At 44.1% G+C, this 144179-nt stretch overlaps 1 protein-coding gene across 3 annotated transcripts; it reads left to right on the top strand.

Annotated features, from left to right (window-relative positions):
- Positions 1-37621: 37621 nt before the first annotated feature.
- LOC141128844 (acetylserotonin O-methyltransferase-like) lies at positions 37622-141300 on the top strand. Of its 3 annotated transcripts, none has more exons than XM_073616407.1 (9): positions 37622-37750; positions 60331-60400; positions 60497-60671; positions 70543-70672; positions 80312-80380; positions 94376-94494; positions 122349-122489; positions 136056-136178; positions 141023-141298. In XM_073616407.1, exons 3-9 carry the CDS (start codon positions 60500-60502, stop codon positions 141232-141234), a joined length of 966 nt encoding a protein of 321 aa, XP_073472508.1. In that variant the 5' UTR covers positions 37622-37750; positions 60331-60400; positions 60497-60499; the 3' UTR covers positions 141235-141298. The 3 variants fall into 3 exon arrangements, with proteins under 3 accessions (XP_073472508.1, XP_073472507.1, XP_073472510.1); XM_073616409.1 differs by having other exon boundaries at positions 37645-37750; positions 60331-60347; positions 141023-141299; XM_073616406.1 differs by lacking the exon at positions 60331-60400 and having other exon boundaries at positions 37630-37750; positions 141023-141300.
- Positions 141301-144179: the final 2879 nt, after the last annotated feature.

Here is a 144179-nt window from a genome sequence, read left to right as displayed (position 1 = left end):
GTCAGAAGACGAGAAGCGTCACACAGCGGGAGCCTCCCATCATGGATGTGGAGCGGCCCGAGAAGAAGAAGGGAAGAAGACGGCACGGAGGAAGATGCCGGACGAGAACACCGGAGGAAGAACCAGAAGAACCAGAAGAAGAAGAAGAAGAAGATGGAGGAGGAAACCGAAGGAAGATTGAAGAAAGAAGATGGAAAAAAGAAGACTTTAAATAAAGGAATTGTCAAAAACTGTCTCTTGTCATTTTTAACATTTTTGACAGTTTTTTTGTGAAATGGTAGGGGTACTTTTATACCCCCTTACCATTTCACACGGGGGGGCTGGGATCTGGGGGTCCCCTTGTTAAAGGGGGCTTCCAGATTCTGATAAGCCCCCCGTCCACAGACCCCCCACAACCACCAGGCAAGGATTGTGGGGATGAGGCCCTTGTCCCCATCAACATGGGGACAAGGTGCTTTTGGGGGCTATCCCAAAGCACCCTCCCAGTGTTGAGGGCATGTGGCCTGGTACAGTTCAGGAGAGGGGGGGCACTCTCTCATCCCCCCCTCTTTTCCTGCTGCCTGCCAGGTTGCGTGCTCGGATAAGGGTCTGGTATGGATTTTTGGGGGGACCCCACAATATTTTTTTTAAAATTTTGGCACGGGGTTCCCCTTAAAATCCATACCAGACCTGAAGGGTCTGGTATAGATTTTGAGGGAGACCCCCCACGCCATTTAAAAAAAAAAAATTTTAGCCGGGTTTCCCCTGATATCCATACCAGACCTAACGGGACTGGTATGGAATTTAGGGGGACCCCCCACGCCTTTTTTTTTTTTTTTTTTTAACTTTGGTTTGGGGTTCCCCTGTGGGGAATTCCCATGCCGTTTTTATCAATGAACTTTTATACCGACAATTCATTAATAGCCGCGAGTAGTTTTAAATTACTTTTTTTTTTTCCTTTGAAATGTCATTTTGCTGTCAGACTGTTCTAAACACGGGAAACATGTGCCCCTTTACAGGCATACTATAGACACCCCCCAAGTACGAAATTTAAAGGAATATTACACTTTTATTGTTTCACTTTAAGCATTATTAAAATCACTGCTCCCGAAAAAACGGCCGTTTTTAAAACTTTTTTTTGCATTGATCCATGTCCACTGGGCAGGACCCAGGTGCCCAAACACTTTTTATGACAATAACTTGCATATAAGCCTTTAAAATTAGCACTTTTGATTATTCATGTTCGAGTCCCATAGACTTTAACGGTGTTCACGTGTTCAAACAAATTTTTTGCCTGTTCGCATGTTCTGGTGCGAACCGAACAGGGGGGTGTTCGGCTCATCCCTAGTTACAAGTATAACAAAAATATGTCCACTTCCCTTAAAGCGGGGTTCCACTCAAATTTTTAACTTAATCTTACCCCCTTCAGTTAATTGCATAGATGTTCAAATGCCGCACGGAGATTGTTTTTATCACTGTAATTACCTTTATATTGTACTTTATTGTGGCACTTCCTGTCTCTCCTCCCATGGGAGTAGGCGTGTTTATTGCCTTTCCCCGGCGCCGCACTGTCTCCTGGGAGCTTAGTGTCAGGCTTCCCAAGATTTAGTGCGGGAACAATGATCATGCTTGTGAACAAGCTGTGAATGAACAGCATTCACCGCATCCAGGAAATCAATGCTTGTGGGCTTCACATGCCCACAAGCAAGATGGAAACAGCCAGCATCACATTTTTAACCAGTTGCCGACCGCCTAACGCAGATATACTGCGGCAGGATGGCAGGGACAGGCAAAATCACGTACCTGGTACGTGATTGCCTTCCTGCGGGCGTGGGGGTCCGATCAGACCCCCCCTTGGTGCCCGAGGCGGTCGGCTTTGGTCTGGCAGCGATCAGAGATGAGGGGGAGGCCATCCATTCATGGCCCCCCCCTCACGATCGCTCCCAGCCAATGAGAATCGTCCCCTGCCTCTGTGTAGTACACAGAGGCAGAGGATGTGATGTCATCTCTCCTCGGCTCGGCAGTTTCCGTTCCGGCGCCGAGGAGAGAAGACATCTGAGTAAGTTGCACAACACAACACACACAGTAGAACATGCCAGGCATAATTTCCACCCCCGATCCCCCCCGATCCCCCCCGATTGCCCCCGATCACCCCCCCAATCACCCCCCCCCCGTCACACTGACACCAAGCAGTTTTTGTTTTTTTTCTGATTACTGCATGGTGTCAGTTTGTGACAGTTAGTGTGTTAGGGCAGTGAGTGTTAGCCCCCTTTAGGTCTAGGATACCCCCCTAACCCCCCTAATAAAGTTTTAACCCCTTGATCACCCCCCCGTCACCAGTGTCGCTAAGCGATCATTTTTCTGATCGCTGTATTAGTGTCACTGGTGACGCTAGTTAGGGAGATAAATATTTAGGTTCGCCGTCAGCGTTTTATAGCGTCGGGGACCCCCATATACTACCTAATAAATGTTTTAACCCCTTGATTGCCCCCTAGTTAACCCTTTCACCACTGATCACCGTATAACCATTACGGGTGACGCTGGTTAGTTCGTTTATTTTTTATAGTGTCAGGGCACCCGCCGTTTATTACCGAATAAAGGTTTAGCCCCCTGATCGCCCGGCGGTGATACGTGTTGCCCCAGGCAGCGTCAGATTAGCGCCAGTACCGCTAACACCCACGCACGCACCATACACCTCCCTTAGTGGTATAGTATCTGAACGGATCAATATCTGATACGATCAGATCTATACTAGCGTCCCCAGCAGTTTAGGGTTCCCAAAAACGCAGTGTTAGCGGGATCAGCCCAGATACCTGCTAGCACCTGCGTTTTGCCCCTCCGCCTGGCCCAGCCAACCCAAGTGCAGTATAAATCGATCACTGACACTTACAAAACATTAAACACATAACTGCAGCGTTTGCAGAGTCAGGCCTGATCCCTGCGATCGCTAACAGTTTTTTTGGTAGTGTTTTGGTGAACTGGCAAGCGCCAGCGGCCTAGTACACCGCGGTCATAGTCAAACCAGCACTGCAGTAACACTTGGTGACGTGGCGAGTCCCATAAGTGCAGTTCAAGCTGGTGAGGTGACAAGCACAAGTAGTGTCCCGCTGCCACCAAAAAGACAAACACAGGCCCGTCGTGCCCATAATGCCCTTCCTGCTGCATTCGCCAATCCTAATTGGGAACCCACCGCTTCTGCAGCGCCCGTAATTCCCCCATTCACATCCCCAACCAAATGCAGTCAGCTGCATGAGAGGCATTTTCTTTATGTCCTCCCGAGTACCCCTACCCAACGAACCCCCCCAAAAAAGATGTTGTGTCTGCAGCATGCGCGGATATAGGCGTGACACCCGCTATTATTTTCCCTCCTGTCCTGACAATCCTGGTCTTTGCATTGGTGAATGTTTTGAACGCTACCATACACTAGTTGAGTATTAGCGTAGGGTATAGCATTGCACAGACTAGGCACACTTTCACAGGGTCTCCCAAGATGCCATCGCATTTTGAGAAACCCGATTTTTTTATACTTTACCGTTTACTGTGCTTTATTGTTAACCATTTTTTTGTCTTCAGGTACGCCATTCACGACTTTGAGTGGTTATACCAGAATGATGCCTGCAGGTTTAGGTATCATCTTGGTATCATTCTTTTCAGCCAGCGGTCGGCTTTCATGTAAAAGCAATCCTAGCAGCTAATTAGCCTCTAGACTGCTTTTACAAGCAGTGGGAGGGAATGCCCCCCCCCACCGTCTTCTGTGTTTTTCTCTGGCTCTCCTGTCTCAACAGGGAACCTGAGAATGCAGCCGGTGATTCAGCCAGCTGACCATAGAGTTGATCAGAGACCAGAGTGGCTCCAAACATCTCTATGGCCTAAGAAACCGGAAGCTACGAGCATTTTATGACTTAGATTTCGCCGGATGTAAACAGCGCCATTGGGAAATTGGGGAAGCATTTTATCACACCGATCTTGGTGTGGTCAGATGCTTTGAGGGCAGAGGAGAAATCTAGGGTCTAATAGACCCCATTTTTTTCAAAAAAGAGTACCTGTCACTACCTATTGCTATCATAGGGGATATTTACATTCCCTGAGATAACAATAAAAATTATTTAAAGAAAAAAAAAAATGAAAGGAACAGTTTAAAAATAAGATAAAAGAGCAAAAAAAAATAAAGAAAAAAAAAAAAAAAAAAAAAAGCACCCCTGTCCCCCCCTGCTCTCGCGCTAAGGCGAACGCAAGCGTTGGTCTGGCGTCAAATGTAAACAGCAATTGCACCATGCATGTGAGGTATCACCGCGAAGGTCAGATCGAGGGCAGTAATTTTAGCAGTAGACCTCCTCTGTAAATTTAAAGTGGTAACCTGTAAAGGCTTTTAAAGGCTTTTAAAAATGTATTAATTTTGTTGCCACTGCACGTTTGTGCGCAATTTTAAAGCATGTCATGTTTGGTATCCATGTACTCGGCCTAAGATCATCTTTTTTATTTCATCAAACATTTGGGCAATTTAGTGCATTAAAATTTAAAAAAGTGTGTTCTTTCCCCAAAAATCGCTGCGCAAATACTGTGTGAAAAAAAAAATGAAACACCCACCATTTTAATCTGTAGGGCATTTGCTTTAAAAAAAATATATAATGTTTGGGGGTTCAAAGTAATTTTCTTGCAAAAAAAATATTTTTTTCATGTAATCAAAAAGTGTCAGAAAGGGCTTTGTCTTCAAGTGGTTAAAAGAGTGGGTGATGTGTGACATAAGCTTCTAAATGTTGTGCATAAAATGCCAGGACAGTTCAAACCCCCCCCCAAATGACCCCATTTTGGAAAGTAGACACCCCAAGCTATTTGCTGAGAGGCATGTCGAGTCCTGGAATATTTTATATTGTGACACAAGTTGCGGGAAAGAGACAAATTTTTTTTTTTTTTTTTTTGCACAAAGTTGTCACTAAATGATATATTGCTCAAACATGCCATGGGAATATGTGAAATTACACCCCAAAATACACTCTGTTGTTTCTCCTGAGTATGGGGATACCACATGTGTGGGACTTTTTGGGAGCCTAGCCGCGCACGGGACCCTGAAAACTAAGCACCGCCTTTAGGCTTTCTAAGGGCGTAAATTTTTGATTTCACTCTTCACTGCCTATCACAGTTTCAGAGGCCATGGAATGCCAGGTGGCAAAAACCCCCCCCAAATGACCCCATTTTGGAAAGCAGTCACCCCAAGCTATTTGAGAGGTATAGTGAGTATTTTGCAGACCTCACTTTTTGTCACAAAGTTTTGAAAATTGAAAAAAGAAAAAAAAAAATTTTTTTTCTTGTCTTTCTTCATTTTCAAAAACAAATGAGCTGCAAAATACTCACCATGCCTCTCAGCAAATAGCTTGAGGTGTCTACTTTCCAAAATGGGGTCATTTGGAGGGGTTTTATGCCATCTGGGCATTTTATGGCCTTCAAAACTGTGATAGGTAGTGAGGAGTAAATTCAAAAATTTACGCCTTTAGAAATCCTGAAGGCAGTGATTGGTTTTCGGGGCCCCGTACATGGCTAGGCTCCCAAAAAGTCCCACACATGTGGTATCCCCGTACTCAGGAGAAGCAGCTGAATATATTTTGGGGTGCAATTCCACATATGCCCACGGCCTGTGTGAGCAATATATCATTTAGTGACAACTTTTTGTAATTTTTTTTTTTTTTTTGTCATTATTCAATCACTTGGGACAAAAAAAATGAATATTCAATGGGCTCAACATGCCTCTCAGCAATTTCCTTGGGGTGTCTACTTTCCAAAATGGGGTCATTTGTGGGAGATTTGTACTGCCCTGCCATTTTAGCACCTCAAGAAATGACATAGGCAGTCATAAATTAAAGGCTGTGTAAATTCAAGAAAATGTACCCTAGTTTGTAGGCGCTATAACTTTTACGCAAACCAATAAATATACACTTATTGACATTTTTTTTACCAAAGACATGTGGCCGAATACATTTTGGCCTAAACGTATGACTAAAATTGAGTTTATTGGATTTTTTTATAACAAAAAGTAGAAAATATCATTTTTTTTCAAAATTTTCGGTCTTTTTCCGTGTATAGCGCAAAAAATAAAAATGGCAGAGGTGATCAAATACCATCAAAAGAAAGCTCTATTTGTGGGAAGAAAAGGACGCAAATTTAGTTTGGGTACAGCATTGCATGACCGCGCAATTAGCAGTTAAAGCGACGCAGTGCCAAATTGTAAAAAGTGCTCTGGTCAGGAAGGGGGTAAATCCTTCCGGGGCTGAAGTGGTTAAAGTTATTCTTCAGTACGAAAACAGACAGAGGCGGAAATATTACACCCAAACTGTGAGTATTATTTTGGGATTAGCAAAGTGTCTCAATGACCTAAAAAAAAAATAAATAAATTGGTCGCCGGACTCCCACTTTAAATCCCACTCTCTGGGTGTTTCAATCTACAAATATAGTATAAGGGGTGATGTGGTGGACCACATATAAACCTACTTATAAAACCTTGGCCAACCGAAAACTTTTTTAAAGGTAAAACATCCCTCTCTTATTTATCTCACCTAGTTATGTTAGGGATAAAAAATAAAAAAAATATATATAACAACCAACATTTAAAAGTATAAAAAAATCTTTCCTAAAAAGGTCAGCATAACAGCTAATCAAAGTTCATGGATACTTTTGAGGTATGGACAGCAGAGCCCTAGACATCTGATGTTCAGAATTCCATGTTATCTTTAGGCCCATCTCACATAGTATAAGGCCCCTTTCACACGAGGCGGACTCCGTTTCTACGGAGCCCGCCTCGGTCCGCCAGCTCAGCGGGAGATCTGTCCGTTGATCTCCGCTGAGCCGGCGGATGACAGGTCCCTCTCTGTTCACTGAGCGGGGAGGGGCTTGTCAGGTGCCGCTGCCGCCTATGGAGGGATCGAAAGAAAACGAACAGCATGTCCGTTTTCATCAGATCTCACCCGATCCGATCTGCCAGCGACGGACCTGGACGTAGGGCCATCCGTCTGCTTTTAGCGGATTGGACGGGGTCGGATGTCAGCGGACATGTCTCCGCTGACATCCGACGCTCCATAGACTAACATGGAGCGCCCGTTCAGGTCCGCCGTCAAAACTGACAGGCGGACTTGAACGGTCCGATCGTGTGAAAGGGGCCTAATAGATCTGCAGGTATTTGATCATCATCACAGACGGAGCTTTTGCTTCTTTGTGCAGACACTTGAGCTGCTAATAAGTGCCAAATTTTGATAGTAGGTTGCTGTCAAGACATTTATCTCCACCAATATAGCTTATGGTTGACATGGACTCTGTGCAGGAATCTCCTGGGAACAAGTGCATGCCCCAGCATAGGCTATATATAACAGTTTCACTGCAGTGTCAAAATGTGCCAGGACATATTGTACAGCTGGGAGTAGTACATACATACATAGGAAATGACAGTGTAGGAGAATGTGCAGCAAAACATTTGGTTTATGTGTGTGTTCAGATATATTTTAACACATCAAAAACTGCGGCTGTGCAGCATATCTCTGTCAGCAAGGTGCATTGGGGTGCCATTCAGAACGAATGGTTCCCCATCGCACCATTGAAAGTAGTGTGTAGTGCATTGCATTGCACTAACATGCATGGGAATGTATTGCTTCCCACAGTGCTATAGTATGAACAGGCTGCTTATAAAATCTTACAACTACAGGAAGCATCCGAAGATGCAAAAACATCCACCTTAGCAAAAGTCTGCACAGACGACCAGGTAGCTGCCTTACAAACTTGAGACACTGACACCTGATGTTGGAAAGCCTAGGCAGCACTAATCACCCCATAGAATGTGCCATAATGGGGAAGGGAGGAATCCGACCCTTATGCCGCGTACACACGAGCGGACTTTCCGGCATACTTGGTCCGGCGGACCAGAGTCTGCCGGACAATCTGACCGTGTGTAGGCTCCGGCGGACTTTTTCCCAAAAGTCCGCCGGACCTAGATTTGAAACATGTTTTAAATCTTTCCGTCGGACACAGTTTCTGACGGAAAGTCCGCTCGCCTGTGTGCTGGTCCGACGGGAAGCCCACTCATCTGTATGCTGGTCCAACGGACCAGATACGATGCAAGGGCAGGGTATTGCATTTCGCGCTCGCTGCAATAGGAAAAACAAATTTTCCTATTGCGGCGAGCGCAGGTCATACCAGGCCCTTAGGTCTGTTATGGATTTTAAAGGGAACCCCCTACGCCGAAAAAACGGCATGGTGTCCTCCCTAGAATCCATACCAGACCCCGATCCGAGCACGTAGCCCGGCCGGTCAGGAAAGGGGGTGTGGACGAGCGAGCGCCCCACCCTCCTGAACCGTACCAGGCCGCATGCCCTCAACATGGGGGGTGGGTGCTTTGGGGGAGGGGGGGCGCCTGATCCCGGCCCCCCCACCCTATGTGATTGAGTATGGGGTACATGGTACCCCTACCCATTCACCTAGGGAAAAAGTGTCAATAATAAAACACACTACACAGGTTTTTAAAATAATTTATTAAACAGCTCCGGGGGGGTCTTCCTCCAGCTTTGGGGGTCTTCTTCCGGCTTCGGGGGTCCCTCTGGTTCCTCTTCTCCCAGCGTCCGGTTGGTTCTTCTCCACTCTCTCTGGCCTCTTCTCCCGGTGTTCCAGTTCTTCTGCTGGCTTCTCCGCTGTCTTCATGCTGCTCTTTTGCCAGTGGAGATCCGGACTTCTGGGCTTCTTGTCTTCTTCCCTCTTCTCTTCTCCAGATGTTGACACAACGCTCTCTCCAGCTGGACTGCTCTCTGAGCGCTCCGTTGTGTCTTATATAGGCGGAGACCCTGCCCCCTTATGCCGTCACAGTCCCTGGGCATGCTGGGGCTGTGACGTTTTAGGGGGCGTGGTCAACATCACGCCCCCTAAAACGTCACAGTCCCAGAGTTGTTTAATAAGTTATTTTAAAAACCTGTGTAGTGTGTTTTATTATTGACACTTTTTCCCTAGGTGAATGGGTAGGGGTACCATGTACCCCATACTCATTCACATAGGGTGCGGGGCCAGGATCTGGGGGCCCTCTTATTATAGGGGGCTCCCGGATTCCGATAAGCCCCCCGCCCGCAGACCCCGACAACCAACGGCCAGGGTTGTCGGGAAGAGGCCCTTGTCCTCATCAACATGGGGACAAGGTACTTTGGGGTGGGGGGGCCCCTCCCCCAAGGCACCCACCCCCCATGTTGAGGGCATGTGGCCTGGTACGGTTCAGGAGGGGGGGCGCTCGCTTGTCCCCACCCCCTTTCCTGACCGGCCGGGCTGTGTGCTCGGATCGGGGTCTGGTATGGATTTTAGGGGGGACCCCACACCGTTTTTTCGGCGTAGGGGCCTCCCTTTATAATCCATACCAGACCTAAGGGCCTGGTATGACCCGCGACAGGGCTCGCAAGGTGTCAATCTCGCCGATAAAAGCGGCAAGATTGACTTCCTTTTCTAGTCCCGTCGTACCTGAGTCACGTTCAAAATGAACGGACTTGTCCGTGTGTGGGCAAGTCCGTTCATTCTGAAAGTCCGCCGTAACTCCAGCGAAAGTCCGTCAGAAAGACGGGCGGACTTAGCCCGCCAGAAAGTCCGGTCGTGTGTGGGCAAGTCCGTCCATTTTTAAGTCCGGCGCACCTGGCAAAGTCCGTCGGAAAGTCTGCCGGACCAAGTATGCCAGAAAGTCCGATCGTGTGTACGCGGCATTAATGTTGTAAGCCTGAACCACCATCTGTCTGATCCGCCTAGAAATGATGGCAGAGGAGGCCGCCAGGCCCTTTTTCAATTCATTCATGACCACAAAGAAAGAATCCGGTCTCTGAAAAGAGGCTGTAGCTGACAGATACACCCAAATTACCTGGACCACATCCAAGGAATGCAGCACAACTGCCTTTGAATGCAAAGAGCATGGGCACAGGGAAGGCAGGACAATGTCTTCATTCAAATGAAAATCAGGTACCACATTCAGAAGGAAAGAATGACATGGATGGGTTACCACCTTATCCTTGTGTAAGACCAAATAAGGAGACCTACAGGACAAGGGCGAAAGCTCTGATTCTTGGTGCGGAAGTAAAAGCCATTAAGAAAGCGTAAGCCAGGTAAGAACCCTAATATTCTCAAACAGAGGCTTCTGAATGCCCGAAAGGACCACATTCAAATCGCACAGTGGTAAAGAAGCCACATGTCAAACCCCTTGAATGAAGGTACAAATCAAGGAGTTCATGGCAAGGGGATCCTGAAAGAAAAGTGCAAGAGCAGAAACGTAGACCGCCACATTCTCGGCCTCCCCGATAGTATCTTCTTCACCTTTTAAGGTTTCCTGCACTGAGGTTATTAGTGTGCCACCAAACGTTCTCTCCTGAGCAGCAACAGCTGCAGAGGACTCATTCTTGCTGTCGGAGGGGTCAGGGATTGTGTCAACCAGACCCTCAGGGAGGGCTGTGCTTTCGGGATTGGACCCAGACTCATGGTCTGAGAAGGGCAAAGAATATGGCAGGGGCCGCTTATTGCTCATCTTACGCCCCAACGCCATCTCCATCCAGGAAACAAAGGACACCAGGACCACCAACATTGCGCCAAGGGAAACCGAGGATCCAGAGGGACCTGCCATCTCTAGAAGGGGGTCAGTTGGGGAGGTGTGGTCCCGTGACTGTATTAGGGAGTCCACCCTAAACAAAATCAGGCTGCCACACAGGTGGGGATATTCCCTAGCAGGACTCACCACCGCCATGAATTAGGCACTGCAGAGAGAGACTGGAAGCTGTCACACCATGGAAAAATGGCTGCCGGGAACCCCCAAGCAAGTCAGTCAGGCCCTGGAAAGATGGCCACTGCTGTCGCTGAGTGCCCCCCCCCCCCCCAGCCACAAACATAACATATTTTAGGAAATATCGGGCTCCCCTGCAGCCAGTTAACCCCGCATAGACATGACCAGTGTAGTCCATATGTCCCCAACCTTCTTAGACTGCCCAACCACTCATACTCATACTCCACCAATACTCTCTTACCATTCTAAATTTTTGAGACCACACCTGAATTTGGAGTATAACTGGCCATAGTAGCCTTTAATTAACAAAATATCAAACTTTTAAACATAACATCTGTAACGACAACTTTTCACCATCAGTCTGTTGGTCTTTGACGGCACCCCGAACTTCACACTTACACTCGTATATTTTCTGACACCATCAAAGACCAAAAACACCACTACAGCCCGCAAGGATAACACCTTAACCTTAAGGGCCCCTCCACAGCCGCAGGGCCAGCTGAATCCCATTTTGCAGACCCAGCGCCCACAGGTCAATTCCCACTGCTGAGAGGTGATCCCCATTTCCTCTTAAATACAGGCCAACATTGGATTCCAATTCAATGCGTCGTATGACCATACCCCCATTTCTGGAAACAAATCTCCCCACCACCTTGTTAACTTTTATGCAAGCCTTGCTGAGTCTCACTACTGATCATGCCATGCGCCAAGCCTTTCGAGCAACAATGTCGGACCACAACAGCAGCATGCCAGGAAAAGCCGTACGGAATTTCAGGAAGTTTGATTTCACATCCAAAATCAGATCTCTGATAGATCTGACCCCTAAATCACTTCTCCCAACATGCAGCACCAAAATGTCTGGTGACCGGTCCAGCCTGGCATAACGGTGCACTTCTGGCACCACCCTACCCCACATCATCCCTGGTATCCCCAGACAGCGAATGCAAGTCACCCTCCTAGAGATACCTAGCTGTTTGCCATCTGGTCTAACATCAGCTCTCCTGGCCTCCCAAAAGACTTAGGAATGCCCCATAATCCAGACGAGGCGTGTTTGCACTCCATCTGAAATACAAAGGACAGAACACTACATAGCACCAACACTCTAACATTTTCACTGCACCACAGATGATGAACACAGAACAAAATGAAAAAACACCCCTTTTTACCCCCTGTGCATACCCCCCCTACTCAGCCAACAGATGCAGCCGAATGTACGTCCGAAATCTCTTCGATTCCCACCTATCAATTCTCTTCACTGCCGCCTCTGTGGCCACCCCGATGCGGAAGGAGTGCGAGGCGAATCGTGCATCATCCAAACCCGCTGCCCAAAGACTTTTCCGAAAAACTGCAATGGACTGGAACTTTGACAAATATGCTCCATCCCCGTGTATCAAGAATGCCCTTCTAGGTCTGGTCGAACCGCCAAGAATTCCCACACCGCCCTTACTGGGCAAACCAGAGAATGCGGCCATGGAAACAGCTGCACACTCATTCCTTTTCCTTTTTGGTCCGTCTTTGATCCCGAAGCTGTAACAAGACCCTTTCCTCCACACAATTCACGTCCCAGGCCATAAATCCACCTGCTACTCCCTTAGACGGGCTTACCAATTCCCCAACACAAAATGCCCCAAAGAACGCCAACAAAAACACCACCCGAAATAAAGAGACCTCACACTCTGATGTACACAATGATCCTAGCTGGCCACAAATTGCCTGAAGGTTAGCAAATGACACTGAATGCCTAGTGTCCTTATGCCTATGCACCTTCCTATAACCCTTGACTTCCTGACGTATACAAAAATCCTTTGTGAAATCTGCTGTGCCCTGTAACTTGATGAAAAAGGCCAGACCTACTTGTCACGAATTCGCACGCCCACGGCGACTAACCGTGACGTGCGTTCCGTGACCGGGGGTTATGAGGAACTAAGGGAATAAGGGGGACCTTATACTGAGCATGTAAGACTGGCTGCGGTACTTTCACAGCCTGCACTACCTTTGGCCACCACTAGAGGGAGACTCCACTCCAATCCAGCTAGCTGACCACACACAGGCAGATACGAATCTTACATACAATCTGGTGCACTCTAAGTGTTGAGGAGCAATCTAGCAATTACTACACACTTCTAGGGTTCCTCCAGCTATCCTGCAAGCTTGAACCCCTGTGTTAATCACTCTTCCCACTGTCCCCACACCCACACACCAGGCGCACAATAAACGATAGCCTGCCACCACCCAACAGTTTGTCCGCAGACTGGTCTGCTGAGCCACCACACACACAGATCTCTGTCTGGCAGATCTGTTAGCTTACAATCTGCATGCAATCTGCCAACACACAGTGCAATTGCATACTGATTGGTACGTAACTTAAACCGAGTACTTAGGCACTAAAATACAACAACCTCTCCAGAGATATGAGTCCTAGCTTAGTACACAGAAGTCACTTATTAATTTTATCATTTAATATCCCGAAAGTGGGCAGTGCATATAAGATATACAAAGAAAAAGAATTTACTAAAAAAGATACAAAAAATGCAGAAAGACACATAAATTGGCAATTTGCTATGAAAATAAAAAGGGATAAAAACAGAAATAAACTTTACCAAGTAAGCCTATCCATTAGTAGAAGCATACTGGAACATGTGGGAGCTCCCCAGTTTCGAACTGGCTTCGTGGAAGAACAATGTCCATATCTCAGGCTACCCAATTTATTGAAATATGGATGTGGGCTGGACTTTAGCCCTTGGCCAATGAACCCTGGGGGGGGTGTTCCTGTCTCAGCCCACAAATGTTTTGTGTTCTGAAACGACCAGAGTCAAATTGGCCCAGAACGGCGCTGATTGCTGGGTCATGGATGGGATTTCCGATACTGGCGCATCAGTCCGATCGCAACAGTACCAATCACTGCCTGCCTGCTGCAATCAGGCGCCATATAACGGTTTTGTGTGGTTCTCTAGGATTCCACCTCTGCTAAACATACAGAGTTACATGTACACGTAACCCATCAGGTGTACGATCAAATGGGATTATTTTCATCTCTCTGCCGTTAATATTTTAGCTTTTATGAGAGATAAAATAGGTTCCTTAGATCTCTTGATATTAATCAAAGCTTGCAGACTGGCTGGGGCCTTATGAATGCCCCCTGCAGATCCGTGTAGCCAAGATGACTAGCAGTTTTCTTTGACCCTCAGGAAGGTGGCAATCTATGTTTACTCTAATGGGAACTTTTATTGGCATCTAGGTGTCACTTCGATCCTAGAAAAAACTGTCTGTCCTTTTCAAATGCTAATGAAAGAACATATGTGCATGACTGACATAGAATACTATATTTTTAATAACCCAGAATTAAACTACATCTACAATTACACTACTTCTACAGATCACACTACATCTTGTTAAGGCAAAACTATCCTACGCTTATATTTTCGTCACATCTCCCCCTTCCAGATGATGCACAGCTGAGCCTAAACGGGTCAGCTAACGCGTCTGCATGGAAGATTCCCTAAGATGGGGTGAAGGTTCCCCCAACTGAAGCTTGGCACCACCGACATTTCAGCCTGTCCCTTTGCAGATAGGAGAAGGCGACCGCACCCCTCTCTGACTGATCCTAACGGGTCTGGATCAGGATTGGCCAGTAGATTGCCCTGCGGATCCACTTCATCCACTGGCCACTGACTACCTACTGAAAGGGTACAGGCAAATTTGTCATTGTCTGTTGTCAGCATTCTCAGCCATTGGCCCTGGCCATCTGGTGGTACTCTATGAGCTACCACACCCAGATGTTTGAGCCTGGCATAAGGCCGTCCCTGGGTGATCTGGGCCTGGTTCCATGACCTGGGTACCAGGGCCTCCACTCTTTGGCCTGTCTCCCACACTTTTTCTCGTTCTGCCTCAACAGAAGGCCTGCCAGCACAACCCCTGAATTCCTCTACGCTGACACCAAACATATCAGGCTGTAGGAACGCAGTGCCATCAGCTGCAGCCTCTGAGAGAGCAGATTCAGATTGGGTCAGTTTTCCCCCATAATCCCTTAGTTCTTCCCCTGTTATGCACAGCAACGAATCCTCAATCATGATACTCATAGCTGTGGGGACAGAGGATGAAGCCACAAAACACTTTATTCTGCCAGGGGTCATGCTCTGACCCAGGTCACACTCTCCTACTCTGTCCTCAGCAGAAGGCCTGCCAGCACAACACCTCAGTTCCTCTGGGCTAACATCAGACTTATCAGCCAGAAAGTACTCGGTGTTGTCAGCTTCAGCTGCTGAGATGGTAGGCCCTGATGGGGCCAAATTTGCCCTGTCACCCTGTAATATTCCCTCAGTGACACACAGCAATGAATCCGCAATAGCAGTACTCGCAACTGTGGTGACAGAGGAGAAGATCACAGAAGACTGAATTCCACCGGGGGTTGTCCTTTGACCCACATCCCATACTCCTACTCCATTCTCAGCAGAGCATCTGTTGGCACAACACCTGAGTTCTTCTGGGCTGGCAACAAATGTATCACCCCCTAAGAACTCAGTGCTGTCAGCCGCAACTGCCAAGGGAGTACAGTCAGATTGGATCAGATTTGCCCCCTCACCCTGTGGTCCTTCCTCTGTGATGCACAGCCCAGAATCCACAATTGAAGTACTGGTAGCTGTGATGGCAGAGGAGCAGACTACAGAAGACTTTGCCTCACATAAGGTTACAAGCACACCTTGCTTGTCCGTACCAGGATCTACTGAAACACAATTTGCCTTTTCAGCAGGTACTCCAAAACATTCCTTTTCTTTACAAGTGGTTACAGAGTCACAGTCCGGTTCCCTGTACACCCTCATCCCGCCATCCCCAACTGACCGCCCGTCAGCCAGACCTCTGTACTCCTCCAGGCTGATGTCAATTTTACCAGCCTCAGGGGACTCAGAGTGATCTGCCACAGACGCCAGGGAGACAACAGTGTGAGGGGACCACAGGCCTGCTTGGCCAAGTTCACAAGGGTCCGACGCAGTTGGATTGGGCCCTTTCACAGACAGTCCCTCTGTAGCAGTGGGCAATGACCAGTTCGGGGCAGCCCGGTGGGCCCCGGGAGTCACCACTGCAGCAGAGGGAATGTCTGCACAGCACAGATCATGACTTTTTACATCACACAAAACATTATCAATTTCAGAGTTCATTCTGACTTTAGTTTCCTCTCTGGGCCTTGGCTCCAGAAACCCATTAGGGCCTGGACCTGGCACACAGTCACTAGTCCCCTGACCCTCCCCAGAGTTCCCAACGTGCACTGAGTCACCCAACAGTACTTTACGTGAATCCGGGGCTTTAGGTGGAGATGCAGGGTCCAGGGGGGCTGAATTTGGCTCATAGCGGGCTGCCAACTGCACCTGGTCAGTAACCGATAGTACATTACTGGCATCTGCTATGCCTACTTCTCTCACTTTGCTTTTTGATCCTCTGAGCAAAGCAACACAAGCTGTTGGTAACACAGGGATGACTCCTCCAACCCCAGTGATAACTGTGGCTTTCTTTGGGACCACATCCTCATGACTCCTCGATCCTGAAAGAGCTAGGACATCCGTGGATCCTGTATCTTGGAGTCCGACTGAAACATTATTACCTGCGGTAACCAGCTGCAGGGTATCCACACGGCCTCCTATATTTGTGGGATCTGCTCTGCCTGCTTCTTTCACTTGGCTTTCAGATTCCTGGTTCAACGAAACACAAGCCATAGGCATGGCAGGGATGGCTCCTCCACCTCCTGTGACAACCATGGCTTCCCCTGGGATAACATCCTCACAGCTCCTCGATCCTGGAAGAGCTAGGATATCCTCTGATCCCATAGCTTGGAGTCCAACTGTAACACTGTTACCTGCGTTAACCAGCTGCAGGCTATCCGCATGGCCTCCTACATACGTGGGATCTGCTCTCCCCACTTCTTTCATTTGGCTTTCAGAGTTCAAGTTCAATGAAACACAAGCCATAGGCATGGCAGGGATGGCTCCTCCACCTCCTGTGACGACCATGGCTTCCCCTGGGATCACATCCTCACAGCTCCTCGATCCTGGAAGAGCTAGAACATCCTTCTGATCCCATACCTCGGAGTCCGACTGTAACGCTGTTACTTGCGGTAACTGGCTGCATGTTATCCGCTCGGTCTCCTACATTTTCCCCAACAAGCAACACAGTAGGGGGTGCACTTTTCACACTTTCTGGTGGGCTAGGCCTCCTCCTCTGTGGACAAAGGCTTGAGTAATGTCCACATTGGTTACAGATAAAACACTTTAAGGTTTTCACAGATGTAGGTCTGGCTCTTGCAGTTCTTGATGCAGATGGAGGTGATGTTGCATTTCCATGCTGGATTTGGGGACTGTTCAGTTTGTGCTCTCTCTCTCTTTACTTCATCTGCTGTAGTGATTTCTTCCGTTGAGAGGGTTTGAGAACAGAGTCATGCTGTCTCGCACAGTACTCTGGAGTGGCACAGTCTCTGGGTTTAGATGCCATAGTGAACTGTTCATGGTCATCCTCTATCAACGCACATAAAAGCTGGGTCCTCATCTTGCCGACTGTACTGATGCCTCTTAGATCACAGAGGTCAATCGCGGTCTCTTCGGATTGCCTCTTGTACCAGCATATCATCTCGTGGGTTACCATCTCCAAGTTTTTTTTTTTTTTTTTCCCAAATAAAAGATAGAAAAGAAAAAAAAAGAGGGGGTGGGGAGCAAATAGCCAAGTATGTCTTCTACAAAACAAAAATTATGCACTGAGTGAGCTTCTGTAGGTCAGTTGCTTCTAACAAGCTTCCAACCTTTAGTACACAGGTTAAATGAATAAACCATGTACTAATATACTAAGCAAATCGCCGCCAATCTGTCACGAATTTGCACGCCCACGGTGACTAACTAACCGCGACGTGCGTTCCGTGACCGGGGGTTATGAGGAACTAAGGGAATAAGGGGGAACTTATACTGAGCATGTAAGACTGGCTGCGGTACTTTCACAGCCTGCACTACCTTTGGCCACTACTAGAGGGAGACTCCACTCCAATCCAGCTAGCTGACCACACACAGGCAGATACGAATCTTACATACAACCTGGTGCACTCTAATGCCCCGTACACACACGGTCGGATTTTCCGATGGAAAATGTCTGATCGGAGCGTGTTGTCGGAAATTCCGACCGTGTGTGGGCTCCATCGGACATTTTCCATCGGATTTTCCGACACACAAAGTTGGAGAGCAGGAAATAAAATTTTCCGACAACAAAATCCGATCGCGTCAATTCCGACTGTGTGTGGCCTGTTCCGACGCACAAAGTGCCACGCATGCTCAGAAGAAATTCCAAGACGGAACAGCTCGTTCTGGTAAACTTAGCGTTCGCAATGGATACAGCACTTTCGTCACGCTGCAATGTTAAAAATGGTTTAATACAGCGCACTCTCTTCTTCTTTATAATGTGACAAGAATTAAGTAGTTTTGCTGCTCATATTCACACACACTTCTCACAAAGTTTTATTTTTGTTTTTTTATTGGGATTCCCTGAATATATTGTTATTAGTTGTCACATCTGACAGAATTTTTTTTTTTTATTTAATTTTTTTGGGGATTTTAAGCCTTTTTTTTAATTTAATGTTTGGATTTTTTCAAAGGCTGATCTTTGTTCAATGTTATTTTTATTTTTAATACAGAATATTTTTGTGTGTGTTTTGTGTGTGAAGTTACCCCAACACCATTGATATCTTTTATTATTTAATCTCAAGGAGATTGTTTGGTGTTGGTGTCCCTTGTTAATTTCACATTGTATATTTGAAATGTACCTGAATCCTCACAAAAAACTGTCCTTTTTGAAGTAAAACACATAGGAGAGTATAATTCAAAACAAAAATCCTTTATTAAGGGATCAGAACCAAACAAAGAGGAAGGCAACACTCGCTCAACATGAGAAATTAGCGAAGCCTGGGACCCCCACGGCAGACATCAATTCTTGAACATCAAAATTGGTGGCCTGAGGAGTCCATATGTACCGTTCCAGGGCAGTCTGGTCCAGAATTCGCAGAGATCCGGATAGCAGCAGATGACATCTGTGTCCCCAGGCTGTGGTACCACAAGAGGCTGCATTTTTTGGCCGACCAGACTGGATCCAGGGTCCTCACTTTCTGGTCTTCCTTTCACGCTTCATTCCCAGCTGTGGCTGTGCAGTTGGAGATGTGGCAGGAGGAGGAGTAGGACCTGGAGGAGGACTGTGAGGACCTGGAGGAGAGGGAGGACGAGGAGGAGGACCTGCAGGAGGAGGAGGAGGACCAACGCAAAGGTGTGTCTGAGCTGTCATTTGGCCCCTCATACCTTTGTTAAGAGCCTCCAATATGAGCGCCTCACACAAGACTTGTTGGCCCTCCTCCATCCTCTGCATTTTATAGGCAATGACGGCAGCAATGTCCTCCTCCACGGTCTGTGGTGCTCCCAGGACCTCTGTAGCCCTCCAAAAGAGTCCTCCGGTAGCCTCCTCTAGGACACTCCTCCTACTGCCACTTTCTATTTTCAGGGGGGGTGGAGGGACCTGCAGATCAGCCAGCCGGCTCGGCCCGGCCACCTCCTGGCTGAGACTTCCCTGTGTATGAAAAAGGGACATGGTTTTAGTTGTTGCTTCATCAATCACAATCCTAAATTAGTACTCCAAACTAACATCTAGTTAACATCATTGATTGGACAAGCAGAAATATTTAGAGGAATGCTATACCTGGCTCAATCTGGGCTCCTCCACATGCTGCCTGGAAGGCCCAGGTTGGGCGTCAGAAGCCTCAGCCGGGGGGAAGGAAGCGTGGAAGGAAGACTGGAGAGTGCTGGCCTGGGTTCAGTCTGGCCTGCCAGAAAATGCAGCCTGTCGTAGTACAACATCCTGGGGACATAGATGTCATCTGCTGCTCTGGATCTCTGTGAATCCAGGACTTTCTTGCGCTCCCTTAGATATGTGCTCCTCAGGCCACCAATTAAGATCTTTAAATAGGTGATGTCTGCCGTGGGGATCACCTGCTTCACAATTTCACACAATTGCACCAGTGCTGCCTTGGTTCTTGAAATGGGGGTGGTTAATCTCCCACAGACAGGGCAGCTCCCTTAAGATATCTATGAATACTGACATGAAGTCATTGTCTTTCACTAAGATATCCATGTTCACTGCAAGACACAACACAAGACAAAGACTAATGTCAGACAAAACTCTCCTAATCTTGTTACAATATAGGCTTCAATGTAGAAGCAGTATAGGCACAAGTTTGTCTCTTACCTTCGTTCTTACGATCGGCGTGTCCAATGCTCCTTCCTCCGCTCACAGATCGTACGTAATACGCACGGGTGTTACGCTTTATACACATTGCGCATGCGTGTAACTCCGCCTGCCCCTGACGTTCTTTCTAGTCTATTCCCTGCCCCGTTTCGTTCGGCGCAGTGGGTGAAGAGCACATGGCGGAGTTAGAGCAGGTGTGTGCTAATTATAGCAACGAGGAGGAGGAGGAGGAAAGCCCGGATCCGGACACGTCACGATCCAGAAGGAGACGTTTTAAGGCCACAAATATGTCCTTTGGGGAGATGTTGGAGATGGACGACATCATGAAGAAGTCCGACTATGACGGAAAGTATGGACCTTACCCCAACCCCAACATCAGAAAGGCAAAGATCATGGCGAAAGTGGTCAAAAGCCTTCACAAGAATTTCGGGGTACGAAGATCGAAAGATCAGCTCAGGAAGCGGTGGTCGGACCTGAAGTTAAGAGAGCCAGAGCAGTACCGAAAGATCCGGAGAGTGCTGCAAAAAAGTAAGTAGTTGTGCTGTGTTCCTATTCTTTCTGTCTTTATTGCGTTCGTGCTGCTCCATATGCTTTTCTTAATTGTACAGTTTAAAAGGGCAACTTTAATGTTCATGGGCCCATTATTCGTTCGTATCAAACATTTTTCTTTCGGGCTCTAAAACACCATTGTTTAGGCCATATGCATTTTCCCACATTTTTTTTGGGCCTACTTGGATGCCAAATATTTGTTTGTGTAGATGGGTTTGTTACTAGAATGAAATGCCAACTAGATTCTGTGTAAGGAGAGGACACTGAGCAGCTGTTTTCACATCTGGACACTGGAGCACTAGTATGGGACACCAGAACACCATTTTTATTAGGGGGCCACACAGGTGCTCCAGTGTATACTATAGGGGGGTCTCCATCTGTGAAGCTTGTACTAAACAGGTAAAGTATTGCAGCTTGACAAAGGCCAATAAAAAAAATACATCTTGGAACTCGGCTAAAATAGACAATTGTACCCCACTTCCAAGCAATGTTTCCTATTTATAGTTCTGCCCTCAAATATATATGTGTGCTAATTATACCATTTTTGTTTTACATAGGGGAGAAAAGACTCGGAGGACACCCCTCATCCGAGGAGACCAGAGACCCCCCACCTCTGGAAGAAGGTGAAATACCACCAACCCAAGCTGAGCAGGAGGAAGAAGAAGATGTGGTGGAGATTGGCACCACAACAGGTGAGTGTCTGCGACCACAGGCTCAGGTAAACGAGATGGATGGTGGCAGATTTTTGAGACCTGTTTTTGTTTTGTTTCTCTCTTTTTAGGTGATCGTGATGTTGTGGATCCAGAACGTTTCACATCAGAAAGTGCCCAGATCCTGATCGGGGAGATCATGGGGTGTAATGTCGAACTGCAAAACATACAGCAAAAAATCAATGATGTTATTAAAAAAAATAATACCATCATTGATGTTTTGGGGTGAATTTAAAACCCCACAAAATCACTTTTTGGATTATGGTCCAATCTTTTAAATTTTTTTGCAATGTTTTGAAAAGCCAAATTTGGAGGATGCACACAGTGTGCCAGCATGTGCTATCTGCCATCACGGGAGATCAATGGACGCGTTTTGGGGGTGCAACCCCTTCCTCAATTATAAAGTAGCGTTGAGGAAGGGCTTGCTCTCCCAAAACATGTCCCTTGATCCCCCCTGATGGCAGATAGCACATGTTGACATTCGTAAATTGGTGTGCATCTTCCAAATTTGGCTTTTCCAGGGGTGATTTCCCCCATCTGAACGCTATATCAAACCCAGTTCCTAAATACTGATGTCTGATATAGCCTTCAGGTTTTACCTAATGTGAACTTTGTAAGTTCAAGTTTTTTGGCTTTCTTGTTGGTTTTACACAGGCCTGTTTTATCTGAAATGGACATTTCAATTTTTGATAATGCCCCTGCAAAAATTGTTATACAACAAACATGTTGGTTTGTTTTAAAAACCTTTGGTAAATGCACATGTGATTGTGCAGGTATAAAAAAGTTGCTTACTCAAGAATGTGTGGATTATTGTCTCAACACTACAATACAACACTTTTGGGGTGATGTAATTGCTGTTTTCTGCAAAAATGGGTGTTATTTCCTAAGAGCAAATCCTCTTGGCACTACAAGTGCAGTTTCAGTGCAGTTGCAAGTGCACTTGTAGTGAAATGTGTTTTTGCATTTAGGAAATAACAGCCAACAGTGCTTTGTATAAGGTTACACAATCACGACATTTTCTGGACTCAACACATTTTTGTCAGGGTCAGCTAAAACAAACACAAGCAGTAAATGTCCACCAAGAATTTCTTTTTTTTTTATTATAAAAAGGCTTCACAGATTTGCTGGCATATTGATAGCCCCCCTACCCGCAAAGAACTCCAGGTAGCCTAACCGGACATCACGGGCACTCAGGGAGGGCAAGCCAGGACGGCCACTTTCAAGCGCCGTCAGTGTGGTTTGATGTAGGATTCCGGCCTCAGGCCCAACTGAGCCAGCATAGTTGGCCGAATGTTTCCTTAAAAAGTTATGGAGAACACAGCACGCCAGTATAATTTGGTTCAGTTTATACTCCGCCATATGGATGGGTGTCAGAAATAGTCGGAACCGGCTGGCCAGGATTCCAAATGTGTTCTCCACCACTCTTCGGGCTCTGGCCAGCCAGTAATTAAAAACCCTCTGTTCCGGGGTGAGGGTCCTCCTTGGGAATGGCCGCATCAGGTGGTCCCCCAGCGCAAACGCTTCATCAGCAACGAACACAAATGGGAGTCCTTCCACATTGTCCTCTGGAGCTGGCAAGTCCAAGCTGCCATTCTGGAGACGCCCGTCTGGGCGATGACTCCACCATCGGACATCCGGCCATTCTTCCCCACGTCCATATACAAGAAGTCGTAATTAGCCGACACCACCGCCAACATCACTATGCTATTAAACCCCTTGTAATTATAATAGTACGACCCCGAGTTGGGTGGTGGGACGATGTGAACGTGTTTCCCATCAATTGCCCCTCCGCAGTTAGGAAAGTCCCACCGCTCGGCAAAGTGGGAGGCCACAGTCTGCCATTCCTGTGGCGTGGAAGGAAACTGTTGATGAAAAAACAATAAACATTACTATTTTTACTCTGAAACATGGCAAGCAGATTATACACAAACATTATGGGGCAACCTCCAGATAGCATTTACTACGGGGAATTTAACAACGCCAAAGTATAAGGTACACCTATCATATTCCCCCTCCCCCCCCTCTCATGGGCCATTTCTAACATTATAGGGTGTGTGTGTAAATCTTGGACAGGTAACCCTCTTCACTTCATTGAGAGATGAATGCCTAAATAATGGGTATTACTTTGAACAGCCCCTCCTTAGTTACACTATTGGCAGACCACTGGACAGGTAAGAAGTGTCTGAATACAAAGCTATAAATACACACTGTACACATTTGAGGACATTTGGACATTCTGCTATTACCTATCAAGATAATAATAGGATACAAAAACTTTAAACAGTACCATTGGAAAGTATACAGGCAGGCCCTTGCAGTACATGCTTTGGGGAATTCATCCATAAATCTGACCACAAAAGAGATGGGTATAGTGTGTATGGGTTTGGCAAAGTCAGCAGATAGATGATTGAGGATACATAGAGAATTGGGATCAGCTGACTTAGCAGTTGGGGGAGGGAGGGTTACTAAAAATTATTTGGGGACACCACAAAAAAAAAGCCTCTGCCACTCTGCCTGAATTTAAATCAAAAATAACATTTCCAAACATTTTAGGAGGTGTTTGGGGTAAAGCACTACTATGGAGCTGATAAAATACAATGTTAAGTGACTACATGAGGTGAATATAGGGCCAGGAGACACCATGCTGGGGAGGTTAGTGAAGGGCAAATATGTATGAAGGACCTAAAATAATAATTACATAAAAATCCAGCATGCATGAGGACAAAGGGGACATTCACAGCATATTACAAGCATGGTAATTAGGGAATGAGGAAAGAAATACAATATTTTAGCAAACATTCAATACAATAAAATGTGATATAAAAGGATAAAAATCTTACCTTCATATACTCCTTCTGTAGGACCTGGATGATGGCAGAACAGGTCTCTGGGATAATGATCCCCAGAGCCTGGGGGGAGATGCCTGTCGAGAACTTCAAGTCCTGCAGACTTCTCCCTGTCGCCAAATACCGCAGGGTAGCGACCAACCTCTGCTCCGGAGTGATGGCTTGCCTCATGCAGGTATCCTGCCTGCTGATATAGGGGGTCAGCGAAGCCAACAAACGGTGAAACACGGGGTTCCTGAAATCATCAGGATTATTCTCACGGATCTCACGGAGCAAAGGCATATGAGAGAACTGGTCACGCTGAAGCAACCAATTCTTGGTCCATGAACTCCTCCCCACCCTGTTCATGGACTAGACTTGTGTCAAGGTCAGGACCCCAACACCAAGCCCCCGCACAGCACGAACTCTACGAGGAGTACGCATACGAAACATGGCTAGAAAATGGTCGGCTGCTCAGAACGAAGTAACAGAATGCACTGAAGAACAGCAAGGCCTGTGAAGAGCGACCTGAAAAACAGCAACGAGCGGGCAAGATCGCACAGAAAACTCCGATACGAACTGACTGCACACACTGAAGAGCAGATACAAACCCACAAGCACAAACTGAACGGCAGAAAACGATCTGAAAGCCACGAGTCTGAAAAAGCGCAAATCGTCTCTCACCAAACTTTTACTAACACGAGATTAGCAAAAGGAGCCCAAAGGGTGCCGCGCTTGGTTCTGAACCGGCCTTTTCTAGTCTTGTCGTACGTGGTGTACGTGACCAAGTGGTTGGCGATCGGAAATTCCGACAACTGTGCGACCGTGTGAAGACAAAAAAAGTTTGAGCCAACATCCGTCGGAAAAAATCCTAGGATTTTGTTGTCGGAATGTCCGAACAAAGTCCGACCGTGTGTACGCCCTATAAGGGTTGAGGAGCAATCTAGCAATTACTACACACTTCTAGGGTTCCTCCAGCTATCCTGCAAGCTTGAACCCCTGTGTTAATCACTCTTCCCACTGTCCCCACACCCACACACCAGACGCACAATAAATGATAGCTTGCCACCACCCAACAGTTTGTCCGCAGACTGGTCTGCTGAGCCACCACACACACAGATCTCTGTCTGGCAGATCTGTTAGCTTACAATCTGCATGCAATCCGCCAACACACAGTGCAATTGCATACCGATTGGTACGTAACTTAAACGGAGTACTTAGGCACTAAAATACAACAACCTCTCCAGAGATATGAGTCCTAGCTTAGTACACAGAAGTCACTTATTAATTTTATCATTTAATATCCCGAAAGTGGGCAGTGCATATAAGATATACAAAGAAAAAGAATTTACTAAAAAAGATACAAAAAATGCAGAAAGACACATAAATTGGCAATTTGCTATGAAAATAAAAAGGGATAAAAACAGAAATAAACTTTACCAAGTAAGTCTATCCGTTAGTAGAAGCATACTGGAACATGTGGGAACTCCCCAGTTTCAAACTGGCTTCGTGGAAGAACAATGTCCATATCTCAGGCTACCCAATTTATTGAAATATGGATGTGGGCTGGACTTTAGCCCTTGGCCAATGAACCCTGGGGGGGTGTTCCTGTCTCAGCCCACAAATGTTTTGTGTTCTGAAACGACCAGAGTCAAATTGGCCCAGAACGGCGCTGATTGCTGGGTCATGGATGGGATTTCCGATACTGGCGCATCAGTCCGATCGCAACAGTACCAATCACTGCCTGCCTGCTGCAATCAGGCGCCATATAACGGTTTTGTGTGGTTCTCTAGAATTCCACCTCTGCTAAACATACAGATTTACATGTACACGTAACCCATCAGGTGTACGATCAAATGGAATTATTTTCGTCTCTATGCAGTTAATATTTTAGCTTTTATGAGAGATAAAATAGGTTCCTTAGATCTCTTGATATTAATCAAAGCTTGCAGACTGTCTGGGGCCTTATGAATGCCCCCTGCAGATCCGTGTAGCCAAGATGACTAGCAGTTTCCTTTGAGCCTCAGGAAGGTGGCTATCTATGTTTACTCTAATGGGAACTTTTATTGGCATCTAGGTGTCACTTCGGTCCTAGAAAAAACTGTCTCTGTCCTTTTCAAATGCTAATGAAAGAACATATGTGCATGACTGACATAGAATACTATATTTTTAATAACCCAGAATTAAACTACATCTACAATTACACTACTTCTACAGATCACACCACATCTTGTTAAGGCAAAACTATCCTACGCTTATATTTTCGTCACACCGCTAATTTCCGTTCAATGGTAGACACCGCCCCCCCCCCCCCCCACCCCACGTTCCATGTTTCGCGACACAAAATATAAAACTAGCAGTTTCACCTCGACATCCCATGTACCACCCCCGCCTGCTGAACCAAAACCAATCATTCCTGCCATACCTTGGCGTATGTATTCCATTTGGATTCTCTCACCGACCTGTTGATCCATCCCACAGCCAACCCGGGCAAGGAATCCCTACCTTCTCTGCTGAAGGAGCCAACTCTCTGAACCTGTCCCACTGAAACCAAGATAAGGTGTCAGTCAGAGTGTTATCAACACCCAGGAGATGAATGGCATATAGAAAGAGGTTAAATTGCAGGCATCGAAGCACCAAGTGGTGCAGCAGATTTTTCACTGGCTGTGACGACGCTGAGATGTGGTTGATGACCTGCACCACTCCCATGTTGTCACCATTCAACCTAATCTTCAGGTTCCTACAAGACTCCCCCCATATCTCCATAGCCAGCACCATCGGAAAAAGTTCCAAAAGCACCATGTTTCGAGTCAAACCATCTTCCACCCATGTTCTGCACTCCATTGTCCCTTAAAAAATGCCCCATACCCGGTAGACCCAGCCGCGTCTGTAGCTAACTCCAAGTCAAAACCGGGCCAGACATCCAGACTGATCGACCATTGTATGCTTCCAAGAACATGTGCCATACTTTTAAATTCTCACGATGCTCCCTATTCAGCCTAATAAAATGGTTCAGGGGCTTATTCCCAGCTGTCGCCACAGCCATCCTCCGGCAGAAAACCCTCCCCATCGGGATAATGCGACAGGCAAAAGTCAACTTCCTCAATAACGATTGAAGTGTCCGAAGCTGCACCATGATCCCTCGAATTTGTGCGCCCCAACTTGTGCGCCCCTAATTTTTCCTCGGGCAAGCGGCATTCCATAGCGCCAGAATCCCACACTATACCCAAAAAACTAAGCTCTGTGGTTGGGCCCTCAGTCTTTTTCGCCGCCAACGGAATACCCAACCTACCTGCAACCTGCTGCAACGTAGACAGGAGAATCACACACACATTGGATGAAGGCGGCCCCACACAAAGGAAATCGTCCAAATAATGGATGACCGAATCCAGGCCCAACACATCTCTAACCACCCATTCCAAAAACGAGCTGAACACTTCAAACATGGCGCATGAAATGGAGCAGCTCGTGGGCAGGCAGCGATCCACATAAAATTCCTCTTGCCAGCAGCACCCCAGCAACCAAAAACTGTCCGGATGAACCGGTAGCAAGCGAAAAGCGGCTTCAATGTCAGCTTTTGCCATCAGCGCCCCCTGCCCATATCTCCTGCCCACCTAACAGCTGCGTCAAACGAGGTGTATGACACCGTGCAAGCTTTGGGGTCTATCGATCATCATTATCGATCATTAACCAAACCCCCTTTAGGGAAAGATAGGTGGTGAATAAGGCAAAACTTGTTAGGTTCCTTCTTAGGCACCACCCCCAGAGGTGAAACAACCAAAGTCTGCAAAGGCTTCTCAGAGAACGGACCACCCATGCGCCCCAGTGCAACTTCCTTAGCCAATTTTTCTGAAACCACCCCCAGGTGTTGTAAAGCTGATCTCAAATTCCTAGCCATAGGCGGGACATGTGACAGGGACCATGGAATCCCCTTTTGAGAAACCTGCGGCCAGGATTCTCGCCGCTTCCCAATCATCAGGGTATCTGGTATTTAGAAAAGGTTCTTTCCCCCTAAATCGTGTCATCCCTTTTGTGAGCAAACTCAGCGGCATGCTTACCTTTTTTAAAGCATCGGGACAGGGGATGTGCGCCCCCGCATCCGGAGCACTCGTGCTTGAAACGACAGGACCCCCCAAACTTACAGGAGCCCTCATTATACTGCCAGCAGATCCCCCATTTTTTTCCGGCCATCAGTCTTGAGGAAGGTGCACCCCCGGCCCCCCCTGGAATAAACTAGCTCGTGCCTCGATTCGAGGACATAAGCCGCATCCAAAGGTTGATATCTTTGTGGTCCCATCTGAGCGATGGACCCTACGCTGCCTGAACTGTTTATCATACCTCAGCCACGCTGACCCCCCATAAACCCCATGGGCCTGATTGACGACATCCATGTAACAGAACAGAGCCAAACAATGTTCTGGGTTCTTCTCCCCTATAATGCTCGCCATAATAGCAAACGCCTGTAACCAGTTAACAAACGTCCGAGGAATCAACCTGTACCTCCGCTTCTCCTCATCCTCCTTCTTGGAGTCATCCGGCTTGACCCTATCCAAATTACATTTTTCCAGAGGCAGAAAGGAGAAGATCTCCACATACTCACCCTTGCAAATTTTGTCCCGGACTTCTTGATTCAAATGTGCCCCTAATGGCCCTTTGAAGCACACATACACTTCGGATTTTGCCGCGTCCGCAATCCTCACCACATCCTTCCTACCTGTGCCCTCCTGTGACGCTCCTGCATCTTCCCCAGCTTTGAAACTCACTGCCGCAGCTTCCACGGGAGGCTCTGCCAGGGTCGTGGGGACCTCTGTGACCAGGGACTGTGTAGCTGGGGCCCCATCCCCATCGGGCTGTCCCCCCCCACATTGACCCTCACCACTGGTTGTACCCATGGTGACACCTGTGGGGGCTGACCCTGACCCCCCGCAAAACGCTGGATTAGATCCCGCAACCCCTCCAGTAAATCCTTCAACCGTGCTTCTGACCCTGAACTGATGGACGATGCGCCCGCCATCCTAGGGGCAGCTGCCATGGCCACAGGTGGCTGTGTATCAACTCTGCCAGTCCCTGCCGGCCCCCCTTTTTCCAATCCCAACAAACCACAAAGTGCAGCATTTAAGGAAGTATGTAAAACAGGTAACTTACCGGGCTGACCAGGAATGACACCCGCAACCGCCGCTTCCACCTCCATTGGTGCCGCAAGCCTCTGTGACTCCTCTTCCTAAAAAGCATACAACTCCCCTTTGGACTGTACTTCAGGAGCCTGCGGCGAAGCACTCTGCAGCCCCCCAGGCAAGGAGGGCCTGGAGGCCATGGATCCCTGGCGCAGATGCTATCTTTCTCCAGCACGGGACCTGCTTGCAGCTGTGCTACTGCGCGTGTCCCGTCTTGTGGAGCCAGGGCAAGGCCTTCCCCCTTATCTGCCTCCGCTCTGCATCCCATCTGATCTAGCCATAGTACCCCCCTCAGTTCTGGAGCCGCTGGCCGTGTCTGATGTCGGCCCGGCGGCCACGGCTGCACTTCTCCCCCGCCGAGTCTCCTCCTGCATGGGAACCACCAGGGGTAGGGAGACCGCGAGCTCCTGTACCCTGCGACGTGCGGGCCTGTAGCCCCACCCACCGAGCTCCTCTGGTGTAGAGGATTGCGACCGGGCCCCGCAACGGCGGAAGCAGGTGGTCACTTCGCCGGGGGGCCCAACGGATCCTGGGGTGGGGGGCTCCTGGTGTGGCGCGCAGCTCTAGGGGAGGGCCAGGCGAGAAATGCTCCAGAGGCCTAGACCTCCGAGCGCGTGGGGACACCTCACCTCCCACCGACGATCCCGATGCCTGGTCATCGATCAGGGAAGACACCTGGCTATGCAGCCATACCTGTCCCTGAGTCGCAACAGCCGCCCGCAATCGCGCTAGGATGGTGTCAGTGTCGGCCATAATGTCTGAAGACAGCAGTGTGTGAAAACTGCTTTCTCCTCTCTGTCTCTTCCTCTGCTGCCCGCCTCCTCCTTAAATAATGCTCCACCCCCTCAGTCTTAAACTATTCCAACCCCTTCCTGTTACACTTTCTTGTTTCACCATTTGTTAACCCTTTTTTGTCTCCCCTTGCACACTGTCATGCCCGGCCCCTGCACTACTTTCTTCTTTTCTTTTCGTTCCGGGCCTCACTGATTCAAGGGTACCGCATTCTCCCCCCTGCAGCCAGTTAACCCAGTGTAGCGGTACCCCCATAGGGGCTGCTGAAATATTGGATTATCTGTCACCCTGCCCTGCCCAGCATTCACTTCTCAAACACACAGAGACATAGAACAGTCCACATGCTTTGTGTTTTTTTTGTTTTTTTATTGGGGGGATTGAACATGGATATAAGGGACATATGGAATGCCCAGGATTATTGGTAGAACTCGCTTGGGACAACTATGTACAGTCCAGTATATACTCTCCATTTCTCCTCCTGCACATCACTTCCTCTCTAATCTTCAGGTCTTTCTCCTCCAGCACATTGCTTCCTCTCTAAACCTAAGGTATTACTCCTCCAGCACATCGCTAAACTCCAGGCACAGCTAGCACAAAGTGGTTAGGCCTGACACTGGCTCAGCCAGGCCTTTAACAATTGCCCTTTGCAGGCAGGGACCACGGGCCCCTATAGTGTAGCAAAATACAAAGTTTCTGGTGCTAGCTGTCCTACATGCAGCTACTGAGCCCAGTAAGCCACCTTCAGGCCCTGCCAGCCCTCCTGGCTGCAGCTGCCTCTCTCCACTGCCCCATTTACCACAGTCCACTCTTCTGGTTCTGCACCCATCTCAAACTGCATTCTCCCAGTCCTCTCAGGCGTGCCTCCCCAGTCCTCCAGACTGTGCCTCACTCACCAGCCCTCTTGGCTGGGACCAGTTTTCCTCCCTGGACTCTCTCAGAAGTGCTCTCTCCCACTGTCCTCTCTGCTCTCTCTTGTGTCTCTGGTCCAGGACCTCTTCATGCGTTCCTTAAGGTGGTCCCAACTGCACCCGAGCCCAGGCCCAAGACCACCCCCCTCAGACTGGGGAGCTCCCTCCAAGGCCCCAATAGCCTCCACACTCTCTCACTCCAGCTCTTCCACCCGACAACTCCTCCCAAACTGAGCTGACCCTGGGTATTTAAGGAGGCCTGTCCCCTGACAATTCAAGTTGGGGATTGGTCAGGGCTCCTTAGAATACCCCAGTACCCCAGGCAGCTCCACCTCTCCTCTCCATCTCTCTTTCCAGAGCATTCTAGAAGCCACTGGAAAGAAGAGGGATGTCTTATTGATGCTGCCTGTGGGTCACCCAGCTTCTACCCTGGGCCACTCCCAGCCCAGACCAAACAAAAACAAACAGGCCTGGTTGCCAGCCAGGCCTGCCTAAGTTTACCTACACTAGCATTTCTCAAAAATTCCTACCTCTAGCACCTATCTACCTAGAGGGTGCTACATCTGTATGGTCCAGGAGGGAGACTCCCAGCCCCAGCCACCTCACGGTGAGCCAACCCTGAGGAGGAGGGGGGGACAGGGGGAAGGGGGGCCCAAGTAGCCACCCGGTAGCAAGGGAGGCCTGAGGGGGAGGAGGAGAACCCCGCAGGGCCGACCAACCCATGGAGCACCCTGCACGGTGCCCTGGAAAGGGGAGGGGGCAGCTACTTACCAGTCTCATTGAGTGCGGGTGATGCTCCACTGACAGATCCACCTCTTCACCAACAGATCCTTCTCTGTGACATGAATTCCGACTCCCAATCATATACACTCCTGCAAGGCATTTAACTCGCTAGCCTGCCCTGTTCCCGACCCAACACATAGCTAAAGATCTGCGTGTGCTCATTGACGAGACTGGGCTGACTACTGGATGACTGAAGATCTTTGCAGGAAAAAGTCCCAAGAAAAAAGGAAAAAAGACTATAGAACCACAGGTCCCAGCAGGAACTAGGTCCTTACTCTTAAGACACTAGGCAAAAATAGCCGGTTTGCCTATAGCAGAGAGGGGGTTAATACCAGCCAGGACTGCCCATGGGCAGTGCCAGGTTTCTTTTCTGACTAGTGTATTACTCCTGGGGTGGTGCTATAAACCCTATGGTTCAGAATAAGAAGAGGCTGTGTCCATCAATGAACAAAATTGAAATTAATTTATTCTGGTCATTAGAATGAATGAATGCTGAAGCACTAAATGCTCCTAACTTTTAGGCATATTTAGATGCATTTACTTGCGTGTAGGCGGGTTCACCATTTTATCTGCTTAAACACTCATCTGCTAAACGTGCTGGTAGTGCTCTTTTTTTGTAGCCTCTAAACACTCCACTTCTAATATGCCTATAAAGAAGAGGCTGAAAAAAAAGTCAAACACCCTTAAAAACAGTGATTTTTATGTCTTGTGGGAGGCCTTAGTGTGATGTTTCTTGTTGCATTCTGTACCCCATTGGAGAGAATTCTCATTATTTCATGTACCCCTTACCAGGACACGAAAAGAAGGAAATCTCCCCAGTGGGGTCACAGAGAGCAATATAACCGGAGAGAGGTTACACAAGCTGTGCAAAACTGAAAAAACATTTTTTGTCTTGGATTGGGCTTCAACCACTTGACCTTCAGAAGGTTTTACCCCCTTCATGACCAGACCATTTTTTGCTACTCAGCGCTGTGCAATCGCTCAGTCATGAAACACTGTACCTAAATTAAATTTATATCATTTTCTTTTTTTACACAAATAGAGCTTTCTATTGGTGGTATTTGATCACCACTGACTTTTTTATTTCTTATTATATAAACAAGAAAAGACGAAAAAAATGAATATTTTCTGTTTCCTGTTATTAAACATACCCAATAAAATCAAATTTCTTCATAAAATGTATTCTGCTACATGTCTTTAGTAAAAAGCGTATGGCGTCTAAAAACTATGGTATATGGTATCGTATACTGGAATTTACACAGCTTTTAAGCAGCTCTGTCTTTCTGACTGCCTATCACATTTCTTGAGGTGCTAAGCTGCCTGGACAGTACAAACACCCCCCAAAAGACCCCTTTTTGGGAAGTAGACACTAAGCTAAGCTAAGCTATTTGCTAAAAGGCATTTGGAGTCCATGGAAGATTTGCCACAAGTTTTTAGAAAACACCAAACAAAAAATATTTTTTTTAGACAAAATTGTCTTTTTTAATTAGATATTTCTCACACATGCCATGGGTATATGAGGAATTACATCCTAAAACACATTCTGCTACTTTTCTAAAGTATGGGGATACCACATGTGAGAGACTTATTGGCAGCCTAGCCATGTACAGGGGCCCAAAATCCAATAAGCACCTTCGGGCTTTCAAGGGGCGTTAATTACTCACTGGATTTCCAGACAGTATAAACACCCCCCAAATGACCCCTTTTTAGAAAGTAGACACCCCAAGGTATTTGCTGAGAGGCATGTTGAGTGTTTGGAAAATCATATTTTTTGCCACATTGTTGGAAAATGGAAAAAAAAATATTTTTTTCATTCAGCCTAATCGATGTGGATGAAGAAATCTCTGTCAGAAAAAAGTGAAAAAGTATATCCCGAGCATAGGAGCTACTGCCCCCCTGACCACCCCACGCTTCTAATGAGGGCCATTCATGTTCTTTTTTTTTAACTGCGGATGTAGAAATCTCCCCCTACAGCCCTGCAGGCACTGACATTTGTATTTTGAGAGCAGCACCCTAATGCCATCAGAATACACAGATTAATGCTGTAGCTGCTTGGCATTCCTGAAAAGCAAATAACAGTTAACAATAACACACAGTAACAATAAAACATTAACTTAATAAACACACAATTTTTAAAAAACTTTTTTGTAACTTAACTTTTTAGAACATTAACCTTTCTAGCCTTTCTTGTTCACATCACTGGATTGTGATGGGGCTCAGGTAAGTATTAGGGAGCTGTTGCACACAGAAGGTTTTTTTTACCTTCATGTATAGAATGCATGAAGGTAATAAACCTCGAGCCTTTAATGATCCTTAAAGTGCAACAATAAAAATGAAAAAACATAGAGCTTGGGGGGAGGGGGGGAGTCCCCTTAGTCTGCCTGTAAAATGGTGCATCTGTAGCATGCAAAGAACATGCTGTAGCAAAAATTACATTTCTAAAAAAAAAAGAGTCAAACTGCATCTAAATTGACTTAAATAAAGAAAAAAAACAGTGTGGGGACCCCCCTAGTTCATACCAGGCCCTTTGGGTCTAGTATAGATTTTAAGGGGCTCCCCAAAATCCATACCAGACCCTTATCCAGGCATGTAGCCTGGCAGGTCAGGAAAGGGGGGGACGAGTGAGTTGCCCCCCCTCCAGAACCATACCAGGCCATGTGCTCTGCCCCCCACCCCAAAGCACCTTGTCCCCATGTTGATGGGGACAAGGGCCTCATACCCACAACCATGGCCGGTGGTTGTGGGGGTTTGCGGGCAGGGGGCTTATTGGAATTTGGAAGGCCCCATTTAACAAGGCGCCCTCCCATCCCAGCCCCCCCTATGTGAATGAGTATGGGGTACCCAACCCATTCACCAAAAAAGTGTCACAAAGTAATAAAAACACCCAGACAGTTTTTGACAATTCCTTTATTAAAAAATAAAAAATTAGTGTAAATCCATCCGTCAATCACGCCACCACACCCGAAAAAGAAAACAAAAGCCACTCTTGCCGACATGAAGGCTGCCTGCCTTCTGCAGGCTAAGCCGTTTGACGTGTCTTATATAGGGAAGGGGCAGGGCCACCTGGCTATGTCACCTGGTGTCACCGCCTTCTTCTGACATCACGGACCCAGCATGCATTGGTCCATGACGTTACAAGGGGGACGGGGCCCCCTGGCAACATCAAAGCGCGGAGGAGGTATTCGGCCAGACATTTTTGTTTTTTTTGGGGGGGTCAGCGGAGCGGCAAGCGGTGTGATTGAGAATGGATTTACATCGAGGGACACAGTTTTTTTATTTTTTAGTAAAGGATTTGTCAAAAAGCCTTTCTCCTGTTTTAATTTTTTTTTACTCTTTTTTGGTGAATGGGTAGGGGGCATCCAGATTCAGTAGGGGGCTTCCAGATTCCGATAAGACACCCTGCAGACCCCGACAACACTGGGCTGTGTGTGGCAGAGCCCCCCCCCTGCCCCAAAGCACCCACCCCCCATGTTGAGGTCATGTGGCTTGGTATAGTTCAAGGGGGGGCTTGCTTCTCCCTCCATTTCCTGATCTGCCAAGCTGGTATGGAATGGGGGGGACCCCACGTCGTTTTTTTTCAGCTGTCAGCAGGGAAACCCATTGACAGCTGATGACTCATCAGTTGTTAAGGGCCCTGCAGCCGGCCTCCCTGGCCCTATGCCTTAACATCCAATTTACACTGCGCCCTGATTGGGCAAAGCTTTGCCCCCCCCCACTACACACAGAATCAGGCCCTGTCCCCTTCAACCTTGACAGACAGATGACACTAGAAGTCTGAGAAAACACAGCTGTGCTCTTGAGCGCCTGTGGCATAAGATGAAGTCTCAGAAAGATTTCAACCAGTATAAATCTGCACTCCAAAAATACAATTCCTGCCTACTCACTGCCAAGCAGATCTATTTTATCTCTCTCATTAACACTTTATCATCCCGTCCCCGTCAACTCTTCTCTAACTTCAAATCTCTACTTTGTCCTCCACTGCCTCCACCCACCAACTCACTTACTGCCCAGAAGATCGCCAATCACTTCAAACAGAAGATTGATACAATTCTCAAAGAGATCTCTACTGTTTAGGTACCCCCCACGCTTTACACTTTATGCCCACAGGTACAATCATTACTTCCCTCTTTCAACCCCACCACTATGGACGAGGTTGCTAAACTACTTGCTAACATACATATTACCACCTGCCCTCTGGATCCTGTTCCCTCGCAAATGCTAAGGTCACCCTCTGGCTCTATTCTATACTCACTAACCCACATCTTCGATCTCTCCCTCTCTTCTGGCATCTTCCCCAACTCTCTAAAACATGCACTTGTCAGCCCCATATTTAAAAAGCCCTCACTGGACCCACACAATCTTAACAACTTATGCCCCATCTCCTTGCTCCCCTTTTTATCCAAAATCCTTAAATGGCTGGTCTACAACCGACTGAGCAACCACCTTACTGATAATAACCTTCTTAATCCCCTTCAGTCTGAATTTCATCCTCAACACTCCACAGAAACTGCTCTCCTAAAACTGATAAAAGATCTACTAACAGCCAAAATCAATGGACACTATTCTGTACTCCTAACTCCTGGACCTCTCTGCTCCCTTTGATACGGTTGACCACCCTCCTGCTCATAAAACTCCACACCTTTGTTCTCCATGACTGTACTCTTCGCTGATTCTCTTCCTACTTAACCAACCGCAGCTTTAGCGTTATTTACAATTCTACTTCCTCCTCTCCTCTTCCTTTCTCTGTTGGGGTCCCCCAAAGTTCTGTTCTTGGACCTCTCCTATTTCCAATCTACACTTCCTCCCTGGGTCAGCGGATAGCCTCCCATGGCTTCCAATACCACCTCTACGCTGACAACACCCAAATCTATTTCTCTACCCCTCAGCTCACTCCTTCAGTCTCCTCACATGTCACTAATTTACTATCAGATATATCAGTCTGGATGTCACACCACTTCCTCAAACTTAATCTATCCAAAACCGAACTTCTCATTTTTCCTTCTCACGTGCCTCTTCCCCTGATCTCTCTGTCAAAATCGATGGCACAACTATAATCCCATCCATGCATGCCAAGGTCCTAGGTGTAGTCCCGGACACTGAACTCTCCTTTAAGCCCCACCTCCAATCACTGTCCAAATCCTGCCGCCTCAATCTCCTCAACATCTCTAAAATATGCCCCTTTCTAACCAATGACACAACAAAGCTCTTAATTCACTCCCTGGTCATCTCTTGCCTCGACTACTGCAACTCCCTTCTCATTGGCTTACCTCCACATAGTCTATCCCCCCTTCATTCCACCATGAATGCTGCTGCCAGACTCATCCACCTCACCAGTCACTCTGTGTCTGCTACTCCTCTCTGTCAAGCCCTCCACTGGCTTCCACAAATTAAATTCAAAATACAATACAAATGCAAATAAGAATATATGTGCTGTGCACATAGAAAATTATATAATAATTAACAAAAAATATATAAAGTGCATCAGTGTAAACAAATATGTAACAGAACCTCACCATATAATTTATTATCCCAAACAATGAATAACGTGTACAAGTGTTAAATAAGTGAATGTCATTTAAATAAAAGAAACAAAAGTTCATGCGCAAAGTCCATGATAAATCGTCAAAAAATGTGCTGTGGAAGAAACACTACAATTCATGTGATCCTCCAAGTGTGCCCACATTTCCAAGTACTCAAGCTCCTTATCAGAGACATGGGATCTTAAATTACAGGAGGTCAATTCAACTCACAAACAACACATCTACAGTTTCCACCTCTTAACAGCTCCAATAAATCCAGAAATAGGCTGCCCGCAAAATTAGGTCAGGTGTGGAATCAAATGTCTAAGCCCGGCTTAGTTCTTTATAGTATTATATATGCAGATAGAAAGCAGCTTATGATGACAGACCAAGCCACTGAATATCACACCAACATGAGCTCCTCCGAACTTGACTATCTAAAGCAATTGCTGTATTATAGGGATGGCTTTTTAGCCTCAAAGGTAAGAATATATGTCTAAAATACTATTTTCTTTATATTTAGTATTCCTACTTCTGTACTCGACTGTTCATTGTTTGTTTGTGACTTTTACAGTATATACAGTATACATCCACTAAACAGCTCCATATTGCCTATTAGACATTCATTTTACAGCAGAAATCATGTGAACATTATTCCCCCTTTTAGAGAACTATTTGTTTAGTCAATGTTTTATCTGATCTAAGTACTGAGGTAATATGAGGTAATGGCCTTCCAAAAATATTACTAAATTTGAAATGTATAAACTGGACACAACCCTTTAGGGGAAATTCAGTAAAGCTGCTGTGCTACTTTTCTGGTGTGGATTGCTCTTGTTAATGTGTTGCACCTAATAAAAACAAAAATCTGTGACAGTTCTGGTACTAATGACTTGTGTGCCAAATTCAGGTAGTCCTAATTTGCTCCACTTCAGTGGTGGCTGTTCCATAATGGGTGCAGGCGGCACCCCCCTAGTTTGCATGAGATTTGCATGTGGGGCTCCGGACTCATAGCTTTCTATGAGTTTATTTTTTAGAGCCTGAGGCTCTAATTGGGTTAAAAAAAGGTTGGGAACCCACGCACTTGTGACACTAGCGAATCAATATTAGCTATCAGTTTCTGGCTTATCCTCCCAGCAAATCAGGACAGGAGGCAGATCTAAAGAAGACCCGGTTAGCCGGAAGGAGATGCTGGGGAAGCCGTGGCATCGTGACCCTGGAGGGGTGAGTGTGTTTGCCGCCCCCCCAAAAAAGTTTAGCACCACCCGCCACTGATCCACTTCTACATTGTGGTGCAACATCTGAGCCAAGTTTAACCGCTTCAGATCGGGGCCATTGCCAAATGACGGCAACAGCGTGGATCTAAATTGCCGGGACGACGTCTATTGACGTCGTCCCGTGCACGAGCGGCCTGCGCGCCCCCTGCAGGGCGCGCGTGGCGCGCTCGGTGATCAGCGAGTCTATGAGACTCGCCTGATCACAGATCAGAGTAAGGGGTCGGTCCCGACCCCTTACCACATGATCAGCTGTCAGCCAATGACAGCTGATCATGTGATGTAAACAGAGCCGGTAATCGGCTATTTTTCCTCCTCGCGCTGACAGCGTGAGGAGGAAAAAAGAAACCCGATCACCGGCGGCCATGAGAGGGACATCAGTCCCGATCACGGCGCTCTTCTGATACAGAGCAGTAGGCAGCAGTGCCGCCTACCAGTGCCCACCAGCGTCACCCATCAGTGCCCACAGTGCCATCAATCAGTGCCATCAATCAGTGCCCACAGTGCCACCCATCAGTGGCCACAGTGCCACCCATCAGTGCCCACAGTGCCACCCATCAGCACCCACATCAGTGCCACCCATCAGCACCCACATCAGTGCCACCCATCAGCACCCACATCAGTGCAATCTATCAGTGCCCATCAGTGTCACCTACCAGTGCCCATAAGTGCCCATCAGTGCCGCCCATCACTGCCCATCAGTGCCGCCCATCACTGCCCATCAGTGCCACCCATCAGTGCCCCCCATCAGTGCCGCCCACCAGTGCCCCCCATCAGTGGTACCTATCAGTGCCCATCTGTGCCACCTATCCGTGCCACCCATCCGTGCCACCCATCAGCGCCCATCAGTGGCCATCAGTGCCGCCTTATCTGTGCCCATCAGTACCGCTTTATCTGTGCCTATCAGTGCGGCCTTAACTGTGCCTATCAGTGCCGCCTTAACTATGCCTATCAGTGCTGCCTTAACTGTGCCTATCAGTGCCGCCTTAACTGTGCCTATCCATGCCTATCAGTGCAGCCTATCAGTGCCCACCAGTGCCGCCTCATCAGCGCATATCAATGAAGGAGAAAAATTACCTGTTTGCAAAATTTTATAACAAACTATTAAACATGATTTTTTTTTTTTCAAAAATTTCCATCTTTTTTTGTTTGTTTAGTAAAAAATAAAAAGCCCAGCTGTGATTAAATACCACCAAAAGAAAGCTCTATTTGTGGGAAAAAAAATGATAAAAATTTCACTAGGGTGCAGCGTAGCATGACCGCGCAATTGTCATTCAAAGTGCGACAGCGCTGAAAGCTGAAAATTGGTCTGGGCAGGAGGGGGGTTTAAGTGCCCAGTAAGCAAGTGGTTAAGATAAAATAAGGACAGTTTGGGTGGAATTCAATAAAGCTGCTGCACACCTTTACTGGCATTAATCCCCATGGCTTCCAATACCATCTCTACGCTGAAAACACACAAATCTATTTCTCTGCCCCTTAGCTCACCAGCTCCGTTTCTTCACATATCACTAATTTACTAACAGATATATAAGTCTGGATGTCACACCACTTCCTCAAACTCAATCTATCCAAAACTGAACTTGTAATTTTTCCTCCCCCACATGCCCCTTCCCCTGATCTCTCTGTCAAAATCAATGGTACAACTATAAGCCCATCCCCACATGCCAAGGTCCTAGGTGTAGTCCTGGACTCTGAACTCTCCTTAAGGCCCCATGTTCAATCACTGTCCAAATCTTGCCGCCTCAACCTCTGCAACATCTCCAAAATATGCTCCTTTCTAACCAATGACACAACAAAGCTCTTAATTCATTCCCTGGTCATCTTTCGCCTCAACTACTGAAACTCCCTTCCTATTGGCTTACCTCTACATAGTCTACCCCCCTTCAATCCATCATGAATGCTGCTGCCAGACTCATCCACCTTACCAATCACTCTGTGTCTGCTACTCCTCTCTGTCAATCCCTCCACTGGCTTCCGCTCACCCAACTAATTAATTTCAAAATACTAACAACAACTTACAAAGCCATCCACAGCTTAGCCCCAGCTACATCACTAGCCTAGTCTCAAAATACCAACCTAATCATTCTCTTCATTCCTCTCAATACCTCATGCTCTCTTGCTCCCTCGTCACCTCCTCCCATGCTCTCCTCCAGGACTTTTCCAGAGCCTCTCCAATCCTATGGATCTCCTTATCCCAATCTGTCCGATTATCTCCTACTGTATTAGCTTTTAGACTATCACTAAAAAGCCTCCTCTTCAGAGAAGCCTATTCTACCCACACCTAACAACTGTATTTTCATTTTCTCCATCAGCTCATCCCCCACAGTTATTACCTTTTTGTTTCACTTGATCCTCCCTTCTGGATTGTAAGCTCTAACGAGCAGGGCCCTCTGATCCCTCCTGTATTGAATTGTATTGTAACTGTACTGTCTGCCCTCATGTTGTAAAGCGCTGCGCAAACTGTTGGCGTTATTTAAATCCTGTATTATAAAAATAATAATCCCTCTTTTAGTAATGTATTCCAACAAATTTATAAAACATCTGCAAAACTTTTGGTTCTGACAGCGACTCCTGCACCAAATTCAGGTAGTTTTAAAATGTATCACTTTTACATTATGGCTCAGTGAATGCGCCAAATAGAATACGGCAGTTTGGTATCTCACAAAAGTGGCCTTAAGGCCATCTTTGTTTTGGCAAAGAGACAGATTTTGCTAAAGTGTCTCGCGTGCATTTTAAAAGTGTTTCAGCGTGTACTAAATTCAAGCACAAGTTCTAGACGGGTACATGAATTTGGCACGCTCTGTGCCATTTTTACGATGCATGAGAGACACAAAATCTATCTGGCATCCTTTATGAATTCCAGGGACTGTTTCTTGTTGATACCCTATAGCATAAATGCCAAGTTAACATTTAAAGGGTAACTCCACTTTCGTAAGGAAAAAAATAGCAAATAAAAAAAAAGTAATATAGCATATACAGTTGCGACACAAGTCATATTGTAATTGAATTTTATTAAAAAATTACATTTTTTTTTTCAATCTGCAGCGCTGTATTTTTCAGTAAAATGCAAAGCAATATGGCTACCTGGAGGTGTTCTGTACACAGAATGTAAACAGAATGCCCCCCAGAAACATAATTTTCTGACAGTGTGGTTGGCTCACTGATTTTCCCAGAAGTCTATACTAAGATACAAATAACATATCAAGCACCCCCTGCAAAAAAAAATAACATTTTTGGTGAGATACTCCCAATAGAAAACCACATCTAAGGGGATGCAGACCTTGCCATTTTCCTTATTAGAGCCCTGCAGGTGCAGCAGCTGATTGATCATTATGAAACCAATCGCATTAGATTCACTTACCACATGGACACAGACAAACACACGGGGATTTCGTCAGGATAACAAAAGTTAGGAATCTGCAACAAAGTTTGTTAAAATCCCTGCAATGTACACACAGACCACACAGAGGGGAATTATTTTTCTCTCAACAAAAGTGGAGTTACTCTTTAAGCTACTGGATATTAAATAATCAATTCTCCGAATTGCTCTTATTGCTGGGATTAAAATTAGCCCCTACAACATGTCATTTACATATGCTCATATTTCAATATATTATATTCTCTATCTTACATTGGTATATACTGAGGTACTATATACCATTTTGAAACCGATCAAACATTTCCCAGCACACTTACCAGCTAGCCTGCTAACAAAAAACTGACCCTGTTCAAAAGTTAATGGTAAAAACTGAGGTTTTAATTGCATGCAGTTTTAATCGGGCTTCACAGTGGTATAGTGGTTAGCACTCTCACCTAGCAGTAAAAAGGGTTGCTGGTTTGAATCCCAACCACAACACTACCTGCTTGGAGTTTGCATGTTCTCCCTGTGCCTGTGTGGGTTTCCTCCGGGTACTCCGGTTTCCTCCCACACTCCAAAGACATGCTGGGAGGTTAATTGGCTTCTGTCCAAAATTGGCCTCGGTATATGGGTGTGAGTTGGGGACCTTGGATTGTGGGCTCCTTGAGGGTAGGGACTGATGTGAGTGTGTGATGTATGTGTGGAGCGCTGTGTAAATTGACAGCACTATATGGGTACCTTAAATAAATAATAATAATAGATGAGCATCTTAATGAGACACATTGTACAGGGATAGGGACAATTGTAGACATGCACCCACACTCACTCAGGTTAAACTGGATGGACTGGTGTCTTTATTCAACCTTACCAACTATGTAACATTTGCAAATATATGTGGAAGCTGCAGTGCTTCACCAAGGATCCTCTGTACACTGCGGTCCTAACTCTAGATTTGAGAGTCTTCAAGTTTGAGCATATATAGAATATATATACCATTTTATTTGATTGAACTGTGGTATTGATGGGAAAAATTGGTGGGGGTGGTGGTGATGGGGTGGGGATGGGCGCTGAGGCAGCTTTATGTGTTGGCAGATCACTCCGACCATCAAAGTTTGGGAAGGAAAGAAATTAGAATATGATATATTATTGAGGTATTTAAGATCAGATGGAAAATGTTGTAGGCCCAATTCACATATATGTGCGGTGACTGGCATTTTACTGCACTGTATTGCACAATTGTTTTCTGTGTGTTCCATTCACACTGCAACAAAACTCAGCAAGCTGCAATAAAATGCAGACATACTGTATTCTATCACAGAGCACCGTACAGGATGCAATGTCACTGTGCAGCAGTGTATCACACTGCTGTATAGTGACATAATTGAAGTATCACTTTTGTGCAGTTCAAATCAAGTTTGTATCACAAAAAGAGCTGTGTAATTCTCTGAATCACGCACCACACCGCCCTGTACCGCAATCAGCATTGACACCTGCAGGAGAGGTAAACCACTGCAGTTTAACTTAACTCTCCAGCAGCTGTGTCCATTCAGAGTAAACTGGCCTGTAAAGATAAACAAAATGCCCCCCAGACAAAATTAGTGGGGTAGGGGGATAACCTCGGTCAGGTTTTTAGTAGGATCTCTGATCCCATTGGAGTGATTTGCTCTAAGTATCTTTCAGAACAGGAAGTTCACAGAGTGTACAACAAACACATGTTGTTCAGTAAAATGAGGTAGGTTTAGAACCTTTGTCATGCTATTATTACTATCTTCCTATCTTGTTAACAACTGTTTCTATTTCTGTTGTCATGGGCTGTCATGGGCATATGAAGTGAGGTTAAATGTCACAAACAGGGTCAAAAACAGCAATATAAACCCAGTCAGGGGTGATCAAGGTTTTAATCCTTTCAACTCAATACAAAACAATGCCTAATATGGCATTGAATACAAATTTTGTACAATTGCCGCCCAGCGACGTTCCGGTACGTTGCTGCATTGGAAGGGTGATTATTCTTTTAGGACCGATTACCTTAAGCATATAAGAAGATTACTCCTACAGGTGGTGGAAGGGGGTCCCATCCCCCTTCCGCCGCCCCCTCAGGGAGCCCGGAAAGGATGTGACTGGGGGCATCTGGTTCCTGGGACACAGTGAGAGGAACTGGTGTTGTTTCTCCTGTGTGATGTCAGAAACTGGAAGTGACAAGGATTTTGTCACTTCCGGTTTTGGTTTCATGTAAACAAGCCGTTACCGGCTTGGACAAGCATCTGATCAAACCAATGACACAGCGGGGAGGATTCCCTCATCCACCTTGATTTGATGGGGAAACATGCAGTTTTTCCAATCAGCCCACTGCTGATCAAAAAAAAAGATACATGTATGGCCAACTTTAGACTGTATCCCTTAGTCAGTAAGATGTAGCTTTTGATTTTGGAATAAATGAACTTTACCAAATGAAAACCACATACGCTGTTGGAAATTTGTGCATCTGAAAAAAAATTTCCGACCTGCTCCTTTGAATTTTCTCGTTGTTGCAGACAAGAACAATCACCAAATTGACTCAGTAATGATCAGAAAAACAAAGTTTCTTAGAACATTCTTCTCCTAAGGATTTTTGTTAGAAATTCTACGCATCTATGGCCAAAAGTGGTTGTAAAGTCAGAAGATTTTTTACCATAATGTATTTTATGCATTAAGATAAAAAGCCTTCTGTGTGCAGCAGCCTCCCCTCTGCCGCCCCAATACTTATCTGAGCCCAGTGGCGTGGGGGGGGGGCAGAGGGGACAAAATCTAGGGGGCGCATCTAGGGTGACCACATGTCCCGGATGTCTGATGTCCCCTAAATTGGCCCTGGTATTGCCGCTGCCTGTCACTCACTGTCAGCCTGGGCTCCTGGCCCGGCGGAGACCCGCTTTGCGTTCTTTACCACCGGCCGCTGGCTCACTGCCAAACTGGTTGCTAGCCATGGCACGCCTGGTGTCTAGCAACCAGTGACATCACAAGGAGGAGAGAGGCAGAGGCCCCAGCATTCAGAGTGCAGACTGGATTTCACTTTCTCCTCTACCGCGCCTACTGCTTAGCTCCACCCACCTCCTCCCTGTATCTTCTCCGGCGGGTGGCATGCAAAAGAATGATCGGGAGGCTCAGGCACTGCAGTCACAGGTGAGAGATCAGGCTTAGAATGCTCAGTCAGGTCAGCACCTCACAGCAGAGCTCTCAGCTCAGTTTTTGTGTGTCAGCCTGCCTGGAGCCACTAGCAAGCCTCTTAGTGGAGACTGCAGAGAGGACAGTCAGCAGATATGTATGCTGGCAGAAGAGGAGTGGACAGATGAGACACCCTCGGAGGGATGGACACATCCTTAGATATCAGGGCAGGGTTCATGCTGGGACTTGTAGTCCCCCCCAAAAGTGAAGGACTACAGGTCGCACCATGAACCCCTCAAAGCTGAAGATGTGACCCACCCCCCCAATTAGTGAGGAACTATAGGTCCCAGCATGAACTTGTGAAATCTATGTGGTCACACCCTTAGATCTCAGGGGCTCATGCCTGTCCTTCAATTTTGGGGGCGGGGTCACATCTTCAGATATCAGGGGTTCTAGCTGGGACTTGTAGTCCTTCACTTTTGGGCAGGTCTCAGCGTGGGAGGAGTCACATCAGCAGCCAGCAGTGGGAGGGGCGTTCACCTTCCTGGAGTCCCAGTGTTTCGGATTAGTGGTAGGCTGCGAGTGGCAAATTACACTTTATCTGGTGGCAGGCTATGGGTGGCAAGTGGCACACTGCATCTGGTGGCAGGCTATGGGTGGGAAGTAGCACACTGCATCTGGTGGCAGGCTATGGGTGGAAAGTTGTACACTGCATCTGGTGGCAGGCTATGGGTGGAAAGTGGCACACTGCATCTGGTGGCAGGCTATGGGTGGCAGGTTGCACTGCATCTGTTGGCAGGCTATGGATGGCAAGTGGCACGCTGCATCTGGTGGCAGGCTATGGGTGGCAGGTTGCACTGCATCTGTTGGCAGGCTATGGATGGCAAGTGGCACACTGCATCTGGTGGCAGGCTATGGGTGGCAGGTTGCACTGCATCTGTTGGCAGGCTATGGATGGCAAGTGGCACGCTGCATCTGGTGGAAGGCTATGGGTGGAAAGTTGCACACTGCATCTGGTGGCAGGCTATGAATGGCAAGTTTCACTGCATCTGGTGGCAGGCTATGGGTGGCACACTGCATCTGGTGGCAGACTATGGGTGGAAAGTGGCACACTGCATCTGGTGCCAGGCTATGTGGCAAGTTGCACTGCATCTGGTGGCAGACTATGGGTGGCACACTGCATCTGGTGGCAGACTATGGGTAGAAAGTGGCACACTGCATCTGGTGGCAGGCTATGGGTGGAAAGTGGCACACTGCATCTGGTGGCAGGCTATGGGTGGCAAGTGGCACACTGCATCTGGTGACAGGCTATGGGTGGAAAATGGCATACTGCATCTAGTGGCAGGCTTCAGTGGCAAGTGACAAGCTGCATTTGGTGGCAGGCAATGGTGGCATGCTGCATCTGGTGGCAGGCGACAAGCTCAGGGTTCCCACTGATTCTGCATTATGGTGAGTAAAAACTATTTTATTATATATTACAATGTAGAAACAGAAATAATGCAAATTAATCATCCTGACACCCATAGGTGTGCACAGCCTATTGCATTAGGGTTTGCACCCCAAAGCTCAAACACACATGAACGCCACCTGCTGTCACAGGAAGGGGCGTTGGTGGTGGGAGCCAGTTGATTGGGAGCATATTACTATACACCTTAAATACGGGTGTAATGTGTTCCTAAAGACCAACACTCAGTGGTGAATACCCCCAAAAGAAAGCTTTAGTTGTGTGAACAAAATTATAACAATTTTGTTTGGCTACAGTGTTGCATGACCACACAATTGTCATTTAACAACTTGCCACCCGCCCACCGTCAAATGACAGCGAGGAAGTGCAGCTCTCGTTCTGAGTGGACGTCATATGACGGGACTCAGAACGGCCGCTCTCGCACGCCCGCGGGGGCATGCAAAGCTATGATCGCAGCTGTGCCGCGTTGCTAGGACACGGCTAGACCCGATCTCTGTAAAGAGCTGCGCCCGTGGCTCTTTAACCATGTGATTGGCTGTGTCCAATCACAGTTGGTCACATGTAAACATGGAGATGCCGGTAATCGGCGCTCCTTGCTTCACACTGACAGAGTGTGAGGAGAGGAGAGCCGATCAGCGGCATCTCCTCGCAGAGGACACCTAGGCATGTAATCAGGGCAACGATCATCAGTGCCCTGATTAAAATAAAGCCCCACCAGTGCCAGCAATAAGTGCCCACCAGTGCCAGCAATCAGTGCCCACAAGTGCCAGCAATCAGTGCCCATTAGTAATGCCAGTCAGTGCTGCCCATCAATGCCACACATCAATGCCCATCAGTGCCCAACAGTGCCGCCCATCCGTGCTGGCTATTAGTGCCCACCAGTGCCACCTATCAGTGCCCACCAGTGCCACCCATCAGTGCCCACCAGTGCCGCCTATCAGTGTTCATCAGTGCCGCCTATCAGTGCCACCTATCAGTGCCCATAAGTGCGGCATATTCGTGCCCCCTCATCTGTGCCGCCTCATCAGTGCCCATAAGTGCCACCTCATAAGTGCCCATCAGTGCAGTCTATCAGTGCCCATCAGTGCCCCCTCATCAGCACCCATTAGTGAAGAAAAAAAATTACTTATTTACAAAATTTACTGACAGAAACTAAAACTAAAAAACCCAGAAGTGATTAAATACTACCAAAAGACTACAAGAACCCCCTATCGGGGCTTTAAAGCAGCCAATGAGATACAATATGAGTGGTCAAAAAGTTGATTTTATTGGTACAAAAAATATTAATAAAGTACTATAAAATAAATAAATAAATAAATTCTGACTATTCAAGTCAGGACATGAACTAATAAATACTTTAACTACGATCATCTCCAATAGTCCTTATTGTATGATGTATAATTTTCTTTGTCTAAAGTGTAACATAGGAAAGTAGGTTTTATACTCAGAAACATCCTATTCTCAGAAGAATTTAGCCTGAAAACAGTTCATAGTTCCTTTTACGTATCATTTTTTCTATGTACATTTTGGTATTATGCAATCTCTTTTTAGTACAATGTGCCATTTGATCATGAAATTGCAATAGGATGATGCTAGTATAATTATATAACCACCTTATAGGTGATAATGGCATGTATAGTACGATGTACAGACTATGGTCAACAAAAGGTCAATTTAAGCCATATAGACCCTATTTATAGTATCTAGTGAGTAAGTGATGAAGGCTGGTTAAGTCACATCTCTTTATTATCACTTTACAATGTGCATATCTAAATTGTTGCTTGGTCTTGTGTCTTTGGCTGTCCCCCCTTTAGTGCCTGTGTTTGTCCTCTAGGGGGCGGGGGTGTACTATCTATGCCTTTCTGGTAGGACAAGAGGGGCGGCGCTTGGGACCTGCGTCTCCTGTATGCGCCCACCAGGTGTCAGCACCTGGATCTGGGCGCTTCTTGTCTGCCAGCGGCGTCCCGGATCCCTTCCGGACGCTGTGCTCACGCGCGCGCGACTTAGTGCATGTGCGCGTGACATAGCGGCGCCTGCGCACTTGCGGCGGAAGCGACGGGGGTACCCGAGAGCATAATCTCCTCCGGAACGCCGGGGGGGTCACGTTTGAGCGCACAGCTGTGTCGCTCTTTCCCCTAATGGAGGGGGAGGAGGGAGGAATGTATCTGAACGCCTGCACCTGATGGGAGTTAGTCGATTGACACTCCCTATAAATGCACCAAGTTCTAGGGGAAGTTTACTGAACCTCTCCAAACTGTGTGATACCTGGCTATGCATCCACCGATCTGACAGATTGGTAAGTACACTTGAAACGACTTTAATGTTTCTATTTATTCCCCAGTATCTCCCCTCTACTAATCATTTTACTTATATGACTTATCATTATACTTTATACTTTAATCTTTTAGAACCTGGAATATATTAATCCAACTACTCCGGTTCGCTTGATTGGGTAATCAGCTCCGCCGTCACCATATGCACCTTATCCTTATTGTTTGTATCACGCACCGTTTGGTTTGGTGGAGGGTTGTGCATACCTTGTTGTTTTTCCACATTTGAGCTCCTACATTTTCCATTTCTTTCCTTCACATTCACTGTTACCTCCTTTCCTATCCTGTCACCCCCCCCCATTCCCCTCAACCCCCCCCCCCTTCTTTATCCAGCTTTTGCTGGTCTTTTTTATTTCACTTCACTGGTGGACGGCTGGTGCTGTTACCCTATGGTTTTCACCTTAACATTTTCATTGCTGCATGGTCCTTGATGGGCAGCAGGGCATTTGCTGGTTGTTGTTTGTTTGTTCATTCCTGCCTGTCACTTTCCTAATTTTCTCACATCGTGGGGTTTACTGTTTTCTTCTGTGTTGATCTATCCATTTCTTCCCCCTTTTTTTCCCCACACGTCCCTCCCCCCCTTTTTTCCCCCGTACCCCGTCTTTCCCCCCCTCCTTTTTTCCCTCCCCCCCTCTTTTCCTCCCCTTTTTCCCCTTTCTCTCCCCCCCCCTTTTTTTTTTCCCCTTCCCTCTCCCCTTTTTGTCCCCTTCCCCATTTTTTCCTTTCCCTTCCTCCCCTTCTACCCTTTTCCCTTCCCCCCTCCCCCTCTTTCCAGTTTTCCTTCTTCCTTTTGCCCCTCGCATTTGTTTCCCTGCATACCCATGGACCTACATGTCAACAGAATTATAATGCCCCTGAATTGGGGATCTGCTAGTTATTTGGAGGAATTAATTGACTCCTTGCTTCTTACCTTGTTTTTAGCACCATCACTAATATACCTGGGTGCAGTTTGGGTCGTCCGCTGTCCCTTTCCTCCCCCCCCTGTGTGGGGGGCATGTAGGCGTGATCCCTCGTAAGGCACATTTGGTCTACCACCCGCGCTCTGGGGAGTTGGCCTGACACGGGGGAGACAAAGGACATAGGAGGAACCATACTATTTTAAACACTTTGAACTGCCAGGAACCCTGTGATAGGTAATTATACAACCCATGCAGATATGTTACATTGTATGTACATAGGTTCGCTATTGTTGAGTCTTATGTTATGTTTGATATATGCTTACATTCCTACAGTGGACAACTATCCTCTGAAGAAGACCCAGCAAGGGTCGAAACGCGTCAGCATTTATACTTACAACTCTTGTTGTCCTACATATACTGTTTTGTACATTGTTTCCAATCACAGGCACTGTCCACTGTAATATTCTAAGGATCTAATATCCAAAGAAATTTTGGTTGTCCAATAATACATTGTATTGTGCATTGTTCCCTATCACGGGCATTGTCCGTTGCAATTTTTATGCTGTATTCAGTTCATGTCCTGACTTGAATAGTCAGAATTTATTTATTTATTTTATAGTACTTTATTAATATTTTTTGTACCAATAAAATCAACTTTTTGACCACTCATATTGTATCTCATTGGCTGCTTTAAAGCCCCGATAGGGGGTTCTTGTAGTTTTTATGCACTTTATGGGGTGTGCAGCCTACCTGTCTATACTCATGTGAGTGTCTTTCGTTGTTCATTTTCGTATTTTTGGGTGGTTAAACACCCTTCCCCCGTTTCCTCTGACACTCGAGTTGAGACATGAACTGTGAACTGGTTTTGAGGCGCTGTATATGATTCTGACATATGGTTTTTTCTTTTGTTTTTCTTGTTTTTTTTATACCTACTCCAGCTATAAAAGGCTGTGACCCTCTATCTAGGATGAGTAAATTCACAGGGGCCGATTGGGCTCATTTAATGACTCAATATGAGAATTCTTTTGAACAGGGAGACCAAAAAACTCTGTCCATTACATCACTATTTCAAAAACTAACTAAGGTACTTGAGAGAAAGTCTGCCCTCTTTTAGCACGTCAAAGCACGTCAAAAGTTTTAGCACGTCAAAAGTTTTGGCAGGTACCTTGAGGAACAGATTAACCCCTATGGACTACTTGTCCAAATTTTTACAAATGTTGACCTAATAAGCGATGAGTGCAAAGCCGAATGGGAGGCCAATCTCAAATTGTGCTCTCGGGAGATGATGTCCATCCTATCCAGGGAATACAACAAACAAATTGGCCTAGACGGTGTTATCAACAAATTGGAACAAGCACTGACTCAATATGCCCAACACCCCCTGTTTGCTGAATCTCAGACCTTATTGGAAGAAAATCTTTCAACCTTTAACAAAAATATTCTACATAACAAGGAAACGCAGTTTTGGAGAGACAAACATGCTTTTTCGGAGGGCCATGCCTACAGATGGAAAAATTATGGGTCCCTACCAAATAACCATTTGCGTCGGGAATTTAAGAACAAAAATAATGCTCAAATTTAAAAACTTCGGAGGTCCTCGGATTCCGAAACTGAACGAAAAAATTCCTCCCAACGCAATCAAGCGCGTAGTAAATCACAACAAAAAAGATACCGCAGTTTCAGGAATTCTCCTGAACACGACTCCAAGAAACGAGCGATGGACACTGCCTCCACACAATTAGTTTCTCTGGATGCCCAACCTAGCCACACAGCAACCAAAGAACACATTGCTGATGTGGGTAGGATAGTGGCCCCCGAACTAAACAGTAATATTTCACTGTCACAGGAACCTTCTAAACATTCCACTTCCGCTGTAGCCCCTAACGAAGTAGCTCCACAAAAAGCTTTAAACTCAGCTTGGGGACCTGGGTCCCCACAAACCAACTAAACAGGCAAGGGCTTGGACCCCTTTGTGGTACAGATCCAACAAACCACCTAAGCGTGGTTAATTTATCCTCCATTAACCTGTCACCAAGTGAGATACAACTGCTATCTCGTGGACTAACCTTTTGTCCCGAACAAAACTTTGATGTCTTTGAAACAATCACTAACTTACAACTCTTTGCACGCAGGTTATTATTAAAATACCTGCATTCCAAGGATGACTCTGATGATGATGCTGTGGATGGGTCCCCTTACAGCATGAAGGAGTGTAGGGCCTTACGAGACCTAACTCTCCTTTACCAAGAAAACAATACGGTGGATTTAATAGACCAAATCGATTTGGATGCCTTACTGCAGGAGGTGGACAAATCGACTCCAAATCCCCTAGTAATGTTCAAAAAGGCCTCTACAACATTCCCCTCTTCGAGCATTAACCCCAATGTAGCAGTATTTTTAAGGCAGACAATTCGCAACATATGCAAACTATCACAAACCAAACCTAAACCGGCTAATCTTTCATATGATGAAAATCTGGCCCTCCAGCGCCTTACAAAAAACCCCAAAATTGTAATAAAACCTTCAGATAAAGGGGGCAATGTGGTCGTCATGAATAATGACGACTACGTTTCAATGTGTTTGGACATTCTAAAGAACAAAGAATGGTATAAAGTAATTTCGGCCCTTAACATCAATCAATACAACTCCAGCTTTTATAGCATGGTCGATCGTGCATTCTATAGAGGCGAAATCACCAAGAACATCTATGAATTTGTTAGGACCCCACATCCTAAGGTAGCTACGTTTTACAGTCTACCCAAGATTCATAAAAACTCTATTAAACTTACAGGCCGTCCCATCGTCTCCGGTAATGGAGCTATATCAGAAAATCTAAGCCGTGTCATAGATGCACACTTGCAACTTCTTGTTCTGTCCTTGCCCTCCTTTGTTAAGGATACAATACAATTCTTACAACTCATTAACGATCTTAGGATACCAGACAATGCTATTCTGGTGACTATTGATGTTGAGGCGCTGTACAGCAGCATCCCCCACTCCCAGGGTTTGGCTGCTGTGCAAAGGGCCTTGCAACAGCATTCCCAGTATGATCCGGCATTGATTAGGTTCATTCTGAACGGTCTGCACTATATACTTCACCACAATCATTTTTGTTTTGACAACTCCCACTACCTCCAGGTGCAGGGTGTGGCTATGGGGACCTGTTGTGCCCCCTCTTATGCCAACCTGTACCTGGGGGAGTGGGAGAAGTCTCTCTTGGATGATGAGGATCTTGTCGTATACACCGGCCACATAACCCAATGGCTGAGGTATATCGACGACGTTTTCGTCATCTGGGAGGGACCTGAGACCAAACTAGTCGAATTTTTCAATAGGATTAATGTGAACGATCGTAACTTGAGATTTACGATGACCCATGATCCCCACAGCGTCACCTTCCTAGACGTCTCCATTTCGGTCACTGCGGAAAGAAATCTTTCTAGCACTCTGTTCCAAAAGACAACTGCCGGGAATACGGTCCTCCACTCGGACAGTTTTCATCCCACTCCACTTAAGAACTCGATCCCTTATAGACAATATTTGTGCCTTCGGCGCAATTGTTCGAATGATACTCTGTTTAAAAAAGAAGCTGAGGGGCTCCAGAATCGACTGTTAGCAAGGGGATACAGTCGATCGTGCCTTAAAAAAGTGTTTAACCAAGCTATAGGATACTCTAGATCCCAGCTGCTTTTTAGACCCAAGCCCTCCAAGAGCTCTGAATGTAATCTTACCCGGATTATCATGCGCTACTCTCGACAACATCTGGCTATCAAAAAGATTATAAAGCGCCATTGGAGCATCCTCACAGATGACCCCAAATTGCGTGAATTTGTTCAAGAAAAACCCACCATAACATACAAAAGAGCTATGTCACTACGTGACAAGCTAGTCCAGAGCGAATACATCAATGAAAATAGGAGATTGAAGCATTGTTCCATAGCAGGTTCCTTCCCCTGTGGACATTGTTCCTACTGTTCACTTATCAAGAAAGACAAAACCTTTGCTCTTCCTAACGGAAATACATTTACACCTACACAATTTGTGAACTGCCACACCCGCAGAATAGTATATCTGATGGAATGTGAATGTGGCGCTTACTATGTGGGGAAAACCAGGCAGGAATTTTGGAAACGCATTTCCCAACATGTCTACAGTATGCAGGTGGGGAACCCGTATCTCCCAATTGGGAGGCATATAATTTTTACACACAACTACAGGGTCCCAAAAGTCACCTTTGTGGCCCTCTACAAAATACATATCCCAATTAGAGGTGGTGACTGGAACAAGTCTCTGCTGCAAATAGAGCAGATATGGATATTCCAGTTACAGGCCACCTCCCCACCGGGCCTTAATGAATCGATTTTGTTCGCCCCTTTTTTGCAGGGGTTTTCATCTGGTAGGACTCAGTGAATGTATGGGAAAGGATTCTCCACCCCGAACGTCCTGCAGTCCTGCAGTTTTCTGCGGAGACCTGTTAGAGAATACATTACCATCAATTTTTTCTTCCTCTCCCCTTCCCTGTTTCTTCCCCTTTTTTCCCCCCCTCTATGTAGACTAGAGGATAGTCTTCTACAATATACACACAAATCAGCATTTCCAATTTTTGACTTATTCCTGCCTGGTTCTCCCTACGTGTAACTAATAAATACTTTAACTACGATCATCTCCAATACTCCTTATTGTATGATGTATAATTTTCTTTGTCTAAAGTGTAACGTAGGAAAGTAGGTTTTATACTCTGAAACATCCTATTCTCAGAAGAATTTAGCCTGAAAACAGTTCATAGTTCCTTTTACGTATAATTTTTTCTATGTACATTTTGGTATTATGCAATCTCTTTTTTGTACAATGTGCCATTTGATCATGAAATTGCAGTAGGATAATGCTAGTATAATTATATAACCACCTTATAGGTGATAATGGCATGTATAGTACGATGTACAGACTATGGTCAACAAAAGGTCAATTTAAGCCATATAGACCCTATTTATAGTATCTAGCGAGTAAGTGATGAAGACTGGTTAAGTCACATCTCTTTATTATCACTTTACAATGTGCATATCTAAATTGTTGCTTGGTCTTGTGTCTTTGGCTGTCCCCCCTTTAGTGCCTGTGTTTGTCCTCTAGGGGGCGGGGGTGTACTATCTATGCCTTCCTGGCAGGACAAGAGGGGTGGCGCTTGGGCCCTGCGTCTCCTGTATGCGCCCACCAGGTGTCAGCACCTGGATCTGGGCGCTTCTTGTCTGCCAGCGGCGTCCTGGATCCCTTCCAGACGCCGTGCTCACGCGCGCGCGACTTAGTGCACGTGCACGTGACGTAGCGGCGCCTGCGCACTTGCGGCGGAAGCGACGGGGTACCCGAGAGCATAATCTCCTCCGGAATGCCAGGGGTGTCACGTTTGAGCGCACAGCTGTGTCGCTCTTTCCCCTAATGGAGGGGGAGGAGGGAGGAATGTGTCTGAACGCCTGCACCTGATGGGAGTTAGTCGATTGACACTCCCTATAAATGCACCAAGTTCTAGGGGAAGTTTACTGAACCTCTCCAAACTGTGTGATACCTGGCTATGCATCCACCGATCTGACAGATTGGTAAGTACACTTGAAACGACTTTAATGTTTCTATTTATTCCCCAGTATCTCCCCTCTACTAATCATTTTACTTAGCTATGACTTATAATTATACTTTATACTTTAATCTTTTAGAACCTGGAATATATTAATCCAACTACTCCGGTTCGCTTGATTGGGTAATCAGCTCTGCCGTCACCATATGCACCTTATACTTATTGTTTGTATCACGCACCGTTTGGTTTGGTGGAGGGTTGTGCATACCTTGTTGTTTTTCCACATTTGAGCTCCTACACTTTCCATTTCTTTCCTTCACATTCACTGTTACCTCCTTTCCTATCCTGTCACCACACCACCCCCCGTCCCCCCCCCCCATTCCCCTCCCCCCCCCCTTCTTTATCCAGCTTTTGCTGGTCTTTTTTATTTCACTTCACTGGTGGAAGGCTAATGCTGTTACCCTATGGTTTTCACCTTAACATTTTCATTGCTGCATGGTCCTTGATGGGCAGCAGGGCATTTGCTGGTTGTTGTTTGTTTGTTCATTCCTGCCTGTCACTTTCCTAATTTTCTCACATCGTGGGGTTTACTGTTTTCTCCGGTGTTGATCTATCCATTTCTTCCCCCTTTTTTTCCCCACACGTCCCTCCCCCCCTTTTTTCCCCCGTACCCCGTCTTTCCCCCCCTCCTTCCCCCCCCCCTCTTTTCCTCCCCTTTTTCCCCTTTCTCCCCCCCCCCTTTTTTTTCCCCCTTCCCTCTCCCCTTTTTGTCCCCTTCCCCATTTTTTCCTTTCCCTTCCTCCCCTTCTACCCTTTTCCCTTCCCCCCTCCCCCTCTTTCCAGTTTTCCTTCTTCCTTTTGCCCCTCGCATTTGTTTCCCTGCATACCCATGGACCTACATGTCAACAGAATTATAATGCCCCAGAATTGGGGATCTGCTAGTTATTTGGAGGAATTAATTGACTCCTTGCTTCTTACCTTGTCTTTACCACCATCGCTAATTTACCTGGGTGCAGTTCAGGCCGTCCGCTGTCCCTTTCCTTCCCCCCCGTGTGGGGGGCATGTAGGCGTGATCCCTCGTAAGGCACATTTGGTCTACCACCCGCGCTCTGGGGAGTTGGCCCGACACGGGGGAGACAAAGGACATAGGAGGAACCATACTATTTTAAACACTTTGAACTGCCAGGAATCCTGTGATAGGTACAGTAATTATACAACCCATGCAGATATGTTACATTGTATGTACATAGGTTCGCTATTGTTGAGTCTTATGTTATGTTTGATATATGCTTACACTCCTACAGTGGACAACTATCCTCTGAAGAAGACCCAGCAAGGGTCGAAACGCGTCAGCATTTATACTTACAACTCTTGTTGTCCTACATATACTGTATTGTACATTGTTTCCAATCACAGGCACTGTCCACTGTAATATTCTAAGGATCTAATATTCAAAGAAATTTTGGTTGTCCAATAATACATTGTATTGTGCATTGTTCCCTATCACGGGCATTGTCCATTGCAATTTTTATGCTGTATCCAGTTCATGTCCTGACTTGAATAGTCAGAATTTATTTATTTATTTTATAGTTCTTTATTAATATTTTTTGTACCAATAAAATCAACTTTTCGACCACTCATATTGTATCTCATTGGCTGGTTTAATGCCCCGATAGGGGGTTCTTGTAGTTTTTTATGCACTTTATGGGGTGTGCAGCCTACCTGTCTATACTCATGTGAGTGTCTTTCGTTGTTCATTACTACCAAAAGAAAGCTCTATCTGTGTGAAGAAAATTATAAAAAATTCACATCGTTACAGTGTAGCATAATCGTGCAATTGTCAGTCAAAGTGTGACAGCGCTGAAAGCTGAAAAATGGCCTGGGCAGGAAGGGTGTGAAAGTGCCCTGTATTGAGGTGGTTAATGTGCGACCTCGCTAAAAGCTTAAAAAAATTGGCCTGTGCAAGAAGGGGGTAAAAGTAACCGATATTGAAGTGGTTAATAAGGTCTGCATATTCTATGGGCCAAAGGCACAATGGAATTGCTTCAAAGTAGTACAGGAGCCTTTTCCAAAATCATTCTGTGCTGAGTCGCATTGATGTGAACAGGCACAATGTGATTTTCATTTTCATGAAAATCTATGTGACTAAAGTTGCATCTGAAATTACACTAGTGTCAACAGAGACTAATAAGCAGCATATATAAAACAAACAAATCAATCAGCGCAAAAAATTCTAACATAAAACAGCAGCTGAACACTGAAGGCCAAAATATCAAATCCTAATATGTCAATATGTCAATATAATAAAAAAGCAGTGCAGCGCATAGACAGACAGAAAAAACACATGAATGATGATAAAAGAGTCCGTAGTGTAAATATTTACAAAAAACACCATCAAGTGTCCAAAAACGGTGGTCCTATGGATGACACACAAGGTGATCATGTAATGGCCTTTACCAACAGTGAATCCTAACTGCTCACCTCAAAGTGTGGACCCCTGAGTATATCAGTTAGGTCACACAAGCAGTCCCTTCACAAGGGTATGTATGCTGGTCCACTGGATGAAAGGATCGCTGGAGATGAGTGTATGCTAGTAACATAAGATCCCCTGTGACCTGACCATAGGCTCTGATATATTCGTACATAGAATGATAATAGTACAATATAGTGCTCTCCGTTTTATATATATAAAACATTTATTATAAAAACAATTGCACTTACAAATCTGGCACTGTTCCTCAGTGCTAAGGTGATAAGGCAAGCAACAACAATCTTCCACGAGGATAAACGGAGGACGCCGGTGATGTCACGTTGGTCACATGGTTCCATACGCGTTACATCCCAGGGGGCGGGACTTCATCAGCAGTACCGTTTTTTATATATATCAAACGGAGAGCACTATATTGTACTATTATCATTCTATGTACTAATATATGGCCAGTGAAGACAGCTGGAGAGGGTCAGCACGTTCAGGAGATCTTCAGTGAGAAATCAGTCAAGAGGCTGGTGAGTGTTCAGTTTGGCAGGACTGTGGGAAATAGCCAGGAGGGTCAGGAAAGGGGCAGCTGCAGCCAGGTGGGCTGGCATTGCCTGAAGAGGTGGTGCTGGGATCAGTAGCCACAGGGATGGAAGCTGGACACTAACTTTTGTTACCCAACTAGGGGGCCCACGGTCCCTGCCTGTGAAGGGCCTTTGTCTATCTGACCGTTGCCTTCTCAGATCAATTATCAGTGTGCCAACTGGGTCTGTGATTTTTGTTCTGCAAGCGAGTGCTGGAGGAAGAAGTGTATATAGATTGTATATGGGAAAGTTGTCCCTGAACAGTTTGCAAAGTCAAATGGGCATCCCATAATACCCTTAACCCCATCCAAGTTAAATATCCCCTTATAAAATACGAAAAACAATGTTGCTGGGCTCATTAGGATAATATTCCTGCAATGAATGAGTAATTTTTAAACAATAATATCTTTAAGATACAAGATCAATCAATATGAACACAGACTAAAAATAGGAGATTTATTCACCAGTATATATATATATATATATATATATATATATATATATATATATATATATTGGTTGACAGAAACAAATGTTACATAAAATGAAGAATATTAATTGTGTACCCGCTAATGGGAGTGTTGTACTTTTTAAATGACACAGAAATTATAAAATTTCCCTGTATAATCAATGACCAAGTAAATATGGCGATTAGACAGAACATCTGTATTTCACTAATTCAACCATTACTATACTGCAGGTAAGTAAGTGATAAATAATGTGAAATAAAATTAGACGTTTGCTATGTCAATAGGTGGGAAACTATATTTTTATAATGAAAAATTGAAGCTTAGAGATAAATCTACAAGGCAGTTATTGACTCGAGAGAAATAGTTATCCAACTGTATAGAATAATCAATAAGAAAAAATTGAAGATAACACAAATGAATACAAGGTAAAACTCAATACGACATAATTACCCTTTCCAAAATGGCTACTGGTCTGAAAAGATGGTTACCAGAGTTTTAAAATGGCTGCCGTGTTTTCCAAGATGGCTTCTGCTTAAAGAGGAATTACTTCTTGCGCCCTCAGAGTTACAAAGTATAAGGTGTCAAGGAATCTTCATTAATATGGAGATAGGAGTTGATGAATGGAGTGTGTGGATCTGTGTGTCTGAATGAGTGTCCCTCCATAGCATCTATCTTGATCCTATATACCATTTTTGACAATAGGCTCATAAAAATTATAATAAGCCTAGCCCAGAAGGTGTAACTTATTTTCCATTGGTTGAAAGATCTATTGATTACCTTTTTGTAGATTTATGTAATATCTCTTTCAACCACCAGGCGTGTCCAAGGGCAGAAATATTTGTTCCGAAATATCTTCTAAGTAATATGCTCAATCTTCATAATGTGTTTCTGCTTGTATAGTGTTGATGGTATATATCAGGGATGTGCAGAACAGAGGCAGAGCCTCACCTGCCATGAGCATAAAAAAATAAATAAAAACAACAACAAAAAAAACGTCTTTGAGGGTTGTAGCTTGGCGACTACCCCAAATTGGGGGGGGGGGGTATGTAGCTGAAGTCATACCCCACCACTAGTCTAAATTTGGGGCTCAAATCATCCATGGTTCCGGAGATACGGGGCTCCTTGCACAGCCTGACAGAAGCTAAATACAGAGCAGCCAGTTTAAATGCAAGCTGGCACACTCTGTTTGCAGCAGACTGAGAGGATGAGCTCACAATGCCTCTCCTCACTTCTTGTCAATGGACAGCTTGGAGTCTTGGACCAATGGTAAAGTACCACTCATCTTAGTAGTATCATGTTTTTTTATCTAACCAACCAGAAAATGTAAATATCTTTCGTTCTTTGGTTTCTAGCTTTGCAAATAGTTTGTCTATAGTATTTAAGAATAGGTAATTCATTAAAAGTTGGGAAATAGCTGAATTCATTGTGGCCATTTTTTCAGCTTCCTCTCATGGGGCTCATGACATAAAAGAAATTAAAACTACATTATTATTTCTTCTCAACAGGTCTAACACTGTGCAAGGTGGGGGATCCCTATTCACTGCTGGCTCCTACGTGGGATGCGCTACATATACTGTATATTTGCCCTACTTTTTAGAACTGGAATGAAAAAATAAAATTTTGTAAATGATCAGTACAAATACAGTAATATGTGGTGTATTTTCCTTTTAGACCATGTTTACAGCATGTGAGCTGGGAATTTTTGACTTACTACATGATGTTGGTGAGCCCTTGTCAGCAGCGGGCATTGCTTCTCATTTGTGTACTAATGTAGATGCTACAGATCGCTTACTCAGTACCTGTGCTGGAATGAAGCTCTTAAAAGTTGAAATGAAAAACTTGGAAGGTAAGATTTATGGATTTACCTTGTTCTTTTGTTTTGCAAACATAATATATATTGGCCTATTATGATTAGTTTTTGCAACCAATTTTTTTTTAGTACTTATAGAAATATGGTAAGGATCTACTTGGGCTGCATTATGGGTCCTCTGGGTTTCAGTGTATCTGTTCCCAAACGTATTTGGTCCCAGAAAAGAAATTACCCAGACCTCACTGCCACAACCCCCCCCCCCCCCCAGAAATCTAGAAAGATGAAAGGAGATATAACAACCTGATGCTTCACTCCTCTCCACACAAGACCAGTCCCTGCAGCTCCTGCACCTCCTTGAGTCTTGATGTCATCAAGCCCAGAGCAGCCTCCAAAGCTCTGCTCTTGGCGTGAGGACACCAGGAACAGTCCACCACTGATCGTTGTGGATATAGGTTTCTCTTCTCCCCGGACAAAACAAGAACTTCTCACACAGGCATTCCATCTGTCGTTTAGAATAAAATAGACAGCAGCATAGTTGCCAACAGTCCCGATTTTCCCAGGGCAATCCCGATTTTGGGACTCTCGTCCCGATCGGAGGCCACCCCGATTCGGGATTTTGCCTTTTTTGCCCAGGGAAATCGGGAATGTTTGCTTTTGCACTTTTGCAGCAGCTGGCTTCAACAAAATGGCCACCGGCGCCGCCGCTAGATCGTTCCCCTTGTGTTCAGTGGAGAGCGGAAGGGGGCTCGATCTGTACAGCCAATGAGTCAGCTTCTCTCTTCACACTGAAGCCGAGGTTAGCTGCACGGAACGGCCCCTCCCCTCTCCACTGAACACACGGCGCTGGCCGCTCGTGGAGTTCCTTCTGCTCTTGTCCCTGTCTCTCAGTGTAAAGCCCAGGCAGCAATTTAACTTTAATGTACAGGAGGGGGGTTAACTATATACAGGAGGGGGGTTAACTATATACAGGAGGGGGGTTAACTATATACAGGAGGGGGGCTTAACTATATACAGGAGGGGAGGGGGTTAACTATATACAGGAGGGGAGGGGGTTAACTATATACAGGAGGGGGTTAACTATATATACAGGAGGGGGTTAACTATATATATAGGAGGGGGTTAACTATATATAGGAGGGGGTTAACTATATATAGGAGGGGGTTAACTATATATAGGAGGGGGGATAACTAAATACAGGAGGGGGGGGTAACTAGTTACAGGAGGGGGGGGTAACTAGTTACAGGAGGGGGTTAACTATATACAGGAGGGGGGTTAACTATTTACAGGAGGGGGGTTAACTATATGCAGAAGGGGGGCTTAACTATATACAGGAGGGGAGGGGGTTAACTATATACAGGAGGGGAGGGGGTTAACTATATACAGGGGCGGGGTTAACTATTTACAGGAGGGTTAACTATATATAGGAGGGGGGTAACTAAATACAGGAGGGGGGTAACTAAATACAGGAGGGGGGTTAACTAGTTACAGGAGGGGGTTAACTATATACAGGAGGGGGGTTAACTATATACAGGAGGGGGGTTAACTATATACAGGAGGGGGGTTAACTATATACAGGAGGGGGTTAACTATTTACAGGAAGGGGGAGTTAACTATATACAGGAGGGGGGTTAATCATATACAGGAGGGGGGTTAACTATATACAGGAGGGGGGGTTAACTATATACAGGAGGGGGGGTTAACTATATACAGGAGAGGGGGTTAACTATATACAGGAGAGGGGGTTAACAATATACAGGAGGGGGGTTAACTATTTATAGGAGGGGGGTTAACTATATACAGGAGGGGTGGTTAACTATTTACAGGAGGGGGGGTTAACTATATACAGGAGGGGAGTTAACTATTTACAGGAGGGGGTTAACTATATATAGGAGGGGGGTTAACTATATATAGGAGGGGGGTTAACTATATATAGGAGGGGGGTTAACTATATATATAGGAGGGGGGTTAACTATATATAGGAGGGGGGTTAACTATATATAGGAGGGGGGTTAACTATATATAGGAGGGGGGTTAACTAAATACAGGAGGGGGTTAACTATATACAGGAGGGGGGGTTAACTATTTACAGGAGGGGGGTTAACTATATACAGGAGGGGGGCTTAACTATATACAGGAGGGGAGGGGGTTAACTATATACAGGAGGGGGGTTAACTATTTACAGTTGGGGGTTAACTATATATAGGAGGGGGGTTAACTATATATAGGAGGGGGGGTAACTAAATACAGGAGGGGGGGTTAACTAGTTACAGGAGGGGGTTAACTATATACAGGAGGGGGGGTTAACTATGTACAGTGGGGTTACTATGTACAGGGGGGTAACAATGCACAGGGGGGTTACTATGTACAGGGGGGGTAACTAGGGGGAGAGGGGTAAGTATGTACAGGGGGAGGGGGTAACTATATACAGGTGGGTAACTATGGCTCTGCCTGGAACACTGATGTAAGGACTGAGGCTGGGAACACTGGTGTAAGGACTTACTCTGCTGGGGGTACCTGATGCAAGGACGGACTCTGCTGGGGGCACCTGATGCAGGGACGGACTCTGCTGTGGGCACCTGATGCAAGGACGGACTCTGCTGGTGACAGGCGACGTGGCAGGTGACACGTTCAGGGATCCCACTGATTCTGCATTATAGTGAGTTGAATGATTTAATTTTATATTACAATGTAATAATAGAAATAATGCACTTCAATCATCCGGACACCATAACAACCATGGTTCCAGGATGATTAAAGCGCTAACACCAGGTGTTTGGAGTATCTTTATCTTCTGATTGTTAATCTTTCTAGAATACACATATTTCTATTGTTGTGTCGGATCTGGGGCTGCTGTCCCTCCATCCCCCTGTCCCCCTGTCCCCCTTTCCCCCTTTCCCTCTCCATCCCTCATTCATCTCAGACTCTAACCACACCCCCTTTGAGTCACGCCCATTTAAGCCACACCCGCTTTTTGTGTAAACCATGCCCTACGCGCGCTGCATTTTTTGTTTCCCCTATGCCATGCCTGCAAATGCATGCTCCGCCCCTTAATTATAATACAACTCTGCCTACAGCCAAAAAAGTGTCCCGGAAATTTTTTTTACAATGTTGGCAACTATGCAGCAGATGTAAATGGATGATCATCCTTTTACATCAGTGTCTGTTCAGGTGCACTTTTTTAAATGGGTCTCTATTTTTGTTTAGTTTAAAAAACGTTCTGTTCTTTACAAAATATTTTGGTCTACATATTTTAATATACTTTATAAACCAAAAATTAACCTATGACCCAGGTAGTGGTCAGCAAAAGAAGTAACTTCCCCTTCCACACAAGCATGGCAAAGGACGTGTCTTACAAGCATATAAGCTCATACAGAGTGAAAATGCAACAGCTCTAGACAGACAGGGCCGGTGCAAGGATTTTTGTCTACACAGGTGAAGGTGCATTTCGCCTCCTGTGACCCCTCCCTCCACACAGGGGGGTTATGCATTCCATGCTGCCCCTCACTGGCTATGGGCAGCTGAGGCAAACTTAGGCTTTATGTACACTAGCAGCTCCTAAACTTGAGTTTAATGAGCTTTTGGCGTTTTTTTTCCAAAGCTCCTAAACTCAACTCCATAAAAGCCTAGGCATCAATGTACACATAGGCTTTTAGCCAAGGCCGTGATAAATGTAGGCAGGGTGTACATGAAGCCTAAAAATTCCATGCTGCACCTGGTAGGAGATAGGGCACAGAGTTAGAGAATGGAATACAGGTATTTTAACCACTTGAGCCATTTATTTCACTTTTTGTTTACATGTTTTAAAAATCATTTTAGGCCTGAAGATTACTTAAACCCCCCAAAACATTATATATTTTCTTAAAGCAGATACCCTAGAGTATAAAATGTTGACAGTTCCATTGTTTTATGTTACATGATATTAGAGCAACGGTTTATTAAACACAAAGTTTCAGTAAAATAATATACTAAAGTACATTTTTGGGTACATAAAAGCAATTTATTACCCAATTTGTTGGAAAAATATAAAAGATGAGGTTGAGCCAAGTAAATAGATATCCAAGTCAAACTTTAAAGTGGAGTTCCAGCTGAACCCATGTTTATTAAAAGTTAGCAGCTACAAAAAGTGTATCTTCTGACTTTTAATAAACACACACTCACCTGTCCCATGGTCCAGCGATGTGGCCGCCTCAAAGTCTCTGTTGTCTCCCCCCGGCTGTCTGCGGAGCCTGCATTGCAAGTGTGGGCATCCGGCTGTAATAGTTTGTGGCCTTACAGCTGGGTGCGCACTGCGCATGCATGAGCCACAATTTGCGTCCTGAATGGCCGGGCAATCCTCTGTGACCCTTGTCCCAGAAGATTGCAGAGGGGGGGGGCTAGAAAAGGAGTCGCCTAGGCGGAGCAGGCGGAAGTGGGAGCTGGATACCTGTCAAAACCAGGTACCCACTACCCCCCCCCCCCCCCAAAAAAAAAAAATTACATACCAAATATTGCATGTCAGGGGCTCAGGATACCTTAAAGCGGAAGTTCCACTTTTGGGTGGAACTCCGCTTTAAAATTGCATGTGCCTGTAAAATGGTGAAAAACAGTACCCTATATTTTTTAATAAGCGACACTTTAAAAGCCCCTACAGGTCTTCAGTTTAGAGTTACACAGGGGCTCTGGTACATGTGTAGCATTATGCTAACTGCAGGGAGACCTCAAGTATTACTGGTGGTACTAGCTACAGTGTAGGGCAATTACTGTTTTCCTATGTAGGCGGCCCTGACATGTATTTTTGTATGTGTGTGTGTGTGTGTGTGTGGGGGGGAGGGGGGCTCTAAAATTCTTCTGTTTTTTTTTTTTTTATGTGACTCTTTTACTTTTTTTTACATTACTCTATTGCTATCACATAATAGCCCTAAATGCTAGCTTGGTCAAATTTCTAGCACTGCAACTGCTGCCTTTTCAGCTGTTAGACTCAGCCCCCTTTGTGGAATTTATGAAATGTGCTGTACTACAGTGGCAGGTTCCCCAACGCCATTTCTTTTCATGTAAAGCCATTCCGGCTCTCTACCGCCATGTGGAAGTGTCAGAAACCATGAATCAGACTGAGACAGAAGTACAGTTAAAACACACTTGTTTAATAATAATGAAAAAGGTAAACGTAGTCAAAACATAGCCAGAGTTCAGGAACCAGAATGGATAGTCAGACAAGCCAAAACGTCAGGGAGCCAGAGATGAGCATAGTAGAACAGCAAGCAGGATCTGGAGCCAGAAGGAATGTCAGCCAAGCAAGTCTTGGAACACAGGAACACAGGAGAGCATCTCTAGAGATATGGCCAAGGTGAAGGCAGAGATCATCTGGACTGGATGGCTTAAGTAGGCAGGACTGACGAGCAGGATATCATCAACAGGTGAGTCACTGTGGAGAGATAGAAGCTGGCAATTAGCTCCTATCTTAGCTGAGCCCAGCCCTGACAGGAAGGCAATGTTTTGGCCTCGTTGGACAGGGCGTTCAGCAGTAAGGTTCATATTACCACTGACTCATGGTCCAGCAAGCATGGGCAGGGACATTGCCTTTCCTTCACGGTGCACTGGGTAACTCTGCTGGCAGCTGGGTAGGATGCAGGACAGGGTTCAGTGTTGGAGCTTGTTCCGCCACTACGCCTCCAAAAAGCTAGTGGTGATTCTGCCACAACATCTGTATGCTCCCCTCCCTCCTCCTCTTCTTCCTCTATGGCCTCTTCTGCAGAATTGTCCTCTGAACTAGCAGTGCTCCCTAAGCGCTCAAGGAGCTATGCAAGCAGTCAGGCACAAAGATGCCATGCGATGCTTGAGTTGGTCTGCCTAGGGGACAGGAGCCACACTGGGGCAGAGATTCTGTCAGCTCTGCAGGGGCAGGCTCAGAGGTGGTAGACACCACACCAGCTTCAGCCAGGAATGGTTGCATGCAACAATGGCACCAAACTTCTCTCCACCCTTCGACAGGGACACTTGACCCATGTTCCATGTTTGGCACACATCCTGAATTTGGTGGTGCAGCTTTTCTTGACCAGGTACCCAGACTTACAAGATCTCCTGAAAAGTCTGTGGTCCTTTCCGCCGGTCATACAATGCCAGTGCTCGGCTGGCTGACATTCAAAGGGAATGCCACCTGCCCACCAACTGCCTCATTTGTGACATGCCCACCAGGTGGAACTCAACATTGGCAATGCTACAGCGGCTGCACACACAGCAGAGGGCCATCTATGAGTACCGTTGCGAGTATGGCACCAGGACCCGGTCAAGGGAGCTTGGCTTCTTTTTGCCACGCCAGTGGCTACTGATCAAGGATGCATGCACTGCCCTGTTACCATTTGAGGAGGCGACAAGGATGGTGAGCAGCGACAATGCATGCATCAGTGACACTGTCCCTCTAGTCTTCCTGCTGCAGCACATTCTTTGTGGTATCATGGACAGGGCACTTGAGGCAGAACAGCGGGAGGAAGAGGAGGACTTCCTTTCCTCTCAGGACTCCCTTTATGCAAAAAGCATTCCTGCTGGTCTGCCAAACACACGGAGGAGGAGGATTGTGACAGCATGAATGTTGAGAACATGCATCAGTCTTCGAGGGATGGTTTTCAGTCCCCAGTAACCCAAGGAGTTGTACGTGGCTGGGAGGAGTTAGTTACGGATAAATAGTGTGATCCTTAGTGACCCAGAGGACTCCGAATAGAATCCCACTGCAAACTTACACTGCATGGCCTCCCTGATTCTGCAAAGCCTGCGAAAGAACCCTAGGATTCGTGGTACCAAGGAGAGGGATCATTACTGCCTGGCAATCCCTCTTGATCCATGTTACAAGGGTAAGGTTGCAAAACTCATCCCGCCTTCGCAGAGGGAGCAGAGGATTAAAAATCTTTAGGAGGCTTTGAAGAAAAGTTTGTGTAACACATTTCCAGACCCTGGGAGGTTACCATTTCCTGGTGCTGGACAACATGTTTCTGAGGCTTCGTTCGGTCAGAGGAAAAGAGGTGGAGAAGGTGGCCGACTGACTGATGCCTTTAAATAATTTTTCAGTCCTCAGCCCCAAGGTCTGATAGGTTCCAGCAACCATCACCAGTGTCTGCATTATATGGTGCAGAAATATCTAGGGGCAAGAGCAGTGAATAATATAAAATTTAAACTCACGCAGAATGGTGAAAAGAACTGTGAAAAAGAAAACTAAAGCAGCTGCCACACACAAAGTGTTACTCACTAGAAATGTAAAATTATGAAAATGTGGCACTCGCAAATGTTATTAAACATGTGTAGCCAAGTGTAGATGTGTGCAACTGTGAATATACAAAGCAAAAAACAAGAAAATAAAGTCCAAATAAACGTGCTGAATGTTCTGATCCTCAATGGGAAAAAAAACTTTTGAAGTGCAATGGACCACAGACGCTCCAGGACTTTTCAGGTGCAGAAACGCCACCCCCACATGTGTCCCCACTCACCAAATGGAGATGACCCCCAGCTTTGCAGTCTGGGGTCACTTCAGGCTTATGCGATGGTATCCAGAGAAGCTCAGGAGTGGTGTTGTGCACATCAGATCAAAAGATTTCTTGTTGGAATTTCTCAGCAGAATCACCAGGCACCAAAAAAGGATAAAAAATGGAACTAATAGTGACAAGTACCATTTGAAAAGGGATTTATTCCATGTACAAATGGGTACTTACAAAATAGTTGATAAAAACAGGCATGTAAAGGGATTAGAGATGGATTCGGACGCTGATCACGGCATGCGTTCCAGAAACCAGGGAGTGCGTTCCAAGGAGCAGGAAATGATGTCAGTGCCACCGGAAATACATTGACATGTTTCGCCAACCTACAGGGCATTATCAAAAACCTAATTCTCGGCCCACTCGACCGTCTTAAATAGAGGAAAGGAGAAAACATCCTAGGTTAAACCTAAAAAATTAGGTTTAACCTAGATGTATGCTTTAAAACATATGAATAAAAAAAAAAAGTATATGGGCACATTCAGTCCATATGTCTTTATATCAAACTATTAAGCTTTTGTGGCCATACTTATTGTACTTATGGGTCACAGGAGTGCACTTATTTCTGCACCCTTGTGACCCATATTCAGCCTAGAGAGGGATTCAGCCCACTGTTGGCTGCCATTGCAGAGCCAGTCCAGGCTCTGGAAAGATCCCGACTTTAAGGTTGGGATCCACCCAGATGCCTGACCAGTAGTTGGCACAGCCTCTCAGTGCAGCATTGAGAGCCTGAGCCAGCTACTCTCACCTCCTCCACAGCCCGGCACTCCAGTGAGCACTGGAGGGACAGAGCAGAGACTGACAGTCACTGCTCTCTGCTCAGTGAAGACAAAGAACTAAGGGATCAGCGGTCATGTGATCGTTCAGTTCTCAGTTTTAGAGCCAGTGAGGGACAGCTGCAGCATTGCACTATTTCACCAGATTCCCAGCCTGAAAGCTAGCAAAGTGAAGTAAAGCTTAAACTCCACTGTACAATGCCTTTAGAACTATGTATTAAAGGGAAAAACGTAAGATGCAGTGGAAACAGTTGAATTGTCTTTGACCGTACAGTTCTTTAGTAGAAAAGTTATATGTGATTGTATATTTAACATGAAGCATATTTACAAGTAGGAAAAAACACATATCTACAAGTTGTGCAAACATTAAAGTGGCTGTAAATATTAAAAAAAAAAGATAACAAACCGGTTTATACTTATCATAGTATACATTGGCCCCAAATCTCCTTTTCCGGGGTACTCCACTGGCTCTTCTGGCTCCTCTTCTCCATTGAGTGCCCCCATAGAAAGCTGCTTTCTATGGGGGCACTCATGTGGGCTCACTCCTGAGTCTCACTGTCTTCATCTATTGACACAGACAGCAGAACTCTGACCCGCCCCCGCTTCCTCATCACTGGCAGGAAGTAAAGAGAAAAAATTGCTGCAGACGTGCACAGCGCTGGATCGAATTAGGTAAATAAAAAGGGGGGAAGGGGGGATACTAATCCCTAAACATTTTTTACCTTAATGCAAAGAATGCATTAAGGTAAAAAATGTTTAGGCATTATAGCCGCTTTAATGTACATTTACAGTATCTATTTGTTTAAAGGAGAACTATTGCCCATTTTTTTTCAATTTTATTTAGCTCCCCAGGGAACCAAGTGCATGTAGCACTTGTTGTCCCCTAAACACGTGCTTCCGGTTCAAGGGGGGTTTTTAGAACATGACAGAATGAGTTACAGGCATTAAGAATATCAAAATTTCAAGGTGGTACATTTGAGACTTTGAGCGTATGAGTATTAATTGCAATAAACCTGTGTTTTGCCTATGCAATGAAAAGCAACAAGGTCACTTTATTTGCAGACACGCCAGCAGCACACATTTATCTTTCCTTCACTCCCCCTTGCCTCTGTTCAGCATCCAAGAAGAAAGGCGTAGTACTTCTGCCTATGGGGGAGAATATGACTTAAGCAGGCCATAGATAATTCATTTTTCTTCGTTCAAAGTGTCCAGCTGGTGGAATGAAAGAAAAAGACTTGATTCCCCCATCCACACATTCAAGGTGGATGTTGGAATCCTCCTCACTGTGCCTTTGTATTCTGACAGCAGGGAGTCCTTCCCGGCTGTCAGATTATACTGATCAGCACCACCAGTTATAGCAGGCGGCACTGTTCGAGTGGCAAAAATTTTACAGGGCAGTAGTACAGGAGTCGTTTGGTAGATCAACTTCTTTATGAACACCCTGCACCATACATGGATCAAAATTCGGCCGGTCATTGATGCTTGCTGATTTTCTGTCACATAGGAGTTGTGGAGAACAAAATGAACCAGGAAAAAAAATATTTTATTTGTAGATATTTAGCTTCATGTATGACATGCTTGATAATTGGATCTTAAAGAATTAACACTGTGTTTTATTTATTTTATTTTTAGCATATTATTCTAACACAGATGTTTCTTCAGTATATCTGGTCAAATCAAGTCCAAAGTCCCTATATCACATGATGATGTACTACTCTAACACCATGTATACATGCTGGCAATTCCTACCCCAAGCTGTAAGGTATAGTCTTGAAAGTGAATGTGTAGTCCTTTCAATGTGTTAAGGTATAGCTTATTATTAAATAAGTACTGTATATGTGGCAGCTATAATTGCTCATTATATACAAGGTGGAGGCAGTGGGGGGGGGGAAGCCCATGTATTACTGCTATATCAGTCAAAAGGCCACACAATGCTGACATTACTCTTCATTAAAAGCTTTATTCAACCAGAACAAACACATGGAGAGTCCTTGCCTATTGACTGCCTCTCTCTGAGGCATTTCACATTTACAGGCTTAATCACAGAGATGGTCTGTCTCTACGATTAAGGCTCCATTCACATATATGTGAATTTGATGGGTTTTGAACAGTATCAAATTCACATGACATGTGCATCTAACTATCTTTCTATGGAGCCGGTTCACATATATACGGTCCATACCAGCCCAGGACAAAATGTAAAAGAAAAATGGCGTAGCCCCCTCCCCCTCCCCCGAATCCATACCAGACCTTTATCCGAGCATGCAGCTTGGCAGACCAGGAAAGATAGAGGATAAGCGAGCGTCACCCCCCCCTTCCTGAACCATACCAGGCTACATGTCCTCAAAATGGGGGGGTGCATTGGGGCTCTGACGGGGCTTCCAGATTCCGATAAGCCCCCTGCCCACAGACCCCCACAACCACTGGCCAGGGAGGCCCTTGTTCTCATCAACGTGGGGACAAGGTGCTTTGGGGTGGGGGGGCAGAGCCGCTCCCCCCCCTTCCTTGCCTGCCAGGCAGCATGCTCGGATAAGGGTCTGATATGGATTTTGGAGGGGACCCCATGCCATTTTTTTTTTTTTATTTTGGGGTGGAGGTTCCCCTCAAAAACTACACCAGACCTAAGGGTCTGGTATGAATGTGGGGGGGACCCCACTCTGTTTCTTTAAAAAAAAATTGGCGCCCTTTTTTTCACAATTTTTTATTTTTTAGATTCAGCTATCAGCGGGGAAATCCGCTGAGAGCTGATAAATCATCTGTTGTTAAGGATGCGATGGCTGGGTTCCCGGCCCGCTCCTTAACAATCAACTATTGTTAACCACTTAAAAAAAAGGGGGGAAGAAATTGCGCTAGGTGCAAAAAAAATGATGTCAAAAATGAAAAACCATGAAGGAAATCCTGCGACTAAAACACCAAAGACCCCCAATACAAGGGCACAAAAAGCATAACCAAAATAAAACAAGTGTAGTGCTGGACTAATTATATAGTGCACATATGTGTTAACACATGTGGATTGTTAGTGTTGTGACCTAAAATTAATAAATCACAAAATTCAATAGTGAAAATTAATAAATAAAATTGACTGATGTAAAACCATACCCTAAAAGGATGTATACAAAGTAAAACAAGTATAAATGAATAAACATAAGATTAAAGTTCATAAATGTGATAAGTGCATATAAGTAGTGAAATGAAAAAGCAAGTCCACAAAAAAAGGCCAATGCAAGGTCCGGGGTTACAAGATCCACCGTCAGTGCAGCCCGCCACCAGATGTTTAAAGTTGGAGGCTTACCAGAAAGCCTGCGACCGCCCTTATTCAGGGGGGTCAAAACAGGCTTAGAAGTGGAAGATGAATTCCAGGGGATATCTCACAGTGGGTTCCTCGGATTAACCTGCCAGTCTCCTTGCTGGACACTCAATCCTGCAGTAACGGGGGCGCCGGTATGGAGGGGATGCTCTCCAGGGTTCCTTCAATTTGAGCCCTAGTTCACATTGGTGCGTTTTGGCATGTGGTTCAGGTTGGTCTTCTCCTTTTAAAATGTCTGTGACTCAATCCAGTCCAATCCAATCTTCTGTCCTTCGAAGTCTCTTAAGAGACCTTAAGAGATAAGATAGGTGATATCAAACCCATTCTAAGGATACCTTATTTCACAGCGCAGCTTGGCGGTCACGTGACTCCTCGCTGTTCCCCCTCCCAATCTGACAGCTCCAGCAGAGGGGCCGAGAATCACCCGCTGGCATCAGCCGTTCTGGTTAAACAAAGCCCCTTCCAGTAGCCCTTTATCTTAGTCTTGAGGCAGTTTGGGTTTTCCACATCACAAGATCACGGTAATTGTCTGTCACAGTGGTTACATGATTGGGAACCCGTCCCAACGACTCCTGTTGATAAACAGAGAACAGGAGTTGTATGTGACAGCTAAGGCTGGCCAAACACGAGTCCTTTTTTCTTTATTCAACCAGTGGGTTGATAAAAAGTAAATTACTTAATTCCCCCATCCATTCACTTGATGTGGATGGGGGAATCCCTCCCACTGAGCTATTGTATTCTGACAGTGGGGAGACTTCCTCGCCATCAGAATACACTCATCAGCACTGCTGGCTATAGCCGGTGGTGCTGATCAAGAGAACATTTTCCACAAGGCTGGTTGTACATAAGTCAATGAATAGATCAACTTGTTTATAACCAGCCTGCCCATACATGGATCAAGATTTGGCTGATCCCTGCTGAACTAAATGAATTTCGATCTGTGTATGGTCGACCTAAGTCACAGAGTGAGCATGCTCTCAGCACAGAAGCTTCAGCGACCATTGATGCATACAGTGCTGTGAAAAGTAATTGCCCCCCCCCTTTTTTAAATCATGAGTAAACTGTAATTAACCACATTTTTTGGAAACCTGGGTTAAATTTCACTAGCCACACCCAGGCTTGATTACTGCCAGACCTATTGAATCAAGAAATCACTTAAATAGAAGCTGTCTGACAAAGTGAAGAATGCTAAAAGATCTAAAAACGCAACACATCATTCCATGACCTAAAGACATTTAAGAACAGATGAGAAACAAAGTAATTGACATGTACCAGTCTGGAAATGGTTACAAAGCCATTTCTAAAGCTTCGGGACTCGAAGCGAACCACAGTGAGAGCTTTTAGAGAAAAAATTTTGAACACTGGTGAACCTTCCCAGGATTGGCCGGCCTACTAAAATGACTCCAAGAGCACAACAATGACTCATCCAGGAGGTCATAAAAGAACCCAGAACAACATCTAAAGAACTGCAGGCCTCACTTGCCTCAGTTAAGGCCAGTATTCATGATTCATCATTAAGAAAGACTGGGCAAAAATAGCATCCAATCATCGGAGAGTCCCAAGGCGAAAGCCACTGCTGACCAGAAGCAACACAAAGACTCGTCTCACATTTGTCAAAAAACATCTTGATTATCCCCAAGACGTTTGGACAAATATTCTGTGGACTGCTGAGACTGAACTTTTTGGAAGGTGTGCGTCCCGTTACATCTGGCATAAAACTAACAAAGCATTTCATAAAAAGAACACCATATCAACAGTCAAACATGGTGGTCGTAGTGCGATGGTCTGAGGCTGATTTTCAGCTTCAGGACCTGAACGGCTTGCCATAATTTATGGAACCATGAATTCTGCGCTCTACCAGAAAATCCTGAAGGTGAATGTCTGGCCATCAGTTTGAAAACTCAAGCACACTTGGGTTATGCAGGAGGACAATGATCCAAAACACACCAACAAGACCACATCTGAATGGCAAAAAATAAAACAAAAATTAAGATTTTGGAGTGGCCTAGTCAAAGCAGGGCTGTCTTAGCGAGCGGGCACACCTGGGCACTGCCCAGGGGCCCCACCTGCATGGGGGGGCCCTGCACTTTCTCTGTCCCCTTGCAGTTTAGTTTGTAACATGTACTGCTTTTTCAAGTCGATCGGGTCAGCAGGAGCATCAGCAATGCGGGGGGAGGCTGCCTGTAACACTCCCCTGTCATTTAATCAAGTTAGGCTGTTTCTCTGAGATCTCCAATATCTCCAGAGACTTTGTGGGCAAAGCCAGGGGTGTGGCTGCCTCCTCCACTCCTTCCTAAGACTCGTTCACTCAAGCTGAGGAGGAGAGACCACAGCAGCCCCGGGAGTGTTTGCATTCAGCAATGCTGTAAGTGACTGAGCATGTCATGGCATACTGCACTAACCTGCCACTATTTCATTCTATACTACCCAGACCTACCACTACACCTCCCTATACTATCCAGACCTACCATTACACCTCCCTATACTATCCAGACCTACCACTACACCTCCCTATGCTATCCAGACCTACCATTACACCTCCCTATACTACCCAGACCTACCACTACACCTCCCTATACTATCCAGACCTATTACTACACCACCCTATACTAGCCAGACCTACCACTATACCTCCCTATACTACCAAGAACTACCACTATACCTCCCTATACTACCCAGACCTACCACTATACCTCCCTATACTATCCAGCCTTACCACTTTACCTCTCTATACTACTTAGACCTATCACTATACCTCCCTATACTACCCATACCTACCACTATACCTCCCTACACTATCAAGACTTACCACTATACCTCCCTATATTACCCAGACCTACCACTATACCTCCCCATACTATCCAGACCTGCCACTGTACCTCTCTATACTATCCAAACCTACCTCTGTACTGCCCTATACTATCCAAACCTACCTCTGTACTGCCGTATACTATCCAAACCTACCCTTGTACTGCTGTATACTATCCAAACTTACCTTTGTACTGCTGTATACTATCCAAACCTACCTCTGTACTGCCGTACACTAACCAAACCTACCACTGTACTGCCATATACTATCCAAAGCTACCTCTGTACTGCCATATACTATCCAAAGCTACCTCTGTACTGCCCTATACTATACAAAGCTACCTCTGTACTGCCCTATACTATACAAAGCTACCTCTGTACTGCCCTATACTATCCAATGCTACCTCTGTAGTGCCCTATACTATCCAATGCTACCTCTGTACTGCCCTATACTACCCAAACCTTCCCCATACTACCCTAACCTGCCACTATACTGCCTATACTACCCTAACCGGCCACTATACCACCTTATACTACCCAAACCTGACACCATACATTACTACACCCTATTCTGTACCTCCTGACCTCCCCTCTACTGTGTCCTCCAACCCCCCTGTACTGTGCCTTCCTGCCCCCCATACTGTGTACAGTCATACATAAATACAGGCGGCTAAATGGCTGGGAGAGGCATTTATGATAGGGAGCAATGTGTACAGGGAGGGGGATAGTTTCAAAAAGAAGTGGGAGCAGTGTGTACAGGGAAAAATAGTCAGTGTATACAGGGGGTCAGTGTAATATGGGGGGGGGGGGGGGCAGTGTGTAGAGAGGGCGGGACAGTGTGTATAGGGGTGAATTTAATTTGGGATAATTCCCTGGTTTTCTGTATGTGTTGTTTCTTAACAGACTAAAAAGACACGCCCAAAATTTAGCATTATTTAGCCATACCCACTCCCTGCCATCGCACGCATAGCACACCGCAGGTGACCTTCTCCCTTGTAGGGGCCCTAGTGTATTACTTTGCCCAGGGGCCCATGATGTTATTAAGATGGCCCTGCGTCAAAGTCCTGACCTAAATCCAATCCAGATGCTGTAACATGACCTTAAACAGGCTGTTCATGCTCAAACCCTCCAATGTGGCTGAATTAAAACAATGCTGCGAAGAAGAGTGGGCCAAAATTCCTCCACGCAGATGTGAAAGACTCATTGCCAGCTATTGCAAATGCTTGATTGCAGTCGTTGCCGTCAAGGGTGGCACAACCAGTTGTTAGGTTTAGGGGGCAATTACTTTTTCAAATAGGGCCAGGCAGGTTTGGACAGCTTTTTTTCCTTAATTATATAAATCATCATTTAAAAACTGCATTGTGTAATTACTCGGGTTATCTTTGTGTAATATTAAAATTTCGGAATCATTTAAACGTGACAGATATGCAAAAAAAAAAAAATCAGAAAGTGGACAAATCATTTTTCACAGCACTGTAGGTGCACCATGTGCATTTTAAGGCCCAACCTTCCTGCCATCACACATTTGTGTTACGAGGTCAGAAAGAGGTTACAGTTAATACAGTATATAACATCCTGAGCAATTCAAACTAAGCATATAATGAAAAAAAAAATATGCAGTGTTTGCTTTTTATGAAAACTCAATGTCAAATAATTCAGAAATATAGACAGCTAAATCTTGTTATTTCTTGTATAAGACAAATATGGCCCTCTCTTCTCTCTTGGAAATGATTATGCATGTCTTTGTTGTACTTAGTTTGAATTGCCCAGGATGGTGATCTTTTCCCAACAGACATTCGCTGAAGGGATTTTTGCTGACATTATATCAACATTTTATTGATATTAATTTTATTAAACTTTTTAGTGATTTTTCATTTGCAACATGTGACTTTTCTTGTTTATGTGGTCGATGACAAATTGTACATGTACAAAGTCAAAATGCTTGCAACAGGCGTCTCCTATTTATTTTGTATTTGTTCTAAATAATACAAATGATAGCTGATTGTCAAGACTGTAATCACAAGATGCAGCAGCTTGTCACTATGAAAATTAAAGAGTATTCCTGCGCTATCGTAATGCTGGGGTCAAGGAGATAGGAGATAAAGAATAATAATAAGGCTGATATATGGAAAAGCAGCTCACACCGGGTGGGGTGCAGCCTGCCCCTCGCTCAGGTAAATCAAATGAAAGTGTGGTGTTGCGCTAATCCTAAATTTAAACAAGATACTAAAAGAATTGACTTAAATGTGATACCGCAGTAGTGGTGGGTGTCTCTAAGATGCGGATCTACTGCAATCAGCCATGTGTGTTTCTATAATTGCGTATAACAATAAACCTCTATCTGAGGGTGCCTATATCTGTGTATGTGTCATAAAGAACATAAAAAAAAAAAATTTATACTTGAAAAAAACTTAAATATCGACTATAACTGATAAATACACATCAAATAAGTGTCATAAGTGCTATTCGGAGTGGAAGTGAATCCGTATGCAAAAATGATATAAACCAAAACTTCCAAAGATAGAAAATATATGTATCCAAAAAATATCACAAAAAAAAAAAATAGTGGCTTACTGACCGAGCACTTGTGCACCTGCTGTCACTTAACACATCACCAGGTGCGTGTAACATATATGGTGCACTTATACCAAATAGCGTGATATACAGTCCTCTCGGTAACGTGAAAATTGAAAAAGATATTATATTTAAAAAAGTGATATCCACTAAAATAATGGTAAACTGAGTCCAGAGCATGTGATCCACTCCGTGCAGAGATAAACGTGACAAAGGTGATACAGTTCTTCATGCAGCACGGCACACACTGGTGGGCAATGGCCCCTTACCTGAGGTAATGGGGTACTCGCATTTAGCCAATATATAGAAATGGCAGCCTTTAAAGGTCCTGGAGTAAGCAAGCAGTGGGGGCGGTGGTGGTCTAATCCTATCCTGGTTTGTCACCTTTATGGACTTGCGTCTCATCAAGTAGTGTCCTGGGGTCACCGAGATAAACCAGAAAGGAAAAAATCCCCAATAGTGTAGTATTGTCTAATAGCAATGCAACTTTATTGAAATAATACAGGTACTCACATTTTATAAAAGAAAATCAGGCGGAAATCCGACGAGCAGCGAGCTCGTAGTACAAATACAAACAGAAAATGCCTTTCCCGTCCCTACGCGTGACGTCACGACCCACGTGACTTCTTCAGGGATCCCCTGAAGAAGTCAGGTGGGTTGTGACGTCACGCGTAGGGACGGGAAAGGCATTTTCTGTTTGTATTTGTACTACGAGCTCGCTGCTCGTCGGATTTTCGCCTGATTTTCTTTTATAAAATGTGAGTACCTGTATTATTTCAATAAAGTTGCATTGCTATTAGACAATACTACACTATTGGGGATTTTTTCCTTTCTGGTTTATCTCAGTGACCCCGGGACACTACTTGATGAGACGCAAGTCCATATAGGTGATAAGCCAGGATAGGATTAGACCACCACCGCCCCCACTGCTTGCTTACTCCAGGACCTTTAAAGGCTGCCATTTCTATATATTGGCTAAGTGCGAGTACCCCATTACCTCAAGGTAAGGGGCCATTGCCCACCAGTGTGTGCCGTGCTGCATGAAGAGCTGTATCACCTTTGTCACGTTTATCTCTGCACGGAGTGGATCACATGCTCTGGACTCAGTTTACCATTATTTTAGTGGATATCACTTTTTTAAATATATCTTTTTCAATTTTCACGTTACCGAGAGGACTGTATATCACGCTATTTGGTATAAGTGCACCATTTATGTTACACGCACCTGGTGATGTGTTAAGTGACACCAGGTGCACACGTGCTCGGTCAGTAAGCCACTATTTTTTTTTTTTTTTTGTGAGATTTTTTGGATACATATATTTTCTTGCTTTGGAAGTTTTGGTTTATATCATTTTTGCATACGGATTCACTTCCACTCTGAATAGCACTTATGACACTTATTTGATGTGTATTTATCAGTTATAGTAGATATTTAAGTTTTTTTCAAGTATAAAAAATGTTTTTTTATGTTCTTTATGACACATACACAGATATAGGCACCCTCAGATAGAGGTTTATTGTTATACGCAATTATAGAAACACACATGGCTGATTGCAGTAGATCCGCATCTTAGAGACACCCACCACTACTGCGGTATCACATTTAAGTCAATTCTTTTAGTATCTTGTTTAAATTTAGGATTAGCGCAACACCACACTTTCATTTGATTTAGCTTGTCACTATGGCTTCTTGTAAGCAGTTAGTTCTGAAAAGAACAAAGAAAAGGTGGTAAAACAAATATCTTTCCTGATGAGTTCATTGTGGGGTTCTATCACCTTTATCAATCAGTAAAGTAAAGCACATTATGTAATTAATACAACGTACCAAATTATTATATGTATAAATTATATGGAGTTTAAATATCATTCTTCTTAATTACTTTACAGCTCTTTGAAATATTTGTAAGTGGAAGCTAAAAATAAGGGGTGTATTTATAAAAAAAAAAATCTCACAGCTATTCACTATTCATCCTGTGAAACTGTATGCACATTCGGTCTATGCAAATAGGGGCAAAATCAAATGTTAGTAAGCTATTATCTCTCCAGGTCAGTTGTTCTTTATTCATACAGAATAGGGTGAATCAGAAAAACACAGCATTCTGGCCACTAGATGGAGTTGAATTGATAATAATTTAAAACAAATTACTTTTTTACTATGATTGCCAGCTCCATCTAGTGGCCATAATGCTGTATTTTTCTGATTCACTCTATTGAAAACATTCGACCTGGAAAGGTAATAGCTCAGGAACATTTGTTTCTTGCCCCATTTTCACAGAATGAATGCACATGGTAACTAATGTATCTCTGTGAATTGTTTATAACTACATCCCTGAAGTTCAGTTTTGGGCACTGAAAACCAAGATTTTTAAAAGGTAGCTTCGGTGCAAGAACAAGATGTCCCTGCAAGCCATATATCCCGTTACTACAGTATATATAAATCATACTCAAACTGCCACATGCAAGAGTTTGCTAGAGCAAAACTGTATTTAAGTTTTATAACTTTCTTTAAATATAATGAGATAAACTTGGATATGCTGTTATCATTTTTTTTCCAAAATAAAAGCACAAAGCTGTTCATTGGTTAAAGTACACTAAAAATACGCAATATGTTTAAAACGTTAGAGATTCTTGATAAATGAACGTAAGTATAGGAAGTTTATATATATGCTAAACCAACTATTATAGTATCAAATGTTGATTCTTCTATCTCAGAGAAGGAAAAAGCCAGTATGAAAGAGCTTTTGGAGTCTCTTCAAAGGACTTGTTTGAATCGATTTACAGGTAATTTGGTCATCAGAATTTGAATCAAGTAACAATCTCACACTTCCATGCAGAATATTGTCCTTCAAATAAAGCTATTGTGTCAAACTCAGACTTCATTTTTTCAAGGTTCTATGAATGTGGTTTTGTGATGTCTTCTTATGTAAATTTACAATTTGCATTTTAAAGTAAATGTCTATAATATAAGTGTTTGGGGAATCTTTTAATAACACCAGTTAAGCGGAGCATTTTGAATCTTCAAGTGCAGACTTTGTAAACTGTTCAGACACTTTGTCCCAACAGAATTAAGGTGGGGGAGGTAGTGTCAATTCACAATCAACAATTGCTAACATTTAGGTCACCTAGTAGTCCAGAGGCAGTGAAATTGAACCTCTCTGGATACATGAAGAAAAAGGAGATACACCCTAAAATGGGATTTTATCGGCAACAACGCTACCAAAATTGAGTAAAAACAAATATTTATTGGTACATATAAAAGGATCAATCACACATGTGATGATCCTATAAAAACAAAGCAACTATGAATCTGATCCTTTACCCCTATTGTATGTGTTCAAATTACTATTTCTTTGTTGTCGTGTCTGTGTGTTTTTTTGCTGCCAACTATATGCTTTGCCTTCACGGAATGCCGTTTTGTCCCTCCAGAATTTTCTCTCTTTAGTTGTTATATACTCTCTAACCATTTGGTCTATATGAGTTTTGATTGCCTCTTACTGTTTTCTAAAATTAGGTAGTTCCTTTAATGTTTCCAGATTGGCATAAATGATATAAATATCCTTTTCCAATAAGGTGATACTTTTTTGATATTCTTTTGTTAATAATTTTATCATCACCTTCCTACATTGTTGAAGGTTATTCACCCATCTTTTTTTGAAAATCATGTCAGTACTTTCAAGAGTGGAAAAAATCTGTATTCTTAATCCAAAAGGATTGATATCATCTTGGATATACTGCTCAAAGCTCTCTATGTGCCAAAACATGGAAACCTTCCTTTCCCCTAATCTTCTAATTTGAAACATAGAAGCCATTTCTGACTCCTGTGCTTCCTTTTTGCAGTGTTCTTTGTATTTCACCATAAGGGTGTCAAATTCTTTGCCCCTAAACATGGTATAGTCTCAGACCCAACAATAGCCAACTGAATCTATTCACAACAAATACAAAATGTAAATATTCTCAAAATTAACATACTTCTGAGATGGTGGAAATGGAGAAAGCGGGGGGATTGGTATTTGCTACCCGTGAATAGATAGAGATGTTTCCATCATGTCAGAAAGTGGTAAGTGGTTGCCACATCCCTGGATATATGAAGAAAAAGGCGATACCCCCTAAAATAGGATTTTTACGGCAACAACACTACCAGAATTGAGTAAAAATAAATATTTATTGGTACATATAAAAGGATCAATCACACATGTAATGATCTTATAAAAACAAAGTAAGAACAAATTATAGAATCATATAGAATCATTGCAGGCATGCAATACTGTATAATATTACTCTCCAATGTCCGAAAGCACTCTTTGATACCAAACGCATTTCATGTTCAAGCCTTTTGTCAGGGGTACTTAATAGTAAAATGTAGGTTCAAATACTTGTCTAATGACTAAAAAAGAAGAAAAAAAAGCACAATAACGTTGTGGCATAAGCATACAGTGGCAAGTATATTCCACTATTTGTGGTCTGCGACCAGTCACTGTGGGGACCTCCGTGGGGCATCCAGGTTGAACTTCGGGGTGGTATAAGAGATCTCCATTGACGCCATCTCCTGCAGCAATGTTTTTTTATTTCTGTTTGAACAACCTAGCAGAACATTGCACTATTTGTCCCATCCTATTTTGGTAGGTGCCCCATGAGCATGGTTTTTGTCCATACCTGATATACTTGCTACTGTATGCTTATGTCACAACGTTATTGTGCTTTTTTTCTTTCTTACTCATTAGTAGGGATGAGCTTCGTGTTCGAGTCGAACCCATGTTCGACTCGAACATCGGCTGTTCGATCGTTCGCCGAATTGCGAACGTTATGGGCCGTTCGCGCTAAATTCGTGTGGCGCGTCACGGCCCATAATTCACTGCGGCATCGCAGTGCATTGCTGGCTGATGATTGGCCAAGCATGCACTATGACCCGCATGCTTGGCCAATCACAGCGCCGTCAGTAGAGAGAGCTGTAATTGGCCAAAGCCAGGGTGGCTTTGGCCAATTATGGCTCAGGGGATTTAGTACACACCCCACACTATATAAGGCCGCCTGCACGGCGGCCCTGTGTAGTGTGTGTTCCGGTGTGCTGAGAGATAGAGAGAGAGAGAGAGACAGTGTCATTTGATTTGAGTTAGATAGATTAGGCAGAACAGTCAGTCAGTTAGCTGCACTTACAGTGTATTGTGTATATATATGCATCCCAGGTGTTGCATATATATATATACACTGTATTCAGTTTAGCTAGATCCGTTCCTGTTATCTTCTATCTAGACTATTTACATTTAATGCAGTGCGTCCTGCTCACAGTGTTCAGCTAGATCCGTTCCTGCTATTTACATTTAGTGCAGTGCGTCCTGCTCACAGTGTTCAGCTAGATCCGTTCCTGTTATCTTCTAGACTATTTACATTTAGTGCAGTGCGTCCTGCTCACAGTGTTCAGCTAGATCCGTTCCTGCAATTTACATTTAGTGCAGTGCGTCCTGCTCACAGTGTTCAGCTAGATCCGTTCCTGCTATTTACATTTAGTGCAGTGCGTCCTGCTCACAGTGTTCAGCTAGATCCGTTCCTGCTATTTACATTTAGTGCAGTGCGTCCTGCTCACAGTGTTCAGCTAGATCCGTTCCTGTTATTTACATTTAGTGCAGTGCGTCCTGCTCACAGTGTTCAGCTAGATCCGTTCCTGCTATTTACATTTAGTGCAGTGCGTCCTGCTCACAGTGTTCAGCTAGATCCGTTCCTGCTATTTACATTTAGTGCAGTGCGTCCTGCTCACAGTGTTCAGCTAGATCCGTTCCTGCTATTTACATTTAGTGCAGTGCGTCCTGCTCACAGTGTTCAGCTAGATCCGTTCCTGCTATTTACATTTAGTGCAGTGCGTCCTGCTCACAGTGTTCAGCTAGATCCGTTCCTGTTATCTTCCTACTGACAGGCAGGCTTGTCTGGTTACAGTATATAAAGCTACCTGAAGAAAATTACAGGTGTTCTATTTGATCCTATTAGTACCACGGTCAGGCAGCTAGACTATTTACATTTAGTACAGTGCGTCCTGCTCACAGTGTTCAGCTAGATCCGTTCCTGTTATCTTCCTACTGACAGGCAGGCTTGTCTGGTTACAGTATATAAAGCTACCTGAAGAAAATTACAGGTGTTCTATTTGATCCTATTAGTACCACGGTCAGGCAGCTAGACTATTTACATTTAGTACAGTGCGTCCTGCTCACAGTGTACAGCTAGATCCGTTCCTGTTATCTTCCTACTGACAGGCAGGCTTGTCTGGTTACAGTATATAAAGCTACCTGAAGAAAATTACAGGTGTTCTATTTGATCCTATTAGTACCACGGTCAGGCAGCTAGACTATTTACATTTAGTACAGTGCGTCCTGCTCACAGTGTTCAGCTAGATCCGTTCCTGTTATCTTCCTACTGACAGGCAGGCTTGTCTGGTTACAGTATATAAAGCTACTTGAAGAAAATTACAGGTGTTCTATCCCAGCTTAGTGCAGCTACAGGCCATTAGTATGTCTGGAAGGCCAAGAAGGAGAGGCAGACAGTCACAAGCCAATAAGAGAGGGCAAGCAGGCTCTGTGTCTAGTGCTGGTCGTGGAGACGGTGCATCCTCATCAGCACGTGGCCATGGGACACGCTTGGCCTTTTTTTCGGCAGCTGGCCGTGTTGAGCCGCAACATGCGGAAGACTTGGTCGAGTGGATGACCAAGCCGTCCTCATCCTCCTCATCCTCTCTCACCCATGCCCAGGGTGCTTTGTCTGGCAAAGCAGCGGCCTCTTCCCTCAGCTCAATGTCATCAGTGACTCCTTCCCTAGCTCCACCATGTCCTCATGAGGATTCCCTCGAACTGTTTGACCACAGTGTTGGGTACATGCTCCAGGAGGATGCCCAGCGTTTGGAAGGCTCTGATGACGATACTGAGCTCGATGAAGGCAGTAACATGAGCACGGACAGAGGGGGTGCCCAAGAAGGACAGCAATCTGGCAGTCATGCTCCCCCTGCTGCAGCATACTGCCAGGTTTGCTCCAGTGATGAGGAGGGAGGGGATGATGAGGTCACTGACTCAACGTGGGTGCCTGATAGGAGAGAGGAGGAGGAGGAGGAGGAGGAGGAGGAGGAGGAGGCGGCGGCACATCACCAACGAGGCAGGATGCCCTCCAGGGGCCAGCCTAAGGGCAGCACATTGACTGCATCACACCCCAAAGCTCCACATGTGCAGGGCGCTGCAGTCTCTGCGCGTTATTCAAAAAGTTCTTTGGTGTGGGCCTTTTTTGAGACGAGTGCATCAGATCGCACCGCTGCTATTTGCAACATATGTCTCAAGCGTATCTCGCGTGGCCAAAACATCTCCCGCTTGGGTACCACATGCTTGACCAGACATATGTTGACCTGCCATGCAGTTCGTTGGCAAGCGTATCTAAAAGACCCACACCAAAGAACAAAGAGGATCTCTCCTTGCTCCTCATCAGCTGAGATTTCCAACCCCACTAGACCTTCAGTCCTCTCTGAGACCTGCAGTGAGAGGAATGAAGGTGTAGAATTAGGTGTGTCACAGCCAAGTACTTGTGGGCAATCTGCTTTTGGTACACCGACGTCAGATTGTACCAGGCAAATTTCCCTGCCCCAGCTGCTGCACCGCCGAAAGAAGTTTGCTCCCAGCCATCCACATGCCCAGCGGTTGAATGCTAGCTTGGCAAAATTGCTAGCACTTCAACTGCTGCCTTTTCAGTTGGTAGACTCTGCCCCCTTCCGTGAGTTTGTGGAATGTGCGGTTCCTCAGTGGCAGGTACCCAAACGCCACTTTTTCTCACGGAAGGCGATTCCGGCTCTCTACCGGCATGTGGAAGGCAATGTCCATGCCTCGCTGGACAGGGCGGTCAGCGGTAAGGTGCATATTACCGCTGACTCATGGTCCAGCAGGCATGGACAGGGACGTTACCTAAGTTTCACGGCGCATTGGGTGACTCTGCTGGCAGCTGGGAAGGATGCAGGACAAGGTGCAGTAGTGTTGGAGGTTGTTCCGCCACCACGCCTCCAAAATGCTGATTGTGACACACCTCTCTCCTCCACCCCCTCCTCTTCTTCTTCCTCTATGGCCTCTTCCTCGGAACCAGCGGTGCTCCGTAGGCGTTCAAGGGGCTACGCAAGTACGCAGGCCAAAAGATGCCATGCGGTGCTTGAGCTGGTGTGCTTGGGGGACAGGAGCCACACTGGGGCAGAGGTTTTGTCAGCTCTGCAGGGGCAGGTTCAGAGGTGGTTGACGCCACGCCAACTTAAGGCAGGAATGGTGGTTTGCGACAATGGCACCAACCTCCTCTCTGCCCTCCGACAGGGACAAATGACCCATGTGCCCTGTTTGGCTCACGTCCTTAACTTGGTGGTGCAGCGGTTCTTGGGCAGGTACCCGGGCTTACAGGATGTCCTGAGGCAGGCCAGGAAAGTCTGTGTGCATTTCCGCCGGTCATATAATGCCAGTGCTCGGCTGACGGACCTCCAAAAGGAGTTTAACCTGCCCAAGAACCGCCTAATCTGTGACATGCCCACCAGGTGGAACTCAACGTTGGCCATGCTGCAGCGGCTGCACACGCAGCAGAGGGCCATCAATGAGTACCTGTGCGACTATGGCACCAGGACAGGGTCAGGGGAGCTTGGTTTTTTTTCCCCACGCCAGTGGGCCATGATCAGGGATGCATGCACTGTCCTGTCACCATTCGAGGAGGCCACGAGGATGGTGAGCAGTGACAGTGCATGCATCAGTGACACTGTCCCCCTTGTCCACCTGTTGGAGCACACGCTGCGTGGAATAATGGACAGGGCACTTGAGGCAGAACAGAGGCAGGAAGAGGAGGACTTCCTTAGCTCTCAAGGCCCCCTTTATCCAGACAGTGTTCCTGCGTGCCCGCCGATCACACAGGAAGAGGACGAGGAGGAAGAGGAGGAGGAGGAAGATTGTGTCAGTATGGAGGTGGAGCCTGGCACTCAGCATCAGCAGCAGTCTTTAAGGGATCAGTCCCAAGAAACACATGGACTTGTACGTGGCTGGGAGGAGGTGGCTGCGGACCATGTCGTTCTTAGTGACCCAGAGGACTCCGGACCGAATGCCTCAGCAAACCTACGCTGCATGGCCTCCCTGATCCTGCAAAGCCTGCGTAAGGATCCTCGTATTCGTGGTATCAAGGAGAAGGACCAATACTGGCTGGCAACCCTCCTTGATCCACGTTACAAGGGTAAGGTTGCGGACCTTATCTTGCCATCGCAGAGGGAGCAGAGGATGAAACATCTTCGGGAGGCCTTGCAGAAAGGTCTGTGCAACGCGTTCCCAGAGACTGGGAGGTTACAAACTCCTGTTTCTGGACAACGTGTTGCTGAGGCTTCGGTCAGTCAAAGAAGGAGCGGTGGAGAAGGTGGCCGTCTGACCGATGCGTTCAGACAATTTTTTGGTCCGCAGCCCCAAGGTATGATCGGTTCCAGCAACCATCGCCAGCGTCTGTTTTATATGGTGCAGGAATACCTAGGGGCAAGATCAGACTTGGACACCTTTCCCACCGAAAATCCTCTGGGTTACTGGGTCTTGAGGATGGATCACTGGCCAGAGCTTGCACAGTATGCAATTGAGCTACTGGCCTGTCCTGCATCCAGCGTTCTTTCGGAACGCACATTCAGTGCTGCTGGAGGCGTGGTAACCGATCACAGGGTGCGTCTGTCCACCGACTCGGTCGATCGGCTGACCTTCATAAAAATGAATGAGTCTTGGATCACCACCAGCTACCAAGCACCTGATGCTGATGTAACCGAATAATTTTTTTTGAAATCTCAGATCCCTTCAAAGACTGCCTATGCTGATGCTGAGTGACTATCCCTGAGTAATTATCCTCTTCCTCCTCAATCATCACGCTGATAGCTTGTAAGAACATTTTTGGTTCTGGGCGCCACCACCAGTGCCTAAGGCCCAATTTTTCAGCCCCTGTTTAACAGGGGCGTGTAATTACAATTTTTGATGTAATACTTTGCAGCAGGGCTCGTTCCTGCATTCCAACTAGAGTGTCTGTGAGGGGTTGCAGTGTTGTGGCACCAGCACCAGTGCCTAAGGCCCAATTTTTCTGCCCCTGTCTAACAGGGGCGTGTAATTACAATTTTTGATGCAATACTTTGCAGCAGGGCTCGTTCCTGCGTTCCAACTAGAGTGTCTGTGAGGGGTTGCAGTGTTGTGGCACCAGCACCAGTGCCTAAGGCCCAATTTTTCTGCCCCTGTCTAACAGGGGCGTGTAATTACAATTTTTGAAGCAATACTTTGCAGCAGGGCTCGTTCCTGCGTTCCAACTAGAGTGTCTGTGAGGGGTTGCAGTGTTGTGGCACCAGCACCAGTGCCTAAGGCCCAATTTTTCTGCCCCTGTCTAACAGGGGCGTGTAATTACAATTTTTGAAGCAATACTTTGCAGCAGGGCTCATTCCTGCGTTCCAACTAGAGTGTCTGTGAGGGGTTGCAGTGTTGTGGCACCAGCACCAGTGCCTAAGGCCTAATTTTTCAGCTCCTGTTCAACAGGGGCATGTAATTACAATTCTTGATCTAATATTTCACAGCAGGGCCCTGTGAGGGCTTACAGTGTTGTGGCCACAGCAATACCTAAGGCCCAAATTTCTGCTGAGTATATAGGGCAGGACCCTACTTTCAAACATCTAACTTACAAATGACTCCTACTTGCAAACGGAAGGAGACAACAGGAAGTGAGATGAAATCTACCCCTAGGAAGGGAAATTCTCTCCTGTAAGAGTTAATATGGGAAAACAATTTCTCCTTTCCACTGATGCTTTCCAATCCTTGTTCCACAAAAAAACCCAAATTTTCAAAAAACATTTTTCATTGGGACAAAAAAGTGAGGTGAAATCTTCTGAAGAGGAGGAAAGACAGCAAAACAAATGTCACAGGGGTGATAACCCTTCCCTATGTTTTCCAAAAAGCTTAGAAAAGATTTTTTGGCTGGAGCTAAACACGTTAAAAATGTTCAAAATTACAAACAGATTCTACTTAACAACAAACCTACAGTCCCTGTCTTGTTTGCACTGCTGTTCAGAGTATATAGGGCCTGGTGGCCCCACACCTTTCCTTATTTTAATTTGGGTGCGGGGTTCCCCTTAATATCCATACAAGACCCAAAGGGCCTGGTAATGGACTGGGGGGTACCCATGCCGTTTGTCTCACTGATTTTCATCCATATTGCCATGACCCGACATGACATTAAACCCGCAAGCAGTTTTAAATGAGATTTTTTCCTTTAAAAATGACATTTGGTGCAGGGACTGTTCTAAACATGGGAAACACGCGTCACTTTACAGGCATACTATAGACACCCCCCAGGTACGATATTTAAAGGAATATTTCACTTTTTTTTTTTACTTTAAGCATTATTAAAATCACTGCTCCCGAAAAAACGGCCGTTTTTAAAAGTTTTTTTTGCATTGATACATGTCCCCTGGGGTAGGACCCGGGTCCCCAAACCCTTTTTAGGACAATACCATGCAAATTAGCCTTTAAAATGAGCACTTTTGATTTCGAACGTTCGAGTCCCATAGACGTCAATGGGGTTCTAACGTTCGTGCGAACTTTCGGTCCGTTCGCGGGTTCTGGTGCGAACCGAACCGGGGGGTGTTCGGCTCATCCCTACTCATTAGACAAGTATTTGAACCTACATTCTCCTAACGAAAACTTGAACCTGAAATACATCGGGTACCAAAGAGCATTTTCGGACATTGGAGAGTAATATTATACATTATTGTTTGCCTGCAATGATTCTATCGTTTGTTCTTGCTTTGTTTTTACAAGATCATCACATGTGTGATTGACCTTTTCATATGTACCAATAAATTTGTTTTTACTCAGTTTTGGTAGTGTTGTCATTAAAATCCCATTTGAGGGAGTATCTCCTTTTTCTGTGTGAAATTGAACCTGTACAGCTTTACTGTGATGTTGCGGCCCCTGATCTATCATATAGCCTAGGGCCTCTGTTGCCCAATCTTTGACCCATTGGAATTTATTGAGTGGCCCTTTGGGACTTCTGCAAACATCATTGTATTTTTGTATTGGTGCTTACTTAAACCATAACTAAAGGCAAAACTTCTTTTTAGTTTTGTATAGGATTAGAACATCTGTCAGTTTTTATTGTTGTCTGTGCCCCTCTCTATTTGTCCCGTTTACCATTTACCATTAGCAGCAAAAGTGAAAGTAAAAGAAAATCCCAAATTTTGTGTTGTCCCCAGAACAGGAACAGTGGGGATATCTTCCATTAGGGACACTAATTCTGGTGTCAGCCAGGGATTCCTTCACTTTAGAGGGATTGTCTCTCACTTCCTGTTTGTCATTGGAAGAGTTTGCTTGCTTTGTCTATATAATGAGAACAAATCTTACCAACCACTGCAAGATTTCTTACACAGAAATCTAACATTTTCTTGTACATGTAGTAGTGGTAAGCAATTTCCATATCTTTTGCAAATTCAGATGGTGAGATCTTCACACTTTCACTTTTAGATTTCACACAGTTTACAATTAATAAGATGTCATTTTCTGTCTGTTTCAGTATATTGTTTATTACAGAATGCAGCTCCTTGTGGGCTCTGAAGGCAAGTGTAAATAATTGTCCTCCTATATTCGCTAAACCCCAAGCTCAAGATGACCCTTAGGCTGACCCTAATCCACGTCTCACCCTAAATGTAACCAAGCCCTTAAATGTAACCAAATCTCTAAATTATCTCTTAACAATCATATTCCCCTCTTACATTTAACCCTTACCCTAACCCTGAATTTTTTATTTTTTTGCAATATTCACCTAAAATCCAGAGATTTTTCTCATAGAACTTTATTTCTGCCACTATCATCCCCAGCATCAGTTAACCAATTACCTCTGAGCCCAGATATTCCTGGACTTCCCCCAGCCTTTTACTGGACAGTGAAATGAGAAACAGCATAGTGATGAGCTCTCTGCTTTCTCTTCATATAAACAAATTAACTGTTTGGCTTCTTGTTCTGCCTTTTCCTCTTACACTCCAGTTCTTCTATGCAAGGAGTAGAAGAGGCTGATATGAGGTCAGATTCAGGTAGATACGCTGCTTGAATTAAAAAAAAAAATACAAACATTTAATGATGTATCAATGATTTTGGAGTTTCATACATTTTTATATCTGCTAAAATTCAGCTTTAACACAAATTTGACACCAACATTTAACCCTTAACCTTGCAGTAACGTAATCCTGAAAATTAACACTTCACTTTGACTCTAAAACCTAACCTAACACTAAAGAAGAACTGCAGTGTGCCCACATAATTTATAGTAAAAACATATTTGCCATTCTGAAGCTTCCCTCCAACAACTTTGCATACTATTTTATATATACTGCAATTCTGTACTTGCTAAATATGCTGCAGAAATCTCCCTCCACTGAGTCTGGCTGCAACCATTTTAACTTTGGGCAGCTGAAGCTGCTGCCTGTTCACTTCCTGGATTTACACAGACACACAGAGGCACACCTTCAGATCTGCAGCTCTCATTGGCCCTCTTTTGACTCACCCCCTCTCCCTTCCTGGCAAACTCCCACGAGAGTGAGAGAGAGAAAGAGCTGTGCATGGTGTCAGAAGCCTAGGCTTTTAACCAGACAAGAAACAGAAAGTGGGCTGTATAAGGTATTTACTGGCAAAAAAAAAAAAAAAAAAGTTTTACTATCCAAAGTTAAAACAACAAGGGCAGAAAATTTAATAGAGGGAAAGTTGAAAAAAATGACCAAAGTTCCACTTTAAGCTCATAAAAACCTATCCCTAACTCTAGCCCCAACCTTAAACTTACTCCCTACTGTACATTAACCTTTAGAAATAAATTAATACCTTTAAATCCATTCTTATCTTGACCTGCAAAAATCTTAATGATAATCTTCACTAGGAACTGCAATGATCCACTGGGTTATCGGTTCTGCAATGGATTTGAAAGAGGTTACATATCTGATGGGTTTACAGGGATGGATTAAGTGGGTTGTCTATAGTACAATAGATAGTTTCTGCTCCAACCAGTTGACCAGGGTTGACTCTTTGTATATGCTCATATTTGTTTAGCAATAGGCTTACCCAGGTTGTCGTATAGGAACAATGTACTAGAGGACATGTGAGGTACAGGTTGATGTAAAACATACATACAGTATGTATTGGAACAATATTGTATTGAGTGTTTTGAAGAGTAGATCTTTTGTAATTAAAGTTAACAATAATGACAAAATGTATTTTTAATAATATGTATGGATAAGTATAGTTCCTTAAATGTTCCCAATGGGCTGTTCCTCCTGTCATGGTGGTTTTCAATTTAGTTTTTACTACAGATAAAAGATGGACGTGAAATTGAAATTAAAGTAGTGAAGTATTATTAGAATTCTATGACAACAGGTCCATTTAGTTTAAATTGGCTTTGCATCAGGGTCCTTGATATGCAGACTTCACAAGGGGTGGATGCTGAATGTGACAAAGATCACACCTTCCAGTCTGTGAAAGGGCTCAGCCACTTAGGCTCCAGATAATGTCCATGCTATAAATCCATGAGCAAAGCACAGGTTTGCTCTACAGAAAACTTTTGGCTAGGCTATTGGCATTCAAGTGTTATATTCCTAATAAGCAGTGACCTTGGTATTTGTGGGCACTGTTGAAAAATTCATCCTCAAGGGAAGCACTGGAGTCATCTAAATCAAGTCTCTTATCTTACCCTATTTGCTTCTCCCTCCCAGAGCACCTGCTCTGTGTTTAAATTAGAGGTCGACCGATATATCGGCCGATATTTGTCGTTTTTTAATTAATCGGTGTTGGTAGATTGTGCTGATAAAAAAGGCCGATTATAACTTCAGCGCGACTTGCAAATGACTTCTGTAATAGAAGTCAATGCAAGTTGCCTGAAGTCTTCCGTGGAGCGACTTGTTCGTCCTCTCTGGGCAGCCTGCCAAGTCTGATAAAAGAACCATGAAGAGATACAATGTTTCTACTTATCAATGAACTGAACTCAGTGTGTAGGAGTTCTCAGTTTAATCATTTAAAGACTAAATCTTTTCTGACACTTGTTGCTTACAAGTAAAAATCCTGTATTTTCTGCTAGAAAATCACTTAGAACCCCCCAAAATTATATATATATATATATATATATATATATATATATATATATATATATAATTTTTTTTTTAGCAGAGACCCTAGGGAATAAAACAGCGGTTGTTGCAATATTTTATGTCACACGGTATTTGCACCAGCGGTTTTTCAAATGCTCTTTTTTTTTGGGAAAAAATACACTAAAACAGTAAAGTTAGCTCATTTTTTTTTCATCCAAAAGTTTTGATTACCTGTTTTTGTGTATTTAATATTTAAGATATAGTTTTTTTTTTAATCTAAATTATACATACAAGTGAACCGATTGGAGGTTTGTTTTGTTTAATAAATGTTTAAATGTAAGAAATTTTCTGTATCACTTATTAATTAAGGCTGCTTTCACACTGGAGCGGGCAGGCGTTGATGGTAAAACGCTGCTAGTTTTAGCGGCACTTTACCATCATTTTAGCGGCGCTATTCGGCTGCTAGCGGAGCGCTTATAACCCAGCTAGCGGCCGATGAAATGCGCCCCTGAAGCGCCGCTGCCGAATCACTTTGCAGGTGCTTTGGCAGCGGTGCGCATTCATTTTAATGGGCAGGAGTGGTGGAGCAGCGGTATACACCGCTCCAAAGATGCTGCTTGCAGGACTTTTTTGTTAACATCCTGCCAGCGCATCGCCTCAGTGTGAAAGCACTTGGGCTTTCACACTGAGACTGCAGGGGAGCCATTTTGCAGGCACTTTACAGGCGCTATTTTTAGCCCAAAAGCCGCGATTTCTAAATATCGTCATCGGCCAGAGAAAAACCCATATCGGTTGACTTCTAGAATTAAAGATTAGAAGGCTGGAAGGTAACCAAGGTAATTATGAGAGGGGGAACTGAGTGTGCTAAGCCATTATTAGGGGAACTTCAGGGTTTCTGCTGTGCCTACAGAGGTCAGTGACAACTTGTTTGTAAGCTCATTTACTGCTTGTTAAGAGTATGTTCACTTTAAACTGGACGCATGATTAAAAATGTAAAAGCAATGCTCCAGTGAACATTGCATTTTAAATATATTCAGAGATATAAATATCCAATGTTGTATGCAAATATTAACCCCTAAAATGTTAAACTTAGCCCTGTCCTCTACTGGCTACTGAGCTTGCCAGTTGATTAATGATGTCACCTATCTCATTATGTCTCTCAAAAGGAGGCTTGAGAACTGAGGCCAAACTCCACTTCAAAATTTTGCTGCCTATATATTTGGTGCCCTTATTTTGATATGCAGTATTATTGAATAGTGAAACTATGTTTTGTATATGCATTTTTTCATCATACTGAGTCTAGATTGCCTTGGCTTGTGGCAGGTCAACTTTAGTAAAATACTGTATAGTATGCAAAAATAGCCAACAGTTAAAATAAAAATGTATCTCCTATTAAAATGTCTTTATGGCTACATGTTTTGTAGTATCAACATATAGTTTCAATATGTCTTACTCAATAAAGAAATTGAAAGGACATTGATGATATATATATGCAAAGTGCAGTAATCCATAGCAACTACAGCAACCAATTAGAAATGATCTTTTGGTGACCTGGCTACAATTAGCCCTATTTTTTGGGGTCACTATACTTTACATGCTATTGGCAGCAACTATCTGCACCTTTTCTGTGGTAAAAATGTATGCTTTCATTTAATGTCAATTAGGTCAGAAGAGGAGATTGTGGTTTTCATGTATCATATGGACTCCATATGGAATATATGTGGAAAGGAAGTGATCCAGGCGTTTGACCTTTCTGAGTTCCATACCATCTGTGATCTTGGAGGTAACATTAAGATTCTGATTTATAATTGTTGATATAGAGATTCTGCAACCCAAATAAGCAGAAAAAAGAGCCACAATTTGAATAGTCTGAGACAAATCTACCAAATGTAGGTTACAAGACACATGACAGCAGTCAGCCCTGAATTTTGTTTTCATTTTTCTTCATTAAACTGAAGTTTACTTTACTTGAGTAGCACCCTGTATTACTCCTTTATTACAAGGTCATCTTTCAGTTTACAGTGCTATGGTAGTTTGACAATTACTCAGTCATGAAACACTGTAACCCAAATTAATTTTTCTATCATTTTTTTAAACAGCTAGAGCTTTCTTTTGGTGGTATTTACCAACCCCTTGTTTTTTTACTGTATAAAGAAAAAAAAAGAAAAACATTTCCTTAATTTGTGTTATAAATCATATCAAATAAAAATGCCAGGATGGACCAAGACCCCCCAAACAGCCCATTTTTTGGAAGTCGACACTACAAGGTGATCTAATTTTTTCACAATTTTTTGGGCATGACTCCTGGCACAGTGATCTTGAGTGGACTGTTGCTGAAATCATCAAGCCCAGGGCTGGCTCCATAGATTTGAAACAGTCCACCACTGGACCATGGGGTAGTGCCGTTTTCTGTAGGAACGAAGGATCAGATGAGTATAAGCTTTCTCCTCGCCCCTAGACAAAACAAGCAGTTGACCCGTGCAGAGCTAGCACAGCTCCACTGCATGGAAACATTTGCCCACAGCCAGAAGCCAGTAGCTATAGCAGTTGGAAGGTTTGCATAGTAACTAGCCAGAGAAGTATACAAGCAAGTCCCCCTGGCAGGTGACGCAGACTCATCCAAGGTGTGGATTCTCAGGACTAACTGGTCTTCACCTGAGCACCTGATGGTGGAGATGGGTTTTGCAGCCTGATAGTGCCAGGATGCAGTCCTCAGGATCGACCCTTTAAGAGGGGAGCAAGCCAGGGTCTTGTAACACATGAAAGAAAAAGCCAATAGTCTATAATGAGTGTTTGCAGGTTGGGATAGAGTGGAAGAGTAGTCAATTAACAAGCCAAAGATCAGTAATAAGTGATATCAAAGACATGGACAGCAGCAGGAGCACAAGGAGCAAGATATTGGCTGGAAAAGAGCACAATACTTTGGCAAACAGGATGTGCAGAGAGATAGCTTAAATAGGAAATGTTTCAAGAGGAGCAAGGAGTTTAGGATTCACCAGAAACAAGATATGAAGTACAGTTGTCCAAGGGATAAAGCAGGGAGCTGTCCAGCATTTCAAGTGGCACAGTAAGAAGAGCCACCACCAACAGAGGTCATGGATTCAGACTCGGAGCAAGCCAGGGTCTTGTAACACATGAAAGAAAAAGCCAATAGTCCATAATGAGTGTTTGCCGGTTGGGATAGAGTGGAAGAGTAGTCAATTAACAAGCCAAAGATCAGTAATAAGTGATATCAAAGACATGGACAGCAGCAGGAGCACAAGGAGCAAGATATTATGGAAAAGAGCACAATACTTTGGCAAACAGGATGTGCAGAGAGATAGCTGTCCAGCATTTCAAGTGGCACAGTAAGAAGAGCCACCACCAACAGAGGTCATGGATTCAGACTCGGAGCAAGCCAGGGTCTTGTAACACATGAAAGAAAAAGCCAATAGTCTATAATGAGTGTTTGCAGGTTGGGATAGAGTGGAAGAGTAGTCAATTAACAAGCCAAAGATCAGTAATAAGTCATATCAAAGACATGGACAGCAGCAGGAGCACAAGGAGCAAGATATTATGGAAAAGAGCACAATACTTTGGCAAACAGGATGTGCAGAGAGATAGCTTAAATAGGAAATGTTTCAAGAGGAGCAAGGAGTTTAGGATTCACCAGAAACAAGATATGAAGTACAGTTGTCCAAGGGATAGAGCAGGGAGCTGTCCAGCATTTCAAGTGGCACAGTAAGAAGAGCCACCACCAACAGAGGTCATGGATTCAGACTCGGAGCAAGCCAGGGTCTTGTAACACATGAAAGAAAAAGCCAATAGTCTATAATGAGTGTTTTCAGGTTGGGATAGAGTGGAAGAGTAGTCAATTAACAAGCCAAAGATCAGTAATAAGTGATATCAAAGACATGGACAGCAACAGGAGCACAAGGAGCAAGATATTATGGAAAAGAGCACAATACTTTGGCAAACAGGATGTGCAGAGAGATAGCTTAAATAGGAAATGTTTCAAGAGGAGCAAGGAGTTTAGGATTCATCAGAAACAAGATATGAAGTACAGTTGTCCAAGGGATAAAGCAGGGAGCTGTCCAGCATTTCAAGTGGCACAGTAAGAAGAGCCACCACCAAGAGAGGTCATGGATTCAGACTCGGATCCTGACAGGAGGATACTTGAGGTGAAGGGTTAACATACAGCTCACATCCTGATCCTCAGGGGATTGAAACAAACAAACAAAAAAAAATATCCAGGTTAGTAGACAGGAAAAGAGAGAGATGCAGCTCACAAACACTCTTGTTCTGGAATGACACTGCCCTAGTGAGAACTGGTTCCAGGTGCTGGCTTTGCTGGGTTGCAATGAGACAAGAAGAAATCCTGGATAGCTGCACTCCGGGATAAGGACATCTTTATTAAAGTAAAATCCAACAATACAGGCAAATGCAGAGAAGTACAGGGTGGTAAACCGCTAATGCGTTTCACATCATTTGGATGCTTATTCGTAGCTAAAGAGGGATAGTAATAGTGTGATATAAATAGAAAAGTAAAAAAGTAAAAGAGGGAGGGTGGAGTATGCATGCCGGTAGAACAACCAATCACCGCGCTGCATAGTAGACCCACCTTCTTGGTGTAATTAAAAAGATAATGATCCCATTATAAAAACCCACACCTGCAAGATGAGGAGGGAAAAAACATCCAATAATAGCCAAACAAGTATATAAAAAAAGAAAGTGTATAAACAAAACTCACATGCCAATATAAATCAGCACGGACTCATGTAAATAACTGAAAAAAGAAAAAGGGAGGCTAGCATTGGATGCCAAAATCCCCTCACAGCAGGTGAAGCCGCAACAATGGAACAATATTAGAGTAGTAGGGAGTGCCAAAGAGTGTTGAACCAGAAAGCAATGTAACTGCAGGGTACCTCGCTCACACATATACAGAACCAAAAATCAAAAAATATACAAGACATATATATATATAGACCTGAGCAAAATATACATAAATGTGTGACAGCGCGACCCGACATAGTATACATAGACACTCCAGAGCACTCACGCAACCCAAGAAAAGACAATATACATAAACAGTTAAATAGATTGAATGTAAATTACTATATAGGATCAGAGTATATGTATATTGAATAGCTGTGTGAAGTTGGCACCCCATGTTTGTAAAACCTGAATAAAAATATACCATTCGTTTGTGCCGCGTTTGTGCTGATTTGTGCAGCAAAAATGAGCGTTTGTGCCGGTTCGGTTTCTGAGATATTAAACATTCAATATAATGCAAGCCCCGCCCACTTTGCACCCCATGTCCCTGAATTTTAAAAACAAACGCGCCATTCGTTTGTGCCGCGTTTGTGCTGGTTTGTGCTGCAAAAATAAACGTTTGTGCCGCTTTGGTTGCGGAGATATTGTGCGTTATAGTTGCTGTAACCCCGCCCATTTTGCACCCCATGTTCCTGAATTTTAAAAACAAACGCGCCATTCGTTTGTGCCGCGTTTGTGCTGGTTTGTGCCGCAAAAATAAACGTTTGTGCCGCTTTGGTTGCAGAGATATTGTGCGTTATAGTTGCTGTAACCCCGCCCATTTTGCACCCCATGTTCCTGAATTTTAAAAACAAACGCGCCGTTCGTTTGTGCCGCGTTTGTGCTGGTTTGTGCCGCAAAAATAAACGTTTGTGCCGCTTTGGTTGCGGAGATATTGTGCGTTATAGTTGCTGTAACCCCGCCCATTTTGCACCCCATGTTCCTGAATTTTAAAAACAAACGTGCCATTCGTTTGTGCCGCGTTTGTGCTGGTTTGTGCCGCAAAAATAAAAGTTTGTACCGCTTTGGTTGCGGAGATATTGTGCGTTATAGTTGCTGTAACCCCACCCATTTTGCACCCCATGTTCCTGAATTTTAAAAACAAACATGCCATTCGTTTGTGCCGCGTTTGTGCTGGTTTGTGCCGCAAAAATAAACGTTTGTGCCGCTTTGGTTGCGGAGATATTGTGCGTTATAGTTGCTGTAACCCCGCCCATTTTGCACCCCATGTTCCTGAATTTTAAAAACAAACGTGGCATTCGTTTGTGCCGCGTTTGTGCTGGTTTGTGCCGCAAAACTAAAAGTTTGTGCCGCTTTGGTTGCGGAGATATTGTGCGTTATAGTTGCTGTAACCCCGCCCATTTTGCACCCCATGTTCCTGAATTTTAAAAACAAATGCGCCATTCGTTTGTGCCGCGTTTGTGCTGGTTTGTGCCGCAAAAATAAACGTTTGTGCCGCTTTGGTTGCGGAGATATTGTGCGTTATAGTTGCTGTAACCCCGCCCATTTTGCACCCCATGTTCCTGAATTTTAAAAACAAATGCGCCATTCGTTTGTGCCGCGTTTGTGCTGGTTTGTGCCGCAAAAATAAACGTTTGTGCCGCTTTGGTTGCGGAGATATTGTGCGTTATAGTTGCTGTAACCCCGCCCATTTTGCACCCCATGTTCCTGAATTTTAAAAACAAACGTGGCATTCGTTTGTGCCGCGTTTGTGCTGGTTTGTGCCGCAAAAATAAAAGTTTGTGCCGCTTTGGTTGCGGAGATATTGTGCGTTATAGTTGCTGTAACCCCGCCCATTTTGCACCCCATGTTCCTGAATTTTAAAAACAAATGCGCCATTCGTTTGTGCCGCGTTTGTGCTGGTTTGTGCCGCAAAAATAAAAGTTTGTGCCGCTTTGGTTGCGGAGATATTGTGCGTTATAGTTGCTGTAACCCCGCCCATTTTGCACCCCATGTTCCTGAATTTTAAAAACAAACACGCCATTCGTTTGTGCCGTGTTTGTGCTGGTTTGTGCCGCAAAAATAAACGTTTGTGCCGCTTTGGTTGCGGAGATATTGTGCGTTATAGTTGCTGTAACCCCGCCCATTTTGCACCCCATGTTCCTGAATTTTAAAAACAAACATGCCATTCGTTTGTGCCGCGTTTGTGCTGGTTTGTGCCGCAAAAATAAAAGTTTGTGCCGCTTTGGTTGCGGAGATATTGTGCGTTATAGTTGCTGTAACCCCGCCCATTTTGCACCCCATGTTCCTGAATTTTAAAAACAAACGTGCCATTCGTTTGTGCCGCGTTTGTGCTGGTTTGTGCCGCAAAAATAAACGTTTGCGCCGCTTTGGTTGCGGAGATATTGTGCGTTATAGTTGCTGTAACCCCGCCCATTTTGCACCCCATGTCCCTGAATTTTAAAAACAAACGCGCCATTCGTTTGTGCCGCGTTTGTGCTGGTTTGTGCCGCAAAAATAAACATTTGTGCAGCTTTGGTTGCGGAGATATTGTGCGTTATAGTTGCTGTAACCCCGCTCATTTTGCACCCCATGTTCCTGAATTTTAAAAACAAACGCGCCGTTCGTTTGTGCCGCGTTTGTGCTGGTTTGTGCCGCAAAAATAAACGTTTGTGTCGCTTTGGTTGCGGAGATATTGTGCGTTATAGTTGCTGTAACCCCGCCCATTTTGCACCCCATGTTCCTGAATTTTAAAAACAAACGTGGCATTCGTTTGTGCCGCGTTTGTGCTGGTTTGTGCCGCAAAAATAAAAGTTTGTGCCGCTTTGGTTGCGGAGATATTGTGCGTTATAGTTGCTGTAACCCCGCCCATTTTGCACCCCATGTTCCTGAATTTTAAAAACAAATGCGCCATTCGTTTGTGCCGCGTTTGTGCTGGTTTGTGCCGCAAAAATAAACGTTTGTGTCGCTTTGGTTGCGGAGATATTGTGCGTTATAGTTGCTGTAACCCCGCCCATTTTGCACCCCATGTTCCTGAATTTTAAAAACAAACGTGGCATTCGTTTGTGCCGCGTTTGTGCTGGTTTGTGCCGCAAAAATAAAAGTTTGTGCCGCTTTGGTTGCGGAGATATTGTGCGTTATAGTTGCTGTAACCCCGCCCATTTTGCACCCCATGTTCCTGAATTTTAAAAACAAATGCGCCATTCGTTTGTGCCGCGTTTGTGCTGGTTTGTGCCGCAAAAATAAAAGTTTGTGCCGCTTTGGTTGCGGAGATATTGTGCGTTATAGTTGCTGTAACCCCGCCCATTTTGCACCCCATGTTCCTGAATTTTAAAAACAAACGTGCCATTCGTTTGTGCCGCGTTTGTGCTGGTTTGTGCCGCAAAAATAAACGTTTGTGCCGCTTTGGTTGCGGAGATATTGTGCGTTATAGTTGCTGTAACCCCGCCCATTTTACATCCCATGTTCCTGAATTTTAAAAACAAACGTGCCATTCGTTTGTGCCGCATTTGTGCTAGTTTGTGCCGCAAAAATAAAACTTTGTGCCGCTTTAGTTGCGGAGATATTGTGCGTTATAGTTGCTGCAACCCCACCCACTTTGCACCCCATGTCCCTGAATTTTAAAAACAAACGTGCCATTCGTTTGTGCCGCGTTTGTGCTGGTTTGTGCCGCAAAAATAAACGTTTGTGCCGCTTTGGTTGCGGAGATATTGTGCGTTATAATTGCTGCAACCCCGCCCACATTGCACCCCATGTTCCTGAATTTTAAAAACAAACGCACCATTTGTTTGTGCTGGGTTTATGCTGGTTTGTGTCGCAAAAATAAACGTTTGTGCCGCTTTGGTTGCGGAGATATTGTGCGTTATAGTTGCTGCAACCCCGCCCACATTGCACCCCATGTTCCTGAATTTTAAAAACAAACGCGCCATTTGTTTGTGCTGGGTTTATGCTGGTTTGTGTCGCAAAAATAAACGTTTGTGCCGCTTTGGTTGCGGAGATATTGTGCGTTATATGTTGTCAAACCACATTGACTTTACACCTTGTTATTAAAGCTTACATACAGAACCTAAACTCAGCTTGGGTTTCCTTAATGTAAAGCTCCTCCCACTGTACTGGCACTGCACTTCATATTGTACCCTGAAAAAGGCACCTCTGCCGGGTTAGCCCCCCCATATCAAAAGTTTTGAAAAAATCTTATGCAGTTTGTTAGATCTTTGTTAGATCAGGTTAGATCAACCGTTGTTTGCGTTAGATCTCACACAGAAGAAGCGATATTAACAGTTATTTGCTGGGGGGGCTAACTCGTCATCAGCCCCCCCTTATCAAAAAATTGACCAAACAGTTAGCTATTTTGGAAGCAATTTGTTGGATCCGGTATGATCAAGTGTTTTTAACGTTAGATCTCACATAATTGGAGACTGATTAATTGATTAATGTGGGGGGGGCTGGCCCCCCCTTATCAAATTTTCGGCCCAAAAATCATTCAGGCTAATAGATATTCGTTAGATCCGGTAAGATCAAGTGGTTTTAACGTTAGATCTCACATCATTTCAGAGATATTCCACATCAAAATAGAGATATTAGGTGGTACATATGGACGGGCTGGCCCCCCTTATATTCAGCGCAATGAAAATCACACCCAACTTTTGCTGCGGCGCAAAAACTTTTCCTCAGCTGCGGGGGCCCAACTTATGATCCTGCACACAAGCCCACTGCTTTCAGAAAATACCCCTGACCTGAGCTCATCATTGCACATCCATTACAGATGCTCGTATGTGACATCACATACATCCCATACATCACATACATCACATACATGAACGTGGGCTGGATGCAAGAGGTGAATCAGTAGGATGAGTGTGCCAGGACAAGTAGATGTGTCTCATCTCTGCTTCCTTTTACCACTCTGCATATCACACATATCATAGATGAGAAGAGGGTACAGTGGTGGGAAAAATGAGCAGGAGGGGTTTAGATGTGGGACAGAAGAACAGGAGGGTACAGCCGTGGGGCAGATATGCAGGGGGGGTTCAGTTTTGGTGCAGATGAGAAGGAGGTTCAGTGGTGGGACAGAAAAGCAGGGGGGGTAGAACAGTGGGGCAAATGTGAAAGGAGGTGTATTGGTGGGACAGATGAGCAGGAGGTTACAGTGGTGGGGCAGGAGAACAGGGGGAACATAGGTGGGGCAGAAGAGCAGGGGGTACAGAGGTGAAACAGATGTGCAGGAGGTACATTAGTAAGGCAGATGAAAAAGTGGGTTACAGTGGTAGGGCAGATGAGAAGGTGATTCAGTAGTAGACAAAAGAGCATGGGAATATGGCGGTGGAGCAAATGTGCAGAGAGGTACAGTGGTGGGGCAGATGAGAAAAATGGTACATTGATGGGGTAGATGAGCAGGGGGGTTACAGTGGTGGGATAGAAGAGCAAGGGGGTACAGTGGTGGTGCAGATGTGCAGAAGGTGCAGTGGTGGGAGGGATGCGAAGGGGGTTCAGCAGTGGGACAGAAAAGCAGGGGGGTACAGTGATGGGGCAGATGAGTGGGGGAGGGGTTTAGTGTTGGGCCAGATGAGAAGGGGGTTACAGTGGTGGGAAAATGAGCAGGAGGGGTTCAGTGTTGAGGCAGATGAGAAGGGGGTTTAGCGGTAGGACAGAAGAGCAGGGGGGTACAGCGGTGGGGCAGATGTGAAAGGAGGTGCATTGGTGGACAGATGAGCAGGGGGTTACAGTGGTTGGGCAGAAGAGCAGGGAGAACAGAGGTGGGGCAGATGTACAGGGGGGTACAGTGACGGGGCAGAGGAGAAAGGAGGTACATTAGTGGTACAGATGAGCAGGGGGTTACAGCGGTGGGGCAGAAGAGCAGGGGGAACAGAGGTGAGACAGATGTGCAGGAGGTACAGTGATGGGGCAGAAGAGAAAGGGGGTTACAGTGGTGGGGCAGATGAGAAAGGGGGTTACAGAGGTGGGGCAGATGAGAAAGGGGGTTTCAGTGGTGGGGCAGATGAGAAAGGGGGTTACAGAGGTGGGGCAGATGAGAAAGGGGGTTACAGAGGTGGGGCAGATGAGAAAGGGGGTTACAGTGGTGGGGAAGATGAGCAGGGGGAACAGAGGTGGGACAGATGTGCGGGAGGTACAGTGGTGGGGCAGGTGAGAAAGGGGGTTACAGAGGTGGGGAAGATGAGCAGGGGGAACAGAGGTGGGACAGATGTGCAGGAGGTACAGTGGTGGGGCAGATGAGAAAGGGGTTTACAGTGGTGGGGCAGATGAGAAAGGGGGTTAGAGAGGTGGGACAGATGAGAAAGGGGGTTACAGTGGTGGGGCAGATGAGCAGATAAGTTCAGTGTTAGGACAGATGAGAAGATGGTTCAGCAGTGAGACAGAAGAGCATGGGGTACGGTGGTGGGGCAGATTTGCAGGGGGTTACAGTGGTGGGGCAGTTGAGCAGGGGGGTACAGTGGTGGGGCAGATTTGCAGGTGATACAGTGATCTGAGGTGTGAAGGTGTATGAATTGGGGTTGATCTGAGGCGTGAGAGTGCAGGATGTTAATTTCTCACTACTAAAGTAGTTTACAGCATTTACTTTATAAAAAATCCTTTTCGTGATTGAGATTGTGAAGTTGACTTTTTTGTTATAAAATCGGCATGCTCAATTTCTTTGAAAACATTTTTCGGCACACTGCTCAAAAGGCTGCTTACCTCCTGGTCTATCAGTTTTTATTAAAGATGGAAAATGGGCTGTGGAGCAAGACCCGCTGTCGCCCAAAACTATTTTCTCATTTTCAATAATCAAAGAAGGTAAGGAAAAAAGGATGGAAAAGGTAAGAGGAGAGAAGGGGGGGAAGGTAAGGCTGGGGGGGTGAAATGGCGTTGGTTCAGGATAACTATGGTGAACGGGCTCCAGAACTTATCTGTGACATTAAGTCCCAAGAAGGGCAGTACCCTCTGCGGAAACGACAAACTGGTTCCATAGTCCCCAAGTGTTAGAGTATTTTTCCTGTTGGTGTTGTGCAGTGAGTACTAGATCTTCCATCTCATTTGGAATGGAGTTTTTATAGAGTTTGGCTCAGATGGAGGAGACATGTAGCAGGAAAAAGCTGGATCACCAGGAACCTTGTATTCCGTAAATTTTTGCGTGGTTTATCTGTCTCCCAGAAGTGGATCAATTTAGGGCACGACCAAAATATGTGAAGTCGTGTTCCTCCATCCCCCTGGCATCTCCAACATTGGTCAGTAGTTGCAGGGTGAGGTACCACCTTGTTAACAGTTTATAGTTGGTCTCTTTAATTTTCGTACAAACCGATGATTTCAACGAAAATCTGAGGACATGTTGTATCTGAGCAAATGTAAATGTACGCCCCAGCTTACTTTCCCATTTGTTCAAGAACGGTAAGTGTGGTTGTTCAGCCGGACAGTTCAAGAGGGCGTATGTTTTGGATAGAGCCTGTAGAAGGGAACCCTCTTTGGAACAGTATGCTTCAAAGGACGTCAGGGGACGATTAAATCCCTGTGCATTAGGCAAAGTATTGAGAAAGTGTTGTAATTGTAGCGCTGTCCACAAGGAAAGTTTGTAGGGCTCATTAGCACTACTGTGGAAGGCCATTGGCCTCCCGTTAGGAAGTGGGATGCCTGGAACCTACCTGTTTGGCTTAGGGTCCGAAACATTTGCGGTTCCAGACCAGGGAGGAACCACGGTTTTTCTATGATAGGGAGCAATGGGGAATCAGGGAAGAAAGCCGGTTCTGTGTGCTGACCTGGGAGCATATGTGGAGTGTCGTACCCATTATGGGGTGTGACTTCAGCACAGGCGGTAGTTGGTCATAGCACCACAGAGCCCCTGGCAGCAGAATGTCAGTCTGGGCCTGTTCCAGTTGTGCCCACAATTTAGAGCAGCGATGCCAAAATTTATTAATTTTAAGCTACTGCCACAGGGGCCTAACTTCTCATATAAAATAACGAATTGTTATGTATTTATCATAGATTAAATAAAACATCTCACTGATCAAACTGCAACAAGCTTTTATCCCTACTTACATTGCGATTATTACTGATTTCTGCCATGTGCATGCTAGGTTTAATGCAATAATAACTTCATCTAACAATTAACTACTAACTTGGATGTTGTTATTGGCAAAGAATATGAAATCTCTGAAATGATGTGAGATCTAACATTAAAACCTCTTGATCTTACCGGATCTAACGAATATCTATTAGCCTGAATGATTTTTGGGCCGAAAATTTGATAAGGGGGGGCCAGCCCCCCCCCACATTAATCACTTAATCAGTCTCCAATTATGTGAGATCTAACGTTAAAAACACTTGATCATACCGGATCCAACAAATTGCTTCCAAAATAGCTAACTGTTTGGTCAATTTTTTGATAAGGGGGGGCTGATGACGAGTTAGCCCCCCCAGCAAATAACTGTTAATATCGCTTCTTCTGTGTGAGATCTAACGCAAACAACGGTTGATCTAACCTGATCTAACAAAGATCTAACAAACTGCATAAGATTTTTTCAAAACTTTTGATATGGGGGGGCTAACCCGGCAGAGGTGCCTTTTTCAGGGTACAATATGAAGTGCAGTGCCAGTATAGTGGGAGGAGCTTTACATTAAGGAAACCCAAGCTGAGTTTAGGTTCTGTATGTAAGCTTTAATAACAAGGTGTAAAGTCAATGTGGTTTGACAACATATAACGCACAATATCTCCGCAACCAAAGTGGCACAAACGTTTATTTTTGCAGCACAAACCAGCACAAACGCGGCACAAACGAATGGCACGTTTGTTTTTAAAATTCAGGAACATGGGGTGCAAAATGGGCGGGGTTACAGCAACTATAACGCACAATATCTCCGCAACCAAAGCGGCACAAACATTTATTTTTGCGGCACAAACCAGCACAAACGCGGCACAAACGAATGGCGCGTTTGTTTTTAAAATTCAGGAACATGGGGTGCAAAATGGGCGGGGTTACAGCAACTATAACGCACAATATCTCCGCAACCAAAGCGGCACAAACGTTTATTTTTGCGGCACAAACCAGCACAAACGCGGCACAAATGAATGGTGCGTTGGTTTTTAAAATTCAGGAACATGGGGTGCAAAATGGGCGGGGTTACAGCAACTATAACGCACAATATCTCCGCAACCAAATCGGCACAAACGTTTATTTTTGCGGCACAAACCAGCACAAACGCGGCACAAACGAATGGCACGTTTGTTTTTAAAATTCAGGAACATGGAGTGCAAAATGGGCGGGGTTACAGCAACTATAACGCACAATATCTCCGCAACCAAAGCGGCACAAACATTTATTTTTGCGGCACAAACCAGCACAAACGTGGCACAAACGAATGGCGCGTTTGTTTTTAAAATTCAGGAACATGGGGTGCAAAATGGGCGGGGTTACAGCAACTATAACGCACAATATCTCCTCAACCAAAGCGGCACAAACGTTTAGTTTTGCGGCACAAACCAGCACAAACGCGGCACAAACGAATGGCACGTTTATTTTTAAAATTCAGGAACATGGGGTGCAAAATGGGCGGGGTTACAGCAACTATAACGCACAATATCTCCGCAACCAAAGCGGCACAAACTTTTATTTTTGCGGCACAAACCAGCACAAACGCGGCACAAACGAATGGCACGTTTGTTTTTAAAATTCAGGAACATGGGGTGCAAAATGGGCGGGGTTACAGCAACTATAACGCACAATATCTCCGCAACCAAAGCGGCACAAACGTTTATTTTTGCGGCACAAACCAGCACAAACGCGGCACAAATGAATGGCGCGTTTGTTTTTAAAATTCAGGAACATGGGGTGCAAAATGGGCGGGGTTACAGCAACTATAACGCACAATATCTCCGCAACCAAAGCGGCACAAACGTTTATTTTTGCGGCACAAACCAGCACAAACACGGCACAAACGAATGGCACGTTTGTTTTTAAAATTCAGGGACATGGGGTGCAAAATGGGCGGGGTTACAGCAACTATAACGCACAATATCTCCGCAACCAAAGCGGCACAAACATTTATTTTTGCGGCACAAACCAGCACAAACGCGGCACAAATGAATGGCACGTTTGTTTTTAAAATTCAGGAACATGGGGTGCAAAATGGGCGGGGTTACAGCAACTATAACGCACAATATCTCCGCAACCAAAGCGGCACAAACGTTTATTTTTGCGGCACAAACCAGCACAAACGCGGCACAAACGAATGGCACGTTTGTTTTTAAAATTCAGGGACATGGGGTGCAAAGTGGGCGGGGCTTGCATTAAATTGAATGTTTAATATCTCAGAAACCGAACCGGCACAAACGCTAATTTTTGCGGCACAAATCAGCACAAACGCGGCACAAACGAATGGTATATTTTTATTCAGGTTTTACAAACATGGGGTGCCAACTTCACACAGCTATATTGAATGCTAGATCAAAGCGTATATACGTTAAACATGAGATAAAGAAGTATATATATATGCACATTAAACAACTTCTCCGATCATATCCAACAACTTGTATCATGTAAACAAAAGAGTTGACAAAAAAATGTGCAATAAAAATTATTATAAATCTGAAATGGGTCGCGAACTACTCAAAGACGTGGTTACAAATGTATCAAAAATGTAGCATCACATCCAAAACACTGGTGTCAAATGAATCTTTGTTTCCTGAAAGGAAAGACAGTAAAAAACAAAGACATGGAAATGGATTAGACACCAAATAAACCACGAAAAAATATGTATAAATATCCATTGTTGTTGATGTTAAACTCTCATAACAGTATGATGTTAGCCGTGCGGCCAATCATAAAAAAATATTTGATCAATCGCACAGGAAACATGAAAAAACCCCAACCAGAGGATTAAGGGTGAGAAACCAGAAAGAACTACTAGACGGATGCAGTTTCCACATAGGTTAACATAGTGGCAGACTACGCTGCAGCAACAAGTATGCGGAGACCGTAAGTCTCACTTCATATGCTGAAATAAGTTGAATGAAGCAAAAAGCCCAAAAGAAAATAATAATATCAGGCACACACGAATATAGTAAGGTAACTGTAAAAACTAAATCAAACATAGTCTAGATCTACATCCTACACCAAAGAATTAAATGATACCATATGATTAGAGACTCCCAGAGTCTTACTTCTCGTGCTGCAGAACGCCACGGCCCGCTATAAAAATTCCATAAGACTAAACTAAAGTGGGATTAGCAAAAGCCGAAAGGCAAAGGGAACAAAGTAGTCTATAAAACAGCTTAGCTGTATTATGCCATGTGTTTGGGGATTTAAAAAGTCTCACTAAAAATGCTCCAGCAAGTCACGGTTTACTATAGAAAAAATGAGACTATGGCCTAATATGTCTAGCAGAAAAAGCAGGAACACAGAGAGGATTAGAAAGGAAGCAACCTCATAACTCTCTGCCATACACCAGGAGACAAGGGAGTCTCACTCAAGCTGCTGAAGAATACTGCTACTCCCAGAGTCTCACTCAGTGCGCTGCAGAACGCCACGGCTCGCTGTAAACATTCAATAAAACTAAAATGGGACTAACAGAAACAAAGCCAAGAGGCGAAAAAAACAGAGTGATCTGTAAAGCAGCTTAAATGCATTATGCCATGCATTCGGGGACTGAGAGAGTCTCACTTAGAGTGCTGCAGCGTATCACGATCTACTGTAAAAAAGATGAGACTTTAGCTAAATATATCTAGCAGAAAAGCAGTAACACAGAGAGGATTAAAAAGGAACAACCTCATGGCTTTCTGCCGTGCACCAGGAGATGAAGGAGTCTCCCTCAACCTGCTGAAAAATACTGCTACTCGCTATGACATGAGACTTGGGCTTAAAAAATCTGGATTAGGGCAGGAGGCGGAGCCTAGCGGAGCAGACATGCATTGTTAGAGCTCCACACCACTGAGGAGAGAAGAGAAGGACAAAGCGGAGCCTGCAGGCTCAAAAGGTATCCATTTGAACCTTTTTGCCCCAGGGAACAAACTGTGAAAGTTTGGGCAGGAAATATGGTACTGGGAGGAAACCGTGGCAGAAATAAAAATCACCTCACAAAGAGCTCACAGGCACTCACTGCAGCTGAAGCAGCTCCAGTCACCTCACAAGATACAGCATCAGGGCGCTCTCACAGACAGAAAATGTCACAGCAAGACTCTCCATTTGAGTCAGATACAGAACAAATCCTCTCACAAACTTCTCCACAAGCCTCCTCAGTATCCCCAGTAATATTATTACAATTTGAAAAGATGCTTCATAAGGCTTTAAAACAAACCTCAGACCAAATAACAAAAAGCCTAACCAAAGAAATAAGAGAGCTGGGAAACCGCACCGCAGCCTTAGAAATAAAAATGGATGAAATTGAAATTACAACCCAAGAAAATATAACAGAATTGGAACAATTAAAAAAGGAGAATTTAATACTTCAAACTAAGCTCGAAGATTACGAAAATAGAGCCAGACGTTCAAACTTGCGCATAAGGGGAATACCTGAATCTGTGACAGACCTGCAATCTACTATTACTGCTCTATTACAAGAACTAAAGCCAGATATCCCTATTGAACGTTTAGAACTGGACAGAGTACACAGAGCCCTCACAGCCAAAAAGAAAGATGGACCCCCACGTGATATAATCACAAAATTTCATTATTACAGAACGAAAGAACAAATACTAATTGCTGCAAGAGAAAAAAAGGAACTTAATTTTCAAGGACACAATTATCAAATTTTTGCTGACCTATCCCAACTTACTATTACTAAAAGACGATCCATGAAACCCCAACTAATGGAACTGCAACGCCACAACATTATGTATCAATGGGGCTTTCCCTTTTCAGTCAGATTTAACTACCAAGGTACAATTTACAGAAGCAGATCAGCAGATGAACTACAACAAACCCTTTTAAAATTAAATCTGACAGAACCCACAAGCAGCAGCACTCCCACACGCAGAAGAATGGCATCATCTTCACCTTCAGGCAGCACCCAGAAAATTTCAGAACAAAATGGGAATCATCATTCTCACAAAAGAGGCCGTTTTTCCACATCATCCATGGACCAAGAAGATTCAATGGACTGACATCCTAATTCCTGATATCTCTTCATTTATTATACTAAGAGATGGTTCTCTATAAAAAACCTATATTTATAACTGAATGTAACTGCATTCTGATAGTCACACACTGTGTGGGATCATGTTACATTCCAGTTATATTTCTTATTACTTCTGATTCATATAGCCTTAGAATATATAAGTGAAATAAGGAAATTCTTGTTCAGCTATATATTTTCAGGTAATAACAATAGATTTATTACTTTTTAGGACAAATATGTTCAATAATCCAGAAGTAATGGAAGCTTTTTCTTTCTTTTCTTAAAACAAATATATTATTACCTAACTAGTTCCTAGAATTATGTTTTTGTTTATTCTAATCTGAAGCAATACAACCTCAATTTTATGAGTTAACATATCTAAACAGTTACATATGAATAAAATATGTAATTGTTTACTCTAAAAGGGTTAAAATCCCAAAATAATTCAAACTATCTTCATCAATACCAAAGTTATTAACAGTACCTTTCTAACTGAATTATTTAGCCTAGGACAAGACTAACCATATACAACCACCCTGGAATAAATAATTTCAACAAAAACTATATTCTGCACTCCAATTAATGAAACATCATTTTGATGTCTTTTGACATAGCACTTCTCTCCTGTAAGCGGAAGATCCGTGTACCCCCATTAGCCCTCCTCATTCTCCCAACCATATTATGTGGGAGTGTGACGAAGGCACTTATTCCCCTGAGAGAGATATTTATTCTCTTTCACGGGTAAATTGTGATTACTTGCAAAAAATAATTTATACAATGTATCATCTAATCTCATAAGTTTTTTGTTTACTCTTTACTCCAGAATTCACTGGTTTCTTTTCTATCTATTCATCTCTTCAGTCCACACAGGTTGATCTGCGCAGTCAGCTCTGCATAACAAAAAGTAAGTCAAAACTATTTGATCTATTGCCATGGCACCACTGAATATACTTTCCCTGAATGTTCAGGGAATAAATGTCACTCAAAAAAGGACCAAAGCCTTCCGTACTTTCCATAACAAGAAGGCTCACATAGTATGCCTCCAAGAAACACACTTCACCAAAGATTCTACTCCAAAATATATTTCTCCTTTTTATCAACAAATTTACACGGCTTCTGCCTGTACCAAGCAAAGGGGAACTCTAATTGCATTTCACCGATCCACACCATTCACCTTATCATCAGAAATTAAAGACCCAGAAGGTAGATACCTGATACTCATGGGTTATATAATGGATACAGCAATCACGGTGATTTCCTACTACGCTCCTAACAAACAACCTACACCATTCCTCTCACATATATTACAAGTGATTAATACACACAAAATAGGAACAGTGATAATGTGTGGGGATTCGAACCAGGTCCTCCTCCCATTTCTAGATAAATCACCTTTTACACCATCCAAAATAACCTCTAGATTACCTTTTTCTCAACTTCTTTCCAAATACAATCTGGTAGATTCGTGGAGAGAAAGTAACCCAATGAAAAAGAAATTCACTTATTTCTCGCACCCTCATCAAACCTTCACCAGAATAGATCATATTTTTCTAACAATAGGAATGATACCAGAAATTATTGCATCAGATATAATTCCGATTCCGTGGTCTGACCATAATGCAGTATACACTACTATAGCCTCAGCCATACCAAAAGCGCATGACCCAACGTGGTACTTACCGGACATAATGCTCAAACACCCACTACATCAGATGGCCATTGAACAAGCTTTAAAGGAATACATATCAATTAATAATACAACAGACATCTCCCCAATAACACTGTGGGAAGCTCATAAGCCTGTCTTGCGTGGTACAATACAAAGACAAATGGCACTATTTAAACGGGAACGCAAAAATCTAGCAAAAAAACTAGAACTCAATTTTAATGCAGCCTACATATCATTTCAAGATAATCCATCTCAGAGTACAAAATCTCATCTGGAAAAATCTAGATTGGAATACGATCTATTTCTCACTGAGTCAGTTGATAAATCCCTCAAACGCTCCAAACACAATTTCTACATGAATACAAACAAACCAGGTACATATTTGGCTCGGGCATTAAATTCAACTAACAAATCTTTCAAACCAATACGTTTGAAATTATCAAAAAATGTTTACACTTGTAATCCAGTTAAAATAGTCCATAAATTTCACTCACATCTCGCAACTTTATACAAGACAAACAATGAATTTAATCCTACAGAGGCTGAATCCTTCTTCTCAAAAATATCTCAGAATCAAAAAAGCAGTTTGGATGAGCCTATAACTATAGATGAAGTTGCTAACGCCATAAAAGACCTAAAACTTAACAAAAAACCAGGCCCAGACGGCTACTCGGCTTTATACTATAAAACATTCTCAGAAATACTCTCTCCCATTCTCACTGAAACTTTTAACAAACTTCTAGATGGACATTCTTTTCGGCAAGAAACACTAATGGCAATTGTTTGTATGATCCCAAAACCCCTTTCTGATGATACTTCCTGTGTGAATTATCGGCCTATCTCTCTGTTAAACCTCGATATTAAATTATTAGCAAAAATAATAGCAAAACGCCTCAATAGCATTATAGGAAAATTAATACATAGAGATCAAGTAGGCTTCATGCCAAATAGACAGGCAGGCGATAATATACGCAGGGCAGTGTTATTGGCACATATTGCTAAAAAACGGAAAATCCCTTTATGTTTTCTATCTCTCGATATTAAGAGGGCATTTGACACAGTATCCTGGCAATATATGCAATATTCATTACAAAAATGGGGTTTTGGACCCCACTTTTTAACATGGATCAAAGCATTATATAATAAACCCAAAGCCTATATAAAATATGCTGGATACAAATCTGAAGCCTTTAATATCGAAAGAGGTACCCGACAGGGTTGCCCATTATCTCCCTTATTATTTGCTCTTATACTCGAACCCATGGCCCAATACATCAGAACAAACCAAACTATAACTAGCATTGAAGTAGGAGGTATTACACACAAATTATGTATATTTGCAGACGATATATTACTTTTTCTATCATCACCACAGGTCTCTGGTCCTAACTTAATACCAGCTCTTGATGGATTTGCAGCCCTATCCGGCCTTATGATTAATCCTAAGAAATGCCTAGTGCTTAATATTTCACTCACAAACATGGAATTGATCCCGGCTAGGGCTGCACTCCCATTCACATGGGCAGAAAAATCAATCCCATATCTTGGAATTCATTTAACAGCATCTCATTCTGACTTATTCTCAACCAATTATCCTCCTGTATTAAGACAGATCGCAAATCTAATAAAACAATGGTCGCAACTTCCTTTATCCTGGATAGGAAAGATTAATGCAATCAAAATGACTATTCTACCCAAATTGCTTTATCTATTCAGAGTCCTCCCTATTCCAATTCCTTCCTATTTTTTGAGAATAGTACAAAAAAGAGCAACTTCATTTATATGGGGCTCTTCTAAACCACGTATACCTATACACACACTACATCTTCCCAAAAATAAAGGAGGCCTGGGATACCCTAATTTTACTAACTACTACAGAGCAGCACATTTGGCCAGTCTGTCCAAATACCATGCAAAACAGGAAATCCCATTATGGGTATTTATAGAGGCTTCAGAAAATGACCCTATATTAATATCAAATTTATTATGGCTTGATCCTAAAGACCGCTTTAAAATTCATAATCCCATAACTAAACACTTCTTATCTCTCTGGGATAAACTAAAAACCAAATATCAGTTACAATCTCCACACAATCCTCTCCTTTCTTTTATCAGAAATCCGGCCTTTTATCCGGCATGGATCTACCCAAATTCTTTTAAAGCTTGGACAACATCAGGCATTCAGACACTAAATGACTTCATAGCATCTAAATCATTCCTTTCATTCCCATCGCTTAGAGAAAAATATGATCTACCAAACTCTGAGATATTTAGATATCTCCAAATCAAAAATTTCTATACACCATTCCTAAAGGGGGATACACCATTATCCCAATTATCCATTTTTGAATCAATCTGTACAAAAGATCCATTTGCTAAAGGTACAATTTCATCACTTTATAATCAATTATATGGAGTAGCAAATCTTAATAGACCCTCTTACGTTCAGAGGTGGGAGGAGGACCTGGGACGAACTTTAGAAGACACGGACTGGTCTAACATATGGCTCACATCTAAGTCATCTTCACCCAACATCTTAGCACTGGAGACAAATTATAAAGTCCTAACTCGCTGGTACCTTGTACCCGCTAGAGTGGCAAAATATTCACCTAATACCTCAGCTCTTTGTTTTCGAGGATGCCCAGAAATAGGCACATATTTACACATATGGTGGACGTGCCCAGTAATCCAAACCTTCTGGAAGGAAGTCTTTGTGATTGCATCTAAAATATTTAAAAAAATAATACAACCAGATCCATATTTAACTTTACTTAATCTAAAACCGGAATGGTTAACACTCTCTCAATTCAAACTTATGATCCAACTAATAACGGCTGCAAAACAAACAGTGGCCAAGGCATGGAAATCTCCTACATTGGTACTAGCAGAAACAATTCACAGAATGAATAATACAATGTCCCATGCTAAGATGGTAGCCATCGATCAAAATCAAATTCCAAAATTTGAAAAACTTTGGCATCCTTGGATAAAACAACAGTTCCTGTCAAACTTCAATGACTCTGTCCTGTTGCCATGGTAACAGATTAAATGACTTACAGAGACACCCATTCTAAGGCTTCAAAGAGAACTAAAAAGAATAATAAACTGACGAGCGAGACAACCTTGTGGACCATACCTCTACCTTTTAACCCTTTTTCTTCTCTTTCCTTTTCTCCACCTTACGATTAAAGCTCATTATCAGAATTTATTTGACCTATATACACTCTACTTGTAAACAATATGTATAGTAGGTATAAATCATTTAAATACCTACAAAAGTAACTAAGGAAATGATACATATCTTTAATTTAGGTTTACGTGAACCCAATGTTTAATATTTGAAATTTCATGATATTTACCTATACAAACCCTACTGTAAAACATTGAGCTTACTTTATAGATCCTTGTAAACTTACTTTATGTATCTTTATAACATTGTATACTCAATAAACTTCTTTTGACAAGGAAAAAATCTGGATTAGGGAGTTGAATCTCTAATCTAACAGTAGTGGAAATATGTTTATATTTAGGGTTGGATTGCTAGACTACCAATGGTGAAAAAATATGTATATAGTATACAGTAGTGCAAATATCTGTAACGTTGTAAGTTATGGGTAGACATAAATTAGCTAATACATCTTCTTAATGGTAAAAGGATTTTCTTTAGAGAAACTGGTTTATATTTATTAAATCCCAGATAAAAGACTGCTGAGGATGTGAATGACAGAAACTACAGGTAAAGACTTTTTTATGAATGAAACCACAAAACGTGCGTAGGATCATTCATAATAGTGTGACACATCCCACTCGAAGTTAAGCCCGAGGGGTCATCTGGTGTTGACAGAAAAAATCCATTGGACTTCACGTTTGCATAGGATTCTAAATTTGTCACCCCCCCTCGGTGGTGTCCTAATTTTGTCTATGCCTTGTATGACAAGGCAAGACGTGTTCTTTTGATGGACTTTGTTCCAATGACGTGCAACGTTTGTGGCATGGTTTTTGTCAATGTCATAGTGATACAACCAGTCTTTCAGCCTGCGTGTAGTTCTCCCTACATATTGGATGGAACATGTAGTACATGTGATGACGTATATGACATAACGTGTATTGCAGTTGACAAAGGAATTAATTTTATGGGACTTTCCCGTGGACATTGATGTCACCATATTTCCATTCTTAATGAATGGACAATAATTGCAGTTGCGAGCACCACATTTAAATGTGCCTTGGAATGATAAGCAGTTATTAGATTTGTTTTTGCTGGAAAAAAGGCTGGGTGACAGGAGGTTACCAAGGGATGGTGCTTTTCTAGAGACACTGCGGATACCCTTAGCTAAAACATTAGAATAAATGGAATCATTAGACAGGACCGGGAGATACTGGTAACAATTTTTTGTATCTTATGGAATTCCACACTATAAGGTGTGGAAAAGGTGGGAGTAAAAAGTAGTCCCTTGAGGGACCTGGGATTGTCCCTGTCCTTAATCTTATCCACAAGGAGTTGGTGACGGGGTGTCTTTCTGGCTATGGACAGACCTTTATTAATGGTAGCTGGAGAATATCCTCTGTCCATGAACCTAGAGGACATGGAGATGGCCTCCCTATCAAAGTCACTCTCCTTACTGCAGATTCTCCTCAGTCTTAGGAACTGTCCAAGTGGGATGTTCCTAATGGTATGTGCAGGATGATTAGAATCAGCTCTGAGTAGTGTGTTGCCCGCACTAGGTTTTCTATATAGGATAGAAGTAACCTGAGAACCATCCGCTGTGAAAAGAACACCCAGAAACTTGATAGATAACGGCTAAAAGGTTCAGTAGGGTCACCTTTTAGTTTGCTGTAGGTAGAGGAATCTGACAGCTGGCGTAGGGCTTCTTCTCTGTACGAGGAGGCATTTAAGATCACCACAGCCCCCCCTTTATCTGCATTTCTTATTACAATCGAGGGATCTTTATGTAAGCTATTTAGGGATTTTATCTCCTCAGGAGTGAGGTTCCCAGAAGTGCGGTGCCTCTATGGGCGTGAAGTTCTCACCATCCCCGGCCAACCTTTACATGGGGTGGTGGGAAAGGCTCCGCATTTTTGGGGTTGATAGTCCCCGCCGATTAGACACGGTGTTCTACTGCAGGTATATAGATGACCTGCTGTTCATTGTGTCTGATCCACTGCTTGAAATTGAAAAATGGCTTCTTTACTTGAAGGACAACAATTTGAATCTAAAATTCACTGGTAAAATGGATCCGTTATCTATCGAGTTTCTGGATGTTCTTTTCACAGCGGATGGTCCTCAGGTTATTTCTAGCCTATATAGAAAACCTAGTACGGGCAACACACTACTCAGAGCTGATTCTAATCATCCTGCACATACCATTAGGAACATCCCACTTGGACAGTTCCTAAGACTGAGGAGAATCTGCAGTAAGGAGAGTGACTTTGATAGGGAGGCCATCTCCATGTCCTCTAGGTTCATGGACAGAGGATATTCTCCAGCTACCATTAATAAAGGTCTGTCCATAGCCAGAAAGACACCCCGTCACCAACTCCTTGTGGATAAGATTAAGGACAGGGACAATCCCAGGTCCCTCAAGGGACTACTTTTTACTCCCACCTTTTCCACACCTCATAGTGTGGAATTCCATAAGATACAAAAAATTGTTACCAAGTATTTCCCGGTCCTGTCTAATGATTCCATTTATTCTAATGTTTTAGCTAAGGGTATCCGCAGTGTCTCTAGAAAAGCACCATCCCTTGGTAACCTCCTGTCACCCAGCCTTTTTTCCAGCAAAAACAAATCTAATAACTGGTTATCATTCCAGGGCACATTTAAATGTGGTGCTCGCAACTGCAATTATTGTCCATTCATTAGGAATGGAAATATGGTGACATCAATGTCCACGGGAAAGTCCCATAAAATTAATTCCTTTGTCGACTGCAATACACGTTATGTCATATACGTCATCACATGTACTACATGTTCCATCCAATATGTAGGGAGAACTACACGCAGGCTGAAAGACCGGTTGTATCACTATGACATTGACAAAAACCATGCCACAAACGTTGCACATCATTGGAACGAAGTCCATCAAAAGAACAGGTCTTGCCTTGTCATACAAGGCATAGACAAAATTAGGACACCACCGAGGGGGGGTGACAAATTTAGAATCCTATGCAAACGTGAAGTCCAATGGATTTTTTCTGTCAACACCAGACGACCCCTCGGGCTTAACTTCGAGTGATATGTGTCACACTATTATGAATGATCCTACGCACGTTTTGTGGTTTCATTCATAAAAAAGTCTTTACCTGTAGTTTCTGTCATTCACATCCTCAGCAGTCTTTTATCTGGGATTTAATAAATATAAACCAGTTTCTCTAAAGAAAATCCTTTTACCATTAAGAAGATGTATTAGCTAATTTATGTCTACCCATAACTTACAACGTTACAGATATTTGCACTACTGTATACTTTATACATATTTTTTCACCATTGGTAGTCTAGCAATCCAACCCTAAATATAAACATATTTCCACTACTGTTAGATTAGAGATTCAACTCCCTAATCCAGATTTTTTAAGCCCAAGTCTCATGTCATAGCGAGTAGCAGTATTTTTCAGCAGGTTGAGGGAGACTCCTTCATCTCCTGGTGCACGGCAGAAAGCCATGAGGTTGTTCCTTTTTAATCCTCTCTGTGTTACTGCTTTTCTGCTAGATATATTTAGCTAAAGTCTCATCTTTTTTACAGTAGATCGTGATACGCTGCAGCACTCTAAGTGAGACTCTCTCAGTCCCCGAATGCATGGTATAATGCAGTTAAGCTGCTTTACAGATCACTCTGTTTTTTTCGCCTCTTGGCTTTGTTTCTGTTAGTCCCATTTTAGTTTTATTGAATGTTTACAGCGAGCCATGGCGTTCTGCAGCGCACTGAGTGAGACTCTGGGAGTAGCAGTATTCTTCAGCAGCTTGAGTGAGACTTCCTTGTCTCCTGGTGTATGGCAGAGAGTTATGAGGTTGCTTCCTTTCTAATCCTCTCTGTGTTCCTGCTTTTTCTGCTAGACATATTAGGCCATAGTCTCATTTTTTCTATAGTAAACCGTGACTTGCTGGAGCATTTTTAGTGAGACTTTTTGAGTCCCCAAACACATGGCATAATACAGCTAAGCTGTTTTATAGACTACTTTGTTCCCTTTGCCTTTCGGCTTTACTTTTGCTAATCCCACTTTAGTTTAGTCTTATGGAATTTTTATAGCGGGCCGTGGCGTTCTGCAGCACGAGAAGTAAGACTCTGGGAGTCTCTAATCATATGGTATCATTTAATTCTTTGATGTAGGATGTAGATCTAGACTATGTTTGATTTAGTTTTTACAGTTACCTTACTATATTTGTGTGTGCCTGATATTATTATTTTCTTTTGGGCTTTTTTGCTTCATTCAACTTATTTCAGCATATGAAGTGAGACTTACGGTCTCCGCATACTTGTTGCTGCAGCGCAGTCTGCCACTATGTTAACCTATGTGGAAACTGCATCCGTCTAGTAGTCCTTTCTGGTTTCTCACCCTTAATCCTCTGGTTGGGGTTTTTTCATGTTTTCTGTGCGATTGATCAAATATTTTTTTATGATTGGCCGCACGGCTAACATCATACTGTTATGAGAGTTTAACATCAACAACAATGGATATTTATACATATTTTTTCGTGGTTTATTTGGTGTCTAATCCATTTCCATGTCTTTGTTTTTTACTGTCTTTCCTTTCAGGAAACAAAGATTCATTTGACACCAGTGTTTTGGATGTGATGCTACATTTTTGATACATTTGTAACCACGTCTTTGAGTAGTTCGCGACCCATTTTTAGATTTATAATAATTTTTATTGCACATTTTTTTGTCAACTCTTTTGTTTACATGATACAAGTTGTTGGATATGATCGGAGAAGTTGTTTAATGTGCATATATATATACTTCTTTATCTCATGTTTAACGTATATACGCTTTGATCTAGCATTCAATATACATATACTCTGATCCTATATAGTAATTTACATTCAATCTATTTAACTGTTTATGTATATTGTCTTTTCTTGGGTTGCGTGAGTGCTCTGGAGTGTCTATGTATACTATGTCGGGTCGCGCTGTCACACATTTATGTATATTTTGTTCAGGTCTATATATATATGTCTTGTATATTTTTTGATTTTTGGTTCTGTATATGTGTGAGCGAGGTACCCTGCAGTTACATTGCTTTCTGGTTCAACACTCTTTGGCACTCCCTACTACTCTAATATTGTTCCATTGTTGCGGCTTCACCTGCTGTGAGGGGATTTTGGCATCCAATGCTAGCCTCCCTTTTTCTTTTTTCAGTTATTTACATGAGTCCGTGCTGATTTATATTGGCATGTGAGTTTTGTTTATACACTTTCTTTTTTTATATACTTGTTTGGCTATTATTGGATGTTTTTTTCCCTCCTCATCTTGCAGGTGTGGGTTTTTATAATGGGATCATTATCTTTTTAATTACACCAAGAAGGTGGGTCTACTATGCAGCGCGGTGATTGGTTGTTCTACCGGCATGCATACTCCACCCTCCCTCTTTTACTTTTTTACTTTTCTATTTATATCACACTATTACTATCCCTCTTTAGCTACGAATAAGCATCCAAATGATGTGAAACGCATTAGCGGTTTACCACCCTGTACTTCTCTGCATTTGCCTGTATTGTTGGATTTTACTTTAATAAATATGTCCTTATCCCGGAGTGCGGCTATCCAGGATTTCTTCTTGTCTCAAAAAAAAATTATCCTAAGATCACCGCCCCTCACCAAGAATCTGCTGCTGCCTGTGATCTATAACACATGAATGGTTAATTATTTCCTCCTTCTTCCCCTTCTTCAGTTGTGAGTGGAAGGAGCGGGCTCTACCATGTAAACAGTAGTACTGTTTACATTTGTGCTCGCTGTGATTGCTCATCATAGTAATTACAAGGTGCAGAGCTGCTCAGATCAGCTCTGTACAGTGGCTCAGATCACAGCCCATAATGGGTACCTTGGCCACCCAAGGGGGATTTTCAATTGTCTGTTAATAAATAGCACTGCAGAAATAAACATCCACAACTTATAAACATATGATGATAGTGAACTTGTTTAAAGTGGATGTAAACCTGATTAATGAAATTTGAGCTGGGCAAATATATTGGTAGTGTTTCCTTATCTGTCTCCAAAGCATTAAGTCCTGTGTGTTTGTGCTGCTCTGTTCTTCTGTTATCAGCATGATAACTTCTGACAAGTTCTCTGAGATGGGAGATACAGTATGTCTGTTGAATGAGGAAGTGAAATTTCCTAACCGATGTAAGGATTCTAAAGAATATAGCAAGCTGCAGACAGCAGATAAACATGTAAAACTTATGAAGGGAGATTTGTTTCATCCCTGTGTATCATCTGATTCTGTTCACTTCATTTGTGTATATGTGAGGGTTTACATCCACTTTAAGAAATTTTTAAGTACCGTATTTATCGGCGTATAACACGCACTTTTTTCCCCTTAAAATCAGGGGAAAGTCGCAGGTGCGTGTTATACGCCGATCCCCTGCGATCCCGAGCTGTCAAAATATCAAAATCGCCGACCGTGATTTGAAAATGGCGCCGCCGGCGCCGAAATACACAGAGCCGGTCCTCGGCTCTTTCCGGCGGCTCTCGTTTACTTTCGGTTTCACTCGTAGTCCCGAGCGGAGCTATCCGAACCTACTCGGATAGCTCCGCTCGGGACTACGAGTGGAGCCGAAAGTGAACGAGAGCCGCCGGAAAGAGCCGAGGACCGGCTCTGTGTATTTCGGCGCCGGCGGCGCCATTTTCAAATCGCGGTCGGCGATTTTGAAGCCCAGCAAGCAGGGACAGGGGATCGAAGGCTGCACTGGGGCAAGGCTGCACTGAGAAGGCTGCAATGATGGGCATTTAAATGTAAGTTTTTTTCCCTTCAACTTCCCTCCTAAAAGTTTTTTTTTCCTTAAAATTCCCTCCTAAATTGGGGTGCGTGTTATACGCCGGTGCGTGTTATACGCCGATAAATACGGTAATAATCTACTTCACACTGAATATATACTTTATTTTTAACTCTCATTTAACAACAAAAATTTTGTTTAACAGGATGTTCGGGAGCTTTTGCAAGAATATTTCTATCCACAAATCAAGGGGCTACAGTTACTATAATGGACCTACCAATGGTGGTACAAACAGCTAAGAAATATTTTGTACCTGATAATGATCCACATATTTCTTTTCATGAAGGTATATTTTATTTTATGCTGTATTACGATATAAAAATGATAACAGAAAAACACAAACATATACTGTATTTGATGAAAGCATAAACATTTTTTACACAATGTAAATTTTCAGGTTAGTGTTGTTTTCATGGTTGGTTATTTTATTAGGATCACAATAATGATCTTCACTAAATTTCATGTTCACAATGAATTAGCAAGGTTATTGATCATTCATCATAATTTTAACCTAGCTACAAATATAAACCAATTCCGTAATCAGCTGTTTTGCCCTGATTAGGTGATCCAAAAATGTCAACTTCATTTGAAGCAATAAAAAGATATTTTGGGTACAGTTCCTTCTCTTTGAATGATAATTCACAGAAAAAACATATTGCCCTATCTTTCTAAGAACATCTTTTTCTGAGTAAAGGGCATGTTTTGGGAATGTAAAAATATACTTAGAAAACAGAACAGAACAAGATTATGATACATACAGTTGAAGAATACGCGCACTGGAACAGGAAGAACAACTTGCAGAACTCCAAACATTCAAACACATAATAATAATGAAAAAGTCAAATATACAAAATTACATAGCATCTCCCTTGCAGTGTTTTCTAAATTTGCAAAACAATATTTATAGTTAAAAATTTAAAAAAATATATGAAATAACTATTTGTAATTAATTAAAAATTAATATATAATTTTGCATAGAGTAAGAGAGAGCTATCACTCAAGTTTTTATTCTGTGTTCTATTGGGGAGATTTCCTTTTACTTCCGGCCCCATTTCCAAAACAGGAAGTGAGAGAAAATCCCTCTAAATGAGGCAATCCCTGGTTGTCAGCAGAGTCACCAGAACTACTGTTCCCATTAGAAGATTTTGATTCACTTTCACTCTTAGTGATAATGGTCATCAGGATAAATAGAAGGGGTGAATCTCCTTAACAAGGACAAAGGCAGAAATAAAAACCTGACAGAAATACGAATCTCTTCCAACTCTATGCAAAAAAAAAAAAAAAAAAAGTAGTTATACTTTAAAGCTTATTTCCAGGCATAAATTAAATAATTAACATCCCATCCCTGCCTTAGCTAATGAAGAATATATTGTTCATTTTACTAGGGAGTGATCTAATACAGGGTAATATTTACCCAAATCCACAGTCTCATGGTTTGTTTCCAGCCTGTTTCAGTTGCAACGATCATTCCCCTGAAGCTGTTTCTCTCGCTGGTCCCCGAGAAGTCTTCTCACCACCCTGAGATTTGTAGATACCCTGCTAGAGGAAGATATATTTCTGCCTCATTAGTCTCCCTGCTTAAAAACTGTTGAGATAAATTATTGCCCACATAGGAATTGTATTGTTTTCAATTAGATGGTAAACTTGTAGATTTTTAAGAGTTCATTATTAGGGTGAACGGTTCAGCCCGAACATCAGCATCAGCACCCAGCATGCACCAGTTCATGATGTCCGAAGGGGGCGGTTCAACTGGGTGACATTGCTAGGTTGCCCCGCCCCTTACCTACTGTATATCAGAAATGTCAAAGTGGAGAGGAGGCATTCGGTGGGAGCGTTTTTAATTTTTTCTATTTTTTGGGTCCGACGGGCAGCGTGAGGGACACTATTTTTTTTATTTTTTATTAAAGGATTTGTCAACAAATTTTTGTTTTTATTACTTTTTGCCACTAATTTGGTGAATGGGTAGGGATACTGTGTACCCGATACTCATTCACATGGGAGGGGGTCGGGATCCAGTAGCCCCTTTGTTAATGGGGGCTTCCAGATTCTGATAAGCCACCTGCCTGCAGACCCCGACAACCCAAGCCAAGGTTGTCGGGAAGACAAACTTCAAGCAAAATTGGTGAACCCCACTGAAGTCTATTGGCTTATAATGTTATGTAATTCTGGCTATTTGTAGGGCTAATAAGCAACCAATTGTAATACAAAAGTCGTGGGAAGCTGGGTACTGCCATAGTGGGCATATATAAAATGTTGTGCCAGAACTTACTCTGACAGACCCAACCAGGACAGGGGCTTTTGGAGAGGACTGCAGAGTAGCCTCTTGCCTTCTGACTATGGGCCCTGGCTTTAAAAGGGGGCTCTATTCCTGGAAGGTGTGTGTCTGGGGGACCCTTGGAGAGGTCTTGCTTCAGATTCGGGTCCATGTTGCCTTGAAACACACAGACTGGGAATCTAGGACTGGGATAAAGATTTGGGGCATTTGTGCCCAAACCAGCAATGACTACTTTTGACTGTGAGACTCAGAGTAGATGTTAATATAATCATCTCTAAACAACCTGATGCTGGGGTCGCCTGCTATAATCTGTTTAAGGTGTTATGTGTTAAGTGTCTTTGCCCCATTGTGTTCCTCCTAGGTGTGAATTCCCATTGTTAATTGAGTCACCTATTGTTTCTGCTTGTCTGCTCATCTCTTGGAAATGTGATTAACTATTTCCTACCCGTAGGACGTCCATGGATGTCCTCAGGTTGCAGTGGTTATACCAGGATGATGCCTCCACCTACAGGCATCATCCTGGTATGACATTTTTCAGCCGGCGATTCCCTTTCTAGCAGAAGTTATTTGAGTGGCCAAATAGACACTTGAGCACTTATACGGGTGGCGGAAATGGGTCCCACCCGCCTCCGCTGCTGCCACCTCGCAATGAGACCAGCTGCATTGAACTGAGAGAGAAGAACTGATGTTGTTCCTCTCTCTCTGTAACCCCGGAAACAGGAAGTGATGAGTATGTAGTCACTTCTGGTTTCAACTCTTTGTTTATCTGGCTTTTAGCGGCGAGGAAAGCAGCTGGTCAGCAGAACGAAAAAAACAAAAAATGTGTACACCCAAGAGCTACCTCCTTAAGTTTATTTGGCATGTAACAAAGAGAAGGATAAAACAGCAAACAAACAATATATACAAAGATAACCATTACTAACCCTCCCAGCCTCCCCCCCTAAAACTGTGAACCCCCACACCCACTAATTCCCCTATCCCCTAAGCCTATGGACCAACTCGCCGGGACCTCCCCGAGGGGCTGAGACAGTGCGACTATATCGCCACCCCCCCCCCAAGAATGATAAATCCCCTGGTGACTGCAGCAGGAAATATTGTGTTACAGACGGCATCCACACAGGAACCTAAATGGAAAGTACTACACCTTAAAACTGCTATGGGTGAATGCAGTGCAATCCATCAAAACAGGTGATCCCGGGAAATTGATACGAAAGTTCATGAATGAATAGAACCCCGCTGATTAGTCCTGAAATTGTAATTGTAATAAGTCTGTATCCAATCCCGAATCTCAGGTATGATAAGTGCCTGTAGGACCTAGTCACAGAGGTGGATAGTGCTGAGAGATTGTGTCCGGCAGTCTGCTATGAATATGTATATAAATGAACACCACATAAAGGGATAATGAGTGTGTCCACTGCTTACTCCATTTAATTAGGATATAAATGAGGCAATTTATAGTGCAAACAATAAAAATCGCAGAGGTGATCAAATACCACCAAAAGAAAGCTCTTTTTGTGGGAAAAAAAAGGACATAAAATTTGTTTGGGTACAGCGTCGCACGACCGTGCAATTGTCAGTTAAAGCGACGCAGTGCCGTACCGCAAAACATGACCTGGTCATTAAGGGGGCAAATCTCTCCGGTGCTGAAGTGGTTAAATGTAACCATATTGCTACACTTAGAGGCACCTCTTCTCTCTTTTATACTCAGTTGTGACATGACGCTACTTGTATATCAAGACATCGCTTGTATATCAAGTCACAATTTAAAAAAAAATGTGGCTTGTCTTGCAAAACGCTCTCAAACCAAGTTACTCTCAAACCAAAGTTTTACGGTATATATATATATATAATGTTTGGGGGTTCTAAGTAATTTTCTAGCAAAAAAGGTAGAGCGAAGTATCAGAATTGGCTGGATATGAAGTGGTTAATATTGTGTCCACTTTACCTTGTTATTAAACCATTGTGGGATTGTGTGGATTGTCTGGGCCACCCCCTGACTAATCAAGGCTTGTTGTTAATTAGCATATTGTGTATGTTTATGTTGGTTGTTCCTTAGATGTGCTAATTATCTAGGATAATGTGATCAAGCTATTACCCGATCTTGCATGGGATATACAGTATTCTGATTTCTATTCTATTCTATTCTATTCTATATTTCTATTCTGGTTTCTATGCAAACCTGCACCACATTTTGTAAGAGAAAGGCTATTGCTGCCTTTTGATACACCTGATTCTACCCAGCACTACAGTTTTTTACTTAGTTGTCTTTGACATCTAAACCATAGTATGAATGTCATTTTAAAAGACTTAAAGAATACAATTTCAGGTTATGAATTTAACACCACATGCTTTTCTGTGATACTTTATAGGTTATCATTAAAATAAACCGTTTAGCTGTAATTAATTAGTTTCTGCCAGTCACCTTACAACCTAAATAAATCACTGTTAAATAATGTCCATTTTCTACAGATTTTCTACACATATACAGTGCCGTGCTAAAGTATTCACCCCCTTTGGCACTTTTCGTGTTTTGTTGCCTCACAACCTGGAATTAACATGGATTGTTTGAGGATTTGCATCATTTAATTTACAGAACATGCCCACAACAACGATGAAGATGTTTTTTTTTTATTGTGAAGCAAACAACAAATAGGACAAAATAACAGAAAAAGTCAATGTGCATAACTATTCACCCCCCTAAAGTCAATACTTTGTAGAGCCACCTTTTGCGACTATCACAGCTCCAAGTCACTTTGGATAAGTCTCTATGAGCTTGCCACATCTTACCACTGGGATTTTTGCCCATTCCTCCTTGCAAAACTGCTCCAGCTCCTTCAAGTTGGATGGTTTGCGCTTGTGAACAGCAATCTTTAAGTCTGACCGCAGATTTTCTATTGGATTGAGGTATTTGCTTTGACCAGGCCATTCCAACACATTTACATCTTTCCTCTTAAATCACTCAAATTTTGCTTTAGCAGTGTGTTTGGGGCCATTGTCCTGCTGGAAGCTGAACCTCCGTCCTAGCCTCAAATCACACACACAGAGTGGTACAGGTTTTGCTCAAGAATATCCCTGTATTTAGCACCATCCATCTTTCCCTCAACTCTGACCAGTTTCCTAGTCCCGACTGCTGAAAAACATCCCCACAGCATGATGCTGCCACCACCATGTTTCACTGTGGGGATGGTGTTATTTGGGTTATGTAATGTGTTGGGTTTGCGCCAGACATAGCATTTACTTTGTTTGCCAAAAAGTTACATTTTAGTCTCATCAGACCAGAGCACCTTCCTCCATACACATTGGGAGTCTCCCACATGCCTTTTCACAAACTCAAAAGGTGCCATTTTGTTTTTTGCTGAAAGTAATAGCTTTCCTCTGGCCACTCTGCCATAAAGCCCAACTCTATGGAGCGTACGGCTTATTGTCATCCTATGTACAGATACTCCAGTCTCTGCTATGGAACTCTGCAGCTCCTCCAGGGTTACCTTAGGACTCTGTGCTACCTCTCTGATTAATTCCCTCCTTGTCCATGAGTTTTGGTGTGAGGCCTTCTCTTGGCAGGTTTGCTGTTGTGCCATGTTCTTTCTATTTGGTTATGATAGATTTGATGGTGTTCCTAAGGATTATCAAAGATTTGGATATTTTTTTACAACATAACCCTGACTTGTACTTCTCAACAACATTGTCCCTTACTTGTTTTGAGAGTTTCTTGGTCTTCATGGCAGTGTTTGGTTAGTGGTGCCTCTTGCTTAGGTGTTCCAGCCTCTTTCAAAAAGGTGTGTATATGTAATGACAGATCATGTGACACTTAGATTGCACACAGGTGGACATTATTTCACTAATTATGTGACTTCAGAAGATAATTGGTTGCACCAGAGCTTTTTATGGGCTTCATAACAAAGGGGGTGAATACATACGCACATGCCAATTATCAGTTTTTTATTTCTGAAAAATAGTTTTGTGTATATATTTTCTAATTTTACTTCACCAACTTAGACTATTGTGTTCTGATCCATCACATATAATTCAGATTAAAAAAACATTGAACTAAAGGCTGTGATGTAACAAAATAGGTAAAAAGCCAAGGGGGTGAATACTTTTGCAAGGCACTGTAGCAGTGGATAAATTAAGGGCAAGCTTGCCTGGAAGGAGTCCACTCCTTCTTAACCGCACAGAGACATATTAGTTGCCCAGCAATAGCCCAATGTCAGTTGAAGGCATCCAATGTGCCCCCACACCAAATCAGCAACCAAGCTATACAAAAAGATGGCAACCACCCCATTTTATAACATATAACAGTCTTTGCAGTAAGGTGCACATGGAAGGGCAACGCACATCACAAACAGAAAGACTGAAAATTCCCAACACATATTCTAGCTAGCCTGCAAACAAGCCAGATTAAACCTGTCTAACTCTTCACTTTTGGGGGTTCCGTTGCACACATTTCAAAATATATGTGGAAGCCGCAGTGCCCACTTCAAGGCTCCTCTATACTATGGTCCTAACTCTATAGTCTCTAATGCCGTGTACACACAACTGGACTTTTCGACAGCAAAGGTCCGACGGAACAAATCCGCCGGACAATTCGATCGTGTGTGGGCTTCATTGAACCTTAGCTGTCGAAAAATCAGACGGACTTTAGAAATAGAACATGTTTCAAATATTTCTGACGGACTCGAGTCCGGTCAAAAAAAGACGGTCGTCTGTATGCTAGTCAGACGGGCGAAAACCGACTCTAGGGCAGCTATTGGCTACTGGCTATGAACTTCCTTATTCTAGTCCGGTCGTACGTCATCATGTTCCAATCAGTCGGACTTTGGTGTGATCGTGTGTAGGCAAGTCCGTTTCGTCAGAACTTCGTCGGAACGCCGTCGAAAGTCCGTCGAAAAGTCCATCGAAAAGTCCTTCGGAGTTCAGCCGTCAAAAGTCCACTCGTGGGTACACGGCATTAGAGTCTGCAAGTTGGAGCATATACTGTCAGACTTGCCTGGAGGGAGCCCATTCCTTCTTAAAGGCACAGGGACACCCAGCAATAGCACAATGACAGCTGAAGGCATCAAATGTGCCGTCCACACCCACAAGCACTATGCCCTCTCCCCATCAGGTTCCTATATATTTTATAAAAAATTCTGTCATAACCACCCCAGGAAAAGGGGCTAATTTCATTCCTTTATACCTGCCTTTCCAGCACGACAGAAGATACTAAGCTCTCTTATCCACGGAAAGAGAATGGGATGTCAGGTGGCAGAACCTTAGGAAATGCACTAAATCCCTTGCGATTAGGGACACAGTCCTTTAACCATTTACCAGATGATATTATACGCCACTGAAAATTCAGGCTACCTATCCTCAGACTTCACCTCACTGTTTCCGTGGCTGCCCCCAACCAGGCTCCTATGTGCACATATTTTGGGAGTGTGAAAAGATAGCTTTGGTGTGGCAAGAGCTTTTCCACTTGTCCTCTCAGTTGACAGGTAAACAGAAAACCTTACATAAAGGTGACTGCTTGGTATTCTCTCATATTCCTGACCTTTCGAAACCAATGGAACAATTGACTTACACGCTCTGTGTTGCAATGCATTGGGCAATTGCCTGGAAGTCTTCAGATATCAAATTTTCTCAGGTCATTGCTAAAATGGATGCAGTTATGTTGATGAAGAAAATATTCTACTCTATACAAGATTCTAAAACCCGGTTTGACGCCAAATGGGACCAATGGTATTTATACACTTTGCCTTCTACTGAACTAACTTGATGATGAATTTTAGTCACCTTGTTTACTGCATAACACATTTTGCCATATGGAAAACTCTTGTTGACTGACGGACTCCATGTCAGTAACATGTGGGTTAAGTCCCGCCTCTACTACCTTATAGGACACTACTCCCATAAATCTTTGCTCCCTACCCCCAGCCGTGTTCTTTTTTTGTCCTCCTCCTCAAAGACCTAGTGTTGGTCTTTCTACCTGAAGATATTTTTTCATCCCCACGATCAAGTCGGCCGAGCTGCGACTTCGGATGGGATAGTCGCATAACTCTGCTAAGCCCTAGCTATTAGCAGGGTATGGAGTGGGGCATTGGAAGAGGCGTTGGAAGAAGCCGGTTCCCTGGCCACTGGCAGGCAAGGCTACGCATGGGTCGGATAGCCAGCTACTAGCAGGTGACCCCTTATTGCCCCTGAAGAGTCCGGTGTTGTCATCTTACCTTCGGCCTGATGATCATGCTGGGAGTGGTGAGGGATTCCTGTATTGATCATGGCAGCAGTATTTGTGAAATGTTCATTTTTCCTTTCATTTGTCTCTCTTTCCCTGTCTTATTTTTATCCTGTTCTGTGTATTTGCATGGCGGCTGGTTCTTCCTGCATTCCAGCCGCCGTTTTAGTTTCGTTTTCATGTCTCGGCCATACTGCGCATGCGCGAGTACGGTACGAGACCGAGGCTTGGTTTCGCGCATGCGCAATTGCGGCAAATTGCCGCTAATCACGCATGCGCACTGGCGTACGCTCGGCGCGGGCGGTGGCGTCACGGGGCGCCCTTTTTAAACAGGGCAAATAACCTGCAGGCTATTTGCCCTGTTTAAAAAGGGCGCCCCCGTGATGTCACCGCCCGCGCCAAGTGTACGCCAGTGCGCTGACATCCCCATACCTCCAGGGTTTCTAGCTACTGGTAAGTAGCCTCACTATACAGGGGGGCACTCTTTCCCTGTTATGGTTACTGATTGCCATGTCCTTGCAGTCCAGATGGATGCTACCGAAGATATGGATTCCCCACCGCCTGCCTGTGGCCAGCCTCCTCTCAAAAGGTACTGGGATGAGTTTTACCATCCCTGGGGGTCCAGTGATCGGGGGGGAGGTCATTTTGCAGGGTGATTGTTTTCTCTGACTATTCTTTTCTATGTGGTTCTTTTTCTTTTTTGTGCTTTAGCCCTTCTACGACAGAACAGCGACGAAGCTCTCACAAGGGAAGTGACTCTTCTAAATCGCATCACCGGCAATCCTCTTCCAAATCTAAACACTACAGTTCCTCCTCAAAATCGGGACACCGTAGCGAGGAACGCTCTCATTCCTCAGTGGCTCATTCCAGTCACTCATCCAGTGTCTGCTGGGGATGCAGAATACAAGTACCTGCGGGTAAATCTTTGTGCGACCCCTGCTTCGTCAAGGCATCCAAAGAGAGAGGAGATATGGACCAGCAACTAAAAACCCTAGTTGAGAGGGTTGTTAAAGAATCACTTAAAGGTATAGAAGCGGTCCGGTCCAACGTTCCTCAGGTAGGGCTGTCATGTTCCCCAGTGAGGGAAACCCAATTGCAGGACACCTGGGAGTCCTCTCTACCTAGCCATCCTTCAATTGCCATCTCTGATAGTGACTCGGATGAAGATAACCCCTGCGTGGGATTTGACTTCGCTCTGCTTCCTCCCTTGGTCAAGGCCATTAGAGAAACCCTAAATTGGGAGGATCCGGTGGCTGTTCCTCCCAAACAGAGGAAATTCTTCAAACAATTAAAGAAGGAATGGGTTAACTTTCCATTCTTTACTGAGTTGGGCGAGGTCATCACAGATGAATGGAGCAAGGTGGAGAAGAGGAACTCCATGCTAAAGTTTCAAAACTCTACCCCTTCAAGGAGGAAGAAGTGAAGCATTTGGAGTCAGCTCCATTGGTGGATGCAGTCATGATGAGGCTGGTGAAACATGTGACACTTCCCCTAGAAGACACAGTGTCCTTTAAAGATGTCTTGGACAGACGAATTGATGCTGATCTAAGGAGAGTGTATCTCATGGCAGGCATGGCTTGTAAACCAGCCTTGGCTCTGGCGGCTTTGTCCAAAGCCATGGAAGTGTGGACGGATAATGTTCATGATACGCTGAGGAATATCTCGGATGACACGGCAAAGAGCTCACCTATTCAGGAGTTGAGGCTAGTGTCAGCCTTTCTGGGGGAGGCCTCGATTGACATCATACGCCTTGCAGCCTGGGTAATGCTTTCGTCGGTCACCGCCAAGCGGGCTTTATGGCTCCGTCCCTGGCTGGCTGACCCAGCTTCTAAGCAGGTATTGTGCCGTATTCCCTATGGGGGGTCTTCTCTTTTCTGCAACAAATTAGACAAAGCTATTACGCGGTCTACTGGTGGGAAGTTGGGGTTCCTGCCTCAGGACCGGCATTTGCAAGGTCAGAGAAAATCCTTCCCGAAGAGGCAGTACCAGGATCGAGCCAGAGAGGCTCGCACCTACAAGCCAGGCCGAGAATTTTCCAGATCCTGGAAATCAAGGCAATCATCCTTCAAGAAGTCCGCAGGTGCTAAGTCGAAAGGGGATAGACAACCTTCCAAATCATTTTGAGATTGGGCCCGCTCAGACAGGCTGTGTGGGGGCTCATCTTTTCCACTTTCGGCATGTCTGCGCGGCCTCGATTCATGACTTCTGGACCATCAAGATGGTCTCCTTCGGTCATGCTTGGACCTTCATCGGCGCCCCCAGACTCAGGTGGGTTCCCACTTCTCTTCCGGCATCAGAAGAAAAAAGGACAATACTTTTAGCCTACGTAGAATCTTTGTTGGCTCAAGGTGTTGTCAGCCCTGTTCCAGTCAATCAGCGAGGCATGGGAATGTATTCCCCCCTCTTTTTGGTCCAGAAGAAGAGTGGGGCCTGGAGGCCTGTCATAGACCTAACTCATCTAAATCGCTTCATCAAAAAGGAGAGGTTCAAAATGGAAACACTTTCCACAATTCAACAGCCGGTGCAACCAGGGGACTGGATGGTGTCCATAGACCTCAAGGACGCCTATTTTCATGTCCCCATCGTGGAAGACTTTCAACAATTTCTCCGCTTCTCCGTGGGCAAGCTTCACTTACAGTTTACATGCCTTCCCTTTGGGCTATCAACTTCTCCATGTGTTTTCTCAAAGGTGCTGTTGGCAGTAGTAGCTCTCCTGAGAACCAGGGGGATTCGTCTACATCACTACCTAGACGATCTTCTTCTCTTGGCGCAGGACAAGGATCAACTCATAACACACAGAAGTCAGGTGATCTCCACATTACAGGAATTCGGGTGGATTCTGAACCTGGAGAAGAGTCAGTTAGACCCATCTCAGTCTCTGGTGTTTTTAGGAGCCCTGTTCAACACAGTCAAAGGTACCATTTCGTTACCAGAAGAGAAGATCTCGACAATCAGACACAGGATTCACCCGGCTCTTTCTGTTTCTCATCTTCATGCCCTCCAGTGCCTGAGGATCATTGGCACTATGGTGGCGACGATTCTGATGGTGAGATGGGCCCAATGGAGGATGAGGCCTTTTCAGAAGGGTTTTCTTCTTCAGTGGAAGGGCGACAAGGCCCAGTTGATTTGAATTACTGCGTCCATGAGGAACTCTCTCCTGTGGTGGCTCCAGTGGAAGAATCTCTCCAACTGCCATTCCATCCTTCCCATCTCATGGGTAACTATAACAACGGATGCCAGCAACAGGGGCTGGGCTTCCCGCTGTCTGGCGGAAGTAGCTCAGGGCACATGGGAATCTCCATCCAGAAGAATAGTGTCAAACATCCTGGAGTTGAGAGCAGCCTTCCAGGCCTTGCTGGCGTTTCGTTATCTCATTCAGGGAACCTCGGTCCTACTCAGACTAGACAATACCACAGCAGTGGCATACATAAGGAAGCAAGGGGGTACTCGAAATCTATCCCTATTACAAGAGGTAGAGCCAATTATGTCCTGGGCTCAGAAAAACCTGAAGGATTTAACAGCGGCATATGTTCCGGTGGTTCAGAGCGTTCAGGCAGACTTCCTTTCCCGGATACTCCTAGACAACAACGAGTGGTCTCTCCACGAAGAGGTATTCAAGTGGATTCTAACGTTGGGGTTCTCCCCGGAAGTCGATCTGTTCGCCTCCACCTGCAACAAGAAAATGGCAAGATACTATTCGAGGTACAAGGACCCTCAAGCGTATGGGGTGGACGTCCTGATGGAGAAATGGTGGTTCAACAGAGCCTATGCCTTTCCGCCAACTCCGATCGTTCTTCAATTCCTGAAGAGACTCAGGGCAGAGACAGCAGAAGTGTTAGCTATAATTCCCTACTGGCCCAACAGTCCTTGGTTTCCTCTCCTAATGCTCCTCAGTGTCCGGGATCCGATTCCTTTACCATCCAGACCAGACCTTCTGTCTCAGGGATCGAGACTATATCCTTGCCCGGATCACCTACGCTTAAGGGCTTGGCTTTTGAAAGGGGAAGGTTGGAGGCGCTAGGCTGCCCGGATGAGGTCATTCCTACTCTCCTTAGTGCAAAAAGGTACAGTACCAATCGGGTATTTGAGAGGATTTGGTAGAAATTCACCAGCCATATGTCTTCCAGGTCCAACTCCTGTAATAATCTGGCGGTTCAGGACATTCTAAGTTTTCTACAAACGGGTCTGGATATCTCACTGTCCGTCAGTTTTCTTCGTGTCCAGGTTTCTGCAATCTCAGCCTTCTCCAGAGTCGCATGGGCCAAACATCCTTTGGTCCAACAGTTCTTTCACGAAAACCAGGAAATCACACTCCCTACCTTCAAGTCTGCTGGAAGTCCGGATCCACACCCTCTTGATATGGGGGCTACTCTTAAACAATACCTGGAAGTTACGGCCTCTTTTCGTCAATCTGACTCTCTCTTTTTTCTTTTCCATGGGAAAAATAGAGGCTCTAGGGCTTCTGTCAGAACCATCACGGCTTGGGTGGTCCAAGCCATCCAATGGGATTACAGAGAGAAGGGCTTGGCTCCTCCTGAGGCGGTTACAGCACACTCTACTAGAAGTCTTTCAACTTCCTGGGCGGCCTCACGTCATGTTGCACCTGAAGTGATCTGCAGAGCAGCCTCTTGGTCCTCGATTCATACTTTCATGACCCATTATTGTGTTGAACCAGCAACCTTATCCTCTGTCAATTTTGGTTTGAAAGTGCTGATGGCTGACAGTGTTAAATAAATCTTTTGTTCAACATTTAGCCCACCCGGGTGTGTACGGCGAGTTATTTCCCACACGTTGCTGCCATGGAGTCTGTCAGGAGAACAGAAAATTCCTATCAAAATACTTACCGTAATTTTCCTTTCCTGATGGACTCCATGGCAGCAGGAGTTCAATCCCGAATGGATGAAGTAGGCTAGTTACCGAACACGGCCAGGGGCAGGGAGCAAAGATTTATGCAAGTAATGTCCTATAGGGTAGTAGAGGCAGGACTTAACCCACATGTTGCTGCCATGGAGTCCATCAGGAAAGGAAAATTACGGTAAGTATTTTGATAGGAATTTTCCGTTATTTTTCACTTTATTGGTTTTAATGGATGACTATGATGGTGCCCGTTTCTAACTTTTTATATGTTTGCACTGTGAATAATTTTTATATATTTTTTTCTTTGTAAAATGGCAGATATACTGTATAATGATGTTTTGCATTTTTTATACTGCCTTTGTATGCAAAGGATGTCTGTTGTAACGTTTTGATATGTATTTTTCTGGATGCATTTAATAAAAATTTGTAATAAAAAAAAAAAAAAAAAAAATTCTGCTTTTTCTGATTTGATATTATTTGACAATGTATACTTTTTTTTTTAACTGAAGGAGATTTCTTTAAAGATGCCATTCCTGAGGCAGATCTATTTATTTTGGCCAAGATTATCCATGACTGGACAGAAGAGAAATGCCTGCAGCTGTTGAAAAAGGTTTACCAGTCCTGCAGACCAGGTGGGCTGATAGTTTGTAGGAGGATGGCAATTCATAGTGTTTTGTAACTGTTTTACGAACCACAGTTGATAAAATAAAATGGTCTGTCATTGCAAAACTAAAGTAAATATGGGTTTACCTTTTCTATTAAGAAGTTTCCTGCCAAAGCTGCTGGTATCTAAACTGATTACATGTCATATTGCATATCAAAGCTATTTCAGTAAAAGCAATAGCCCTTTCTGTAGAAGAAAAATAAACAGCTGTACAGAATTAAAAAAATATATATAAAAAATTAGGAGCCATTCATTTTTCTCAGTGTGCTATAGCTGTCATTGACAGGAGAAGGTACAACCACAGAATGCCTTTCACCGATTCCCAATCACTTAAATGTAGGTTTGGCACAAGAATCGATTGTTCTGTTTAGCTTAGAAGATTACTTTATTTACAAACCACTCTGATCTCCCAGTTTCCGCTCCAAGTTGGGCAGGAACATAGCCAAGAACTATAGCAGGAAGGAATAATCATTGGGTCCTCCAGAAATAGAAGAAGTTGGCAGGTGACTTGATCTACCAGACTGTAGCTATAACTGATGTATCTATTTTAGGTAGATCCGGCCTGTCACATTGGTGCTTTATGGGTCATCTGCAGCCCTCTCGCTCCTTCTCTGCAGTCCTCAGTGGTTTAGGATAAAAAAAAAAAATACAACCCCAGCTATTAAGTTACATTTCTTTATATAATCGTGCATCCCTCAGGAAATGTTAAGGAACCCTTTATCTAGGAATAAATACAGCAAGTTGCAATTTTGACTATAATGTTTAGCTAAAACATTTTTTCTCTACAGCTTTAGTTACCTTACATACTGTATTGAAGTATAACCCATGATGTGCAAGCTGTTGGATTCTGTAAAAATTTTCACCATAGGGCTGCCCTGTCCTCTTCCTGCTGCTGACCTTCCTGCACTGTAGAGGTTAACAGCTTCAGGTCTCCGGGCTCAGCTGCACTACAGATGGTCTGATGCAGACATGCTCCCTTCTGCCCTCTCCTCCACTGAGAAATGTTCTTTCCATTGAGTATAATGCCTGTAACATGATCAGTGAATGGGGAGGCAAACCTGTGACTGGTCAGACTCTCCCCCAATCATGGATCATGTTACAGGCTCAGTGAAAGAACTTCTCAGTGGATGAGAGGGCAGAAGGGGGCATGTCCCCATCAGACCATATGTAGTGCAGCTGAGCCCAGACACCCACAACTGTTATCCCACGTGGTGCTGGGAGTTCATCAACAGGAAAGAGACAGGGTAGTCCTGCAGTAAAGATTTCTAAAGAATTCAGCACAACATGGGATATACTTCATTACTGGTAAGTAATGTAACTTGTAACTAAAGCTGTAGGAAAAAAAAAAAAAAAAAAAAAAAAAAATATATATATATATATATATATATATATATATATATATATATATAGTGGGGACAGAAAGTATTCAGACCACCTTAAATTTTTCACTCTTTGTTATATTGCAGCCATTTGCTAAAATCATTGAAGTTTTTTTTTTTTCCTCATTAATGTACACACAGCACCCCATATTGACAGAAAAACACAGAATTGTTGACATTTTTGCAGATTAATTAAAAAAGAAAAACTGAAATATCACATGGTCCTAAGTATTCAGACCCTTTGCTGTGACACTCATATATTTAACTCAGGTGCTGTCCATTTCTTCTGATCATCCTTGAGATGGTTCTACACCTTCATTTGAGTCCAGCTGTGTTTGATTATACTGATTGGACTTGATTAGGAAAGCCACACACCTGTCTATATAAGACCTTACAGCTCACAGTGCATGTCAGAGCAAATGAGAATCATGAGGTCAAAGGAACTGCCTGAAGAGCTCAGAGACAGAATTGTGGCAAGACACAGATCTGGCCAAGGTTACAAAAAAATTTCTACTGCACTTAAGGTTCCTAAGAGCACAGTGGCCCCCATAATCCTTAAATGGAAGACGTTTGGGATGACCAGAACCCTTCCTAGAGCTGGCCGTCCAGCCAAACTGAGCTATTGGGGGAGAAGAGCCTTGGTGAGAGAGGTAAAGAAGAACCCAAAGATCACTGTGGCTGAGCTCCAGAGATGCAGTCCGGAGATGGGGGAAAGCTGTAGAAAGTCAACCACCACTGCAGCCCTCCACCAGTCGGGGCTTTATGGCAGAGTGGCCCGACAGAAGCCTCTTCTCAGTGCAAGACACATGAAAGCCCGCATGGAGTTTGCTAAAAAACACCTGAAGGACTCCAAGATGGCGAGAAATAATATTCTTTGGTCTGATGAGCCCAAGATAGAACTTTTTGGCCTTAATTCGAAGCGGTATGTGTGGAGAAAACCAGGCACTGCTCATCACCTGTCCAATACAGTCCCAACAGTGAAGCATGGTGGTGGCAGCATCATGCTGTGGGGGTGTTTTTCAGCTGCAGGGACAGGATGACTGGTTGCAATTGAGGGAAAGATGAATGCGGCCAAGTACAGGGATATTCTGGACGAAAACCTTCTACAGAGTGCTCAGGACCTCAGATTGCACACAGACTCAGACTGCACACAGCTAAAATAATGAAGGAGTGGCTTCACAACAACTCCGTGACTGTTCTTAAATGACCCTCTCTGGAGAGACCTAAAAATGGCTGTCCACCAACGTTTACCATCCAACCTGACAGCACTGGAGAGGATCAGCAAGGAGGAATGGCAGAGGATCCCCAAATCCAGGTGTGAAAAACTTGTTGCATATTTCCCAAAAAGACTCATGGCTGTATTAGATCAAAAGGGTGCTTCTACTAAATACTGAGCAAAGGGTCTAAATACTTAGGACCATGTGATATTTCAGTTTTTCTTTTTTAATAAATCTGCAAAAATGTCAACAATTCTGTGATGTTCTGTCAATATGGGGTGCTGTGTGTACATTAATGAGGAAAAAAATGAACTTAAATGATTTTAGCAAATGGCTGCAATACAACAAAGAGTGAAAAATTTAAGGGGGTCTCAATACTTTCCGTCACCACTGTATATATATATATACATATACACTGTATATATGTATACTTGTGTATCTCACAAAAGTAAGTACACCCCTTACATTTTTGTAAATATTTTATTATATCTTTTTATGTGACAACACTGAAGAAATGACACTTTGCTACAATGTAAAGTAGTGAGTGTACAGCTTGTATAACAGTGTAAATTTGCTGTCCCCTCAAAATAACTCAACACACAGCCATTAATGTCTAAACTGCTGGCAACAAATGTGAGTACTGTGTGTGTGTGTGTGTATGTGTGTATGTATATATATATATATATATATATATATATATATATATATATACAAACAGTTGTGTGAAAAAGTGTTGACCCCCTTCCAGATTTGTCATTGTTTTGCACGTTTGTCACATTTTAATGTTTCAGATCATCAAACAAATTTAAATATTATTTATTATATAAACAGTGCAGCGCTACCAACACTTGTTTTTTAACTGCTTGCTGCCAGTCCACCATCAAATGTCGGCTGGGCGGTGCAGCTCTCGTTCTGGGATGACGTCATATGACGGGGGCACGCAGGACACGGCGCGATCGCTGATATCTGTAAAGAGCCACGTCCACGTGAACACGAAGATGCTGGTAATCGGCGCTCCTCGCCTCACACTGACACACGATCAGTGGCATCTCCTCACAGGGGACATCTAGGGATGTAATCAGGGCACTGACCATCAGTGTCCTGATTACAATATAGCGCCAACTGTGTCACCAATCAGTGCCCACCATTGCCCACCAGTGCCAGCAATCAGTGCCCACCAGTGGCAGCAATCAGTGCCCACCACTGCCCACAAGTGCCACCAATCAGTGCCCATTAGCAATGCCAGTCAGTGCTGGCTATCAGTGCCGCCTATCAGTGCTGCCCATCAATGCCCATCACTGCTGTCGATCAATGCCCATCAGTTTCACTCATCAATGCCCATCAGTACCCATCAGTACCGCCTATCCGTGCCGCCTATCAGTGCCCACCGGTGGCGCCTATCAGTGCCCACCAGTGCTGCCTATTAGTGCCCATCAGTGCCATCTATCAGTGCCACCCATAAGTACCCATCAGTGCAGCCTTTCAGTGCCCATCAGTGTCGCCTATCAGTGCCCATCAGTGCCACCTATGAGTGTCCATCAGTGCCGCCTATCAATGCCCATTAGTGTCACATATCAGTGCCACCTATCAGTGCCCATCGTCAGTGTCCATCAGTGCCACCTCATCAGTGCCATCTCATTGGTGCCACCTCATTGATGCCGCTATATCAGTGCCCATCAGTGCAGCTTATCAGTGCCCATCAGTGAAGGAGAAAACGTACTTATTTACAAAATTTTATAACAAAAACAAAGAACTTTTTTTTCAAAATTTTCGGTCTTTTTTTATTCGTTTAGCAAAAAATAAAAACTGCAGAGGTGATCAAATACCACCAAAAGAAAGCTCTATTTGTGGGAACAAAATGATACAAATTTAGTTTGGATACAGTGTAGCATGCAATTTAGAAAAATGTTTCGGCTTTAGATGTAGTTTAATATGTAAGTGTTAATGCACAGAACAGGGGTGAAGGGGTCCCAAAAGGTTCAGGGCAGCTGACATGTAGGTACTAAACATATCAAAAACAATGAAAAAGGAAGGGGAATGTCTGTTACCACCAGCTGAGTCAAATGTTTCTGTTCTTTTCCTTATCTGCACTACAATGTAGTATCTTTTCTCTTGCTACACGCAAAACACTTCTTTCCCTGTTTTTTTTTTAATCAAATGTTCAATATTTTACATGTCATGTTAGTAATAAAAATTGTTCCATTTGTTCTATAAAGGAGGTGCGGTTCTGCTAATTGAACTCCTCTTAAATGAAGACAGAAGTGGCCCTTTGATTTCCCAGCTGTTCTCACTCAACATGTTAATACTGTCAGAAGGCAAAGAGAGAACGGCATCTGAGTATAAAAAGCTCCTTACAGACTCTGGCTTCAGGGATATTCAAGTCAGTGCAACTGGAAAGATATATGAGGCCGTAATGGGAAGAAAATAAGTCCAAGTGTTGATTTCCAGTTTGTAACTACTGTTTGCTATGATTGATCTGTAGTAATAATGCAGATTTTTTTTAGCACTAATAAACATGTTATATAGTATTAATGCTGATCTAAACTGTGTGTGTTAATCCTATATATCCTGCAAATGAGCATACTGCACTCTGAAGAAGGGGGCACACCCTCAAAACACGGCAACTCATAATATATTATATTACTCCACAGTTAAACACTCCCCCATCCCTACTACTATGACGGCATTATGATGTTTGGTGCACCTCTATCCTTGGAACCTTACTCTTTCTCTGGCTCCATACCTAAAAATGTACAGTATACCAGAGCTGCGCTAGCCACTTGATGGAGTGTTACCAGGGTCTGCCATAGGAATCTGCAGTATTTTTAGACCAACACATATAATAAGGTCATTTTAGACAGCAGACAATTAGCCTTTCGGCATGTCTTTGGAGTGTGGGAGGAACTAAAGTAAGCAGAGAAAATCTACGGAAGCACGGGGAAAAACACGCAAACTCAATGCAGATGGTATCCATGTTCTTTAAATGCCTTCTGTAAACAGCGGATTAGCAGGAAAATGTGTGCACACACATTTCTGTAGCAACTACATCTAATGAGTGCTGAGACTTCTATACTTTTGTACTCGGAGTCAATCTGTGAATAGTGTAGGAAAGGAACAAAGAGCAACAGAGAACATAGACCTGAAGTGTGCCTGGGTCACGTGGTCAGTATGCCTAAAAGGGGGCATACCCAAGTATGAAATAAAATGAAATGAAAAAGAAAAAAGGGAATGGGTGGGTGGGACACAAGATCCTACGACCACAAGGAAGGAGGCAAAGGAGGGTAAGCTTTATGCAGCCTGACTCCTCCTACAGTTACAGGCTGACCTGCGGTCAGCCTTACACTTGTACTCAGAGTCAATCTGTGGATAGTGTAGGAAAGGAACAAAGAGCAACAGAGAACATAGACATGAAGTGTGTCTGGGTCACGTGGTCAGTATGCCTAAAAGGGGGCAAAAATAAACCTAGTATGATGAAAGCTTTAACAGCCAGATTCATTACCCACTGAATAAACGTACAATCTGCCAAATTGACAACCGCTTGTGGCATCTCAGAAGTGGCTCTGGGACATACCCAGAGAAACAAGACAACCTCCCCCTACCCAAATAAGGGCCGGGGCCCCCAGCACGAATTCACAGAAGCTGCTCCTATCTTGAATAAATGCCAAAGTATGCCTTAGGGACCAGACCCCGATTGGCCAAAAAAGGGGGCGGCAATGAAGTATGCAATGAGCTACAGAGAGGGGAGCGCTAGGAAAAGGCAACCGATGGCCACCCCTGGGTTTATCAGATGTAGCACAGCTGAGCTGGTTTAAACCAACACCGGGCACAACGCCTTGCCAGGCTCCAAAAACCTGATAGTGCTGCCACCCGATTGCCGCGTCTTGCGAGCATGCAGATGTAAACAGAAAAGGCTGAGGTGCAAAACCAGTTGATTTGTCCAAAAGAAAGAGAGACCCTGGGCCAGAAGAGCAACTCCCCTGGCCTCAGGACCCCCAAAAGGTCGTGTATAGCGCTGCCTTGAGCATCAATCTGGTACCCAACGCAAAGGAGACCTTAAGAGCATGACAGATACGACACGAAAATATGACCCATGGCGAGAAGTCTGCTGAGCACAGCAGGAGGGCTACTCTTCAGGATCCCTGAGGACAGCTTAATGGAGTGCGTAGAAAATAAAGAAAGGCCTGTCGGGGTCTACCAACAAAATGAAATGCTGAGTCCCAGCCAGATAAGCCCTGATAGTGCTGTAGGCCGATGTGAGTTGAAAGAGGCAAAAAACAAAAAGCAAGTAGGAACTGGATGTTAACCATCAGGACTGGGACATTTTGACTGGAAAACATCCCAAGCAGTGTCATGAGCCTTCTTGGTATTCAAAATAAAGACTTAACGATCAAGGATGTTGCGACAGCCCAAATAGAAACCCAATCCAACACAAATGCTGGAACCGAAGAGAAGGCGTGACGTCAGCATCCGCGACCGAGACCTGAGCCTACTGGTACTGGCCTAGGCACTGAGAAGGTTCCGAAATCCACTAAAGCCCCTGAGCCCGTACAGGCTGCTGGAGCTGCCATAGGTTTGTCTTACCAATAATTCTATACTATTGCCACTCCTGGCCGGACGTAGCTAGGAAGTAAAAGGTAGCGTGCATTGGGACAGAAAGAAACCGCAGTCTGCTGGGTAACCAGCTCAGCACTTGCGCTTGACGAGCAAGGGATCAGTAACTTGAAAGCTGGGTTTCCCGCGCCGAAGCCGGGAAAGCAGTCCACTGCGTAGGAATACTGCCAAGAGTTGAAGCTAGCCGAGTGTGAAAAAATGAAGCCTTGGGACGGACCAGGTTCTGAGAGAGGGTGAGCTACTTGATGAATTGATGAACAACGTGAGAAACATGAGAAACAAGAGTAACATTGGGAAAACATGAGAAACCTGGGAAAAACAAGAGAAACATAAAAAATGTGAGTTGGCATAGAAACAACAAATTGCATGAGAAACGTAAATTGCATAAGAAACATAAATTGCATGAGAAACGTAAATTGCATGAGAAACGTAAATTGCATGAGAAACGTGAGTTTGAATGAAATATGTAAGCAGCGTAAGAACAGATGAGGAGACTTGCCACTGAACAAGCCAATTAAAAACGATCACCTCAATCTGATAACCCATAGACGTGAAGGGTAACCTGCAGTGGAAGAACCTGGACAACCCAGCTGTGTAAAAGTGACCAGAGAACATTACAGACAATCAGCCCCTGACATAACACCCCTACTACCTGACAAGTATGAGGATGTGGGTGCAGACATGACAAGACCAACAGCGCATTAATGTGAACCTAAAGATAACACCACCCTACTGAATGCAGCAAGCCAGCCCGAGCAACCT

This window comes from Aquarana catesbeiana, linkage group LG02, assembly GCF_042186555.1.
Source record: "Aquarana catesbeiana isolate 2022-GZ linkage group LG02, ASM4218655v1, whole genome shotgun sequence".
In the NCBI taxonomy this organism is placed as follows: Eukaryota; Metazoa; Chordata; class Amphibia; order Anura; family Ranidae; genus Aquarana; species Aquarana catesbeiana.
This window is presented reverse-complemented; position numbering and strand designations above follow the sequence as displayed.

Excerpts from the sequence above, each read along its gene's own strand:
- LOC141128844 (XM_073616406.1), top strand. The coding sequence starts at position 37,646 with ATGATGACAGACCAAGCCACTGAATATCACACCAACATGAGCTCCTCC. Across the intron at positions 60,672-70,542 it reads TGAAATGAAAAACTTGGAAG|CATATTATTCTAACACAGAT; the intron begins GTAAGATTTATG and ends TTTTATTTTTAG. Across the intron at positions 122,490-136,055 it reads ACATATTTCTTTTCATGAAG|GAGATTTCTTTAAAGATGCC; the intron begins GTATATTTTATT and ends TTTTAACTGAAG.